Source organism: Zingiber officinale, chromosome 7A (assembly GCF_018446385.1).
Source record: "Zingiber officinale cultivar Zhangliang chromosome 7A, Zo_v1.1, whole genome shotgun sequence".
In the NCBI taxonomy this organism is placed as follows: domain Eukaryota; kingdom Viridiplantae; phylum Streptophyta; class Magnoliopsida; order Zingiberales; family Zingiberaceae; genus Zingiber; species Zingiber officinale.
The window spans coordinates 55,905,050-56,049,228 of NC_055998.1; the positions used below are offsets into that span (position 1 = coordinate 55,905,050).

Below are 144,179 nucleotides of genomic sequence, written 5' to 3' on the forward strand. Positions count from 1 at the left end.
CAGAGAAGGGCAACAACGACACTAGGGCAGCAACGACACTAGGGCACCAACTCAAAGGAAATTGGGAGAAGAGGAAGGATCAGCGATGTCACTTGGTCGAGAATGCGGCCTACTCCAGCGAAGATCAATGCGAAGGGATCATCACCAATGTCAATGATGTCAGCAAGGAGATCGGGTGAAGACGCGTTGTAACACCCACGAAAATTTAAAATAGGTATATGAATATTATTTTCCTTAGAGCATAAAGAAATGAAAAGAATAAGAGAAAAAGGAAAATAAAAACAAAAGGAAATATAGAATAAGAAGAGGTGAGGTCAAGGATTGAACCTTGAACCTCCCACAGTTAATGTAGATAAATTGATGAATGATAACCATTAGGATAAGGAGAAATAATTGGATAGAAAGAAATGAAAAATTTAGTTAAAGGAGAAAAGGAAACTAAGCAAAAAGAACAAGAGAAAACCAAGTTGCTTACCTTCTTTTCCCTCTTGGTTAAGAAAAGGGAGGAAGCAAAAGAGGGATTTTCTACTCCCCTCCCTCTCTCTATTTTCGTGGGAATTAATGGAGTGAGGGAAAAGAGGAGTTGGGGGAAAGAATGGGGACATGTCTCATTGGCAAAGGGATAAATAGGATTAGAGAAGAAAAACAAAGGGATTTAATTCATTTTCTTCTTCCTCCTTCTCCCTTCTCCATTCTCACCGAACCAAGGAACCCCTTTCCTCTCCTCATACCAATTTCTAAGTTAAGTTCTTCTCCAAGAAATCTAATTTCTGAGAAGGAAACTTCAAGTTCTAGCCCTTACAAGCAAAGGAAACAAGAGGAGGTACAAGAAGAAGAAGCTTCCACCTTCCTTATCACTAGAACATTTTTCTCTCTAAGGAAAACCACAAGCGAAAGGATGTAAGTTCCCCTCACCTGTGGTACAATAGCTCTTATTTTTCTATGTAGAATTCGGTCACATAAAAAGCTAAGAAAACATCATGAAGAAATTCTAACCAAGATAAGACCAAAGGAAAGACCTAGAGAAAGAAAGGATCTAAACATTTATATGCTTGATATTTCTCTTGTAGCATGTATTTTTATGGTAAGGAGTTATCTATGTTGAAATGTTTGGTAGAACTTAGATTTATGAGTATTCGGCCATGGTAGAACTAAGGGCCTAGGAGAGCTTTAATTTTAAACTAAGTATGCCAAGATCTCCTTAAGATAAGATATGAAACTATTACGATATGCCCATGATTATATGTTAAGTTGAACTCTATTTTATGTCCATGAAGGTTCGGCTATGTTTGGATGTTTTGTTCTTAAAAAAAAACCTAGGAGAATTTAAAGCAAATCTAAGATGCTCATGATCTCCTTGATAAAATGATTGTGTAGCTAATCTAATGTGCTTATGTTAATTGTTGTATGGAAATTAAATTCATGCTATATAACTTTTGGCCACTTCATGATTTAGGACTTAGGAACCTTAGAACTCAACTCAATCATGCTCATGTTATTCTTTGAAATGTTTGTTGAGAAGATTGTTAAGGTTCTCATGTTTTTAGGGCACTTGAACCCTAATATGAAGCCCTACATGTTTCGGCCACTTCAAGATTTAGGGCTTAGGAAACTTAGAACCTAACTCAACTATGCTCATATTATTCCTTGATATTTTTGCTATGAAAGTTATTTAAGGTTCTCATGCTTTTAGGACACTTGAACCTAAATTTTAAGTCCTATAATATTCCGCCAATACATGATGAAGGACTTAGGAAACATAGAACCTAACTCAACTATGCTCATGTTATTCCTTGATATATTTGCTATGAAGGTTGTTTAAGGTTCTCATGTTTTTAGGGCACTTGAACCCTAATTTTAAACCCTACAAGTTTCGGCCACTTCAAGATTTAGAGCTTAGGAAACTTAGAACCTAACTCAACTATGCTCATGTTATTCCTTGATATATTTGCTATAAAGGTTGTTTAAGGTTCTCATGTTTTTAGGGCACTTGAACCCTAATATGAAGCCCTACAAGTTTCGGCCACTTCAAGATTTAGGGCTTAGGAAACTTAGAACCTAACTCAACTATGCTCATGTTATTCCTTGATATATTTGCTATGAAGGTTGTTTAAGGTTCTCATGTTTTTAGGGTACTTAAACCCTAATTTTAAACCCTACAAGTTTCGGCCAATACATGATGAAGGACTTAGGAAACTTAGAACCTAACTCAACCATGCTCATATTATTCCTTGAAATGTTTGCTATGAAAGTTGTTTAGGGTTCACAAGCTTGAATGATAGTCTTTAACCCAATGCATGCTTGATAAGGTTCGGCCATGATAAGTTGTAAGTTTAAGTAACCTAGAACTCTACCTAAATTTGCTCATGATAGTTCTTATGGTATAAGAAGTGATGCTTGCTTAGGGTTCACATGTTGGGATGAAGTTTTACCATAAACCCAACCTATATGGTTCGGCCACTAAGAGACATTAGGGTTAGAGATCGAATTATGTTTTCCATGTATCTTATATGCCATGATTTTGAGATTTCTATGCTTCTATGTTTAATTATGCACACTTATGATCTATACATGATGGAAACCCTTATGCTATGGTGTGTATTATTTATGATGAAGCTATGTGCAAATTTATGCATGAAATATATGATGTGTTGTGTGCCAGTTTATGCATAAAATATATGATGTGCTGTGTGCCCTATTTATGCATAAAATATATGATGTGCTGTGTGCCAAATCTTTACATACCATTATGATGAGCTGTGTGCCCAAAAGTCTATATGGTATGATATGATAAGTGACACGATGTACAAGAAAAGATAAGAACCATGATATGTATAAACATGCTATTTTACTTTATGTATGGCTTGTACCGAGGGTGGGCTCCATAAGCGCCCCGGGGTCGATAGACTAAGAAACGGGTCTTGTTAGGGATGGGCTCCTAAGTGCCCCTAGGTCGATGGACTAAGAAACGGGCCTAGTATGTATGCCTTGTAGGGTTCAAGACTTGCTACCTTGGACCTACATAGGACGCGCGCATTTATGTATGTGGTACAAGCCGGGGCCCCAATCATGTTAAGATTATGTTTAAGTATGTATATTATAAGTTTTCAAAGGACATATTGCATATGCTTTTATGATACATGTTTATGAATTCACCTTGCATATACCTTATGATTATGCCATGATATTTATGATGATGTTATGATATGTCAGGGTGCAGTTGATGATTATGTTATGTTATGCCATGATACCTTATGCTTACGTTATGATACGCCATGATATGCTGCATGATATAATGAATTTCCTCCATGTGTTATGTCGTGTGATTTTAATATGTTATACAGTTTTTGTGAGTAGGAAAGGAACTTACTGAGCCATGAGTACTCACAGCTTACTTTCTTGTACCACAGATAAAGGCAAGGAATGGATGAACTAGGGGAGCAGTAGGAGGGGCTAGAAGGATGTGTGTGGTAGTGCCTTGGCTAAAGGAGAAAGACCTGCTTTTTGTTTAATAAGAACTATGCCTAGTTATGTGACTGCTTTATGACTCCATGACATTTAATTTTGTGTTTGGGCATTATGACTTACAAATCATGTTAAGTATGCTATGTGGTTTTATATGTCCAGGTGATTAGTCATGTTGATTTTAAAGAAAAGAAAAGTTTCTAATTTTTATAAATAAGACTTCCGCTGTAGCAAGTAAATATACATAGGTATGTGTAAGTAACCCCCGTCGCCTTAGCAGGAGGGGCGGGGCATTACACGCGTGAGGGGAACGACTGACGCGGTTGAGACAAAGGGCGATGACCACAATTGCGCCCCTTGTTCTTAGTCAAATCCAACCCAGTGCTAATAGACTCAGGCAGAGAAGGTGATGAGGGAGCGACGCTAGGGCATGATGATGGTGGATCTTTGCCAACATGATACCAACATCGGGATCGAAAGAGCGGTGGAGCTAGAGTGAAGCTAGGGCACGTCACTAGTTTGCAATCGGTGCCGGCAATGAGTTGAGGAAGAGGATGGTGCTCGGTCAACTAGTGGTCGGCGTCAAGCAGTGGTAGTCTGTGGCGACGGAGAGAGGAGAAAATTGGACTCATGGGGGGGGAGAGAAAGGTAGGTTCGGCCAATGATGAAGAGATATAAAGTATAATTTAATTAATACCTAAGTTGATTCATCAATCAACTCCCAACTTATTGGGGATATCCCAACAGACTTTCTCTAAGTCTAATCGACTCATCCACCTAAAACATGTTATACTAACTCTATTTAAATCCCAAAAAAATTAAAAAAAAAAATCAATAAGGTTATAACTCTAATAACACTTATTATTAAATTTGTCGTATCTCACACCTATAATGTTGTGAGATGAATTAGGTTGAATTTTAGGGTTGGGTTTAATTTTATGTTAGATTCAAGTTTAGTTTTGGGTTCAATAAATAAGTATTCTTTGGATAAACTTCTAAACTGTGGTGAGCCACCTGGACATCATTAGAGTAACCACGCCTTCAAAATTTTCCAAATAGTTCTATTCACTGAAGTTAATACAAAACTCTGGTCTAATAAGTTAGGATTCATAAGGGGTAGCTTCAGTTAGTTCCACTAAGCCAAATGCACTAGGTCAAAGTCATATCTTCCTAAACATGCATAGACAGAGTTTCTCTAACCTACTATCATCCAAACCTTCACCAGTACCATTGATCAAGTTAAACTTTTATCCCTTTTTAGACTAGTCCTAATTATCCAACCAAGTAAGTTTATTGATTTAGAGGTACCAACTAGTTTAGAGCCTCCCCTTGAATATATTCTTGGGTTTTAGGTTTTAGGTTTGTGTCAATTTTATTTTATTTTTATTAATTAGTTTCATAATTAAAATATTTGATTATAACTTTTTTGTGAAGTTTAAGTTTTAAATTTGATTTAGAATTGTAACTCAAGTCTAAATTTTGTATGTTGATAAAGTCATTAAAATGTTTTTCTAGTTTATTAAATTTATCTTTCAAAAGCTTGTTTTGTTTTTCTAACCTTATAACGCTTGAAGATAAATTTTTAAACTTTAAAACATTATATGGTGACTTTAAGTTGTTCTTATTTTGATTTGAGTTAACTTTATTAGTTAAATTATTTAAGTTAATTGATTTGTTTAAGTGAGCAAGGATATCTAATTCTTGGGGAGAGTCTAAACTTGAGCAATAGTGGTTGTCTAAGTTATTAACACGTGTCGAAAAAAATAGGATTTTCATGTATTATAAACTTAACCTTTATTCTCCCTGGATCCTTAGATCTTCTTTCTGGGCATTGATGTTGTGGTAACCCATCTGTCTGCACTTGAAACATTGGATGTGCTCCTTCCCTTTCTGGACTTTTGATATTAATTTCTGCTTTTCCTCTGGTTGTGTGATTTGAGTTTTATAAGTGGTGTTGCGTTTTTCAAGCCGCGAAAATCGCTTTTCGCATCGCGGAAACCCCGAATCACCCATGCCACTGGATCTCGTACGAAGGATAGATTTCAAAAATACAAGTACGAGTTTCAAACTATGATCTACAGTAGATCTACAAAGGAAAAATATTTTATACCTTTGATGCGTGCCCTTCGCAATCCCGCAAGTCCAAGGTACGCCGGATCTCGAAGTTGTCAACGTAGACAACTCTCTAGTGATATCCACACGAACAAGATGTGTTCTCTAACACTCAAGGATGGAGAAGATAGCACCCCAAGTGTACTAGCACTTTCTAGGGCTCTCGGGTAGGATTTGAAAGTAAGAAAAAGAGAGGATGCAAAAGGAATCTCATACACTCAAGAAGTAGTATCCTCCTTTGTGACCTTCACTCTTCCTTATTCTCTTGGAACTCACTCAACCACCTTCTCCTTCCATGAAAACTCTCGGCAACAGCAAGCAAAGAGGAGGAAGAAGCTAGGAAGAAGGAGAAGCAATTACCACACATGAATACCCAAAAACAAAACCCTCCTCACCACATTAGTGTGGTCGGCCACATGTTGTAACTTCCCTCATTAATGTGGCCGACCACATTAAATGGCATGGGATGTGTAACCTCCATGAGGTGGCATACCTCATGAGGTGGAGATGATGTGGCAAGGTTAGTCATGCCATGTAGGATGATTCAACCTTCATGATGTGGCAATGCATCAAGTCAAACTTGATGTTTCAACTTCCATTTGGTCAAGTCAAAAATTGACCAATTCTCTTCCTTGTTGAGTCAAATCCAACATTTGATTCAAGTCAATTTTAATTTAATGAATCTCAATTCATTAATATAAATTGACTCAATGAATCAAATTTAAATTAGACTCATTCAACAATTGAATCTAATTGAGTCTAACTCAATAAGTCTAATTTGAATCCAATCTTTGGTGCATCATATGAACCTAATCCAATTGGTTCATCATATGAACCTAATCTCCATCCACTTGTTCTTTGTGTGTGACCCAATAGGTTCTTGTAACGTTGGCAATGTTTCTAAACTCCTTTAGAAACATAAGCAATGAGCGGCATCTAGCAATACATCATTGCTATCCAAGTTACAAGAATGTTGAGATCCAACATCACCTTGTGACTACTAATTGTGACTCCTCACAATATGTGACATTGTCCTTCTATCCTAGACATCTAGATTGATCAATGTGAGGCATAGACCGTGTCATCCTCTAATCAATCTAAATCTTGAACTCTAAGTAGACTCACTTGATCAAATGAGCTCAACATCTCATGTTGACTCATTTGGGCATGGCCATGCACTTCGTGGTCTAACTCTATCAAGAATACCGATGTCGCTCCCATCATATGGGAGGGATAGATCCCATCTACATCACTCACATCCCTCTGCATAATTCGTTATATACCCAGTAATCGCCTTTATAGTCCACCCAGTTACGGGTGACGTTTGACAAAACCAAAGTACATAACTCCTTATGTAGGGAACCATGGTGACTTCAGGTCTAAGGACCAATAGTCATACTAATAGTCACATGAGAAAATATATGACACTCATATAAGGATCCATGATACTTTCTCATGGCGGGTCATTCAGTATAAATTCTCTAATGCATACCCATGTGTCAACTTGATATCTCTATATCCATGACTTGTGAGATCAAGTCATCGAGTTGACCTACATGCTAGTCTTATTGCATTAACATTGTCCCTGAATGTTAATACTTGACTAGGAATGATTTAGAGTAGTGTTCCCTATATCATCTCACTATCGATTCAATCAATCAATTGATATAGGTAAGAACCTTCTACTCAAGGACGTTATTATACTTAGTTTATTTGGCACCAATACAAGTAAGTATAATAACCAAAAACCAAATGCCTTTATTTATATAGAATATGATACAACAAGTCCAAAATACAATCATCAAATGATTGGCTCTAAGGCTCTAGCTAACAATCTCCCACTAGCACTAGTGTCAATCAGTGTAGGCTCTAAGCCCCAATGACCTAGTGTGACCATCATGCTTCCTCTGTGCCAAAGCCTTGGTCAAGGGATCTGCGATGTTAGTCTCTGTAGGTACTCTGCAAATCTTTACATCTCCTCTCTCGATGATCTCTCGAATGAGATGGAAGCGTCGTAGTATGTGTTTGGTCCGCTGGTGTGAGCTAGGTTCCTTCGCCTGTGCATAGCTCCATTGTTGTCACAATAGAGCTCAATAGGGTCAGCAATGCTAGGAACCACCCCAAGTTCAGTGATGAACTTTTGAATCCAAACTGCCTCCTTTACTGCCTCTGATGCAGCAATATACTCGGCCTCTGTCGTAGAATCAGCTACTGTGTCCTGCTTCGAACTCTTCCATCTCACAGCACCACCATTAATGCAAAACACGAACCCCGACTGCGATCTATAGTCATCCTGGTCGGTGTGGAAGCTAGCATCACTGTAACCCTTTACAGCTAGCTCATCATTGCCTCCATATATCAAGAAATATTCTTTAGTCCTTCTTAAGTACTTAAGAATATTCTTGACCGCTATCCAGTGACTTTCACCTGGATCTGACTGGTATCTGCTCATCATGCTCAAAGCATACGAGACATCAGGTCGAGTACATAGCATGGCGTACATGATCGATCCTATGGTTGAGGCATAAGGGATCTGATCCATGCGGTCTCTCTCCTCTCTAGAAGAGGGACCTTGAGTCTTCGAAAGACTCACGCCATGTGACATCGGCAGAAATCCCTTCTTGGAGTTCTGCATGGCAAACCGAAGGAGTACCTTGCCAATGTATGTACTCTGACTTAGGCCAAGCAATCTGTTAGATCTATCTCTATAGATCTGTATCCCTAAAATGCGGGATGTCTCACCTAAGTCCTTCATTGAGAAACAAGTCCCGAGCCAAGTCTTGACAGACTGTAGCAAAGGGATGTCTTTCCCAATGAGCAGTATGTCATCCACATACAATATGAGGAAGACAACTGTATTCTCTACAACCTTCTTGTAGACACAAGGCTCATCTTTGTTCTTGATGAAACCAAACTGTTTGATTACATCATCGAATCGAAGATTCCAGCTCCGAGAAGCTTGCCTTAGTCCATAAATGGACCTATGCAGCTTGCATACTCTACTAGTATGCTTTGGATCTACAAAACCCTCAGGTTGTGTCATGTACACATCCTCGAGTAGGTTTCCATTCAGAAACGCGGTTTTGACGTCCATCTGCCAGATCTCGTAATCGTGGTAAGCTGCAATAGCAAGCATGATCCGAATGGACTTAAACATCGCTACTGGAGAAAAGGTTTCATCATAGTCAATACCATGAATCTGCTTGAAACCTTTAGCTACCAAGCGACCCTTATAGATAAGTCCATCCATGTCAGTCTTTCTCTTAAAGACCCACTTGCACCCAATGGGTTTTACCCCTTCAGGTGGATCAACCAAAGTCCATACTTGGTTGGTGTACATGGATTCCATCTCGGATCTCATGGCTTCTAGCCATTTCTCGGAATCTGGTCTCATCACAGCTTCCTGATAGGTGGTAGGCTCATCATCTATGAGCACAACGTCATCATGGTCAGACAAGAGAAATGAGTATCTCTCAGGCTAACGACGTACCCTATCAGACCTGCGAAGAGGTATGTCTACTTGAACTGGTTGTTTTTCCTCAACTCTTTGTGGAACATCATCATCCACAACACTTTGTGGTTCCAGTTCAATTTCCATCGAGGTATCAGTGCTATTGTTCGCATCTTGAACTTCTTCAAGATCGAACGTGCTCCCACTAGTCTTTCTAGAAACAAAGTCCCTTTCTAGAAAGACCCCAGTCTTTGCCACAACTACCTTGTGCTAACTGGGAATGTAGAAGTAATATCCCTTAGTTTCCTTGGGATATCCAATAAAGTAGCACTTGTCAGATTTGGGTCCTAATTTGTCTGAGACTTGACGTCTAACGTAAGCCTCATAACCCCAAATCCTCATGAAAGACACCTACGCATCTCTCCCAGTCCATATCCTATATGGTGTCTTTATCACAGCCTTGGATGGAACTCGGTTGAGTATAAAAGCTGCCGTGTCTAGAGCATAACCCCAAAGGTATGTCGGAAGATCTGTGTGACTCATCATAGATCGCACCATATCTAATAGGGTACGATTCCTCCTTTCGGACACACCATTCCACTGTGGTGTTTGATAACCATGATTTTACTGCATTATTTTGATTCATATATGCATGGTTTGATGTTGATTTCATAGGTTAAAATCATACTTACATCACATTTTGTGCATTGTGTGTATTTTTGGACTTAATTGTAAATTACTTTATTTTTATATTATTTGATGCTAATATTTGATTCTTATTTTGTAGGCATCAAAGGATCTTGGATTTGGATCTATTTGGACCGAAATTGGGCTCGAATCGGAGTTCAAACGAGAAGATCAAGCTTTGAAGCATTATGTGCCGTTTATCAAGAATAGGAGAGATCTGAACCATCCGTTGAAGATCTGGCCGATCCAACCAAATGGGGAGCAGATCTAAGCCATTGATGAAGATCCAGAAGTTTTGATCCAGATCTGAGTTCATCCAGCCATTGATCCAGCCGGATTAATCTGGGCCGTTCATTGAAGATCGGCAGATCTGGGTCATCCAGTGATGATCTGATCGATCCGACCTACGGAGGGTAGATCCAGACCCTAGATCAATATCAGTACCTTCGGATCAGATTTTGGATGAACTTTCACTGTTGATTTAGCTCCAAATTGATCCCAGCCGTCGGTTCAGATCTGGAACAGATTCAAAGCACAGAAGCTACAGTATTTTCCAGTGTCGATCCCCTTCGCGCAGCTCAGTCCCGGCGCGCGTCTTCCAGCGGATTCTGACCCCGATTTCTTCTCCAATCATCTTCTCAAGCTTCTACCTCGGTGATAATCTCTACGGCAGCTCATCCCGATCATCTGGAGCTTCCGGTGGGTGTTTCTTCCGGCGGATTTTGCATTTCTGTTCTTCTCTATTTCAGCGCCAATTTGGAGGTGGTCTTCCAATCGGCGACTCCGATTCCCATCAGAGACGCTTGGAGGTGGTCCGCCGGCGTTCCTGAGCTTCATCCGATGCCCATCCGCAATCCACAGTGCTCATTCCGATCCAGAGTTTCAGATTTGCAAATTTCCAGCATTTTCGGCACTTGAGTGGGTTTAGGGTTGTTCTTAGCTCGCCGGGGGTGGTCCGTCGGTGTAGTTAAGCACTCCTTGAGCTGATACGCCATTGAGATGTTCCATTGAGGTCCAAAGTTGGGTGGTCTCGACTTTGGCACTCTTGTGTGACGGCAAGAGTGTGAAGTTTGGTGAGATTGATTGTGAGAATGGATTGGTTTACCATTTTTATTTCATTTTAGTTCTTTTTCTTACTGTTTTATAGCTTAGACAGATTTCTTTTAATGTTCGTTATATTTTTATGCAAGTAGTTAGCATTTCTTTCCTTGTTGAAGCTAGGTTGAAGTTTTATTTGTGCTTGGTTAATTGTTTAGTGTTTAAGTGCTAAATTAGGTTTACATTTTGCTTTAGATCAGATTTATTTGAGTCTCGTCATTTCATCCTTAGTTTGATGTGTGTTGATGGATTTATCACAACGTAGTGTGACAATGCGTAATGATTTGTTCATTAACACAAAGTTATGTTTCACTCTTGCTTTAGATTAATTTCTTAATTGCTGTGTTTTTCCTCTGTTAGATTTAGATTTAAATCTTTTAAACCCCCAACTCCATTTTTATATCGAAAACCCCAAAAATAGGAATAAAAGACAATCCTAAATTACATTCTACCGTTGGTTCCTCGGATCGATACTGGGCTAGTTACTACAACATTATTGTTTAATTAAGGGGTTCAGTGAATAAATACATTTATACAATTTGATTAGCGGATGTGACAGATGCGCCACTACTAAATTTTGGCGCCGTTGCCGGGGATTTTGTAATATGCAATGTTTTGTAATTTTAGGATTGTTATTTGATTACTTTCATGATTATATATCCATGTGTTGATTTTATTTGTTCCTGAGTCTTCTGATTTTATTTGCTAGTGTTTTCAGTGTAAGAACAGGAAATTCAGAAACCATGGATCCATATTATCCGTATTTTGGAGATGGGATAGAGAATTATAATTATCAGCCTCAGACTCAGTTTTATCAGTCCTACCTACCTATGGAGCAACGGAATAGGTATGAGAATGCACAAGAACAAATTGAAGAATCAATGTGGAAATATAATGAAGTTATGCAACAAATGTTAGAGCATCAAGAGCAACAATTTGCAAGGATACAGAATATTCAAAGTCAGTTAGATCAGATTGCATCATCTATTAATCAGTTACAAACACAGAATTCCAGTGAAGAGATGGAGAGTAGCGATTTTGTCAGACCTGACCCTATTCCCATTTATTCACAAGATTTATCTAATTTTATTTGTGAGGATGATGTAGTTATTCAAATTTTTGATTCTACTAACGATGTTGCTCTAGATGTTGTGAATGATGAAGGAATTGAAAATTTAATTGGTGAAGAGAATTTAAGTGTAGGGGAATGCTTACTGGAAGTATTACCCCAAGAATCACCCAGAATTGAGGATGTAAGTGTAGGGACTTGTGCTATGGAGCCAAGCACCCAAGAATCACTACATGAAGTTGAACATTCGCCAGAACAAGAGTCTGAGCATTTATTTGTTGAGAAAGAGGTAATAAACACCACTCCAGGTACCTTTCAAGATGACAAGGTGAGTATTTTGTATGATTTTTCAAAAAATTTCATAGAGGTACCATTTATTGATTTTATTAGTTGTAATTCATTTCTTGATATATTTTCTACTCACACTAATATTTTCCTATTTTCTTTTTACCCCACATGCGTGTGGGAGGTATTTTCTTTTATTGATGTGGTAGGAGAACATAAGCTTCCGGAGTGGGTAATAAAACTGAACCGCCTACGACCTCCGGAGAGAGTTTTGAAAGGAAAAATGAGTAATAAGAAGAATTTGAGTGGAACCACGATTACTCTACTTCCGGGGTGGCTACTACTTCTAAACCTTCTTCAACCACCGGGAATGAAAGGGGAGTTGGTTCCAATTTTGCTTGCTCTTGCATTTTAAATTCATGCTTTGTGTTTTGTTTTTTCTCTAATAAATTCTTTATACGTTCTTTAGTTCCATACTTTGCAATTTGCATTTTATTTTCATACTTTGCATTTTAGTTTGGTATACATAGCATGTCATTTGAATAAAAGTCTCCATGAATTGTTTAGTGATACTTTTGAGATGGTAAAAGTCTCTTAAATTTGATCATCAATTTTAGGTCACTTGGCATGATTGGATGCTTTTCTTACATGATATTGGTTAAAATGGTAGGGAATTCCAATTTGATTGATTGAGCTTGTTTGCATGAATATTACCTAGTGAGGTCCACTTTAAGCCTATACCTCATTATTTTCTTTGTGAGACATGCACTCATAGCTATTGAAACTCTAGAACTTGCTTAGTTTCTTTTCAAAGTCACAATAGCATTTGTATGCATAGAGATGAAGGATTTTGTCATTCTTGTGCCATCCTAATTTCTAATTCCTTTCTCCACAATTTCTTGAAACATTTTCATTTAGCATTCTAATTCTTGATTCCCTTTGCTTGTCATTATTTCGTTGAGAGTATTGGGTGAATTCTTGATGAGTTAGATTGTGCAAGATGACAAGGCTATAAGTGTGGGGGAAGTGTACTCTATTGAAATCTTAAGGATTGAAGAGTGGCTAATGACGTTTTTCTCAAGGATTGCTGGAAGGAAAAGGGGTTACTGAATTTGTAGATTCTGTGATGCGAATTGGCACATTGAATTAACCTTAATTTCAGAATTCTACTTACACATATTCAGAAATTTAAGCATCCAATCAGAACTTATGAATCAGTTTCATTTTTGTCTTATTATGTTCTTGAATTAAGAAATTCCAATTCAGTAAACATATGAGTGAATGCATTGATAAGAGAGGAAGCTTAGTGGATTGTTGTTAACAGATTGGAAATCGAAAACTGATGCTATGATCAGTTTTTATAGAGCTTTGGAATTCTGCAGAAATTGAAGTGTAGGGATAAAAAGTTTGTACCAGTTTGTATCAAATTCAGAATGCAATATTCAAAGTGAAGGAAGCTTAGTTGGAATTCAAGAAGAAGTTGGAAACAAATGGTATTTTACCTTCCATGGCATCTGCAAAATAATAAAGGATGAATTCAGAAATTCAATCTAAAATGAAGGAAGAAACAGTGAGTTGTAGAAGTGCAAAGAGTTATCAGTATGGAAGAGTTTAAGTTAAAGGCAGAATTCACCTTTCTTCTGAGTTGCTACTTAAGTTCCATTTACTGGGACTGGGAAAATGCTGAATCAGGGTTTCAGAAATTGAAGCTGAATGAATGGCAATCTTTGACATTGAAATTTCAATTGAAGCTCAATTTTTGTATGACTTGCAGAACAACATATTCTGATCAGTAACAAGGAAGTCAGAAATGGACAGAATACTGTAATTGCAATCTCACAAAATAATTAGAAGCAGGAATTGTTAGTTGATTTGTGAATTATAAGAGTAGGATTTTTGTGAATTCAGTGATATTATCTTCTAAAATGTGTAGCTGCACATTTGATTGGTTGAAGCTTGAGTAGATTCTGAAAATTCCAGAACTTCTCTGTACTTCGGCAGAATTGTTAAGTTTTTATCTCTACACCAATCCAGCTGTGAACCCCTGATACTGGAATGTTTAATTGCAGATTATAGAATCCAGAATCCAAATTTGAAATTTGTGCAATATCTGCAAAAATGAACTAATGTATCAATAAGTTCATGTTTAGTGCTAAAGTTTTATGATGTTTTTGTTTCTGAATTGATGCATTCTGTATTTCTGATTTTGAAGCAGTGAGCACAGGAATTCCAGAAGTTGAATCTGCTGGATGCAATATTTATGAGACTAAATTTGCAATCTTTGATAACCTGTTTCATGATTCAAGAACCTAGAATTTTTCAAGCTGCACTGCAGTGCAAGAACTTAATGAAAGCCATATTCTATCTCTTGAATTTGCAAGACTTAATGAAAGGTTACACTAAGACTTGCTAATAGCAGCTGATATAGTTACTGCACAGGAATTTGCTAAGCTGGAATTTTCAGAAAAGAGCTGAGATCTTAAACTGAAGTACAGCAGTAGGAATGATGTGAAATTTTAAACCTTTGTATCAGTGTATAACATCAGAGGGATCTTTAAATATTTTGTTAAAGTTTTGAAGGATATGTCAAGTGTTCAGTTAATAAGAGAAGAATCACAGGAAGCACAGAAACAGAGAAAGAAAAGGAAATAGCAACCTCTGCAGAATTCAGAGCAACAGAATGGAAGCTGCAAAATTTTCGAAGCTGTACAATTCTGCACATGGATGCTTCATTAGCCTTGAGTAGCTAAATATGGAAGCTGAAGTATAGCAGTGAGGTGCTGTAATTGTGAGGATCTTGTCAATGCAAAACACCACAGAAACATGAAGAGGTAAAAACAGAACCTGCAGAGATTTCTAATATGTGTTTGATCAGTAGCAAATTGTGTTTGTTCCGAGCTTTTGATCCAAGCATATGATCAATGGGTAATGCTAGGATGTTGTGATAATTTCAGTGAGGAATCACATCTACATGATTCGAACTTTAATTTCTTCAAGTGTTATATTCTGAAACTAGAAGCTGAAGAGAATATTCAAGATTGAAAGAAATCTAAGAGCACTAAATCCTCATTCTCATTTGATACCAATTCCTCTTCAATTTCTAGAAATCAGAGTAAAGTTGAAGTCTGAATTTCTTTTACAGAGAATGACTTGGAAGTGAAGCTGATCTACTGTGTGCCAAGTGTCTATATAGTTGGATGTTGTATCATTTAACTGAATTCACAGCAGTGCATGCCTCTGAAATTTTGTAATTGGAATAAGTACAAGTATGAATTTATTGTGATTTTAATCTTAAATATAGTGTACCAACTTTTGTTGTGAATTACTGGAATTGATGAAGTGCAAGAAGACATTGGTTACTCTTCTTGGTTCCTTGTGTGCAACAGATACATTTAACTTTTCATGTTGTTGTAAGATATGAGATTTAGGTTGCTCGTTTGTAGGATGATTCAAGATACTAGACCATGGAAGCTGATTATTTTTGAAGGTTGAAGTCACCTCTCCTACAAAGTTAAAAAAAAAAAAACAGAACAAGTTGTGTGCCAAATTCTTTATGAATTTTCTAGCTACCAATAGCTAGATGTGAACCTCTCATTCATACAGTGCTGATTGAGATGCATTGATAAGTTGTTAATTCATGCTTCGAGCAAATATTCATTCATGTTTCAAATTCTGAAATTTAGTTGCTGAATGCAACATGTAGGAAGGGAGTGAAGGGGGCTGCTGTTAAAATTCCATAAACCTTGTTCCAGTTCCCTACTTATGTGAAGTTCATGCAACTCTCGAGAGGTTTAGGTAATCAGTGTTGGATGTCAGAATTGGAGATATGCAGGAATGGATTGGATTTCTGAACTTGTGCTATTTCTGAATTCTTTGGATGTGAATCCGATTGAAGACATCTGAAACTACACATTCTTACTTGATACTTCACATCCCTCTTAATTCAAACTATGAATTTAAGTCTGGTGCTTAAGCGGATCGCAGTGGTAAAGATTTCGAGAGTGAAGGAACAGGAAGAGTGCAGTATAACCAGAACCTGCAGGAATGAAATTTGAAATGAAGAATGGAATTAGTTTTATTTCTGGAATGAAGAGAATCTGATTTTGTGAGGTTAAAATTTGTTTCTTTCTCAGAAAAGGATACTGGAAATCTATTGGAAAAAGGCACATGCTCCCTTGTGTAGCTGATACTCATGTGAAGTTACTTTAAATGTTGTTACCAAGTCAATTCTTCTACAATATCAGTTTTGAGTTTCTGGAACTGGAATTCTTAAGGGTTGTGGATTTTTGAGTGTCAAATGATTCTCTGAAAATTTAATCTGATAGCTGTAAGTAATGAGAAGGAATTGGATGCTGGCTGTGGAATTCTAGATAGGAACTTGTTATAGAAAATGACAGCTGTTGGAGTCAACGAGCTTTGTTTTGAAGCTGCAGATTAAAGCAACAATTCATAGATACTAGCTCCAATTCCAGGAAATCTGAGCTTTTGTTTCTGCAGTGGATTGGATTTCTTGTGCCAACTGCCAATATTATTTCTGATAAGAAATATTGTCACTGATTCTTTGATCAGTAACAAAATCTGGATGCAGAAATGAATTTCAGATTTCAGATTATGCACTACCAATCCTATTTTATGTCACCTTCTCTTGTGAACTTCCTGGATAGTGACTAATCCAAGTTAAATGTCTAATCTGCAATGTCATTTGAGATTATATATTTAGAAGCTTGGAAGAATGAAGAAGCTAGAAGAATAACATGTATTGAAGCTGGAAATTGTGTACAATGGTTTGTGCCACTTTTGTGCCAACTTTCTTTTTATACTCTCAAATCATTGAGAAATTCAAGCAAATATATTGTATGCTCAATGACAAATGGTGTGTCATTCCTTCCAAGCTTTCACTGAGTTAAAAAATCTGGAAATCTGGTTAAGGAAACAAGCTGAAAACTGAACCTGAAACAAATCTGCAACTTGAGTTTGGACTGTTTGCCGCAGGAGAGAGCTTAAAATTGAGCTGAAATTTCGTGCCATTGCAAGAGAAGAGGTTAATTCTGGCTACCAGCCAAGTGTAAGAGGATATAAAGTTTAAAGAGGGAAGTGTGCAGCTGCTAGTGGAGTTGTATTCTGATTTCAGAGAAGTGTAGTTCAATGCAAATGAATTCAGAACCTGTACTAATTTTCTATCAGTTAAGTGTTTGAAATTTCAGATTCATGAATTTAAGTACCAAGTGGGAGTTTTGTATCAAGTTTTCTTTAAAATTCTGAAATTGCTACAATTGCAATCTGCTGGTGAGACTAACTTCTTCACAGCAATTACTAGAAATGTTGGAATTGGCTAGCTGCGCTTTTCTAAACTTCTTCAACTGAATTACTAAACTTGGAAACATTGATATCATCTGATGTGTTCAAAGGAGACTATACTACAAGAGAACAGCAGGTTTTATTCTGCTTGTTGCAAGTACATGGAGTTTGAATTGGTACTTCTTCGAGCTGAAATTTTAATCTTCTTGGACTCACAATTCTTGATGTTGGTATCTGTAGCAGCAGTATACAGCAGAACCTTGCTTCCTTGATTGTTTTGTTTAATTCTGAGATTTGTTTCATTGCCCGAGACGGTCAAAATTTTAAGTGTGGGGGAGGGGATTCTTGTTGATTAATTATTGTGAGATGGTTTTAGCTTTGAAGTGATAGAATTGAAGTGGAAATTCAGTAAACACAGTGAAGGAAAGGAAAAAAAATGTGGCACGTCAAAAGAGTATCAAGGGTGAAGGAAGAGTATCAAGATTTTTGGTTTGCTATCAAATTGAAGGGGAGGTTAGTTTGGTCTTTTGAATTGATAAAAACAAATGGTATTTATCTCTTTTCACATCAAAATGGTCAACTCATCAAGTATATTCCTCCAATACTCTCATCTTCTCAATTTTTCATTTAATTCTTTTCCTTTGCCACTTCATTCACTTAAATTGTTCTTATTGCTCCATTTTAAATTTTTGATGATAAAATCCTTTTGATTCATGTATGCTATGTCTTATAGTGGTGGAGAAGTAGAAAATAAGCAAGCTTATGGTAGTGAAATGTTGTGAGTTGCATTGAGTGAGCTCCACTTATACACATGTTTGAGTGTGAGAGTTAGATCAGGTAAATCCCTTGTGAGATTGCAACTTGCTTTATTTTTCATTTGGATTGAAACTACCATACCTACTGATTATTCTTTGAATTGTATTCATGATTGTTTGTGATCTTAAGATGGTCTTAGTTAAATTCTTTTTACTATCTTTTAGATATGCTAGGAAATTTTTTGTGGAGATGATTTTGAGTTTTCTTTACTTGCACGGGACGTTCAAGACTAAGTGTGGGGGATTTGATAACCATAATTTTACTGCATTATTTTGATTCATATATGCATGGTTTGATGTTGATTTCATAGGTTAAAATCATGGTTACATCACATTTTGTGCATTGTGTGTATTTTTGGACTTAATTGTAAATTACTTTATTTTTATATTATTTGATGCTAATATTTGATTCTTATTTTATAGGCATCAAAGGATCTTGGATTTGGATCTATTTGGACTGAAATTGGGCTCGAATCGGAGTTCAAACGAGAAGATCAAGCTTTGAAGCATTATGTGCCGTTTATCAAGAATAGGAGAGATCTGAACCATCCGTTGAAGATCTGGCCGATCCAACCTAATGGGGAGCAGATCTAAGCCATTGATGAAGATCCAGAAGTTTTGATCCAGATCTGAGTTCATCCAGCTATTGATCCAGCCGGATTAATCTGGGCCGTTCATTGAAGATCGGCAGATCTGGGTCATCCAGTGATGATCTGATCGATCTGACCTACGGGAGGGTAGATCCAGACCCTAGATCAACATCAGTACCTTCGGATCAGATTTTGGATGAACTTTCACCGTTGATTTAGCTCCAAATTGATCCCAGCCGTCGATTCAGATCTGGAACAGATTCAAAACACAGAAGCTACAGTATTTTCCATTGTCGATCCCCTTCGCGCAGCTCAGTCCCGGTGCGCGTCTTCCAGCGGATTCCGACCCCGATTTCTTCTCCAATCATCTTCTCAAGCTTCTACCTCGATGATAATCTCTACGGCAGCTCATCCCGATCATCTGGAGCTTCCGGTGGGTGTTTCTTCCGGTGAATTTTGCATCTCTGTTCTTCTCTATTTCAGCGCCGATTTGGAGGTGGTCTTCCAATCGGCGACTCCGATTCCCATCAGAGACGCTTGGAGGTGGTCCACCGGCGTTCCTGAGCTTCATCCGATGCCCATCTGCAATCCATAGTGCTCATTCCGATCCAGAGTTTCAGATTTGCAAATTTCTAGCATTTTCGGCACTTGAGTGGGTTTAGGGTTGTTCTTAGCTCGCCGGGGGTGCTCCGTCGATGTAGTTAAGCACTCCTTGAGCTGATACGCCATTGAGATGTTCCATTGAGGTCCAAAGTTGGGTGGTCTCGACTTTGGCACTCTTGTGTGACGGCAAGAGTGTGAAGTATGGTGAGATTGATTGTGAGAATGGATTGGTTTATCATTTTTATTTCATTTTAGTTCTTTTTCTTACTGTTTTATAGCTTAGACAGATTTCTTTTAATGTTCATTATATTTTTATGCAAGTAGTTAGCATTTCTTTCCTTGTTGAAGCTTAGTTTAAGTTTTATTTGTGCTTGGTTAATTGTTTAGTGTTTAAGTGCTAAATTAGGTTTACATTTTGCTTTAGATCAGATTTATTTGAGTCTCGTAATTTCATCCTTAGTTTGATGTGTGTTGATGGATTTATCACAACGTAGTGTGACAAAGCATAATGAGTTGTTCATTGGCACATAGTTATGTTTCACTCTTGCTTTAGATTAATTTCTTAATTGCTGTGTTTTTCCTCTGTTAGATTTAGATTTAATTCTTTTAAACCCCCAACTCCATTTTTATATCGAAAACCCCAAAAATAGGAATAAAAGATAATCCTAAATTACATTCTACCGTTGGTTTCTCGGATCGATCCTGGGCTCGTTACTACAACATTATTGTTTAATTAAGGGGTTCAGTGAATAAATACATTTATACAATTTGATTAGCGGATGTGACAGATGCGCCACTATCAGTGTTCTAGGAGGAGTGAGTTGGGATAGAATCCCACACTCAGCTAGGTAGTCACGAAACTCATGTCTAAGGTATTCTCCACCTCAATCTGATCGAAGTATCTTAATACTCTTGCCAAGCTGGTTCTGTACTTCATTCTTGAATTCTTTGAAATTTACAAAGGATTCAGACTTATATCATAACCATATCTACTGAAGTCATCAGTAAATGTGATGAAGTATCTATAACCGCCTCTAGCAGCAACATTGAAAGGGTCACATACATCACTATGTATGAGTCCTAGCAAATCAGTTGCTCTCTCGCTATGCCCACTAAAGGGAGTCTTGGTCATCTTGCCTCATAGGCATGACTCGCATATCTCATATGATTCAAAATCAAATGAGTCCAACAAACCATCCTTATGGAGCTGGGATAAGCGCTTGTCATTTATATGACCTAAGCGACAGTGCCAGAGGTAGGTTTGGTTCATGTCATTTGACTTGAACCTCTTGGTATTTATGTTATAGATAGGGCTCTCAAGGTCTAGAATATAGAGTCCGTTTATCAGAGGTGCACTACAATAGAACATATCGTTTAAATAGACGGAACAACATTTGTTCTTTATTGTAAACGAAAATCCTTTCTTGTCCAAACAAGAAACTGAAATTATGTTCTTAGTCAAGGCAGGCACATAACAACAATCATCTAATTCTAGTACAAGCCCAGAGGGTAGAGATAGATAGTAAGTTCCTACAGCAATAGCAGTAACCCGTGCTCCATTGCCTACTCGTAGGTCTACCTCACCCTTCGTCAATGCCCTACTATTTCTCAGCGCTTGTACATTAGTACAAATGTGCAAAGCACATCCGGTATCTAATACCCACGATGAAGAAATAGAGAGGTTGACTTCTATAACATGTATACCTGAAGTAGAAATCTTATTTCTCTTCTTCGTAAGATCTTCCAGGTATTCTTTGGAGTTCCTCTTCTAGTGCCTTGCTTGTCCTTGATATAGGTGACAAAGATATTCAACCATATCGTAAGCGCCCATCAACTCATGTTGCTTCTGAAGCTTAGAGTTCATGGTCGCAAGCATAAGACAGGACACATCTAATGCGTCATCTTGATGCTTCTTGTAAGCATCTCGATCTGCTCGCGTGGCAGTGGCAGGAGAAGCCTCCGGAATGTGCTGCTCCAGAACGTACAGTTTACGTTCTTGGGTGAGAACTATTCTCAAGTTCCTGTACCAGTCCAGGAAATTTGCTCCATTGAGCTTGTCCTTCTGAAGGACAGAACGCAGAGAGAAGTTGTTCGTGTTTAACGTCATGGAAATTCTACAACAAAAATAAATGCAGAAATAAATATCATATTCTTAATCATTTAATTAGGCCTTTAACTAAATGATGCTCCCACTGAATTTTATAATTCATGTGGGACAAGATCCACATCATACTAGCCCTTTGAGTTAGCTTTGGCTAATACGCCCAAGACTTAGTATAATCGGTAGGTAACGATTACCAATTACATCTCTATGCAACTCTTGTTTATAGGATCAAGATCCGCATTTATATTAAAACTCGAGTTAGCTTTGGCTAATACGCCCGAGAGTTAATATAAACGTGATTTTGACCTATCTACCAACCATTGGATAATGCCTATAGTTTAAACTCAATCCAATTGAGTTAACTAGTTACTCAATCTAATTGAGTTGTACTCACCCATGCGTTGATAGGCGGAACCAAAATTGTCCCTCCGTACCCTACCAAGATAGTATGTGTTGCTCTGCTTTGGCAGATTCAACAACAACATGCGATCGAGGTAGTGGTAGGTATCACGGCATGGTAGGCATTACGAGTTGACGTGATTTAGATCTAATCTAAATGATGATGCGTATCAAATACTTGATTTAGATCTAATCTAATCTTGGGGTGCATCATGTGCACGATTTAGATCTAATCTAATCGCTAGGCACTAATTAACTACTTAATTAAACATGCATCACATACATATAAGCAATTAATTAAATTATTTTGTGATTGTGTCATGGCCCTACTACGATCTTCTCAAGCCAATGAGATGATCGGATGGTCAACCTAAGGTCAACAGCTTCTCAAGCTTCTTCCTTTGACTACCTTGTGTTGCTCGCGCCCTCCTCGTAACTCCGTCTCGTGTGGACCTTCCACCGCTTTAAAATTTACATTACAATTTTGAAACTCGAGTTACATTCGAGTCTAAATCTAATTTATAACTAGAATATAAGAGAAAGGCACGACGTGTAGGTCGTGAATAAAATAAAAAAAAAATACAGCACGCACATCACATAACGGCACGCAGGTCGTATTATGAATTACAACACAAATTCAATCACATTGTGTCTTTTGGGCCATGACTATCATAAAATTAATATATAATTCTAAATTATATATTTTTTTTTCATAATTTTCTGTAATTTCATAATTTTTACAATTTTATGAGTAAATTTTTCCCGGCGGTCCCGTTTAGCGTTTTCGGGCGCAATTACGGAATGAATCCCCTTGCGGGGCCAGGGGCAGCGCCCCTACCCGCGATCTAACCATCGCGAGGTTTCCTTTTCGATCTAACAGCGCCTAAGCCCGCTGTCCCAAAAAATTTTGGGGCGAAAGATTGCCGTTTCGGAAAATTCTTCTCGGTAGTCGAAGCCTACAAGTGTCTAAACACTTGTGCTTCGCTTCTACGAGAAAAATACCCATTAAAACTATAAAAACATCAAATTACAGAAAGTTTACAGATCTATATTTTTCATAAAAATATGAATCTAAACTCGTACTCGCTTCGCACGTGGCTCTGATACCACTGTTGGATTTTTCGGGCCGCGAAAACAGCTTTTCGCGTCGCGGAAACCCCGAATCACCCATGCCACTGGATCTCATGCGAAGGATAGATTTCAAAAATACGAGTACGAGTTTCAAACTATGATCTACAGTAGATCTACAAAGGAAAAATATTTTATACCTTTGATGCGTGCCCTTCGCAATCCCGCAAGTCCAAGGTACGCCGGATCTCGAAGTTGTCAACGTAGACAACTCTCTAATGATATCCACACGAACAAGATGTGTTCTCTAACACTCAAGGACCGAGAAGAGAGCACCCCAAGTGTGCTAGCACTTTCTAGGGCTCTCGGGTAGGATTTGAAAGGAAGAAAAAAGAGAGGATGCAAAAGGAATCTCATACACTCAAGAAGTAGTATCCTCCTTTGTAACCTTCACTCTTCCTTATTCTCTTGGAACTCACTCAACCACCTTCTCCTTCCATGAAAACTCTCGGCAACAGCAATCAAAGAGGAGGAAGAAGCTAGGAAGAAGGAGAAGCAATTACCACACATGAATACCCAAAAACAAAACCCTCCTCACCACATTAGTGTGGCCGGCCACATGTTGTAACCTCCCTCATTAATGTGGTCGGCCACATTAAATGGCATGGGATGTGTAACCTCCATGAGGTGGCATACCTCATGAGGTGGAGATGATGTGGCAAGGTTAGTCATGCCATGTAGGATGATTCAACCTTCATGATGTGGCAATGCATCAAGTCAAACTTGATGTTTCAGCTTCCATTTGGTCAAGTCAAAAATTGACCAATTCTCTTCCTTATTGAGTTAAATCCAACCTTTGATTCAAGTCAATTTTAGTTTAATGAATCTCAATTCATTAATATAAATTGACTCAATGAATCAAATTTAAATTAGACTCATTCAACAATTGAATCTAATTGAGTCTAACTCAATAAGTCTAATTTGAATCCAATCTTTGGTGCATCATATGAACCTAATCCAATTGGTTCATCATATGAACCTAATCTCCATCCACTTGTTCTTTGTGTGTGACCCAATAGGTTCTTGTAACGTTGGCAATGTTTCTAAACTCCTTTACAAATATAAGCAATGAGTGGCATCTAGCAATACATCATTGCTATCCAAGTTACAAGAATGTTGAGATCCAACATCACCTTGTGACTACTAATTGTGACTCCTCACAATATGTGGCATTGTCCTTCTATCCTAGACATCTAGATTGATCAATGTGAGGCATAGACCGTGTCATCCTCTAATCAATCTAAATCTTGAACTCCAAGTAGACTCACTCGATCAAATGAGCTCAACATCTCATGTTGACTCATTTGGGCATGGCCATGCACTTCGTGGTCTAACTCTATCAAGAATACCGATGTCGCTCCCGTTATATGGGAGGGATATATCCCATCTACATCACTCACATCCCTCTGCATAATTCGTTATATACCCAGTAATCGCCTTTATAGTCCACCCAGTTACGGGTGACGTTTGACGAAACCAAAGTACATAACTCCTTATGTAGGGAACCCTGGTGACTTCAGGTCTAAGGACCAATAGTCATACTAATAGTCACATGAGAAAGTATATGACACTCATATAATGATCCATGATACTTTCTCATGGCGGGTCATTCAGTATAAATTCTCTAATGCATACCCATGTGTCAACTTGATATCTCTATATCCATGACTTGTGAGATCAAGTCATCGAGTTGACCTACATGCTAGTCTTATTGCATTAACATTGTCCCTGAATGTTAATACTCGACTAGGAATGATTTAGAGTAGTTTTCCCTATATCATCTCACTATCGATTCAACCAATCGATTGATATTGGTAAGAACCTGCTACTCAAGGACGTTATTATACTTAGTTTATTTGGCACCAATACAAGTAAGTATAATAACCAAAAACCAAATGCCTTTATTTATATAGAATATGATACAACAAGTCCAAAATACAATCATCAAATGATTGGCTCTAGGGCTCTAGCTAACAAGTGGGGCACTTACTTTTGTAATGGCCTCTTTCACTACACTTAAAGCATGGTATATAATCTTTAACTTTTAAATTTACAAATTTACCTTTTGAATCCTTGTTAGGATTCTCCTCCTTGTACACCGTCATTTCATATTCAAATTCGAACTTTTGTTCTAACTCTGATTCAGATCCTTCTACCTCCTCCTTTGCTATTAATGTCATGAAGCTTTGGTCTGATTCTCCTAAGTTTGGTTCTGAGGATGACTTTAGAGATTCATATTCAGATACAATCTTCAGTTTGACTTAATCTTCTAGTTGTGACACATCCTCGTGAAGTTCGTTTAGCCAGGTCCAAAAGTCATAGGCATATTTGAATTCTCCGATTCTGCACATAATTTTATTAAGCAACAACTCTAAAATAAAATTTATTACATTTTAGTTTGTTTTTGAATTTTGAGTGGTTCTTTTCAATGATATTCCACAGTTGAAGTTGCCCATCATGATGAAACACTACATTTGCATCCTCCACAGATTGAATTCGTGTCTCATGTACATCTCATATAGAGGTGGTTTGTTGACATTTCACCCAACCGTCTCTTTGTGTTAGTATTAGCCCTATTACCAATTATGAGATGATTATAAAGGGCTCCTTTTGTATCATATTTCATTATTAATAAAGGTAAAGTTGGTTATTATATTTACTTCAATTCAATGCCGAATGAATAAGCATAATAATGTCCTAGAGTAGGAGGTTCTAATCTACAACATATCAATTGGTTGAATTGATAGTGAGATATTATAGATATACATAGAACACTACTCTTAACTATTCCTAGTCAAGCATTAATATGCAAGGACAATATTAATGCTTTGAGACTAGCGTGTAGGTCAACGGATGACTTAATCTCACAAGTCATAGATATGAGATATCAAGTTGACACATGGGTATATATTAGAGAATATATACTGAATGACCCACCATGAGATTGTTTCATGGATCGTTATATGAGTGGCATAAACATTCTCATGTGACTATTAGTATGAATAGTCCTTAGACCTGAAGTCACTACGGTTCCCTACATAAGGAGTTGTATACTTTGGTATTGTCAAATTTCACCCGTAACAAGGTGCACCATAAAGTCGATCACAGGGTATGCAATAAGTTATGCGGAGCGATGTGAGTGATGTAGATGGGATCTATCCCTTCCATATGACGGAAGTGATATCTATGGGCCCCTTGATTAGTAGGACACAAGAATGCATGGTCATGCTTAAATGAGTCAATATGCGATATTGAGCTTATTTAATTGAGTGTGTCTACTTAGAGATCAAGAAACATAAAGATTGATAAGAGGATGCCACGGTCTATGCCTCATTGATCAATCAAGATATCGGGGATAGAAGGATTGAGTCATACAAGATAATAGCCACGGAAAGGTTAAGTCAGATCTCGACATTCTCGTCACTTGGGTAGCAATGATGCCTTGCTAGATGCCACTCATTGCTTATGTATTTAAATGTTGATTTGTATACATTGCCAATGTTATGAGAACATATTGGGCCACACACAAAGAACAAGTCAATGAAGATGGATTTATATGATGAATCATTGGATTAAGTCTAATTCAAATTGGACTCATTGAGTAAGACTCAATTAAATTCAACTATTGGATTGAGTACAATTCAAATTAGACTCATTGAATCAATTGGATTAATGATTAATGAGTTGGACTCATTATATGATTTCATGAATTATTTGATGATTAATGAGTTGAACTCATTATATGATTTTATGAATTAATTAATGAATAATGAGTTAGACTCATTATATGATTTCATGAAATTTGAATTCATGAAAAAAGAGGAGTGTACAACTTGAGTTACTCATGCATTGGATGCATTGGATGAAGAGCGAACAATTTGAATTGCTCATGCATTGCATGCATTGGATGCATTGAATTCATTGGATGAAGGGTGAACCATTTGAATTGCACATGCATTGGATTCATTGGATGAAGATAAATATTAATGTCAATCAAGACAATTGACATTAAGGCATGAGGCAACTTCATGAATCTATAAAAGGGGGTTTTTGGATTCATTTTCATGATAAGTTTTTGGTGCTCTAGCTCTTCTTCCTCCTCCTCTCTTCCAGTTGGTCGAAACCTCCAAGAAAGGTTGCTAGCACAACCTTTGGTTGTTTCATTCTCCACCTTGTGAGTTTGTGAGACAAACGAGACTTGTTCGTGTGGATACCATAGAGGCGCGACCACTTGATCGCGCTAAGATCCGCATCTAAAGAAACGTTGGAATCGGGATTGCAAAGGGCACGCAACAAAGGTATAACTTTCTCATGTAGATAATTAATATTCAGTATATGGTTTCCTTTCACATGAATCTATTGGAAAGGAACTAGATATTTTCCGCTTCGCTTTCACGTGTTTAGCGCCCTAGTTCCTTACAGTGGTATCAAAGCCACTTGCGAAGGCATATACTAAGTTATAGTAGAATTTCATATGTGATATAGAAATTGCATGACATGTTTTTTATGATTTGCATGATTATGAGCAAATTTCGGCCAAGAGGTTTTTAGCGAAACCATCATGGTGTTGTGGCTCATAATTAGTTGTTTAAATCATAGTAAATTTTATCATAATAGATTGAGAATGTTATATGACATGGTGCATGGTTATGGCCCTTAAACCCCGATGTGATTGGATGTGTGTGTTGTAATTCATAATACGGCTTGTGTGTCGTGCCTCTCCACTTTTATTCTAGTTGTAAATTTAGACTACACTAAAATGTAACTCGAGTTTCTCTTTAGACTTTGTAATGTACAAATTAGTGAAGAATAAGTCTACTTGACGATGGTGAATAGGGAAAAGGATAACAACACATGACGACCAAGGAAGCACTTGGAGAAGATGCTTTTGAAGCATTTGGAGAAGATGCTTTTGCCTAGGTTGACCTTTTGATCTTCTCATTGGCTTGAGAGGGTCATAGAAAATGGGGTCATAACCATGTCACAATTTTTATGCATATATGTGATGTATGCCATGATATGCTATGATTTTTTGCGATGCATATATAGTTTAATCATGATTAGGTCTATTAAATATGTCTACCAAAGTTTAGTACTCACCACTAGCTCAATCAATTGTAGTCAGGTTTTGCCAAAGTAAAGTGACTCGATTTATCTTGCTAGAGTGCGAAGGACAATTGTGATGTCCGACTACTAAAACTTTGGGTGTCACTTAACTAAGTTAAGAACTTAGAGGCATATCCCATACAATGAAATTCAAGATTATACTAGTCTTAGGCGATTAGCCAAAGCTAACTCAAGATGAGTTATAATGTGAATTTCATAAGATGAGCAAATGAACAAATAGTCTTGTTCACACAATGATACAAGAGTTACATATGATGTAATTGGTAAATATTGTCTACCTAAGTTATACTAAGTCTTGGGTGATTAGCCAAAGCTAACTCAAGATGCGGTATAATATGGATCTTGTCCCACATAAATGTTATCGCGATTATATTTGGAGCTAGTAGTGTGGGTAAAACCACATCCATGACTTGCTTCTACCAAAAGCTTTACAATTTAGTGGGAGAATCATTTAATTAAAGACCTAGTTAAATGATCAAAAATATGATACTTATTTCTACATTTTATTGTTGTAGATTACCATGTCGTCAAATACGTCAAATACTCTCTCTCTACGATCTGTCCTTGATAAGGACAAGCTCAATGGAGCTAACTTCCTAGATTGGTACAGAAACTTGAGAATAGTACTCAAGCAAGAACGAAAACTGTACGTCCTAGAGCCTATTCCTGAAGCACCCCCCACTACTGCCACTAGAGCTAATAGGGATACTTACAAGAAGCATCAAGATGATGCATTAGATGTGTCATGCCTTATGCTCGCCACCATGAACTCTGAGCTTCAGAAGCAACATGAGAACATGGACACTTATGATATGGTTGAACACCTTAGATAACTATATCAAGGACAAGCAAGGCATGAGAGATTTGAGATCTCAAAAGTTCTATTTCAATGCAGAATGCAAGAAGGAAGTCCCGTAGGGCCTTATGTGCTCAAGATGATCAGGTATGTGGAGAATCTACAAAGGTTAGGATTCCCACTAGACCAAGAATTGGCCACTGACCTAATTTTACAATCATTGCCCGAAAGCTATAGTCAATTTGTCATGAACTATAACATGAATGAAATTGACAAACCATTACCTGAGATGTTGAGCATGTTGAGAACTGCTAAACTCAACCTTAAGAAGGCAAAGTCTAGCACCATTTTAATGGTGCTAAAGGACAAAGGCAAATGGAATCCCAAAGGTAAGGGTAAAACTCAAACCAAAAGCAAGGGCAAGACTCATGCACTGAAACCCAAAGGCGGGGTGGCTAAGGAAGGAACCTGCTTCCACTGTGGTGAGACCGGACATTGGAAGAGGAACTGCAAATTATACCTAGAGGAAGTGAAAAGGAAGAAAAGTGAAACTTCTGCCTCAGGTATACATGTTATAGAAGTCAATCTATCTATTTCTTCTTCATGGGTATTAGATACCGGATGTGCATCTCACATTTGTACTAATGTGAAGGACTTGAGAAATAGTAGAATATTGACAAAGGGCGAAGTAGACATACGAGTAGGCAATGGCGCAAGAGTTGTTGCTATAGCTATAGGAACATATTCGTTATCTTTGGGCACTGGACTTATATTAGAACTTGAAGAGTGCTGTTATGTGCCTGCCTTAACTAAGAACATCATCTTTGTTTCTTGTTTGGATAAGAAAGGGGTCTCATTTGTAATAAAGGACAAATGTTGTTCTATTTATTTCAATGAAATGTTATATTGTAGTCCACATCTTGTGAATGGACTCTATGTTCTAGATTTTGACAATCCAATCTATAACATAAATACCAAACGGTTCAAGTCTAATGATTTGAACTAAACATATCTCTGGCATTGTTGCTTGGGTCACATAAATGAGAGTCGCATATCCCAACTCCATAAGGATGGACTTTTGGACTCATTTGATTTTGAATCATATGAGATATGCGAATCTTGTCTTCAAGGGAAGATGACAAAGACTCCATTTAGTGGACATAGCGAAAGAGATAATGACTTGTTAGGCCTCATACATACAAATGTATGTGGCCCTTTCAGAATAGCAACTAGAGGAAGCTACCATTAATTACTTTTACTGATGATTTCAGTTAGATATGGTTATGTATATCTAATGCGACATAAGTCTGAATCCTTTGAAAAGTTCAAAGAATTCAAGAATGAAGTACAAAATCAACTTGGTAAGAATATTAAGATGCTTTGATCAAATCGAGGTGGGGAATATCTTAGCCAAGAGTTTCATGACCATCTCGTTGAGTGTGGGATAATATCTCAACTCACTCCACCTGGAACACCACAATGGAATGGTGTATCAGAAAGGAGAAATCATATTTTATTAGATATGGTACAAACGATGATGAGACAAACAGAACTTCCTGCTTCCTTCTAGGGACATGCTCTAGAGACAGCCGCCTTCACACTTAACCGTGTTCCATCCAAGGCTATCATAAAGACACCATATACTCTATGGACTGGAAAGAGTCCCAAGATGTCTTTCAAGAAGATTTGGGGATGTGAGGCTTACGTTCGACGACAAGTCTCTGATAAACTAGGACCCAAATCAGACAAGTGTTATTTTGTAGGATATCCTAAGGAAACAAAGGAATATTATTTCTATAATCCCACACAAGGCAAAGTGTTTGTTGCCAAAACTAGTGTCTTTCTAGAAAGAGAATTTATTTCTAGAAGAACTAATGGGAGTAATGTCGATCTTGAAGAAATTCAAGATACACAAACTAGCACCGACGCCTTGATGGAAACTGAACAGGTACCACAAGATGTTGTGGATCATGATTTTGTTACACCACAAGAAGTTGCGGAGCAATAACCTATTCAAGTAGCACAAGCTCTACGCAGATCTGATAGGATCCGTTGTCAACTTGAGAGATACTCTTTTCTCTTGTCTGGCCATGGTGATGTAGAGCTTATTGGTCTCAATGAGCCTATATCATATCAGGAAGTTGTACAGGGCCCAGATTCTGAGAAATGGCTAGAGGCCATGAGATCTAAAATGGAATCCATGTATACTAACCAAATATGCACTTTGGTGGATCCACCTGAAGGAATCAAACCCATTGGGTGTAAGTGGGTCTTCATGTTGGGTATTTCGGGCCTCAAAAATCGCTTTTTACGTTGCGAAAACCCCAAAACCCCGCCACCGGATTTGTGCGAAGAAATAAAATTTACATAAAACTTCGAGTACGAGTTTCTAGCCTAGATCTAAACTAGATCTACAAAGGAGAAGAGCTTTACCCTTGATGCGATGCCCTTCGCTAATCCCGCTCATCCAAGGTTTGCCGGATCTCGAGAGTATCAAAGTAGATACTCCTCTATGTGTATCCACACAAGCAAGAGATGGAGAAACCAAACAAAAGGTGTGCTAGCACCTTTGAAAGGTTCGGCCAAGGTGGAGGAGAGGGAGAGAAGAGAGAGCTTGAGGAAGAAGATGAGAGTTACACAAAAGAAATGAAACTCACCCAATCCTTAAGTGGCCGGCCACATGAATGAGGTTAATAACCTCCATGGAATACCAAGAGTCACAACTCTTGGTAACTCCCATGAGGTGGCATCCCACTTAAGCAACCATGATGATGTGGAGCATCATCATTGGTCCACTCTTTGCCAACTCACCAATAAGGTGGCAAATGGTCAAGTCAAACTTGACTCTTCATCTTCCTCTCAAGTCAAGTCAAACTTGACCACTTCTTTGACCACTTCTCTCCCATGGTTGATCAAATCTAACCATTGGATCAAGTCAATTTTAATTTAATGAATCTCTATTCATTGAATTAAATTGACTCAATGAGTCTAAGTCCAAATAAGACTCATCTAACACATGAACCAAATTGAGTCCAACTCAATTAGCCTAATTTGGATTATTCTTAATCCAATTTGGTTCATCACATGGACCTAATCCTTTAGGTTCATCAAATGAACCTAATCTCCATCTAATTGCCCTTGTGTGTGACCCTATAGGTTCTTATAACATTGGCAATGCTCCTAAACTCATTTAGAAGCATAAGTAATGAGCGGTATCTAGCAACACATCATTACTACCCAAGTTATAAGAATGTTGAGATCCAACATCACCTTGCGACTACTAACTGTGACTCTTCACAATATATGACAAGTGTCCTTCTATCCTCTAATCAATGTGAGGCATAGATTGTGTCATCCTCTAATCAATCTAAATCTTGAATCCCAAGTAGACTAACTCAATCAAATGAGCTCAACATCTCATATTGACTCATTTGGGCATGGTCATGCACTTAGTAGTCTCACTCTATCAAGAATATCGATGTCACTCCCGTCATATAGGAGGGATAGATCTCATCTACATCACTCACATCCCTCCACATAATTTGTTACATACCCAGTAATCGCCTTTATAGTCCACCCAGTTACGGGTGACGTTTGACGAAGCCAAAGTATGCAACTCCTTATGTAGGGAACCATGGTGACTTCAGGTCCAAGGGCTAATAGTTATACTAATAGCCACATGAGAAAGTATATGACACTCATATAACGATCCATGATACTTCCTCATGGCAGGTCATTCAGTATACATTCTCCAATGCATACCCATGTGTAAACTTGATATTTTCATATTCATGACTTGTGAGATCAAGTCATCGAGTTGACCTACATGCTAGTCTCGTCGCATTAACATTACCCTTTGAATGCTAATACTTGACTAGGAATGATTAAGAGTAGTGTTCCCTATATCATCTCACTATCGATTCAACTAACCGATTGATATAGGTAAGAACCTTCTACTCAAGGACGCTATTATACTTAGTTATTTGACACCAATACAAGTAAGCATAATAACCATAAACAAATGTCTTTATATATATAAGAATATGATACAACGAGTTCATACAACAATCATCAAATGATTGGCTCTAGGGCTCTAACTAACACTTCAAAATGAAGACAGACATGGATGGTCATATGCATACCTATAAAGGTAGATTGGTGGCTAAAGGATTCAAGCAGATTCATGGTATAGACTATGATGAAACTTTTTCACCAGTTGTGATGCTCAAGTCCATTCGGATCATGCTTGCTATTGCAGCCTTTTATGATTATAAGATCTGACAAATGGATGTCAAAACTACATTTCTTAACGGAAATCTACTCGAGAATGTGTACATGACACAACTTGAGGGTTTTGTAGATCCCAAGAATGCTGGAAAGGTGTGTAAGTTGCAAAGATCTATTTATGGATTAAAGCAAGTTTCTAGAAGTTGGAATCTTCGATTCGATGATGCAATCAAAACGTTTGGTTTCATTAAGATTGAAGATGAACCTTATGTCTACAAGAAGGTTAGTGGGAGCACAGTCATCTTTCTCATATTGTATGTAGATGGCATACTTCTCATTGGAAATGATATCCCTACTCTTCAATCAGTGAAGACATAGCTTGGGAATTGTTTTTCAATGAAAGACTTAGTTGAAGCAGCCTACATTTTAGGTCTTAAGATCTATAAAGATAGATCTAAAAGATTGCTTCGTCTAAGCCAGAGTACATATATTGAAAAGGTGCTTAAACGTTTTGCCATGGAGAATTCCAAGAAGGGATTCCTACCTATGTCATATGGTGTGAGTCTTTCGAAGACTCAATGTCCCTCTTCTAAAGAAGAAAGGGACCGCATGGATCATATTCCTTATGTATCTGCAATAGGGTCTATCATGTATGTCATGCTTTGTACTCACTCAGATGTCTCATATGCGTTAAGCATGACGAGCAGATACCAGTCGGATCCAGGTGAAGGTCACTGGACAGCAATCAAGAATATTCTTAAGTACTTGAGAAGGACTCAAGATTATTGTTTGATCTTTGGAGGCGATGAAGAGCTTGTTGTAAAGGGCTACACCGATGCTAGCTTCCAAATTGACAAGGATGATTATAGATCACAGTCAAGGTATGTATTTTGCTTAAATGGTGGTGCTGTGAGCTGGAAGAGTTCAAAGCAAGACACAGTCGCTGATTCTACAACAGAGGCCGAGTACATTGCTGCTTCAGCTGCAGCAAAGGAGGTTGTTTGGATCAGGAAGTTCATTACCGAGCTTGGTGTTATTCCTAGTATAGCAAACCCAATAGACCTCTATTGTGATAATAATTGGGCTATTGCACAGGCTAAGGAACCTCGTTCTCATCAAAGATCCAAACATATACTACAATGATTCCATCTCATTCGAGAGATCATCGATAGAGGAGATGTGAATATATGTAGAGTACCGTCCAATGTTAACATTGCGGATCCCTTAACCAAGGCTTTGGCACAAAGGAAGCATGATGGTCATACTAGGTCACTGGGTATTAGATATTTCAGTGATTGGCACTAGTGCTAGTGAGAGATTGTTAGTATTAGCCCTAGTACCAATTATGAAATGATTGTAAATAGCTCCTTTTGTATCATATTTCATTATTAATAAAGGTAAAGTTGGTTATTATATTTACTTCAATTCAGTGCCGAATGAATAAGCATAATAATGTCCTAGAGTAGGAGGTTCTAATCTACAACATATCAATTGGTTGCATTGATAGTGAGATAATGTAGATATATATAGAACACTACTCTTAATTATTCCTAGTCAAGCATTAATATGTAAGGACAATATTAATGCGTTGAGACTAGCATGTAGGTCAACGGATGACTTAATCTCACAAGTCATGAATATGAGATATCAGGTTGACGCATGTGAATATATTAGAGAATATATACTGAATGACCCGCCATGAGATTGTTTCATGGATCATTATATGAGTGTCATAAACATTCTCATATGACTATTAGTATGAATAACCCTTAGACTTGAAGTCACTACGGTTCCCTACATAAGGAGTTGTATACTTTGGTATCGTCAAAGGTCACCCGTAACAGGGTGGGCCATAAAGTCGATTACTGGGTATGCAATAAGTTATGTGGAGGGATATGAGTGATATAAATGGGATCTATCCCGTCCATATGATGGAAGTGATATCTATGGGCCCCTTGATTAGTAGGACACAAGAATGCATGGTCATGCTTAAATGAGTCAATATGCGATATTGAGCTTATTTAATTGAGTGTGTCTACTTAGAGATCAAGAAACATAAAGATTGATAAGAGGATGACACGGTCTATGCCTCATTGATCAATCTAGATATCGAGGATAGAAGGATTGAGTCATACAAGATAATAGCCACGGAAAGGTTAAGTCGGATCTCGACATTCTCATCACTTGGGTAGCAATGATGCCTTGCTAGATGCCACTCATTGCTTATGTATTTAAATATTGATTTGGATACATTGCCAACGTTACAAGAACCTATTGGGTCACACACAAAGAACAAGTCAATGGAGATGGATTCATATGATGAATCATTGGATTAAGTCTAATTCAAATTAGGCTCATTGAGTAAGACTCAATTAAATCCAACTATTGGATTGAGTCCAATTCAAATTAGACTCATTGAATCAATTGGATTAATTATTAATGAGTTGGACTCATTATATGATTTCATGAATTATTTGATGATTAATGAGTTGGACTCATTATATGATTTCATGAAATTTGAATTCATGAAGAAAGAGGAGTGTACAACTTGAGTTACTCATGCATTGGATGCATTGGATGAAGAGTGAACAATTTGAATTGCTCATGCATTGCATGCATTGGATGCATTGAATTCGTTGGATGAAGAGTGAACCATTTGAATTGCACATGCATTGGATTCATTGGATGAAGATAAATATTAATGTCAATCAAGACAATTGACATTAAGACATGAGCCAACTTCATGAATCTATAAAAGGGGGGTTTTGGATTCATTTTCATGATGAATTTTTGGTGCTCTAGATCTTCTTCCTCCTCCTCTCTTCCACTTGGTAGAAACCTCCAAGAAAGGTTGCTAGCACAACCTTTGGTTGTTTCATTCTCCACCTTGTGAGTTTGTGAGACAAACGAGACTTGTTCGTGTGGATACCATAGAGGCACAACCACTTGATCGAGCTAAAATCCGCATCTAAAGAAATGTTGGAATCAGGATTGCAAAGGGCACGCAACAAAGGTATAACTTTCTCATGTAGATAATTAATACTTAGTATATGGTTTCCTTTCGCATGGATCTATTGGAAAGGAACTAGATATTTTCTGCTGCGCTTTCGCTTGTTTAGCGTCCTAGTTCCTTGCACTTTGTACTCCATTTCAGATATCTTGTAAAAAATATTAGAAGGAATGTCCCAAGACTAGGTCTTGGATTAATAGAGTCTGAAGTAAAAAGGAAATATCGATGACTCGAGTGGTGTTGCACCAACTTCGAGTAAAACCCCATTGAAGAATAGTTATTTGAAGAGGTAAACTTTTACTGATTCAAATAGAATCCGAAAAACTAAAATCCAAAGAAAATAAAACAATTCCCCTTGGCTATTGTTGGTTGCTACTCGGAATACCGTTCTAGTTCCCCTGTACAAAAATTTGCACAAGCATAAAACTATCCTAGCTACCCATGTGTTCTACTGGAGTTAAATTTGGATTGTAAACGATACTTAACATTATTAATCCAAAGTACCCTTCAAAAGTTAAACTTGGATTGGAAACGATACTTAACATTTTGACTCCAAGTTTGACCGATGTGATCTTCCTTAGTTAAACCATATTACAAAAGTTGATTAAATATCTATTTCAAAGATTGGCTTCCAGGTTAAACATGGCGAGACACTAAGCCTTCTTGGGTATGAGATCGTCCACCATTTCCAAGACAAAGTCTTTCTTTCTAAGAAATCGGATATTTAACTTCTACTGTAAACTAGGTTTAACTACATAGACCTCAATAGAAGCACAATATCGAAACATGAAATCGAAAAATAAAATCAATAACAAAACGATAACCTAAAACTGATAGCCTCTTGTGTTGGTATTTCAGGATCCATACAAAGAAAACTAATTAATACGAAGCGGAAATAATTAATTAGTTATACCTTCCTTGTATACTAAAGACCTCTTGATCTTCTATTGTATTCCTCTCCTCCTCTTGGATGTCGTATGGGCGACGGTCTACCAAGATGAAATCCAACAAAGCCTTTCCTTTGCTTCCAAGTTTTGGCCACCAACAAAACTCCAAGGGATGCCAGACAAGAGAGTTTTCTTCTCTTCTTCTTCTCCTTCAAGCAACCGACCACCAAGAGAAAACCAAACTTGATGTTGCCGGCCTCCTAGAGGGAGAACAAAAGGAGAAGAGAGAAAGAAGAGGGTCGACCACCAAGGGGATAGAAGAGAGGACTTTCGGCCATAATAGAGAGGATGCAAGGATTAAGTTATTCTCTATCAGGCATCCTCTCCCTCCCTTTTATAATCCTTGGTGAATCCAAAAAAGGAAAGTTTTAAAACAAAAAATTAAAACTTCCTTTTATTCCTTTACATGGCCGGCCACCACTTGTGCATCAAACAAGGAAAGATTTTAAACAAAAAATTAAAATCTCTCTTTTAAAATCCCTTTTGTGGTTAGCTTAAAAGGTATGTTTTATATTTAAATCCTTTTGTGGATGTCTATAAAAGAAAAGATTTAAAATAAAACTCCTTTTATATCATGGTTACAAAAAAGGAAAGTTTAAAATTAAAATCTTTCTTTTAAATATTATAGATAACTACAAATAAGGAAAGATTAAAAATCTTTCTTTTAATCCTTTGTAGAAAGCTATAAAAGGAAAGATTTTAAAATTTAAAACTCTCCTTTAAAACCATGAGGAAAACATCATAAAAGGAATGTTTTTAATAAAATAAAAACTTCCTTTTATTTCCTTTTGTGACCGATCTAAAAAAGGAAAGTTTTATAATTAAAATCATCCTTTTAATGGATCTCTATAAAAGGAAAGATTTTACAAAAAAAAATAAAACTTCCTTTTCCATGTGTGGTTGGCCGGCACCAAGCAAGGCTTGGCCGGCCCTAGCTTGGGCTCTAAGCTTGGCTTGGTCGACTCTTTTCTTGGACACCAAGCAAGGCTTGGCCGGCCCTAGCTTAGGCTTTAAGAAGCTAGGCTTCGGGTGGATATAAAGAATTATATGAGAGGCTACAATAGTGACCGAGAGGAGGAATTGGTTTTGGTCTCCCGATGAGCTTGAGCTTCCCGTGTTCATCCCGAACACCCAACTCAAGTTCATCAATAATAACTCTTTAGTGGTATGAGTTATTATTGAACTACCGCACCAATCTCATATTACATTATGGGTTCCTTCATATCATGAGTGTGTTAATCTCCCTGTGTTTAAGATATCGAATGTCCATTAATTAAATGAGTTACTAACAACTCATTTAATTAATATCTAGCTCCAAGAATAGTACCACTCAACTTTATTATCATGTCGGACTAAGCCCACTTACAGGGTTTATATGACAATCCTTATGAGCTCCTCAAGGGGACATCACCAACCTAGATCACTAGGACACAGTTTCATTATAAAATCAACAACACACCATATAATAATATCATTTCCCAACTTATCGTCCCTATTGATTTAACGAACTAAATCTCACCCTTTGATAAATTAAAGAAATAAATATTAAGTATACGTTCTTGTTATTATATCATGATTAAGAGTACGCACTTCCATAATAACAGAGGTCCTGTTCTTTTTTACAGTCAGTATAAAAAGAAACAACCTCAAATGGTCCTGCTCAATACATACATAGTGTACTAGTGTAATTTTATAGTTAAGATAAACTAATATCAAATTACACTACAACCACTCCAATGGTTTGTCCCATTCCATCTTGGTTGTGAGCAACTATTTATAATTTATAAGGAACTGATAATATGATCTTCTGTGCGACACCACACACCATGTTATCTACAATATAAATTAAATGGACAACTACATTTAACATAAATGTAGATATTTGACCAATGCGATTCTTATTTCAAACTAAATGTTTATACAAAAAGCTAGGCTTTTAGTATACATCCTAACAATCTCCCACTTATACTAAAAGACTATGCTACCATATATGCTGTCATACATCTGATTCTCATCCCCTCAACATGCCCATCAAAAGCTCACCCCGGAAAGGCCTTAGTGAAAGGATCTGCCAGGTTATCATCTGATGCAATCTTGGCGACAACAACTTCTCTTTGTTTTACTATGTCTCGTATCGGGTGGTACTTGCGCTCAATGTGTTTTACTTGCCTTGTGGGCTCATGGTTCCTTCGAGTTTGCTACTGCACCATTATTATCACGATAAATTATGATAATTTTGGGCAAACCAGGAATCACATCTAAGTCCATCAAGAAGTTTTTGAGCCATACAGCTTCTTTGGCTGCCTAAGAGGCTGCCACATACTCAGCTTCTATGGTGGAGTTCGAAATGCATTTCTGCTTAACACTCCTCCATGTTATGGCTTCACCTCCCAAAGTAAACACAAAACCCCGAGGTTGACTTACTATTGTCCCTATTAGTTCGAATTCGTGTAACCCATAGGGAGCAAATCATCTGCCTTGTAAACTAGCATATAATCTCTAGTTATTCTCAGGTACTTTAATATATACTTTATGGCAGTCCAGTGTCCCGGTCCTGGGTGACTTTGATATCTGCTAACCATGCCCATGGAAAAACAGAAATCCAGTCTCATACATACCATTGCATACATTAGCCTTCCTACAACCGAAGCATAAGGAACCGCCTTTCATCTCCTCTATCTCCTTTGATGTCTGAGGAGACATCTCTTTAGATAATGGTACTCCATGTCGAAAAGGTAGAAAACCTTTCTTGAAGTTTTGCATGCTAAAACGAGCTAGGATAGTATCGATATATGAAGCTTGGGATAAGCACAACATTCTTTTCTTGCGATCCCTTATTACTTTGATCCCAAGAATATATCCGCATTCTCCCAAGTCCTTCATATCGAATTGCTTGGACAACCATACCCTTACTTCTGACAATACTTTGACATTGTTGTCAATTAACAAAATGTCATTTACATATAGTACAATAAATACCACCACGTTTCCGTCGCATGTCTTGTATAAGACTCATCTGGACATTGAATAAATCCATAAGACTGGATTACTTCATTAAACCGGATGTTCCAAGATCTTGAAGCTTGCTTCAGTCCATAAATAGACCGATTGAGCTTACATACAAGATGTTCTTTTTGTTAGGATCTCTTCGTACTCGGCTAGAGAGGGGGGTGTGAATAGCCGCCCCAAATCGCTCGTTTCTTCCTACAATTCGTTAGCGCAGCGGAAAAATAAACTAGAAACGAAAGGAAGACTACAAACCTCAAACAAACCGATGTAACGAGGTTCGGAGATTAGGGCTCCTACTCCTCGGCGTGTCCGTAAGGTGGACGACTCCAGTCAATCCGTCGGTGGATGAGTCCCCGGAGAACCGGCTAATACAAACTCCTTATGGGTGGAGAAACCTCGCCACAACACACTCTTGCAACAGCAAGTAAGGAGAGTACAGAAATACAAAGAAAGACAGCAAGAAATACAACAGTAAGAAAACTCTTGCTTGCCTTCTCTTCGACTGGAAGAAGCAGCAGCTCCAAGCGCCTACAACAGCAGGTGACCAGCCAAAAGGAAGCTCACGCAAAGCTTCAACGCTTCAAGAACTCAGCAGAGCTCAGCAGCAGAAAGAAGAGGAAGAAGGAGGAAGAGTCATCGCGCAGCAGCAGCCCTCGACCCCTTTATACCTGCGAAGAAGACAGCGAAGAAACTAGCCGTTGCGTCGCAACGGCTAGAACCCTGATCGGTCTAAGGACCGATCAGTTCAGGCCGATCGGTCCCCGCATCGACGTTAGTGCACGTAACCTTCAGCATTCGATCGTCCGTGGACCGATCAGATAGCCGGATCGGTCCACGCACCGATCCCACCGGCTCTTCCTTCGCGACGTCGTCTCCTGATCGGTCCCCGGATCGATCAGACATGGCCCGATCGGTCTGTGGACCGATCACCGCCTCTTTGCCTCGTTGTTTGCCGATCGGTCACCGATCGATCAAGAATCAACAGAGCTTGTTTATCCGATCGGTCACCGCACCGATCGTAGCAACAGACACCGATCGGTCGGTGACCGATCTGAGCTTGGGTTTGGCCCAAACCAAGTCCCAAGACTTCCAAACCAATATCCGTCAACCTTGACCTATTGGTACTTCATCCCTAGCATCTGGTCACCCTTGACCTGCTAGAACTCCTCGCCAAGTGTCCGGTCAACTTTGACCTACTTGACTTTCTCAACACCATGTCCGATCATCCCCGATCCATCTGGATTTTCCTTGCCCGGCTTCACTTACCGGGACTTTCACCGGCTTCACTCACCAGATTTCCACACCGCCTAACATCCCGCTAGGACTTTCCCGGCTTCACTCACTGTGACTTTCACCGCTTCACTCACCAGACTTTCCTTTCACCTAGCTTCACTCACTAGGATTTTCACCGCTTCACTCACCAGGATTTCCACCGCCAGCTTCACTCACTAGGTCTTTCCCTGGCTTCACTCACCGTGACTTTCTCCAACCGCCGGCTTCACTCACAGACTTTCCGACCGCCTGCTTCACTCACGAGACTTTCTCCCGTGCCAAACTCCCTGTTGGACTTTCCCGTGCCAAGTCTCCATACTTGACTTTTCCCGTGCCAAGCTACCCTTGGACTTTTCCCCGTGCCAAGTCTCCGTACTTGGACTTTCCGTGCCAAGTCTCCATACTTGACTTTTCGCGTGCCAAGCTTGGACTTTTCCGCTTGCCAAGTCTCCATACTTGACTTTTCAGTCAACCAGTCAACCTTGACCTAGGGTTGCACCAATAATCTCCCAACCATCTATTCTTGTCTCACATCAAGAATACAACTCTTCCACGAGTGTCAAACATCATCATGCAACTCAACTAGGTCAATCTTGACCTAAGGTTGCATCAACAATCTTCCCAAGTCAAACATCAAAATACAACTCGAGTCAAGTCAACTCGAGTCGGGTCAACCTTGACCTAAGGTTGCACCAACAATCTCCCCCTTTTTGATGTTTGACAAAATCATAATCAAGTTAGGTTAACCCGATAACCTAACTTAGGTTTTCCAACCATCTTCCAATGTCCAATGTTCTTTCCTTGAACATTCTCTGGACATTTTCCCCTTAGGTTAACCCGATAACCTAACTTGGGTTCTCCAATAATTCTCCCCTTTTGACACACATCAAAAGGTATTCCAATGTTCTTCCTCGACCATTCCTTGACATTCTTTCCCTAGCTTAGGTTAAACCGATAACCTAACTTGGGTTCTCTAATAATTCTCCAATGAACACTCTCCCCTTTTTGACACACATCAAAAAGAAAAAGGAGAGTATCAAGGTCAAGAGTTTCTTCCTAATGAAAGTCCCATACCTTTCATTGAAACTCTTATTTTCCCTTTGATACTAAGCTCAACAATCCACTTAATGATAATCCCATATCACTAATCCTCAAGGAGTAAAAACTCCCCCTTGACCATTGCACCAACAATGTCTTGGAGAGTTTCAAACCTTTATAAATCTAAAAACCAACTTTCAGCCGAAATTTCAGACATGCAGTCGAATTTCAGCACATTGGCACGCTATCAGACCTCACTGGATCGGTCCCCAGACCGATCAGGCCTTCACCAGATCGCACCCGTGCTACTGGAACCTACTGGATCGGTCTGCAGACCGATCCATGCTTCACTGGATCGGTCCGCATTTTCTTCCCGAAATTGAAACTCCTAATAAATTCCAGAAAATTCGAAAAATTGTGAAATTTTGAGGATACATTCCTCATAACATATACTATCACGGAAAAATAATTTTCTATGAAAATAGTTTCCATTTTCAAATCTTGATACAAAATTTGAAAACTTTGAAATAGTTCAAAGTTAAGTCAATTTTGTATCACAATCTTCAATGATGAATGCTATCACTAGGAAAGCTTCATCAAGGTTTTTCAAATCAATTTTAAAATGCTTTTAAAACCATTTGAATTTAGGACCATAATCTTAGGGCTAAATGTACATGACTTGTACACAAGCTTTCCCTATGATCCCTATTTTCTTGAATTAGGCTCATCTAGGTACAAAACCTATGCACCTTGATCCTAACTCATGATCCTAATATCTCACACACATCTAAAGTGTATCAAACACATCCAAGTCAATTTTGATGTGAGATATGGGTTAAGGTCAACTTAGGCTAAGTTCTCATGCATTTTCTAAACACCAATTTGATCTCAATATCAAATTATATGTTTGTCCTTAAATCAATTCAATTGATTATTAATGCAAGAGATGATGACATGGCATAAAATGGTATCATAAATGAAAACATGTGCCAATGTCATGATGTCATGGCATAAAGTTTGAAACTAAACTAACACATGACATATAGATAACCTAAGCATTATCATGACATTTCAAATGATAATAAGATAAATATGATGTCATGACATGGCATATGGCAACCAATCATGGTAAGTTAGCATAGATAAATATACCTAGATTACCTATCTAAGTATCCTTAACCACTTTGCTAACTTAAAATCTAACCCTAGATTGCCCAAAGTGCTCCAAGAAAATGTCAAAACCCAAATTGGCATTTCTTGATCTCTTGTTTGATTTATACCATTTAAGATTTTACAAGAGTAGCACTTCTAAGTTAAGGCCCGGACCTTAAGAGAATATCAAAATCCCAATTCGATATTTCTCTAGGTTTTTCCAAATTGTGTCAATTTAAAGTAAGATTAATATATTCTTACTTTGGCACAACTTACTCTTCCAAGGAGTGAATGATAAAGATTATTCCATTTCATTTTCAAAGGTTCCCAAAAACCTTGAAAATGCTCCTTGAGTGTCAATTTCCTCAAAGTTGGGTTAACTACCCTTCTTATTGGAGTTGACACTCTCTAACCCATCTATGGGATAGAGAAGATGCTCTTAGGAACCCAATACCTATTTGAACTCATTGGGTTCACTAAAAATTCACTAGGGATAACTTCCCTAGCAACCCTCCTAATGACCCTCTTAGGCTTTGAAGCCTTGGTCATTTGGGTCTCATCAAGGTCAACTATAGGGGTGACTCCCCTTGTAACCTTGGTAATGGTCTTCCTAGCTCTAGGTTTTGTTCCATAATCGAATGGAACATTATGATAGGTGGGCTTGACCATTTGGGACTTAGGTTTGTGACCCAAACCTTTCTTGTCCTTGGACTTGGGTTTTTGACCCCTAGACCCTAGAGTCAAATCCTTAAAAGCCTTTTCTAGAGAGTCAAGTCTTGACCTCAAGACTTGATTTTCTTTCTCTAATACCTCAAGTTTTGGTTTGTCATTCTTTCTTGAGGTGTTCCTAGGCATGTGTCTAGTTGATTTAGGGTTTCTACCTAGGTTTTCCTTAACCTTAGAAGTGTTAAACCTAGGGTTAGCATTCCTAGTAGTATCCCTATCTAGGTTGACATGTTTAGCACCTAAGCACATGTGTTGATTTCTAGTGTTAACATGCTCATCATTATTGACTAATGCAATAAAATTACTAGCATGTATCCTACTAGAATTGCACGAATGAGCCTTAAAAGATACCTTAGGGTTTGCCTTAGCTCCCCCTATCGATGTGCTCGATCTCTTGTCCTTGCGAGGTTTCCTCCCCTTCGGACATTGGCTCCTATAGTGTCCCCGTTGCTTGCATTGAAAGCACACCACGTGCTTCTTGCCTTTGCGTGTTGGGACTCCGGCTTCCTTGACCTTTGGTGCCGGTGGAGTCTTCCTAACTCTCTTTGGACATTTGCTCTTGTAATGTCCACACTCCCTACACTCAAAGCATATTATATGTAACTTATTTGAAATTGAAATGCTTGAGTTACCTAGGTTTGGGCATGGGTGTGAGCTCTCTTCCTCATCCCTTCCGGAGGTAGATGCCTCTTCTTCTTGCTCCGAACTTGAACAAGAGGAACTCTCCTCCTCTTCTTCCTTGGATGTTGAGTAGCCCTCAACTCCCAATTCGCTCCCTCCATGATGTGAGCTACTTGGCTCACTTAGCTCCTCTTCATGGCTTGAACTTGAGCTATCCTCATGGAACTTTGCCAAGTTGTTCCACAACTCCTTGGCATTGTTGTATTTACCTATCTTACACAAAACACTAGTAGGTAATGAAAATTCAATTGTTTTAGTTACCTCATTGTTGATCGTGAATTGGTGGACTTGTTCCTTCGTCCACTTGTTCTTCTCTAGAGGCTCTCCTTCTTTATCCATTGGAGGAGTAAACCCTTCTTGTACACAAAACCAGTTCCACATATTAGTCCTAAGAAAATACATCATCCTTACCTTCCAATATGCGAAGTTGTCGTTGTAGAAGGGTGGAATGGTGATGTCTTCTCCGAATTGATCCATCTCTAGCTTTGCTCCCACGGGTGTTAATCCGATGAAGAGCGACCTCGCTCTGATACCACTTGTTAGGATCTCTTCGTACTCGGCTAGAGAGGGGGGTGTGAATAGCCGCCCCAAATCGCTCGTTTCTTCCTACAATTCGTTAGCGCAGCGGAAAAATAAACTAGAAACGAAAGGAAGACTACAAACCTCAAACAAACCGATGTAACGAGGTTCGGAGATTAGGGCTCCTACTCCTCGGCGTGTCCGTAAGGTGGACGACTCCAGTCAATCCGTCGGTGGATGAGTCCCCGGAGAACCGGCTAATACAAACTCCTTATGGGTGGAGAAACCTCGCCACAACACACTCTTGCAACAGCAAGTAAGGAGAGTACAGAAATACAAAGAAAGACAGCAAGAAATACAACAGTAAGAAAACTCTTGCTTGCCTTCTCTTCGACTGGAAGAAGCAGCAGCTCCAAGCGCCTACAACAGCAGGTGACCAGCCAAAAGGAAGCTCACGCAAAGCTTCAACGCTTCAAGAACTCAGCAGAGCTCAGCAGCAGAAAGAAGAGGAAGAAGGAGGAAGAGTCATCGCGCAGCCCCTCACCCCTTTATACCGCCAAGAAGACAATGAAGAAACTAGCCGCTGCGTCGCAACGTTAGAACTCGATCGGTCTAAGGACCGATCAATCAGGCCGATCGGTCCCCGCATCGACGCTTAGTGCACGTAACCTTCAGCACTCGATCGGCCTCGGACCGATCAGATAGCCGGATCGGTCCACGCACCGATCCCACCGCTCTTCCTTCGCGACGTTCTCCCGATCGGCCCCGCATCGATCAGATATGGCCTCGATCGGTCGCGGACCGATCACCGCCTCTTTGCTCGTTTGCCGATCGGTCACCGATCGATCAAGAATCGAATGAGAGCTTGTTGTATCCGATCGGTCACCGCATCGATCGTAGCAACAGACACCGATCGGTCCGGTGACCGATCCAGCTTGGGTTTGCCCAAACCAAGTCCCAAGACTTCCAAACCAATATCCGTCAACCTTGACCTATTGGTACTTCATCCCTAGCATCTGGTCACTCCCTTGACCTAAACTTCCTCGCCAAGTGTCCGGTCAATCCTTTGACCTACTTGACTTTTCTCAACACCGGATGTCCGATCATCCCCGATCCATCTCGATTTTCCTTGCCCGGCTTCACTTACAGACTTTCACCGCTTCACTCACCAGATTTACACCGCCAACATCCCGCTAGGACTTTCCCACCGGCTTCACTCACCAGACTTTCACCGGCTTCACCACGGACTTTCCCTTTCACCTAGCTTCACTCACTAGGATTTTCACCGCTTCACTCACCGTGATTCCAACCGCCCAGCTTCACTCACTAGGTCTTTCCCGCCTGGCTTCACTCACCTGACTTTCTCCAACCGCCGGCTTCACTCACCAGACTTCTCCACCGGCTTCACTCACTGTGACTTTCTCCCGTGCCAAACTCCCTGCTTGGACTTTTCCCTGCCAAGTCTCCATACTTGACTTTTCCCGTGCCAAGCTACCTGCTTGGACTTTTCCCCGTGCCAAGTCTCCGTACTTGGACTTTTCCAGTGCCAAGTCTCCATACTTGGACTTTTCGCGTGCCAAGCTCCCTGCTTGGACTTTTCCGTTTGCCAAGTCTCCATACTTGGACTTTTCAGGTCAACCAGGTCAACCTTGACCTAGGGTTGCACCAATAATCTCCCAACCATCTATTCTTGTCTCACATCAAGAATACAACTCTTCCACGAGTGTCAAACATCATCATGCAACTCAACTAGGTCAATCTTGACCTAAGGTTGCATCAACAATCTTCCCAAGTCAAACATCAAAATACAACTCGAGTCAAGTCAACTCGAGTCGGGTCAACCTTGACCTAAGGTTGCACCAACACTTTTCCCCTTGCAATAAACCCTTTTGGTTGCTTCATATGAATGTTTTCTTCAAGACTTCCATTAAGGAAAGATGTCTTGACATCCATTTGTCAAACCTCATAATCCATATGAGCAGCAATAGATAAAAGTATCTGAATAGACTTAAGCATAGCTACCGGTGAAAAGGTTTCCTCATAATCGATTCCCTCTTTCTGAGTATACCCATTTGCAACAAGCCTTGCTTTGAAGGTTTTCACCTTCCCATCTGTCCCTCTTTTTCTTTTGTAGACCCATTTACATCCAATAACTTTTACACCATTTGGTGGTTCTACTAGCTCCCAGACTTTGTTAGAATACATAGATTCTATTTATGAATTCATTACTTTTTGCCAAGATGTTGCATCTTTATCTTGGAGTGCTTCGTCATATGTTCGGGGATCAGGTTCATGTTTACCTAGGATGAAGTCCGAAGACTCTCCTAAAACATGAATCTATCAGGTTGCCAAACAATCCTCCCACTTCGACATGGCACTGCTTGTAATTGTGCATCATTTGTGACACGTGTTGCAGTTTCTTGTGGTATTTCATCTTGTACTGTTGGTACTAGATTAGACGTGTCCGCTCTTACTTCTTCAAGAACATTTTTACTCATGGGCTTGTGGTTCATTACATAGTCCTCTTCTAAAAATCGGGTATTAGTGCTAACAATAACCTTCTGATCTTTAGGACTATAAAACAAATCACCTTTCGTTCCTTTAGGATATCCTATAAACAAGCTGACTTCTGTACATGATTCTAACTTATCAGCGTCTCCCTTCAGCACATGTGCTGGACTTCCCCAAATTTGAACATGTCTTAGACTAGGCTTACCCTCATTCCACAGTTATGTGGGAGTAGAGGATACTGATTTAGAAGGTACTAAGTTCAGAATGTACGTTGTCGTTTCCATAGCATATCCCCAAAACAAATTTGGTAATAATTCATCATCAATCTAACCATTTTCAAAAGAGTCCTATTCCTTCATTCCGCCACACCATTCTGTTGGGGTGTACTAGGTGCAGACAGTTGGAATTGAATCCCGGCCTCTGATAAGTAATTCCTAAACTCTCCTAAGAGGTACTCTCCACCACGATCAGACCGTAATGTCTTGATACTTTAATAATGATGTTTCTCCACATCAGCCTTGTACTCTTTGAACTTATCAAAGTACTCAGACTTGCGGCGCATCAAGCAAATGTACCCGTATCTCGAATAGTCATCTATAAAAGAGATGAAATATTCGAAACCACCTCTTGCCTGGATAGTCATAGGTCCATACAAATCAGAATGAACCAATTCCAACACATCTTTGGCTTTATACCCCTTAGCCTTAAAAGGTCTCTTGGTCATTTTTCCTTCCAAGCAAGACTCGCAGGTTGGAAAGTATTCCAACACCAATGAATCCAAAAGTCCATTGGCTATTAACCTTTGAATCCTACTTAAGTTAATATGACCTAGCCTTAAATGCCAAAGATATGTTTGGCTCATTTCCGAAGGTTGCTTTCTCTTATTAGAAGATGTGTTATTAATTTCCATTTGTTGCATCGTGGGAGTTATTGGATTTAGAGTAAATTGCCAACCAAGGTACCAGAACAGACAATCTCCCTATTTTTCTTGACAACCACTTTGTCATCAAAAGAAATAGAATATCCATCCTTAAACAATTTAGAAACTAAAATCAAATTCTTTCTAAAACTTGGTACATAAAGGTAATTTCTTAAAATCAATGTTTTATTCCTAACAAAAGATAAATAAACATCTCCCACTGCAACAGCCGCCACTTTCATAGCATTATCCATGGTGATTTCCCCTTCATGTAGTCGTCGGGTTTCCTGGAACCCCTGCAATGAATTGCATACATGATCAATGGCTTCTGTATCTACACACCAGGTACCAGTAGATAACACCACTAAATATGTTTCAACTAATGAATAGGATACACATTTATTGTTCTCAATTTTGCGAGGACAGACTACTTTTTGTTTTCAATCAATATAATTAGAACTAGTAAGTTTGTTTTCTTCTAATATAATAGCTAGGGGATTGAAAGCCACTTGAAATCCTAAGAATCACAAAATATTTGATCAAGACCTTAAAATAATATTGATTCCTCAATATCATTTAAATTCACCAACTCCTCAAAACACCGTGAATTTTGTATGCCACGATAGTATGGATGTATACAAATTCAAACATTTGTAAGATGAGGTTTTACTCATTAATTTTATTATCTTGTCAACCTATCTTTATGACAAATAAAATTAATAGTTGGTCTGTCTTCGATCAAATATTTGATCAAAACCTTAGAATTTAAAATAATATTGATTCCTTAAATAATATCATTTAAATTCACCAATACATCAAACACTGTGAATTTTGTATGTCACGATAGTGTGGACGTATACAAATTCAAACATTTGTAAGAGGAGGGATTTACCCATTAATTATCTTGTTAACTAAACTTTATTACCTCAAATACCATGAATTTTGTATGCCACGATAGTGTGGACATATACAAATTCAATAATTTGTAAGAGGAGGTTTTACCCATTAATTTTATTTTGTCAACCTAACTTTATGACAAATAAAATTATCTCAAACACAATGAATTTTGTATGCCACGATAGTGTGGACGTATACAAATTCAATCATTTGTAAGAGGGGGTTTTACCTAGCTTTATGACAAATTAATAGTTAATTTTTCTTCGGTCACACAAATAATAGCAGTGACTCTGATGGGGATGATACTATTAAATGCGTCTAAGTGTATACCATTACTTGATACTAAGTTCATTAAATAAGATTGTGCCCCTTCAGATGGAGAAGATCACACGCTTCTAAATAATTCCCTATAATCATCCATTAAGGAAGTTTAATCTAGTGATCCGCAACCAAACTCATCTGATGTGGAGGAAGGCACTCAGAGTCAACGTGCAAGTTTGAATGCATCACTTACAAACCAATAATGGAGACCGTGGAATTTAATTAATTCCTCTCCCACTTAGTTATTTAAAAACGAGGAATTTTAACATGCACATAAGCACACAAACACAGCACATCACATCATAAAAGACAATAAATATAAAAACTAATTTTTCAACTATTATGGCCTCATCCATAGCTGTTCTCCGTGTGCCACCAGCCCTAGCAGTCATCAAACCTAGTTGTCAGCCCTAGGGCTCATATCGTCGCGTCCATCGAGCTTGCTTTTTCGCTACGCCTCTGGTCCTCAAATAGCACCACGCCTCGCAAGGATACGATCCGCGACAAAAATAAAATTTTACATTTATCGATCCTATATTCCACGAAGGAATATACATGTAATCTAGATCGAACAAAAATGTAAAATCCTAAAACTAATACAGCTCCTGCTGTATTTAATAATTACAATCATGCACACATATAAAATGCCCTCGACATGTCCGAGGGTCCAATCACACATAATCACAATAGGCAATAATAGTTGGAGCCTTTAACCACAGAGTTAATCTATTTGAACATCCTACTATTATCCTGCCTAAACTTATGTATGAAAAGTGCATAATTAATTGAAAACCAAACACACGGAGACATAAACCTAGCTCTGATACCAATTGTTTGTTGCTACTCGGAATACCGTTCTAGTTTCCCTGTACAAAAATTTGTACAAGCATAGAACTATCCTAGCTACCCATGTGCTCTACTAAAATTAAATTTGGATTGCAAATGATACTTAACATTATTAATCCAAATTATCCTTCAGAAGTTAAACTTGGATTGGAAACAATACTTAACATTTTTACTCCAAGTTTGACCGATGTGATCTTCCTAAGTTAAACCATATTACAGAAGTTGATTAAATATCTATTTCAAATAGCAGCTTCCAGGTTAAACATGGCGAGGCACTAGGCCTTCTTGCGTATGGGATCATCCATCACTTTCTAGACAAAGCCTTTCTAAGAAATCAGATATTAAACTTCTACAGTAAATTAGGTTTAACTACATAGACCTCAATAGAAGCACAATATCAAAACATGAAATCGAAAAATAAAATCGATAGTAAAACGATAACCTAAAACCGATAGCCTCTTGTGTTGGTATTTCAGGATCCATACAAAGAAAACTAATTAATACGAAGCGGAAATAACTAATTAGTTATATCTTCCTTGTATACTAAAGACCTCTTGATCTTCTATTATATTCCTCTCCTCCTCTTAGACGTCGTGTGGGCGACGGTCTACCAAGAAGAAATCCACCAAAGTCTTTCCTTTGCTTCTAAGTTTCGGCCACCAACCAAACTCAAAGGGATGCTAGACAAGAGAGTTTCCTTCTCTTCTTCTTTTCCTTCAAGCAACCGGCCACCAAGAGAAAACCAAAACTTGATGCCGCCGGGCTCCAAGAGAGAAAACAAAAGGAGAATAGAGAACGAAGGGGGTCGGCCACCAAGGGAATAGAAGAGAGGACTTTCGGCCACAATAGGGAGGATGCAAGACTTAGGTTGTTCTCTATGAGGCACCCTCTCCCTCTCTTTTATAATCCTTGGTGAATCCAAAAAAGGAAAGTTTTAAAATAAAAAATTAAAACTTCCTTTTATTCCTTTACATGGTCGGCCACCACTTGTGCATCAAATAAGGAAAGATTTTAAATAAAAAATTAAAATCTCTCTTTTAAAATCCCTTTTGTGGTTAGCTATAAAAGGCATATTTTATAAAATTAAAATTTTCTCTTTTAAATCATTTTGTGGATGTCTATAAAAGAAAAGATTTAAAATAAAACTCCTTTTATATCGTGGTTACAAAAAAGGTAAGTTTAAAATTAAAATCTTTCTTTTAAACATTATAGATAACTACAAATAAGAAAAGATTTCAAATCCTTCTTTTAATTCTTTGTAGAAAGCTATAAAAGGAAAGATTTTAAAATTTAAAACTCTCTTTTAAAATCATGTAGAAAACATCATAAAAGGAAAGTTTTTAACAAAATAAAAACTCCCTTTTATTTCCTTTTGTGACCGATCTATAAAAGGAAAGTTTTATAATTAAAATCATCCTTTTAAATCCTTTTAATAGATCTCTATAAAAGGAAAGATTTTACAAAAAAAATAAAACTTCCTTTTCCATGTGTGGTCGGCCCATTGGTTGGGCACCAAGCAAGGCTTGGCCGGCCCTAGCTTGGGCTCCAAGCTTGGCTTGGCCGACCCCTTGCTTGGACACCAAGCAAGGCTTGGCCGACCCTAGCTTAGGCTTTAAAAAGCTAGGCTTCGGGTGGATGTAATACTTTATATGAGAGGCTACAATAGGGACCGAGAGGAGGAATTGGTTTTGGTCTCCCGATGAGCTTGAGCTTCCCATGTTCGCCCCGAACACCCAACTCCAGTTCATTAATAATAATACATACCACTAAAGAGTTATTATTGAAGTACCGCACCAATACCATATTACATTATGGGCTCCTTCTTATCATGAGTGTGTTAATCTCTCTGCGTTTAAGATATTGAATGCCCATTAATTAAATGAGTTACTGACAACTCACTTAATTAATATCTAACTCCAAGAGTAGTACCACTCAACTTTATTGTCATGTCGGACTAAGTCCACCTGCAAGGTTTACATGACAATCCTTATGAGCTCCTCAAGGAGACATCACCAACCTAGATCACTAGGACACAGTTTCATTATATAATCAACAACACACCATATAAATAATATGATTTCCGAACTTATCAGGTCTATTGATTTAACGAACTAAATCTCACCCTTTGATAAATTAAAGAAATAAATATTAAGTATACGTGCTTGTTATTATATCATGATTAAGAGTATGCACTTTCATAATAACAGAGGTCCTGTTCTTTTTTATAGTCAGTATAAAAAGAAACAACCTCAAATGGGTCTGCTCAATACACACATAGTGTACTAGTGTAATTTTATAGTTAAGATAAACTAATATCAAATTACACTACAACCACTCCAATGGTTTATCCCATTCCATCTTGGTTGTGAGCAACTGACAACATGATCTTTTGTGTGACACCACACACCATGTTATTTATAATATAAATTAAATGGACAACTCCATTTAACATAAATGTATATATTTGACCAATGTGATTCTTATTTAAAAATAAATGTTTATACAAAAAGCTAGGCTTTTAGTATACATTCGAACACTGGCTTGATTGATGGTTGCATCAATTCAGAGAAGAACCTGCTCTGATACCACTTGTTGGATCAAGTCGTATGTGAGAGGGGGGGAAGGTAAATCATGTGGTTTTAAAAACTTGTTCTTTTTAAATTTTAAAAGATAAGTACGCAGTGGAAAACTAAGAAGGCAAAGAAAAAAAGAACAAGCAAACAAAATACTAACGTAAATAGTTTACTTGGTTCGGAGCTTTCAGTAACTCCTACTCCAAGACTCAGGTCTCGCAGACCTATTGATGTATAATCTACTAAAATACCTCTTCCAGTACCTCTAGAAGAGGGAAATAAGTATAAGGAATTTAGGTACAAGTACAACACACTTTACTTGTCCCTTCATAGTAAATAAGTACAAAAATTAAAGTTACCAAACACTTTTCAGAAGATGGTCGGCTCAAGCTTGGTGTTTGGGCAACTTCTTAGTAGTAGATGAGCATAGCAACATCATAACAGAGTTGTAGCAGGAAGCTAGAGTAGTCAGAGCCTCAGTCGGATGAATATGAGCTTATATATCACTTCTCCTTAAAGCTTAGCTTGAGTAGCCCTTATAAGGGTTGTAGAAGGAGCATTCAAAGGCCTTGAAGGCGCCTTCAACTCGGTAGATTTCATCCCAAACAACCTAGCCCATAAACACGACGAAGTCCAAACTTTATCCTGTGGAAGGCGGCTTCCATGCACTGAAGGCACCTCCTATAAACAGTGTTAAGGCGCCTTTAGTGCTTGAAGGTGTCTTCCATCCTTCAGAAGGTGCCTCGGGTATTGTTCACTCGAGGTCTTTTTGTTAGAGTGTATACTGAAAGCCTAAGCTTTTGTAAACATTTATTTTGAATAAAGAATCACATTTGGTCAAATTATCTACATTTGTTTGTACGTAGTTGTTCAATTAATTTATATTGTAGATAACATAGTATGTGGTGTCACATACAGAAGATAATGTTATCAGTACCTTATAAATTATAAACAGTAGCTCACGACCAAAATGGAAAGGAACAAACCATTGGAACACTATGTGAAAATCGGCAATAGACTTCGGATATTATCCGAAGTAATAGGTAGATATTTACCGAAGTAGACGCACGTGAAGTAAAAGGGGTCATATTTTACTTCGGCACAGGATTACCGAAGTCTATCACCGATCCAAAACGGATTCAAAATCAGACCGATTTTGAAGTAAAAAAACGCTATTACTTCATCAAGACCAGTAACAATACCGAAGTAGTTGATGATATATTACTGCATAGGTTACATTGTCTGACGAAGTTTAAAGGAGTTACGACTTCATAATTTTTTATATTATAGTGTAGTAAATATTTAATATTATTTCTGCATATTTTAACTTGATCGAAGTAATTATTATTGTATTACTTCATCGTAGTATGGAAGTAGGAAAGCATATTTTACTACACTCAACAATTTAAGTTAGTGAATTAATACATACAAACGACTTCAACAATTTTAATCACGTGGCAAAGTAAATAGTGTCTTTAACTACACCACTATTTAAATTTATTGAAGTCTTATGTGTTGTATTACTTCATCATTTTTATTTATAGTGTCGAAGTAGTTGACTATATTTTACTACAATACAAATTTAATTGACAAAAGTGTATATCATAATATTTTGCTATATAACACAATAGTTTTCATCACTAAAATTGAACAAATATATCACAAATATCTATCAAATACAATCCAAAAGTGAATTCATAAAAGAAATGTTTAACCATAACCAAAAAACTTTTGTATCCATAAATCTCTAAATACAATCTAAAATTTGTAGCATAGCCTACACTTAAGCACCCACATAGAAATAGACGAATTCGCTCCATTCACTTCTGACTTCATCATACTGAGATTGATTGTAATACTGTTTGTTTTTTGATGCTGCAAACTGAATCATTAACAAAAGTTTGAGGATCAATGAAAAATGACTTAATATTTTATAAGGAAAATATTCCATAAAAAAAAATATTCACCTTCCTCTCCAATTGTGGATATTCATCCAAGACTATCTTTTTCATGTACCATATCACACAATATCCACATTCAACGCCACCATTTTGTTTAAGATTACCCTAATGAAATTGAAATGTTATGCAAGAAGTCACAATCAAAATAATAAGAATTATTAATTAATATCTAAATACATAGTCACAATACATACTGTCAATTGTTTAAAACCTGGTCCTTTTGAAATACCCCTTGATGCATTGTATATCTTGACCCCACTACATTGTAAAAAATAGAAAATTATTTTTTCAATCTATAATGAATTGAATGCATTCAAAATTAGCATAAGTTACTACTTACTTGGTCACAATAGTTTGCCAAGCATGATCTCAGTTCTTGTTACTTAAAGAGTCCAATAAATATATCATATTCTTATCTTCATTAATTATAGTCAAGATCCAATGGTACCTACACAAATAAAAATATAACATTAACTAGCATGTAGTAGGAAATGATAAATAATTTAAATCTTACCCAGTGTTATATGAGATGAAGCATATGCTATCTCTGTTCGATGCTCCCAACTGAGCAGCAATATGTTGTGATAATTTACTACCTTCTTCACCCACACCGCGTGTAGGTATGTGACCAGGATCCACAAATGACACATACTGAGCTTTATTTTCTTTCTTCAAGTATTTGTAAAGGTAACTGCAAGGTAATTGCAAGGTAATGGCAAAGTAATGAAAAATATAAATATACGCCATGTAAACCAAAGCAAAAGCACGTGAACAAATTTTGTGAACAAAGCAAAGCATGTGAACAAATGTTGTATTTAACACATAACATACCCCATGTAAACCAAAATTTGTCTGGCACCTATCTTTTTCATCTCCATAAAGTGTAAGATATCTTCTCTTAGCAACCATACACTTTTAGGACGCCCAAACATAGCTTCATCAAATTCTGTGTGTATGCTCTCATCTTTAGGCATCAATCTAATAACATACGAATAGATATACTTGCATGCCATTGGCAAAGTTTTTTCAATTTCCTTGTACTTGTCCTGATCACCATGAACATCCGAAGGAGCAAATGATGGATGTTGCACATTCTTCTAGAATATGTTAAAATATTCATATGAGTATTCAAATGATTAAGGTTTTTTTAAATACTAACTTTTCAAGAAAATTGAAAGTACCTTCTTCGTTGGTAAAATTACTAACTCTTTAGGCCAAGCAACAATTGTTCCAACAGCATCATTGACGATTGTTGGTCCAGACCGAATTGGGATTGGAAGCTCTGCTTCTTCATCTAAGACAACATCAATAGATACCTTCAAATTCCCTTCCCCAAGTGGAACATGATGAATCAATATATTTGGGCCTCCTTCTGATAGTATTGTGCCATACGCCACCACATTTTCACGGTGTTTCACAGCCAAGTTACATTTTTTCCCCCTGTAAGAACAATAAGAAATTGTATATAAATATGTGAATTTGAAAGCAAAAATTAATTTGACATAAAATTGAGAAATATAGAACCTCCAAGTTTGAAGTGCCACATTCATAAACCTCCACATCATCTCTCCATTTTGGATCGTTCATGTTTGAGGACTTATTCGATATCACAACCTCACAAGTTTGATTATTAATGACCTGAGCAAGTTGAGCCTTCAATCTCTCAACTTCAACCTTCAAGCTCTTATTCTCCTCCGATTGTTCTTTGAAATTATCGATCGAACCCTTTGGGACTGATTCCCTATTCTTTCTTGCAGTTTTAAAGTAGAGTTGGGGTTTTACGCATCCTCCCACACCTCTAACTCGTCCATAGTGTTCCCGATTTCCTAATGCAGTGGTTAATACATCGTTCATCCCAGAAGGTTTGAACTCTCCTTTCACCTTCTTTTCCAATAAATCATCCTATAATTAGGGATGTAACAAATTAATCCAAAATTTCCAATATTATTTAGCTAGATAATATGAAAATTAGATAATAATAAATATTTATAATTTTTTCAGCAACTTCTGCTATCTCCATATTTGTAATGTTGCCAGATTTGTCCTCGCGAGCTTTACGCCAAAGCAACGATCTATCAACTTCCTCATTTTCAGCAATTAATTTTTTCTCCGTCTACAATTCCAAAAATGATCAGTTACATAATATTAAATACTTGCTTGAAAATTTCAAGTAAAATGCACGGTAGCTTACCAATTCAGCCTCTAAGCCAATGTAACCTTTACGAGACAATCTGTGATGATATTTATAATGCATCATTCATTTTTTTGCTTTTCATGAATAACCTACATAGAAAATACATTCAACAACACCTGTATGCATTATATTTATAGTAGACAATATGAGGCATGTAAACAAACAATTAAACTTGAAAACAAATGAACAATAATTGCAATTAAACGATTAAAATACATTCAACAATTAAACGAACAGCAATTAAACGAACAACAATTGCAGCACTTGAAAACAAACGTCCAGCACTTGAAAGAATCATCCAGCACTTGAAAAAAACGAACAACAATTGCAAATTGAAAAAGCCAAACAGCAATTGCAAATTGAAAAACAAACGAACTGCACTTGAAAAAAATGAGCAGCAAAATTGGAAATTGAAAAAAGCGACCAGCAATTGGAATGAACAAATTGCAAGTTGAATGAATTGGAATGAATTGTTCATTCAATTGGAACAAACAGCAATTGGAACGAACAGCAATTTCATGAACATGAAGCAATTGGAACAAACAGCAATTGGAACAAACAACACCATTACAAAAATTGCAAATGCAAACAAACAAATAACACCATAGTAAATACATGAACTTGCAAATACAAAAGTACAAACAACACCATTCTTTCTAAGCCAACAAGTTATATAAGCAAAATTTCCAGCTAACACCATATGAGTGTGTACCTCCCATGATGGATGAAGTCTCTCATCTACAAATGCTTTCCAAACTGCTTTTGGGATCTGATATTGACTCGGTGGAGAACTCAATTTTTCAGGATTGCCTTTATTTGGCCAAACGAATCTGCTAGTGAGTTTGTTTTTGAAATCTCGCCACTTTTGAGATGCTGAATTCATCACAGCAGATTCACTTTGTGGTTCTAATTCAAACACATTCTGCAACACAAAAAAAACAATGACAAGAAACTAATAAACATACAAGCTGGATAATTATACAACTAATATGACAAGAATAGATTAAATAAAACCATGACAGCAGAGAGTTGGAAAGCTAACTTGATTTTAGATTGTATGTATATATAAATCTTACCGAGATCTTTTCCCATAATTTTTGTTTTATATTTTCTGGAACACTAGGCCAAGAATTTATGTTGATTGGCACCATGGTTCTAGCAACAGAGCCAATGTATGATTGCAATGTCTTTCCATTTGTATTGTATAATGGTCGTCCCATGTCATCATAATCAATCTTCGCTTTTTTTCCCCATCTTGCAGCTGCAGTGAGTTTACACATTGATGTAGGACCTCGTTTGTTCTTCTGCACATCTACAGAACGTTCTTCTCTATCAGTAACTTCATGTAGCTCTGCATCGACTACTCCATGTAGCTCAGCATTGACTATTCTATGTATCTCCTCAACTGCTACTCCCTGTTTTTTACGACCCCATCGAGTATTGTCTGCATAAGAAAATAAATGAAACCAATTCAAATTTGTACAATAACAATAACATAAACATGACATATATAATTACACTAACACAATTATAAATAAATAGCAACACAGACATAAACTTATCATAGAATTGCATAACATAATTTTTTAAAGTGCATAAAACATTCCTTTATGTTCATAACAAAACCACTACATAAAAATGCAAAACATCATTTTTTTTCTTTTTTGTGACTCAAACACCCTCAATTTCTGATCTAAAATATCTTTCATGAGTTGGAATGCAATGAGTATCAACATCATCAATTGGTCTAGAATCAGGAATACTGCTCCAATCATCATCATCTCCCTCATAACATTTATTTGGAACTGGGAGCACAATTGACCACCCCTTTTGTAATGGATCATCAATATAAAAGACTTGGTTGACTTGACTTGCAAGTACAAATTCATCATTCTTGTGTCCTCGTTTGTTCAAATTGACTAAGGTGAAGCCACATTCATCGTTGTTGATTATCCCTTTGTCATTTGCAACCCAAGCACATTTGAACAGAGGAACGTGAAATTGATGATAGTCTAATTCCCATATTTCTTCAATCACCCCATAGAAAGACACATCAGCTAGCAAGGGATTCTTATCTTTAGCACTACATACAAGCATGGTGTTGGCAACTAAAGAAACCCCACTGTTTTGGCAAACTCTGTCATCATCCCGCGCCTTTGTTTGGTATAAATTGTCATTTATCACATAACTATTATACTTAATGATTTGTGCACGCGGTCCATGGGCCAACCATGTTAATGTCGATGTTGTACCATTGCAATTGTCAATTTCAGCAGCCACCTAACATGTAATCAATTTGAATATGGTGATTAAAAAAAGTAAATATAAGTTGTTCAGTACAAATGATAGTAAAAATTTAATCAATATGGTATCCACCTTTATACGAAACCAATCAATAAACCTCTTGTTGTGAGCATCTTGTATCCACCTTTCATCTTTCTCTTTTTTGGGAAACATTGATTTCAAAAAAGTTTTATGTTCACTGTAGAAGTATTAATATATAAATTTGTGTGCGACATTAGATAATCTCAAGTACATATGTAGAATCATAAATAATACAATACACTTACATTATATAGGGAGATACTTCTTCCATATTTTCTAGCACGGTCAAATGTGCTTGTTGCAGATCAACTTGTTGCACTATAATTGGTACGTTGCATGCTTGCAAACCAGAAACATTGGCTTTTGGGTCTCGAATGGATTGAGGGACTCCAATAGGATCAACGTCATTGAGATATTCTGAACAAAACTCAATTGCTTCTTCTGCTAAATATCTCTGAACAATGCAACCCTCAGGATGTTTTCGACTGCTTACATAACTCTTAAGCACCTTCATGTATCTTTCAAATGGATACATCCATCTAAAGTAAACTGGCCCACATAATCGAACTTCTTGAACAAGATGGACAGTTAAGTGAAGCATGATATCGAAGAAAGATGGGGAAAAATATTGCTCCAATAAGCAGAGTGTAACAACCAAGTCAGATTGCAGCTTATCTAACTTGGCTACATCTATAACTTTGCAACAAATATCTTTGAAGAAAAAGCATAATCTTATGATAGCATATCTAACATGTTTTGGCAACGCATCACGTATAACTATTGGCAAGAAATGCTGCATTAAAACATGGCAATCATGAGATTTCAAGCAAGTCAACTTCAGTTGATCCATACACACAATATTATTCATATTCGAAGAGAAACCTTCTGGAACTTTTATATCCTTTAATGACTTGCACACCTATAACTTTTCTTTTTTTGTGAATGAGCACGCAACAAGAGGAAGATATGTTCTCTTCTCCCCAACTATAGGTGTTAATTCATGTCTAATTCCCATCTCAACCATGTCCAACCTAGCTGCCACATTATCCTTGGTTTTTCCTTTAACATTCATCAAAGTATTAATGAGGGATTCAAAGACATTTGCTCGATGTGCATAACATCTAGACAATGCCTTACATGTAGGTCTTTCCAGTAAGGAATATTTAAAAAGATTGACTTCTTCTTCCAACATTTTCTGAAATTTATTGCTTCTAAATCTTTTTCTTCTATATTGACTTCCAACTTATTAGCCTTTGCATGCTTTTTTTCCCTCTCACACTTATCTTCTTTCCAAACTCACACCTTATGTCAGAAAGTTTCTCAAACAACTTAATCCCAGATAATGGTCTAGCTGCTTCTCCAAGTTCTTTCATGCCATTAAACTCCTTCATTTGCCTACGATAGGGATGAAACCGTGATAGGAATCGTCTATGGCCTGCAAATGACATTTTCTTCCCATTTTCCAAGTGCCTTGCATAAGTATCTTCTCCACATACTGGGCATGCATAATAAATCCACTAAGGTTACCATAGGCAGGAAAATCATTGATGGTCCATAATAAGACTCCTTTAAGAGTGAAGAACTCCCTTCGATAAGCATCATAGACTCCATCAACTCCTGCCCACAATTGTTGCAAATCTTCAACTAACACCTCCAGATAGACATCAATATCGTTTCCAGGCTGCTTAGGCCCTGAAATGAGCATAGTTAGCATAATGTATTTCCTCTTCATGCACATATTTGGAGGTAAATTATAGTTAACCAACATAATTGGCCAACAGCTGTACCGACTACTAAGGTTGCTATGAGGATTAATGCCATCAGCTACAAGTGCTAGACGAAGATTTCTTGGCTCACTTTCAAAGTTGGGCCACATATGATCCACCAACTTCCACGATGGTGAATCAACTGGATGACGTAACTGACCAACAACTCTTGTAGAATCTGCATGCCATGTTAAATTTCTTGAGGTTTCTAAAGATTTAAACATGCGCTTAAATCTTGGTATGGGAGGGAAATACCAAACCACCTTAGCAGGAACACCTTTCTTCTCAACCTTGTTTTTCGTTAACTTCCACCGTGACAAGCCACATTTAAGGCGTAAGAGCAACTTACGCAGTTTTTATATTGCTTCCTATAAAGAATGCAATCATTGGAACAAGCATGAATCTTTTCATGAGTCAACGACAAACAACTCAACGTCTTTTTTACATCAGACATTGAGGACGGTAGATTGTGATTATTTGGCAACATATCCCCAAAATCCAATAGTAAATCTGAAAATAGAGCATCACTCATTCCATGCCTTGCTTTGGTATTGTACAGTTTCACAAGTGCACTCAATTTTGTGTAATGTTGGCATCCCTTGTACAGTGGCTTCTCTTATTCCTCTAAAAATTTCATAAATTCTTCAGGGTTTTCTGTATAGTTATCATACACTGCCTCACACATATGAGCGGTTTCAAAGTTGTCATAATCATTATTAATTGGCTCCTAATTGACACTCCATTTTACTTTATCATCTTTGGCGGGCTCACCATGCCAAATCCAATACACATAATTTTGACTAAAACCATGGAAATAAAGATGCTCTGAAATGGACTTCACCGATCCTTTTTTAAGATTGATACATTTGCAACAAGGACAATGAATATCATTGGGGTCAATATTGGGATTCTGTAAACAATATCTAATGAACTGTTCCACACCCTCCTCATACTGTTTGGACCTTCTATCCTAGTATATCCAAGATTTATCCATTTAAATCAAGCAAAATCTACAAATAAATAGGTCAAAATTAAAAGATATTAAAGTGAATAAACAAAAGTTAAAACTACATGTAGTTCAAAATGTAAATCCCATGGAACTTTAATTTATAAATCCTAATGCAAGAATTAAGAAGAGACAATTCAAAGAGGTAGGTGTGTGGTATGAAGGAAATTTTATTAGCATTAATAAACTAACTTCTAATGGTATTGAGTTGTTTATAATATGGGTTGGTTAACAAAAGAGTCAGTCAGTTGTTTCATAATTGCATTATAAATAACAATATAGATTTGTAAATATAATTTTAGCATAGCTTTTGGCACAGATCCACAGATTTGGAATTAGGGTTGGATTGGATGCTAAGATCCACAGATAAGATGATAGAGAATAGCCATGAACATGATGTGAAGGAAGAAACTCAAAAGCATGAAACTGTTGAGGTGATTTCAGGACTTAGTCTAATGCCCTCCTTTTGCATGGGTTTTAGAATTATTATTTTATCAACTCAACTGGTTTAAACTTTAATTGTATATCATACTTATGAAATTACTATTATTAACATATTATTGATACAATAATTACTAAATGTCAAGGTCTTTAGTAACAGAAGGTACGACATGGAAGCTAAGGCAGATGTTAAGAAAAGACCGAATTAATATAACATCGGATTCTACAAATGAGATTTTGAAGGGCATGATCTACGGGGGAAATGTTATGGGGAAAATATCCACTAAGTCAATGGATGAAATACTTGTGAAGCAGCAAAGCACACCAAAGTAAACAAATGCTTTCTTAAGATATCAATAGAGAGTCAATCCTATTGTGACACATGTTAAAAAAAATTAAAGCAATCACTACAACAAAAACCCTCATAGACATCAGTTTTCCACCGGTGTCTATTTCATTTTCGACCGATGTCTATGAAGCCGATGTTAAAAGTCTGTCATTTTAGACATCGGGTTAAAACCGGTGTAGTATCACTTAACGACACCGGTCTTCGAATCGGCTATTAACTGGTGCAGTATCACTTAACGACACCGTTCATCAACGATGTAAAACCGATGTAATATTGTATGTTAATAACACCAGTTTTTGCAGCGATAAATGACCGATGTAATATTAGTTAATAACACCGGTTTTGCAGCGGTGGAAAACCGATGTAATATGTATATTTTTTAACAGCACAAATTTGATTTCCGAAACAATGAAAAACCGACAATAATAAAAAAAAATACACAAATATTCACAAATTATACAAATATTCTTCATTCAACAATATCCATAAAATACACAAATATTCACAAATTATATAAATAATCTTCTTACAACAGTATCCATAAAATACTCAAACATTCTTTTTACATCAAAAGCTAGCTAATAGATATCAAAATCAAGGTAGAACATTCTTTTAACACATCAAGGTAGAACCGCACTTCAAATGTAATCTAGCATACATTCAGCCCACTCGAACCGCACTTCATCAATTTCAACTCTGGAGTACTTGAGATTTGTAAACTGTAAAAACACATAAATAATATATTAGTAAATCAAGACCAAAAATCATAGTTGAAAAAGCAGTAAGAGCACCAGGTAACAAGATGAGTAATTGGAATGCTTAAAAAGAGAAACATTCATCAATTATCTCAACCACAAATAAATAGAAAGAAGAATCATAGATGTAAGATACTGATATAGTCCAACACCGGCACAAATTCAAAGAAGAAATTACCTATCTTTGTAAGTTGAAGCCAAATTTGCATGGGCTTCAGGCATAGTTGGTCTGATATTCACAGCACGTATATAATCCTGAATTGCTTCAGTAACTCTACCAATCTCCTTAAATGTGTTCCCTCTATTGACAAGACCATCAACAGCAGTCTACGAAGAACTAGCAGAAAGCAGCAATTCTCATGATTGAATATCCACACAGGAAGCAAAGGTTGAACTAGCAGTGTAGCTGTGTAGGTGCTGCCTAGTATCTACCAAATTAACAAAATTAGCCGAAGTATCTTGCCAATATAAACAGACAAAAATCTCATGATTGAATAAGGAAGAAATAAAAGCGAGAAGTGATTTTTACAAAAATTCCACATAGTAAACTGGAATTCATATCCCTAAGAAAAGTTTGATCCAATAAAATATTTTAAACTGTATTTGTCAAAGCCAATGCAGATGCTTCCCCACTAAAATGAGAGGTAGTTGCACTAAATGGTCAACGACCATCCATCACTGATGATCCTTCTCACTTCAATCTCATAGCAGTCTAGATGGCATTCTAACTGTATCCTGTTAAAACATAAACATGATGTAGCCAACTGTTTGACAAAAAACCAAGCATGATTGCGAGGGCGTGATGGCAATGAACATGTTGTTAGTACATGATTGCAATAAGAAAGACAGATATAGTACTCTACCTGTTGCTTGTATATAATAGCCAAGTTGTTGAAGGGCGCAGATATCCCTGTTGTAACTGCTAAAGTTGCCTTATAGAATGATGCAGGAACACTCATCATGTTGCTGCATGAAGAGAAGTTTCATTAAGGAACAAAAATAAACTATCCGCACAGTTGCCATCAAACATTTCTAAAGCTTACCAATCCATGTATATGCTGCCAAGGCTTGACAATGCTTGTGGATGGTTAGGTTGTAAAGCAAAGCATGACTTGGGAAAAATGTGGGCTAGAGAGCACCTAGAACCTTGGCCTGCATATTCCTTGACCTCTTAGATATAACTACAATCTTGATAAAAATTAAACAGAATCAAAGCAAAAGGAATAATATTTATCCAACTCCAAGAGATTAATAGAAGTGAACTGATAAGAGTTAAGACGATATGATAGTTCGATACTTGTGAAGGCGATAGTTCATTTTTTAAATCTAGCAAGTGTATTTTCGATACTTGTGAAGGCGATATGATAGTTTGGTATATCCAAGGAATGAATATTTCAAAACATACATACCCATTGGAATAGTTTCCCAAATCTTTTTCTCGATATGTTCTCCTAGTTTAGCTGTCATATCAGATGCAATGAACCCCGGCACAATAGCATTCACCTGTTAATTATCACCAAGTTAGAATTCACCTATTAAATATCACCAATTTAGAATGCACCTGATAATTACAACAAACATAATTCAGCATGCAACTTTACAAAGTTGTGGATTTTGTATTGGCTACTTCAAGTTTCATAACACATATTTCCATACAAAGTTTTTGAACTTTCATTTGCAAATATGCATTTTATTAGAATTTGGAATACTAAATCATTTTAAACATTTTCCCAAAAAAATTCTATCAGTTCCATTGTGATTAAGGTTAATCATTTTTTATATTTGACAAAGGATTAAGTTATCGATTTGTATTTGATGTTGGTGCATCAAGTGTGCAGTTTAGTCATGCCGATTGGATTTGGTAACTCGACTCAGAGATAGATATCTCCAAATCAAGTGCAATCAAGTATAAGCAGCATGCGCTAAGTGGACTCAAGGGAAAATGACCCAGATCGAGAGGACTCAAGGGTAGGTGATTTGGATCAAGGATGTGTTCAAAGGACTAAGGACAGGTAACCCAGATCAAGGAGGAGTTGAATATGTGAACCTATCTGAATTATGATTATATGAATGTAAATGTTGAATTTATTTAAGGTAGTGATGAGTTTTTAAAATGGTTCTAATAAATTATTCTAATAAATTATCAAAACTGAATATTATAAATATTGTTCTAATAAAATATTGTACAATGTCGGACAACAAGTAATGTATCCTAAGTTATTGTGTCAGTCATGTTGATAAGTATCACGCCGTATTGAAATCCAAAAATTTTGGACACACTACAAAATACTTCAAGCTGAATTAATAATGTTTGTTATCCTTTTGTACCTTGTATTCATATAATATAATGTCAATTCTGTACATGGACACAAAGTTAGAAGTTACGGACACAGATCAAAGTTAGGTATATAGTTATCTTCTCTTCTTTTTTATCTCCTTCCTCTCTAACTCTACACCAACACCACATGATGAAACAAGAAATTGTATCATTTCAGTCAAAGTCTAAAACTTTAGCACGATTCCAAATTCTGAGCCTTGATATTATCACACATGCATATTTGCTACTAACCTTAATTTGACTTATGTTTTATCGAAAACTTCATGCCATCTATTCATCCCATCCACCTAAATCATCAATGTTCCAACAATTTTGCCACCATTATTTCCAGAATTTAGGTATACCAAACACTTGATTGGTCTAGGTAGTATTTGAACCAAAGGGAACATTGATCTTAGCTAATGCTAAGGATCAATAAAATAAAAGAACAATCACATCAAATGATTTCCCATTTTTTCTTTATCTAGAAATCACAAACTGAGAAATCTTTTTCTATCCATTTCCTCCAAATTATTTTCTAGCTCTTCTGGTAGCATTTTTCCTTCCTTGTAATAATCAATTTTAATGATAGGGTTTAATTAGAAGCAACATTTTGGCAACTCAATAACAAGATTTACTTCTGGAAATCCACAATGTCTATGCTAATAACAAATGAATAATCATAAATATGGTTTTTACCAAGCCAACTGCTCATATAGATATAAATCCTTCAGGTTAAATACTATATTGAATGACTTAGCTAATTGGTAACCAACTGCTAAAAAAATATATATAAAGAGAATACCTTTTTCTTCTTCATCATAATTTTTGCTGCTGCCTGCAGGAGAAATGTCATCATGGTGAAATAAGTATTCATCATAAAAGATTGCAAGATAATAAGATATGAAAATGCATGCCTGTGTGCAAAGGTAGACACCAGTAAGATTCAGGTCAATGACTTCCTTCCATTGTGATTTTTTCATTCTCATCAACAGTGTGTCTCGTGACAAGATGAACATAAGTATAATTCCAGACAACTGCATTGTTAACTAAAATGTCAACTGATCCCCAAAAAAATTGCGCATGCAATAAAATAAGTCAAAGATGAAATTGTAAGAAGCCAGATCTATGCAATCTTCATTACTAACAGTTTTGACCATGGATTCCACATCCTCTTCTTTTGAAACATCTCCTCCATAAGTGAGAGCCTGACCTCCTGAAGCCTCAATCTGCATAAATCATTTTATAGTAAATGCGTTATAGTAAATGGGTAAATCATTTGATTTTTTTTTTTTTGTTACGAGAAAAAGCGTTATAGTAAATATGGGTAAAAATAGATAACAAAAGTAACATCATGAGCTGATGATAAAGTAACTTACCATCCTCGCTAGCAGTGGCATTGCCTAGATCACCAGCATGTTAGTTTTCATCTTTAGGAGCACCATGTAACTTTCCAGCAGGATTAAAATGAGGCCCTGCAGTATACAAGAGCATGAGTACATAATCAATAATTTAATCCTTTCAATCAGAAACTTGCAACTCAATAGATCGCCATGAAGGAAAAGGTAAATAATTTTACCAGTTGACATGCATCCATTGGTGGTGTCTCCAAGAGCATGCACATGGAAGCCATGAAGCCCAGGCTTGAGGCCAGTGATGGATCCGGTGACGGTGGTTGGACCTATCACAGAGATTTACATCCCAAAATTAGATCGGATCACAAATTCACAGAAAAATCAAAATGGTTGAAGTTGAAACCCTAGATTTGAAAAGAATTTAGCATTCCACAAGTAGTATTTCAAGAGATTTCTCACAATCTCCTTCCTGGACGAAGTAAATTGTGCCCTTAACACCCTCACTGTTACCCAAGACAGCAACAGCCTTCACCAGTTCCTTAGGTGTTCTACACAGCAGACACCAAACACACAGTTAAAGACATCATTAAATGTCTCAAAATAAGTAGCATCGCCACTAGATGAGAAATAATCGATCTCATCTTCCAGATACAAAAAGAAAAGCAACTCAACAATCACCAGACTAAACGCTAAACAAATACCATCAAACTCGAGACGAAATCAGCTCTCGCTCCATCATAGATAGAGAACCCATCAAATCTCAGTAGAAAACTCCACTTTTTCTTCACCAAATCAAATCAAAGCAGCCGCATAAGTTAAAATCGAGAAAAAAAAAAGAGATAAAACCTAAGGATCTAAAACAAAACAACAATACGATGGAAGACAAATTTCAGATCGGAAAGTATACCTTTGATAAATGGATTAAAGGGAAAAAGAAATGAGATTTACCAGATGATCGAGCACCAAAACAACAACGGGGCAGAAATAAGAGATTCAGATTAAAGAAAACAAAAGCAAATATAAAGATAGAATTATGGAAGAAGAAAGGTGGTGAGGTTGGAAGGAAGAATAAAAAAGAAACACTGAAAAAGAGAAAGAGGTAGAAGAAGAGGTCAAAAGTGTGACCTTATTGAACCAGATCCCGTGGGCGGACTGGATTGCGTGGTGGAGGTTAGAAAACGGAGAGGTGGAGGCGAGCTCCTTGGCGAAACGCTTGCTACCGCAGCACCGTAGTGTTGGGATTTTCGGGCCGCGAAAATCGCTTTTTCGCGCCGCGAAAATCGCTTTTTCGCGTCGCGAAAATCGCTTTTTCGCGTCGCGGAAACCCCGAATCACCCTAGCCAACGGATCTCGTGCGAAGAAAAAATTTCAAAACAAAATTACGAGTATGAGTTTCTACTTAGATCTACTCCTAGATCTACATGAAACGAGTTATACCTTTGAAGCGAAGCTCTTCGCGTTCACGCTCGTCCAAACGGTGTCGGATCTCAAGAGTATCAAGATAGATACTCCTCTAGAAGTATCCACACGGACTCGTAGGTGGAGAAAAACACACAAAGAGGTGTGCTAGCACCTATGTGTGGTTCGGCCAAGTTGAGGAGGAGAGGGAGAGGAAGAGAGCTCCAAGAGGAAGAAGAAGGAATAATGCACTTAAATGAGGAAAATCAATATCATCCCCATTCAAAAGTGGTCGGCCATATTCAAAGTGTAACTCCCAAAAATTGCATTAAGTGCAATTAATGTGAAGCTATTAAAGAAAATGGCTTTGTAACTTCCATGAAGTGGCACCCATGATGATGTGGAGTAACATCATTGGTCCACATCAATGCCAACTCACCAATGAGGTGGCATAAAGTCAAGTCAAACTTGACTTTTAATCTTCCTCTCAAGTCAAGTCAAATTTGACCAAATCTCTTCCATGGTTGATCTAATCTAACCATTTGATTCAAGCCAACTTAATATAATGAATCTAATTCATTAAATTAAGTTGATTTAATGAGTCATAATCTAAATTAGACTCATTAAATACATGAATCCACTTGAGTCCAACTCAAGTTAGCCCAATTAGGATTACTCTTAATCCAATTTGATTCATCAAATGAATCTAATCCTCTTGGTTCATCATATGAACCTAATCTCCATCTAATTGTCCTTAGTGTGTGACCCTATAGGTTCTTGTAACATTGGCAATGCCCTAAACCCATTTAGGAGCATAAGTAATGAGCGGTATCTAGCAACACATCATTACTACCCAAGTTACAAGAATGTTGAGATCCAACATCACCTTGTGACAACTAATTGTGACTCCTCACAATATATGATAAGTGTCCTTCTATCCTAGCCATCTAGATTGGCCAATGTGAGGCATAGACCGTATCATCCTCTGACCAATCTAAATCTTGAACTCCAAGTAGGCTCACTAAATCAAATGAGCTCAATATCCCATATTGACTCATTTGGGCATGGCCATGCACTTCGTGGTCTCACTCTATCAAGAATACCGATGTCTCTCCCGTCATATAGGAGGGATAGATCCCATCTACATCACTCACATCCCTCTGCATAATTTGTTATATACCCAGAAATCGCCTTTATAGTCCACCCAGTTACGGGTGACGTTTGACGAAACCAAAGTACATAACTCCTTATGTAGGGATCTATGGTGACTTCAGGTCCAAGGACTAGTAGTCATACTAATAGCCACATGAGAAAGTATATGACACTCATATAACGATCCATGATACTTTCTCATGGCGGGTCATTCAGTATACATTCTCTAATGTATACCCATGTGTCAACTTGATATCTCTATATCCATGACTTGTGAGATCAAGTCATCGAGTTGACCTACATGCTAGTCTTATTGCATTAACATTGTCCCTGAATGTTAATACTCGACTAGGAATGATTAAGAGTAGTGTTCCCTATATCATCTCACTATCGGTTCAACTAACCGATTGATATAGGTGAGAACCGTCTACTCAAAGACATTATTATACTTAGTTTATTTGCCACCAATATAAGTAAGTATAATAACCAAAATCCAAATGCCTTTATTTATATAGAATATGATACAACAAGTCCAAAATACAATCATTAAATGATTGGCTCTAGGGCTCTAGCTAACATGTAGCATATCCTCCATCGTCCACGAAAAAGATGCCATCTTTCGTAGATCTAGGAAGGGGAAGAGAGATGAGGCAAGGAGGAAAGTGGTGGTGGCGTCGCGACGGTATACGGTGGACGGCGCGATATATGTTTTGTAGGACCGTTGGGCCGGCTAGAAGGGGGGTTGAATAGCCCTGAATAAAACACAACCCTTTCTCGAACAATTAAGCTAACACTTGAAAAATAGATTAAGCAGAAAATAAAGAATAAAAACGAGGCACCGGATTTGACTTGGTTACAACCGGGGAGGTTGTTAATCCAAGGAAGATGGTTGCACTAAGAACTCCTTCAGGCGGAGAAGCCTCGTTTATAGCAGTGTAGGCACAAAAAGAAAGAAGCTAATCAAAGCAGTGGAAGCACACAAGTGTTGTTACAATTTCTGAACTGATGAAAAGCTTCTGGACCAAGGCTATATTTATAGCCTTGGTCGGGGCACCTGGAAGGGTTCCGGTCGCTCTGGGGGGATAAAATTTTATCCCCAACGTTCAGATTACGTAAATCGCGATCTTGGTCAAAATCAGGGTCCGGGCGCCCGGAAGGGTTTCGGGCGCCCCGGAGGGCTCCGGGCGCCCCGGAGGGCTCCGGGCGCCCCGGAGCCCAAAGTCAACAGCCGTTGACTTTTTCGTCTGGGACCTCTTCTCTGGTTCAGTCCCGCCTCGGTCCGGTTCTTCTCCTCCGGATCCGCTCACTTGGGTAATCTCTGCCATCCGGAAAAGGGCTCACCCGAACCCAACTTCCGGTCTTCTCGAGCGGGCTTCCCTCCGGCTTCTCGTCCCTCGGAAGCTTCGGACGTTCCTTCATGCAGCTCGAGGAACTTCTCCCAAAGTTCCTTTGCAGAGTTGTATTTACCGATCCTGTTGACTTCTTGAGGCGGAAGAACGCTTAGCAGATGGTACTCTGCTTTGCCGTTCGCTACGAAGTCGGCCTGCTCCTTTTTTGTCCATTTATCTATTTCCTTGTCCTCTGGAGCTTGAAAGCTAAGTTTCATTGTTAAAAATAATTCAATATCTATTGCAAGAAATACCTGCATATGTTTTTTCCAAGTGGTGAAATCCCCTTCGAATTTCGGCGGGTGAATGCTTGGTCCGGCCATCTCGTTGCTTCGTTCGGCGGTTAGTCCTCCTGAAGCGCCTTGGCTCTGATACCACTAGAAGGGGGGTTGAATAGCCCTGAATAAAACACAACCCTTTCTCGAACAATTAAGTTAACACTTGAAAAATAGATTAAGCAGAAAATAAAGCATAAAAACGAGGCACCGGATTTGACTTGGTTACAATCGGGGAGCTTGTTAATCCAAGGAAGATGGTTACACTAAGAACTCCTTCAGGCGGAGAAGCCTCGTTTACAGCAGTGTAGGCACAAAAAGAAAGAAGCTAATCAAAGCAGTGGAAGCACACAAGTGTTGTTACAATTTCTGAACTGATGAAAAGCTTCTGGACCAAGGTTATATTTATAGCCTTGGTCGGGGCGCCTGGAAGGGTTCCGGGTACCCTGGGGGGATAAAATTTTATCCCCCAACGTTCAGATCGCGTAAATTGTGATCTTGGTCAAAATCAGGGTCCGGGCGCCCGGAAGGGTTCCGGGCGCCCCGGAGGGCTCCGGGCGCCCCGGAGCCCAAAGTCAACAGCCATTGACTTTTTCATCCGGGACCTCTTCTCTGGTTCAGTCCTGCCTCGGTCTGGTTCTTCTCCTCCGGATCCGCTCACTTGGGTGATCTCTGCCATCCTGAAAAGGGCTCACCCGAACCCAACTTCCGATTTTCTCGAGCGGGCTTCCCTCTGGCTTCTCGTCCCTCGGAATTGCCGCGTGTTTCCTTCTCGTCCGCCAGCGTACTCATCCGCAGTCTTCGTCCCTCGGTCGTCGACCTTCTCGCTAGCTGCGTCTCTTGCTCCCCGAGCAATCTTCCGCTCCGGCTTTTGTCCCTCGGAACCACCGCGCGCTTCCTTCTCGTCCGTCAGTGTACTCTTCCGCAGCACCTCGTCCCTCGGACTGCCGTCCTTCTCGCTAGCTGCGTCTTCCGCTCGACTACCTGTGTTCCTAAGCTCCTGCACACTTAGACACAAGGTTAGAAACAACCAGGACCTAACTTAACTTGTTGATCACACCAAAACAACCTTGGGGTTCCAACAGGTTTAGGTTTGGAGGGAAGAGTGAAGTGTTGTAAATTTTGGCTAAGTATTGGTGGAAAAATTATATTATTTTATTTTGGTGCATAGACATCAGGTTTTAAAAAACCGCTGTTAAAATCAGTGTCTATTAACGAAAAAAAGGGCGCTCATAGACATCGGCTAAAAAACCGATGTCTATGAGCGAAAACTGCGCTCATAGATACCGATTTTTAGAAAAACCGGTGTAAAATACTCAAAGACATCGGTTTTTGCTTAAAACTGTTGTTGTTCCACCGATGTCTATGAGGGTTTTTGTTGTAGTGAATATAAAATAGTTGGATCTGCGAATGGACAAGAACATCTAATATCACAGCATTAATCAAGACATTTACCCTAAGCACCACCATCCACCTTAATCCTTCATCTTATGCAAACTGTCATCTCTTTGAGACACTCTGTTTGAACCATGATCAACTCAGGAAAATTAACACACAGTCCTACATCCATATTCATTGACTTGGACCTAACTAGTACCAACTCAATTGAACCCCATCTCATCTAAATTTCATTCTACTCGACTTTCTCTAGCCATATTTTCTAGCCATCTCCTTTTATGCAATTCAATATAAAAATTAGTTTTCATATAATTATGGGCAATGTGAAGACTTGTTTCTAATTCATGCAATAAACTTGGGATCACAGGATTTAACCATCAAGATAAGACTATCTTTTAAGTCCTAACACTTCTAGAGAAAACATCACAATAGAATAACAAGCTTTCATTTTTTTTATTTTTTTTTTTGCCACGAATATAGGGAAAAGCACAAGATCAGAAAAATCTAGAAGATTAACAAGAGGATCTCACCAACAAATTGCTAAGATCTTGAAGATTAACAAAAGAAGAGTTTCAATCTAGAAGAAAACAAATACAACACTAATAAGAAAGAGGATCTTACAGTGGAATCGAGCGGCGAGCACAACCCTAGCACTGTCGTGACAACCCTAGCACGGTCGCGTCACTGAAGAACACAACCCTAGCCGATGGTTGATGAAGAAGAAGGAAACCTAGCAGGTCGTGTTGATGAAGAAGGAAATCGTCGAACCTTGATGAAGAAGAGGAAATCACCACGTTAAACCCTAAACATGTATGTCACGTCGGGAAGAAAAAAGGCAGGAAGAAAAAAAGTCGAGATCTGAAGAACAAAAGTCGGGAAGCAATGAGGTGAGAAACATAATAAAGCTAAGGGTTTAATACCGTGGAGATTAGTTGGGTAGGAAAAATTATCCGATTTAACTCGTGTTTCAATTGGTTCAAACTTATTACTTCATCACTTAAAATTATAAATTTTATTTTGATATGTATTACTTCATCGAATACATATTACGAAGTAAATCCTCACTTAAAATTATATGTGAAACCGACTTTTTTTAATTTATGAAGTCTAAAATAATATTTACTATGCCAATTTTATTATCGAAGTATATTAGCATATATGACTTCGTAATTAAGAATTGCCGAAGTAACCAGTGGCGAAGTATATCATCAAAATTCACATAGTGGAAGGTCGTAGTGTAATTAGGTATTAGTTTATCTTAACTATATAATTACACTAGTACACTTAGAGTGTATTGAGTAGGACCATCAGAGGTCATTTCTTTTATACTGACTTTATAAAGGAATAAGACCTCAGTTATTATGGAAGTGTGTGCTCTTAATCCTAATATAATAACAAGCATATTTCTTTAATTTATCAATGGGTGAGATTTAGTTCGATAAATCAATAAGTCCGATAAGTTGGAAAATGATATCACTTATAGTGTGTGTTGTTGATTATATAAGGAAACTGTGTCCTAGTAATCTAGGTTGATAATGTCCCCAAGAGGAGCTCATAAGGATTGTCATGTTAAACCCTGCAGGTGGACTTAGTCCGACATGATGATAAGGTTGAGTGGTACTACTCTTGGACTAAGATATTAATTAAATGAATTGTCAGTAACTCACTTAATTAGTGGGCATTCGACATCTTAAACATAGGGAGACTAATACACTCATAATAAGAAGGAGCCCAAAAATGTAATTTGGGATTGGTGCGGTAGTTCAATAATAGTTCTCTAGTGGAATGAATTATTATTGATAAAATTAAGTTGTGTGTTCGGGGCGAACATGGGATGCTTAATTTTATCGGGAGACCAAAACCAATTCCTCCTCTCGGTCCCTATCGTCGCCTCTTAGTCATAGAGTACTATACCCACCTATACCCACCTTCATACCCATGGTGTAGGGGTCGGCCAAGCTAGCTTGAGAACAAAGCTAGGGCCGGCCAAGCCTTGGTCCATGGGTGGCCGACCCTAGCTTGAACCCAAGCTTAGGTGGCCGGTGTTAGCTAGAGCCCTAGAGTCAATTATTTGATGATTGTATTTTGGACTTGTTGTATCATATTCTATATAAATAAAGACATTTGGTTTTTTGGTTATTATACTTACTTATATTGGTGTCAAATAAACTAAGTATAATAACGTCCTTGAGTAGAAGGTTCTTACCTATATCAATCGATTGGTTGAATCGATAATGAGATGATATAGGGAACACTACTCTTAATCAATCCTAGTCGAGTATTAACATTCAGGGACAATGTTAATGTAATAAGACTAGCGTGTAGGTCAACTCGATGACTTGATCTCACAAGTCATGGATATAGAGATATCAAGTTGACACATGGGTATACATTAGAGAATGTATACTGAATGACCCGCCATAAGAAAGTATCATGGATCGTTATATGAGTGTCATATACTTTCTCATGTGGCTATTAGTATGACTACTAGTCCTTAGACCTGAAGTCACCATGGATCCCTACATAAGGAGTTATGTACTTTGGTTTCGTCAAACGTCACCCGTAACTGGGTGGACTATAAAGGCGATTACTGGGTATGTAACGAATTATGCAGACGGATGTGAGTGATGTAGATGAGATCTATCCCTCCTATATGACGGGAGAGACATCGGTATTCTTGATAGAGTGAGACCACGAACTGCATGGCCATGCCCAAATGAGTCAATATGAGATATTGAGCTCATTTGATTTAGTGAGTCTACTTGGAATTCAAGATTTAGTTTGATCAGAGGATGACACGGTCTATGCCTCACATTGATCAATCTAGATGTCTAGGATAGAAGGACACTTGTCATATATTGTGAGGAGTCACAATTAGTAGTCACAAGGTGATGTTGGATCTCAACATTCTTGTAACTTGGGTAGTAATGATGTGTTGCTAGATACCGCTCATTACTTATGCACCTAATTGGGTTTAGGGGCATTGCCAACGTTACAAGAACCTATAGGGTCACACACTAAGGACAATTAGATGGAGATTAGGTTCATATGATGAACCAAGAGGATTAGATTCATTTGATGAATCAAATTGAATTAAGAGTAATCCTAATTGGGCTAACTTGAGTTGGACTCAAGTTGATATATGCATTCAATGAGTCTAATTTAGATTATGACTCATTAGATCAACTTAATTTAATGAATTAGATTCATTATATTAAGTTGGCTTGAATCAAATGGTTAGATTAGATCAACTATAGAAGAGATTTGGTCAAGTTTGACTTGACTTTATGTCACCTCATTGGTGAGTTGGCATTGATGTGGACTAATGATGTTGCTCCACATCATCATGGGGTGCCACCTCATGGAAGTTATAAAGTCATTCTCTTTAATGGCTTCACATTAATTGCACTTAATGCAAAATTTGGGGGTTACACTTGGGAAGTGGCCAGCCACTTTTGAATGTGAAGAGAATTCATTTTTCTCATTCAAGTGCATTCACATCTTCTTCCTCTTAGAGCTCTCTCTTCTCCCTCTCTTCCTCTCTTGGCCGAACAAGACAAGGTGCTAGCACACCTTTGTTTGATCTTCTCCATCAAGGATTGTTCGTGTGGATACTTCTAGAGGACCGTACGCTTGACGGTCTAGAGATCCGGCACCTTGGACGAGCGGGATTCGCGAAGGGCGCGCTTCAAAGGTATAACCTTTTCTTCATGTAGATCTGGAAGTAGATCTAAGTAGAAACTCGTACATGTAAATTTTTGAAATCTATCCTTCGCACGAGATCCAGTGGCATGGGTGATTCGGGGTTTCCATGACGTGAAAACACGGTTTTCGCGGCCCGAAAAACCCAACAGTCGGCCCTATTAAATTAGAAAAAAAAATTAATTTTAAAATTTTTTTATGTGGAAGATATAATTTATTGGAGAGATTAAAAATTAAAATATCTCTTTTATAAGTTTCTACAAAAGATTAAGAAAAGAGATTAAATCTCTTTCCTTATTTGTAGATTGAAAGGATATTTTATTTTTCTTCTTTGTAAATTATTCACATGTTGAAAAATTAAAATTATAGAAATTTCTTTTTATCAACCATGAAGTGATTTTAAAAGGAAATTTTATTTTTTAAAATTTTCAGAAACAAATAAGGAATTTTAATTGGTTGATTGAAAATTGCTCTTCCATGAGGTGGTCGGCCATGACATGAGCTATTAGGAGATTTTATTTAATTTTTCTTAATTAATTCATGTCAAGGAAAGTTAAGGAAATTTTATTGTAATTAAATTTCCTTATTTGCCAAAGCTAAGGATTATAAAAGAGGGGATTTTGGGTGCCTTCAAGGTGAACAACCTCTATTATTTTTCTCCCTCTTTTCTTCCTTGGTGTGGCCGGCTCTTCCCTTTCTCTTCTCTCCATCCTTGTGGCCGAAACTCTTCACTCTTGGAGATCAAGTGGTTGCCAGATCCTAGCTTGGAGAAGAAGGAGAGAAAGCTTGCATCCCTTGGAGCTTGGTTGGTGGAAAAAGATCTTCATCCTTTGAAAGTCTTGCTTGGCCGAAACTTGAAGGAAGAAGAAGAAGGTGCTAGGTGGTCCTCGTCTCGGAAGATCGTTGCCCACATAACGTCCGAGATTAGAAGAGGAATACGGTAGAAGATCAAGAGGTCATTATCTACTAAGTAAGGTAAACTAATATTATTTTCCGCATCATGTTAGTTTTATCTCCATGTAAAAATACCAAATACAAGAGGCATGTGATTCTAGTATTTCGAATTAGTTTTCGATGTTGTGTTCTTTTATTTTTATTTTTCTTGTGATTTGATTGTTCCTTTTGGTTGACCTAAAGTTATTTAAGGAAATTAAATATTAACTTTCCTTAAAAGGCTTTGTCTAGGCGGTGGTGGTTGTTCCCATATCCAAGAAGGCCATGTACCTCGCCATGCAATCCTGGAAGCCAATTTTGGAAATTAATATTTAATGGAATTAATAACCTAGGTTGTCACGCCCTAGAGGAGTCCCTGTCCGAAGAAATTTCGGCAACATCTCCCCTGTACCGGTGACAATCTGAAGCATTTCTACAGACATAATATACATCAGCCACAGGCGGCTGGAATATACATACAACCACGCAGTTATATATATATCATCAGCCCACACGGGTGGAACAAAACCAACACAACGGATAAACATAAAATACAAGCTCATACAAAACCAAATAAAACACTGCTAGCCGGCTAGGCTTACACCAGACAACCAAAACAACACTCCGAATACAAAACCGGAACACACAAAGCCAAATACACACATCTCATATACCAAGATAAAATAACAAAAAGGTGGAGATATGCCTTCTGATGTGACGTGGGGACCAGCAGACAGGATGCTCCAAGCGACACCATAAATAACCTGGTACCTGAAAAAGATAGTGTCAACGGGGGTGAGTTCAACAACTCAGCGAGTACCAATGGACATGAGTAGTAAGATATATCTAACAGCAACAAACATGGAATACAGCTTCCTAATCATATATAGGGAATATGCAAAACTGAAAGGTAACTGAGGAAGCTGTACTCACCCGGAACTCCTATCCAGACAAAAGGGTCGTCAAACCGAAAGTGTCAATAATCCTGTATGCAGGTCAAAGGTATGCATCCAACCAAAATGTAACAACCAAATGCAGCAAACACAATCACAAGAATATAAATACATCAATGCATATGATGCTAATGATGCGTCCTGGTCACCCCTGACGCCAGTCAGTCCTCTCACACACAAATGGCGAGACCGAGTGGGTAGGGCTGTGACAACCGTGCACTCTGTCGTCACTGCTCCTGATGAGTGACCGAGTGGACGGGATGCTGTCGGAGTACTCCTGTCCTCTGACCCCAAATCATAAATAGGGGAGCTCAATGCTCTCATCTCCCGGTACACGAGGACGGGGAGGTATCTCTGCCGGCTACCACGCTGAGTCTCCTGACTAACGGAGCCAAACAAAGTCCATCGTCTGTCGGCTACCACGCTGCTACACTAAATGCCAGCGGAGCCAAACAGAGCGGAACTATCTGCCGGCTACCACGCTGAGTCACCTGACCAACGGAGCCAAACAGCAGAACCGCCACACACCTGCTTGATATACCACTAATCCATGAGTGGTGGTGTGTGCAGTACATGTAACTGGCGATGTGCTCAACCATAGTGGAGTCGACAATCACGCAGCATGCAATCATGATGCATGACACTAAGCATAGTCATAAACTGATCAACATAACCATATCCATATATATATAATATGGGTACCACAGTATCAGTGAGTCAAATCCACGGATCTAGGGTATACAGGTCCGCTATGGTATAACAACCTAGATCCTAAACATATCCCCCTTCCATAACATATATACCAACAATATACACAGATCAAAGAATCAAAGTCTGTTAGTTAGAGCCCTAGAGCCAATCATTTGATGATTGTATGGACTCATGTATATCATATTCTTGTATATTAATAAAGGCATTTGTTTGGTTATTATACTTATTTGTATTAGTGCCAAATAGACTAAGTATAATAGCGTCCTTGAGTAGAAGGTTTATACCTATATCAATCGATTAGTTGAATCGATAGTGAGATGATATAGGGAACACTACTCTAAATCATTCCTAGTCGAGTATTAACATTCAGGGACAATGTTAATGCAATAAGACTAGCATGTAGGTCAGCTCGATGACTTGATCTCACAAGTCATGGATATAGGGATATCAAGCTGACACATGGGTATACATTGGAGAATGTATACTGAATGACCCGCCATGAGAAAGTATCATGGATCGTTATATGAGTGTCATATACTTTCTCATGTGGCTATTAGTATGACTATTAGTCCTTAGACCTGAAGTCACCATGGATCCCTACATAAGGAGTTACGTACTTTGGTTTCGTCAAACGTCACCCGTAACAGGGTGGACTATAAAGGCGATTACTGCGTATGTAACAAATTACGCAAAGGGATGTGAGTGATGTAGATGGGATCTATCCCTCCCATATGACGGGAGCGACATCAATATTCTTGATAGAGTTAGACCACGAAGTGCATGGCCATGTCCAAATGAGTCAACATTAGATGTTGAACTCATTTGATCGAGTGTGTCTAATTGGAGTTCAAGATTTAGATTGATTAGAGGATGACATGGTCTATGCCTCATATTGATCAATCTAGATGTCAAGGATAGAAGGACAATGTCACATATTTTGTGAGGAGTCACAATTGGTAGTCACAAGGTGATGTCGGATCTCGACATTCTTGTAACTTGGGTAGTAATGATGTGTTGCTAGATACCGCTCATTACTTATGCTCCTAAATGGGTTTAGGGCATTGCCAACGTTACAAGAACCTATAGGGTCACACACTAAGGACAATTAGATGGAGATTTGGTTCATATGATGAACCAAGAGGATTTGATTCATTTGATGAATCATATTGGATTAAGAGTAATCCAAATTGGGCTAATTGAGTTGGACTCAAGTTGATTCATGTATTCAATGAGTCTAATTTAGATTATGACTCATTAAATCAACTTAATTTAATGAATTAGATTCATTATATTAAGTTGGCTTGAATCATATGGTTGGATTAGATCAACCATGAGAGAGATTTGATCAAGTTAGACTTGATTTGAGAGGAAGAGAAAAAGTCATGTTTGACTTGACCTTTTGCCACATCACTAGTGTGTTGGCAAGATGTGGACCAATAGGATTGCTCCACATCATCAATGTGTGCCACCTCATGGAGGTTACAAGCCTCCATAGCATTTAATGTGGCCGGCCCACATTAAATGAGGAGGTTACACTTGTTGCCATGTCATTTAGTGAGGTGGCAAGATGTGGACCAATAGTGTTGATCCACATCATCCTAGAGTGCCACCTCATGGGGGTTACAACTCTTAATGGTCTCCACATTAATTGGAATTAATGTGGGAGTTACACTAGATGAGAGTGGCCGGCCACTTTGGGTTTTGAATGAGAATTCATTTTCATTCAAGTTGTGTATCTTCTTCTTCCTTGGGTGCTCTCTCTTCTCCCTCTCCTCCTTCCTTGGCCGAACCACATAGGTGCTAGCACACCTTGGTTTTTTGGTCACCTCCATCTAGTGTGTCCGTGTGGATACTTCTAGAGGACCGTACGCTTGACGGTCTTGAGATCCGGCACCATTTGGACGAGCGGGATTTGCGTGGGGCGCGCATCAAGGGTAATGATCTTAACTTTAGTGTAGATCTAAAGGTTTTACAAACTCGTACAAGAAAAGGTTTTTCGAAAAGTTTTGTTTACGAATCTTTGCACGAGATCCATGGCTTTGGGTGACTCGGGGTTTCCGCGACGCGAAAAAGCGGTTTTCGCGGCCCGACGAACTCAACAGTGGTATCAGAGCCACGTGCAAAGACTTGTACGAGTTCGTTTGTATTTTTTATGAAAAATATACCTTCTGTGATTTTCTGTAAAAATTGAGTTTTTAGAGTTTTTATGATTAATTTTTCCGTAGAAGCGAAGCACAAGTGTCTCGGCACTTGTAGGCTTCGGCTACCGGAAAGTTTTCTTTTAAACGGCTTCATTTTTGCCCCAAATCCATTTGGGATAGCGGGATCGGGTGCCATTAGATCGCAAAGGAGCAACTCACGATGGTTAGATCATTGGTAGGGGCATTGCCCCTAACCCCGCAAGGGAATTTGCTCCGCGATTGCACCCGAAATCGCTAAAAACGAACCCGCCGGGAAGATTTTTCCAAAACGGCAATGTCTCGACCCAAATCATTTTGGGACAGCGGGTTTAGGCGCTGTTGGATCGCAAAGGAACCCTCGCGATGGTTAGATCGCGGGTAGGGGCGCTGCCCCTGGCCCCGCAAGGGGATCCGTTCCGCGATTGCGCCCGAAACCGCTAAACGGGACTGCCGGGAAATTTTACTCATAAAAATTGTAAAAATTAATTTTAAAATTATAGAAAATTATGAAAAATATATAATTTTGAATTATATATTAATTTGTGATAGTCATGGCCCAAAATACTCAATAAGATTGGATTTGTGTTGTAATTCATAATACGGCCTGCGTGCCGTCATATGATTGTGTGTGCTGTATTTTTATTTTTTTTTTCCCACGGCCTGCGCGTCGTGCCTTTCTCTTATTCTAGTTGTAAATTAGATTTAGACTCGAATGTAACTCGAGTTTCAAATTGTAATGTACAAATTGGAGCGGTGGAGGGTCCACACGAGACGGAGTTCCGAGACGGGCACGAGCAACACAAGGTGGTCAAAGGGAGGAGCTTGGAGAAGCTGTTGACCCTAGGTTGACCATTCGATCTTCTCATTGGTTTGAGAAGATCGTAGTAGGGCCATGACTAAATCACAAATAGATTAATTAATTAATTGTTATGTATCTGATGCATGTTTAATAATTAATTAATTAATTAGTGCCTTAACGATTAGATTAGATCTAAGTCGTGCACATGATGCACCCTTGCGATTAGATTAGATCTAAGTCGTGCACAAGATGCATCCTTCTCGATTAGATTAGATCTAGATCGAACCAACTCTAAATGCCTAACCGTGTCGTGATACCTATCACTACCTCGATCACATGTATTGTTGAATCTACCAAAGCAGAGCAATACATATTATCTTGGTAGGGTACGGAGGGACAATCTTGGTCCCGCCTATCAACGCATGGGTGAATACAAACTCAATTAGATTGGGTATTCCTAGTTACTCGGTTGGATCGAGTCAACTATAGGCATTATTCCAACGGTTGGAAAAGATAGGTCAAAATCACATCTATATTAACACTCGCGCGTATTAGCCAAAGCTAACTCGAGTTTTAATATAAATGCGGATATTGATTCTATAAACAAGAGTTGCATAGAGATGTAATTGGTAATCGTTACCTACCGATCATACTAAGCCTTGGGCGTATTAGCCAAAGCTAACTCAAGGGTTAGTATGATGTGGATCTTGTCCCACATGAATTATAGTATTCAGTGGGAGCATCTTTTAATTAAAGGCCTAATTAAAAGATTTTTAAAAGGAATACGATATTTATTTCTGTAAATTTTCTGTTGTAGATAACCATGACGTCGAACATGAATTCCTTCTCCCTGCGATCTGTCCTTGAGAAGGACAAGCTCAACGGAGCGAATTTCCTGGACTGGTACAGGAACTTGAGAATAGTTCTCACCCAGGAACGTAAACTGTACGTTCTGGAGCAGCCCATTCCGGAGGCTCCTCCTGCCAATGCCCCGCGAGCTGACAAAGATGCTTACAAGAAGCATCAAGATGACGCATTAGATGTGTCCTGTCTAATGCTCGCGACCATGAACTCTGAGCTTCAGAAGCAACACGAGTTGATGGGCGCTTACGATATGGTTGAGCATCTTCGCCAACTATATCAGAGACAAGCGAGGCATGAGAGATTTGAGATCTCTAAGGCAAGATGTCAGACGGGGCTCCCGTAGGTCCTTATGTACTCAAGATGATTGGGTACATAGAGAACCTACAAAGACTGGGGTTCCCACTTGGCCAAGAGCTGGCCACTGACTTGATCTTGCAGTCCTTGCCGGATAGCTATAGTCAATTCGTTCTCAACTACAACATGAACGAGATTGACAAGCCACTGCCCGAGCTACTTAGTATGTTACGAACTGCTGAGATTAACCTTAAGAAGGTTAAGCCCATTCTGATGGTCCAGAAGCACAAGGGTAAGGGCAAGCCCAAAGGTAAGGGAAAGTCCCAAACCAAGGGCAAAGGCAAGGCACTGAAGCCTAAAGGAGGGGTCGCCAAGGATGCTACCTGCTTCCACTGCGGTCAGACCGGGCACTGGAAGAGGAACTGCAATGTATACTTGGAGGATCTTAAGAAGAAACGAAGTGAGACTTCCACTTCAGGTATATATGTTATAGAAGTCAATCTATCTATTTCTACATCTTGGGTATTAGATACTAGATGTGCTTCTCACATTTGTATTGATGTGCAGGCGCTGAGAAATAGCAGGACATTGACAAAGGGCGAGGTGGACCTACGAGTAGGCAATGGAGCACGGGTTGCTGCTGTTGCTGTAGGGATTTACTTTCTATCTCTGCCCTCTGGGCTTGTACTAGAGTTAGTCGATTGTTGTTATGTGCCTACATTAACTAAGAACATAGTTTCAATTTCTTGTTTAGACAAGAAAGGATACTCTTTTATAATAAAAGACAAATGTTGTTCTGTTTATTTAAAAGATATGTTCTATTGTAGTGCACCTCTGATAAACGGACTCTACATTCTAGACCTTGAGAGCCCTATCTATAACATTAGTACCAAGAGGTTCAAGTCAAATGACATGAACCAAACTTATCTCTGGCACTGTCGCTTAGGTCATATAAATGACAAGCGCTTATCCCAGCTCCATAAGGATGGTTTGCTGGACTCATTTGATTTTGAATCATATGAGATATGTGAGTCATGCCTACGAGGCAAGATGACCAAAACTCCCTTTAGTGGGCATAGCGAGAGAGCGACTGATTTGTTAGGACTCATACATAGTGATGTAGTGGCCCTTTCAATATCGCTGCTAGAGGCGGTTATAGGTACTTCATCACATTTACTGATGACTTCAGTAGATATGGTTATGTGTATTTGATGACACATAAATCTGAATCCTTTGAAAAGTTCAAAGAATTCAAGAATGAAGTACAAAACCAGCTTGGCAAGAGTATTAAGATACTTCGATCAGATCGAGGTGGTGAATACTTAAGCCATGAGTTTCGTGACTACTTAGCTGAGTGTGGGATTTTATCTCAACTCACTCCTCCTGGAACACCATAGTGGAATGGTGTATACAAAAGGAGGAATCGTACCTTATTAGATATGGTACGGTCTATGATGAGTCACACAGATCTTCCGACATACCTCTGGGGTTATGCTTTAGACACGGCAGCTTTCATTCTCAACCGAGTTTCATCCAAGGCCGTGATAAAGACACCATATAGGATATGGACTGGGAGAGATGCCCAGGTGTCTTTCATGAGGATTTGGGGTTGTGAGGCTTACGTACGACGTCAAGTCTCAGACAAATTAGGACCCAAATTCGACAAGTGCTATTTCATCGGATATCCCAAGGAAACTAAGGGATATTACTTCTACATTCCCAGTCAGCACAAGGTAGTTGTGGCAAAGACTAGGATCTTTCTAGAAAGGGACTTTGTTTCTAGAAAGACTAGTGGGAGCGCGTTCGATCTTGAAGAAGTTCAAGATGCGAACAATAGCACTGATGCCTCGATGGAAATTGAACTGGAACCACAAAGTGTTGCGGATGATGTTGTTCCACAAAGAGTTGAGGAACAACAACCAGTTCAAGTAGACATACCTCTTCGCAGGTCTGATAGGGTATGTCGTCAGCCTGAGAGATACTCATTTCTCTTATCTGACCATGATGACATTGTGCTCATAGAGGATGAGCCCACCACCTATCAGGAAGCTGTGATGAGACCAGATCCCGAGAAATGGCTAGAGGCCATTCTTGGAGCTGGAATCTTCAATTCGATGATGCGATCAAACAGTTTGGTTTCATCAAGAACGAAGATGATCCTTGTGTCTACAAGAAGGTTGTAGAAAACATAGTTGTCTTCCTCATATTGTATGTGGATGACATACTACTCATTGGGAAGGACATCCCTATGCTTCAGTCTGTCAAGATCTGGCTAGGGAGTTGCTTCTCAATGAAGGACTTAGGTGAGGCATCCCACATTCTTGGGATACAGATCTATAGAGATAGATCTAAGAGATTGCTTGGCCTAAGTCAGAGTACATACATTGACGCGGTACTCCTACGGTTTGCCATGCAGAACTCCAAGAAGGGATTTCTGCCGATGTCACATGGCGTGAGTCTTTTGAAGACTCAAGGTCCCTCTTCTGGAGAGGAGAGAGACCGCATGGATCAGATCCCTTATGCCTCAGCTATAGGATCGATCATGTACGTCATGCTATGTACTCGACCTGATGTCTCTTATGCTTTGAGCATGACGAGCAGATACCAGTCAGATCCAGGTGAAAGTCATTGGATAGCGGTCAAGAATATTCTTAAGTACTTAAGAAGGACTGAAGAATATTTCTTAATATATGGAGGCAATGATAAGCTAGCTATAAAGGGTTACAGTGATGCTAGCTTCCAGACCGACCAGGATGACTATAGATCGCAGTCAGGGTTCGTATTCTACTTGAATGGTAGTGCTATGAGCTGGCAGAGTTCACAGCAGTTCTATAACATTTCCATCTTATTCGAGAGATTATCGATAGAGGAGATGTGAAGATTTGCAGAGTATCTATAGAAGCTAACATCGCAGATCCCTTGACCAAGGCTTTGGCACAGAGGAAGCATGATGGTCACACTAGGTCATTAGGCCTTAGAGCCTATACTGATTGGAACTAGTGCTAGTGGGAGATTATTAGTTAGAGCCCTAGAGCCAATCATTTGATGATTGTATGGACTCAAGTATATCATATTCTTGTATATTAATAAAGGCATTTGTTTGGTTATTACACTTATTTGTATTAGTTCCAAATAGACTAAGTATAATAGCGTCCTTGAGTAGAAGGTTCATACCTATATCAATCGATTAGTTGAATCGATAGTGAGATGATATAGGGAACACTACTCTAAATCATTCTTAGTCGAGTATTAACATTCAGGGACAATGTTAATGCAATAAGACTAGCATGTAGGTCAGCTCGATGACTTGATCTCACAAGTCATGGATATAGAGATATCAAGCTGACACATGGGTATACATTGGAGAATGTATACTAAATGACTCACCATGAGAAAGTATCATGGATCGTTATATGAGTGTCATATACTTTCTCATGTGGCTATTAGTATGACTATTAGTCCTTAGACCTGAAGTCACCATGGATCCCTACATAAGGAGTTATGTACTTTGGTTTCGTCAAACGTCACCTGTAACAGGGTGGACTATAAAGGCGATTACTGGGTATGTAACAAATTATGAAGAGGGATGTGAGTGATGTAGATGGGATCTATCCCTCCCATATGACGGGAGCGACATCAATATTCTTGATAGAGTTAGACCACGAAGTGCATGGCCATGCCCAAATGAGTCAACATTAGATGTTGAGCTCATTTGATCGAGTGAGTCTACTTGGAGTTCAAGATTTAGATTGATTAGAGGATGACACGGTCTATGCCTCATATTGATCAATCTAGATGTCAAGGATAGAAGGACAATGTCACATATTTTGTGAGGAGTCACAATTGGTAGTCACAAGGTGATGTCGGATCTCGACATTCTTGTAACTTGGGTAGTAATGATGTGTTGCTAGATACCGCTCATTACTTATGCTCCTAAATGGGTTTAGGGCATTGCCAACGTTACAAGAACCTATAGGGTCACACACTAAGGACAATTAGATGGAGATTTGGTTCATATGATGAACCAAGAGGATTAGATTCATTTGATGAATCATATTGGATTAAGAGTAATCCAAATTGGGCTAATTGAGTTGGACTCAAGTTGATTCATGTATTCAATGAGTCTAATTTAGATTATGACTCATTAAATCAACTTAATTTAATGAATTAGATTCATTATATTAAGTTGGCTTGAATCATATGGTTGGATTAGATCAACCATGAGAGAGATTTGATCAAGTTTGACTTGATTTGAGAGGAAGAGAAAAAGTCATGTTTGACTTGACTTTTTGCCACACCACTAGTGAGTTGGCAAGATGTGGACCAATAGGATTGCTCCACATCATCAATGTGTGCCACCTCATGGAGGTTACAAGCCTCCATAGCATTTAATGTGGCCGACCCACATTAAATGAGGAGGTTACACTTGTTGCCATGTCATTTAGTGAGGTGGCAAGATGTGGACCAATAGTGTTGATCCACATCATCCTAGAGTGCCACCTCATGGGGGTTACAACTCTTAATGGTCTCCACATTAATTGGAATTAATGTAGGAGTTACACTAGATGAGAGTGGCCGGCCACTTTGGGTTTTGAATGAGAATTCATTTTCATTCAAGTTGTGTATCTTCTTCTTCCTTGGGTGCTCTCTCTTCTCCCTCTCCTCCTTCCTTGGCCGAACCACATAGATGCTAGCACACCTTGGTTTTTTGGTCACCTCCATCTAGTGTGTCCGTGTGGATACTTCTAGAGGACCGTACGCTTGACGGTCTTGAGATCCGGCACCATTTGGACGAGCGGGATTCGCGTGGGGCGCGCATCAAGGGTAATGATCTTAACTTTAGTGTAGATCTAAAGGTTTTACAAACTCGTACAAGAAAAGGTTTTTCGAAAAGTTTTGTTTACGAATCTTTGCACGAGATCCATGGCTTTGGGTGACTCGGGGTTTCCGCGACGCGAAAAAGCGGTTTTCGCGACCCGACGAACCCAACAAAGTCTAGGTACACGAATCATATATGATATACAAATAGAGGTACACAAGCCAGGTATGGCATAAAAACCTAAGTATCAGATAATTTAGATACACATGCCAGAAACAAAAATCCAGAACCTAGTCCTAAACTCAGTAAAACATGGTATGTCACTCTAGAAACTAAGCTACTCATGGTAATAAAGTACTCATGGCAATAAGATACTCATGGTAACAAATCACGAGATATAAGCACGGATACATAACAAGCGACAAACCTAACATGCTATGGATATCAAACAGTGGCATACCAAAGACAAACATGTTCATTGCTTGAAGGTATAAAGTACTATGCATATCCAAATGACGATATCATAAAAGATAAGTCAAGAGGTACCCGCCTCCAATAAGAGGATCATATCCGGTCCAATCCGATGTCAAGATGCTCGTCTCAAACCAACTTCCCAAATTTGGATGCTCCTTTGTAGGCTCACACCCGAAGAAAACCTGCCATTGGTAAACAATGGCTGGAGCTAGGAGAAACTGCTACCAGAAAAAAAACTGTAATAGGATCAACAATGGTCGGCCAAATAACTCCACAAACATCCCTAATGAAATAATAGAATTCAAATGACTATAAACCTTACCTAAATCTGAATGTCTCAGCTACTGAACCACTGCTAGAGAAAAAGACAATCCAGCTATCCCTCAAATCTAGCAGCCAAAAAAAACCCTAACTGAGTCCACTGATTTCCCTCAGATGGAATCCAAATGCGTCTGCGGTGGTGAACTAGGGCAGAGGGCACTAGGCATCGGGAGGTGACTGCAGTAGGTAGTAGTGGATCGATCAGTGGGGCATTCGGCTGCTATAGACCCAATCCAGGGCACACCGGAGAGATCTAGTGGTCGACGTTGCTCTGTTCGACGACGGCAGCCTCGTGAGGATGGCCGGCAATCGATTAGCCCCCAATTGCAGGCACTAGAACCATATGCAAGAGCTGCGACAATGCTGACAGCATCTAGGGCAGAGAAGCTTGGGTTGGTTGCACGGGAGAGAAGGGAAGATGGGCGAATCCAACTAGGGCAGGGGAAAGAGCTCAAACCCTCGGTGGCCGATGATCGGTTAGCGCCGAGGTATGCTTCGGGTGGTGGCGCGAAGAAGCGAAGAGGAAACCAGCGGCTGGCGACCGGTGTTGGCCGTAGCAACCGGGGCGGCGCGAGGGAAAGGGAAAATCGGCGCTGCTCTGCCGGAAGAGAGGAAGAGACGCGGAAGCAGACACTTGGCCGGCGTCGATCAGAGAGGAAGGGAAAAGAAGAACCGTCGCTTGTGGCGCCGGTTAAGCAAAGGAGGAGACGGCGTCGCATGGGGTTAGGGCACGGGAATAAGAGGAAAAGAAAAGGAATAAAAGAAAAGGAGAAATAAAACTTTTCCTCTTTAAAATAGGGTAGCCTAAACAGGCTTTTCTGGACCTCATTTTTATCCCCGTTAACTCGTCCATACGAGCTCCGAAAAATTTCTGAAATATTTCCAAAAATTCCAGAAAATTCCCTTATTATTATTCTCTATTTTTCGGTACTTTACATAGGTGATTTGGATCGAACGTGTTAAGTTCCGCAGGAGATCCAAGTCTAACCTAAAAGAACAAATAAATTAAACTTAGGATCAAATGTGTTAAGTTCCGCAGGCGATCCGAGTTTAATTTAAAAGAACACATGGTATCTAGGAAAAGGTTCAGAACTTTGTATAAAATTTTTGTACAGTGGAACCATTAGATTTTCCGAGTAGCAACCAACAATTGGTATCAGAGCTAGGGTTTTGCCTCTGTGTATTTAGTATTAGTTTAATTATACACATGTCATACATAATTTAGGCAGCATAATAGTAGGATGTGCTAACTTTGTGGATGTAGGATCCAACAATTATGGCTTATAGTTATTATGTGTGTGATTGGACCCTTGGACATGTCAAGGGCATTTATTGTGTATGTATGATTGTATTATAAAATATAGCAGGAGCTATATTTAGTTTTATTAGGATTTTATTTTTTGATCTAGATACATGTACATTCCTTCGAGGAATATAGGATCGAAAAATATAAAATTCTATTTATGTCGCGGATCGAATCTTGCAAGTGTGGAACCTTTTGAAGACCAGAGGCGTAGCGGAACAAGGAGCAAGATGGATGCGACAACTAGACCCGGTGGCGGTGGCCAAAAATGGCAGCAGCTAGGAATGACAACACACAGAGGACAACAATAGATAAAAGCCATAATAGTTGAAAATTAGTTTTTCTATTTATTGCTTTTATACTGTGTTGTGCGTGCATGTTAGTATACATGTTTAGTAGGCTAGCATAGTCAAAATTCCTCACTTTAAATAACTAAGTGGGAGAGGAATTTTAAATAAATTCCACGGTCTCCATTACTGGTTTGTAAGTGATGCAAACAAACTTGCACGTTGGCTCTGAGTGCCTTCCTCCATATCGGATGAGTTTGTTTGTAGATCACTAGAATAAACTTCCATTTTGGATGACTATAGGAAGTTAATTAAGAGCGTGTGATCTTCCCCATCGGAAGGGGCACAATCTTATTAATGGACTTAGTGTCAAGTAATGGTATGCACTTAGGCACGTCTAATAGTATCCTCCCCATCGGAATCACTGCTATTATTTGTGTGACCAAAGGAAACCAACTATTAATTTTATTTGTCAAAAAGGTAGGTTGACAAGATAATAAAATTAATGGGTTAAACCCTCCTTTTACAAATGTTGAATTTGTATACGTCCACACTATCGTGGCATACAAAATTCACAGTGTTTCGAGGTGTTGGTTAATTTAAAATAGTATTGTTTGAGGAATCAATATTATTCTAAATTTAGAGTTCTGACCAAAAGTTATTTGTGATTCTTAGGATGACTTTCAACCCACTGGCCATCATACTAAAAGAGAATAGACTTACTAGTCCTAACTACATAGATTGGAAAAGGAACCTGGACATTGTTCTTACTGCTGAAAGCTATAAGTTTGTACTGACTGAGCCTTGCCCTGATACACCCAATGGTGAATCTACCCAAGAGGAGATTGAGTATCATAGGAAATGGGTAAAAGCAGATGAGATGGCGCGGTGTTACATTTTGGCTTCAATGTCAAATGTATTGCAATATCAGCATCAAGATTTACCAACAGCCTATGATATTATGAACAATCTCAAGGAACTCTTTGGTCACCAAGATCGGGCCTCTTGGCAAGAAGCCATGAGAAAGATAATGACAGCCACCATGCAAGAGGGTACTCCCGTAAGGGATCATATCCTAAAGATGATAGCTTATCTAAATGAAATACAAATCCTTGGAGGAGAAATTGATGGGAAAACCCAGATCGATATGATCCTCCAAACGCTACTTAGAAGTTTTGAGCAATTCCGCCTAAATTACAATATGAATAAAAGGGTATATTCATTGGCGGAACTACTGACAGAACTTCAGGCAGCAAAAGGTTTGTTTCTTCACAATTCTAAGATGCACTATGCTAAAAATGGTTCTACTTCTAAACCGAAAGGAAAGAAGAAGAAGAAACAAGTGAGCTCAGCAAAGAAGGTGAATAAATCTCAAAGTACAGGAACTAAAGCTAGAGTGAAGAAGCCGAAGGGCAAGTGCTTCATCTGCAAGCAGTCAGGGCATTGGAAGGCAGACTGTCCTCGTAGGTATATCTCATGCTCTGGTTGTTGAAACATGTTTAGCGGTGTTATCTACCAGCACCTGGTGTGTAGATACGGAGCCACTGATCATGTCTGCAATTCTTTGCAGGGGTTCCAGGAAACTCGACGACGATATGAAGGAGAGATAACCGTCTATATGGGCAATGCTACTAAGGTGGCGGCTGTTGTAGTGGGAGACGTCTACTTATCTTTTGATAGAAATAGAAAATTGGTTTTAAGAAATTGTCTTTATATACCCAGTTTTAGAAAGAATTTAATTTTAGTTTCTAAACTGTTTTTGGATGGATATTCTGTTTCCTTTAATAACAATGTAGTTATAAAGAGAAATAAAGTGATTATCTGTTCTGGTGCATTAGTTGGTAATTTATATACTTTAAATCTAATTTCTCCCACAAAGCAAAATATCGAAATTTATAACACATCTTCTAACACTAATAAGAGAAAACAACCTTCGGAAATGAACCAAGCATATCTTTGGCATCTAAGGCTTGGTCATATTAACTTAAGTAGGATTCAAAGGCTTATAGCCGATGGACTCTTGGGTTCATTAGAGTTTGAAAATTTTTCAACTTGTGAATCTTGCTTGGAAGGTAAAATGACCAAGAGGCCTTTTAAGGCCAAGGGGTATAGAGCCAAAGAAGTGTTAGAATTGGTTCATTCTGATTTGTGTGGTCCTATGTCTATCCAGGCGAGAGGTGGTTTTGAATATTTTGTCTCTTTTATAGACAATTATTCAAGATACGGATACATTTACCTAATGCACCGGAAGTCCGAGTGTTTTGATAAGTTCAAAGAGTACAAGGCTGATGTGGAGAAACGACTAGGTAAAAGTATCAAGACACTACGATCTGATCGTGGTGGCGAATACCTCTTAGGAGAGTTTAGGAATTACTTATCAGAGGCCGGGATTCAATCCCAATTGTCCGCACCTGGTACACCCCAACAGAATGGTGTGGCAGAACGAAGGAATAGGACTCTTATGGAGATGGTTAGATCGATGATGAGTTATTCAGAATTACCAAATTCGTTTTGGGGATACGCTCTGGAAACGGCAGCGCACATTCTGAACTTAGTACCTTCTAAATCAGTATCTTCTACTCCCACAGAATTGTGGAATGGGTGAAAACCCAGTCTAAGACATATTCGGATTTGGGGTAGTCTAGCACATGTGCTGAAACCAGATGCTGATAAGTTAGAATCTCGTATTGAAGTTCGCGTGTTTGTGGGTTATCCCAGAGGAACGAAAGGTGGTTTATTTTATAGTTCTAAAGACCAGAAGATCATTGTTAGCACCAATGCCCAGTTTTTAGAAGAAGACTATATAATGGATCACAAGCCTAGTAGCAAAGTTGTTCTAGAAGAACTTAGAGAGGACATGTCTACTTTAGTACCAACAGTACAAGATGAAGTACCACAAGAGACTGCAACACGTGTCACACATGATACACAACCACAGACAATGCCTCGTCGTAGTGGGAGAGTTGTGAGGGAACCTGAGAGATTCATGTTTTTGGGAGAGTCTTCGGACTTGATCCCGGGTAAACATGAACCTGATTCCCAAACATATGACGAAGCACTCCAAGATATAGATGCAGCATCTTGGCAAAAGGCAATGATTTCTGAAATAGAGTCTATGTACTCTAATAAGGTCTGGGAGCTTGTAGAACCATCTGATGGTGTAAAGCCGTCGGATGCAAGTGGATCTACAAAAGGAAAAGAGGGACAGATGGGAAGGTAGAAACCTTCAAAGCTAGGCTTTTTACGAAAGGGTACACTCAGAAAGAGGGAATCGATTATGAGGAGACCTTTTCACCGGTAGCTATGCTTAAGTCTATCCGGATACTCTTATCCATTGCTGCTCATATGGATTATGAGATTTGGCAAATGGAGGTCAAGACAGCTTTCCTTAATGGAAGTCTTGAAGAGAACATCCATATGAAGCAACCAGAAGGGTTCATTGAAAAAGGCAAAGAGCATCTAGTGTGCAAGCTCAATCGGCCCATTTATGGACTGAAGCAAGCTTCAAGGTCTTGGAACATCCAGTTTAATGAAGTAATCCAGTCATATGGATTTATTCAGTATCCAGATGAGTCTTGTGTATACAAGAAGTATAACGGAAACGTGGTGGTATTTCTTGTACTATACGTAGATGATATTTTGTTAATTGGCAACAATATCAAGGTATTATCGGACGTAAGGGTATGGTTGTCCAAACAATTTGATATGAAAGACTTAGGAGATTGTGCACACATTCTTGGAATCAAAGTTATAAGGGATCGCAAGAAAAGAATGTTGTGTCTGTCCCAAGCTTCATATATAGATACAATCCTTGCTCGTTTTAGCATGCAGAATTTCAAGAAAGGTTTCTTACCTTTTAGGCATGGAATAGCTCTATCTAAAGAGATGTCTCCGAAGACATCAAAGGAGATAGAGGACATAAAAGGAATTCCTTATGCTTCGGCTGTAGGAAGCCTTATGTATGCAATGTTGTGTACGAGACCTGATATCTGTTTTGCCGTGGGCATGGTTAGCAGATATCAAAGTAATCCTGGACAAGGACATTGGACTGCGGTAAAGCATATATTAAAGTACCTAAGAAGGACTAGAGATTATATGCTAGTTTACCAAGCAGACGATTTGCTCCCTGTGGGTTACACGGATTTAGATTTCCAATCGGATAGGGACAACAGTAAGTCTACATCAGACTATGTGTTTACTTTAGAAGGTGGAGCCATTGCATGGAGGAGTGTTAAGCAGAAATGTATTTCGGACTCAACCATGGAAGCTGAGTATGTGGCAGCCTCTGAGGCAGCTAAAGAAGCAGTATGGCTCAGGAACTTTCTGATGGACTTAGATGTGATTCCTGGTTTGCCCAAAATCATCACAATTTATTGTGATAATAGCAGTGCAGTTGCAAACTCAAAGGAACCATGAGCCCATAAGGCAAGTAAACATATAGAGCGCAAGTACCACCTGATACGAGATATCGTAAAGCGAGGAGAAGTTGTCATCGCCAAGATTGCATCAGCAGATAACCTGGCAAATCCTTTCACTAAGCCTCTTCCAGCAAAATCTTTCGATCGGCATGTAGAGGGAATGGGAATCAGATGTATGGCAGCAGATATGGCAGCTTAGTCATTAGTATAAGTGGGAGATTGTTAGAGTGTATACTGAAAGCCTAAGCTTGTGTAAACATTTATTTTGAATAAAGAAATCACATTTGGTCAAATTATCTATATTTGTTTGTAGTTGTTCAATTAATTTATATTGTAGATAATATAGTATGTGGTGTCACATACAGAAGATAATGTTATCAGTACCTTATAAATTATAAACAGTAGCTCACGACCAAAATGGAAAGGAACAAACCATTGGAAGGTCGTAGTGTAATTAGGTATTAGTTTATCTTAACTATATAATTACACTAGTACACTTAGAGTGTATTGAGTAGGACCATCAGAGGTCGTTTCTTTTATACTGACTTTATAAAGGAATAAGACCTCAGTTATTATGGAAGTGTGTGCTCTTAATCCTAATATAATAACAAGCACATATATTTGATATTTATTTCTTTAATTTATCAATGGGTGAGATTTAGTTCGATAAATCAATAAGTCCGATAAGTTGGGAAATGATATCACTTATAGTGTGTGTTGTTGATTATAGAAGGAAACTATGTCCTAGTAATCTAGGTTGATAATGTCCCCAAGAGGAGCTCATAAGGATTGTCATGTTAAACCCTGCAAGTGGACTTAGTCCGACATGACGATAAGGTTGAGTGGTACTACTCTTGGACTAAGATATTAATTAAATAAGTTGTCAGTAACTCACTTAATTAGTGGGCATTCGATATCTTAAACACAGGAAGACTAATACACTCATAATAAGAAGGAGCCCAAAAATGTAATTTGGAATTGGTGCGGTAGTTCAATAATAGTTCTCTGGTGGAATGAATTATTATTGATAAAATTAAGTTGTGTGTTCGGGGCGAACACGGGATGCTTAATTTTATCGGCAGACCAAAACCAATTCCTCCTCTCAGTCCCTATCGTAGCCTCTTAGTTATAGAGTACTATACCCACCTATACCCACCTTCATACCCATGGTGTAGGGGCCGGCCAAGCTAGCTTGAGAACCAAGCTAGGGCCGGCCAAGCCTTGGTCCATGGGTGGTCGGCCCTAGCTTGAACCCAAGCTTAGGTGGACGACCCTATTAAATTAGAAAAGAATTTTAATTTTAAATTTTTCTTATGTGGAAGATATAATTTATTGGAGAGATTAAAAATTAAAATATCTCTTTTATAAGTTTCTACAAAAGATTAAGAAAAGAAATTAAATCTCTTTCCTTATTTGTAGATTGAAAGGATATTTTATTTTTCTTCTTTGTAAATTATTCACATGTTGAAAAATTAAAATTATAGAAATTTCTTTTAATCAACCATGAAGGGATTTTAAAAGAATATTAGGAAATTTTATTTAATTTTTCTTAATTAATTCATGTCAAGGAAAGTTAAGGAAATTTTATTGTAATTAAATTTCCTTATTTGCCAAAGCTAAGGATTATAAAAGAGGGGGTTTTAGGTGCCTTCAAGGTGAACAACCTCTATTATTTTTCTCCCTCTTTTCTTCCTTGGTGTGGATGGCTCTTCCCTTTCTCTTCTCTCCATCCTTGTGGCCGAAACTCTCTTCACTCTTGGAGATCAAGTGGTGGCCGGATCCTAGCTTGGAGAAGAAGGAGAGAAAGCTTGCATCCCTTGGAGCTTGGTTGGTGGAAAAAGATCTTCATCCTTTGAAAGTCTTGCTTGGCCGAAACTTAAAGGAAGAAGAAGAAGGTGCTAGGTGGTCCTCGTCTCAGAAGATCGTTGTCCACACAACGTCCGAGATTAGAAGAGGAATACGGTAGAAGATCAAGAGGTCATTATCTACTAAGTAAGGTATAACTAATATTGTTTTCCGTATCATGTTAGTTTTATCTCCATATAAAAATACCAAATACAAGAGGCATGTGATTCTAGTATTTCGAATTAGTTTTTGATGTTGTGTTCTTTTATTTTTCTTTTCCTTGTGATTTGATTGTTCCTTTTGGTTGACCTAAAGTTATTTAAGGAAATTAAATATTAGCTTTCCTTAAAAGGCTTTGTCTAGGCGGTGGTGGTTGTTCCCATATCCAAGAAGGCCATGTGTCTCGCCATGCAGTCCTGGAAGCCAATTTTGGAAATTAATATTTAATGGAATTAATAAACTAGGTGATTTGGATCGAACGTGTTAAGTTCCGCAGGAGATCCAAGTCTAAACCTAAAAGAACAAATAAATTAAACTTAGGATCAAACGTGTAAGTTCCGCAGGCGATCCGAGTTTAATTTAAAAGAACACATGGTAGCTAGGAAAAGGTTCAAACCTTTGTACAAAATGTTTGTACAGTGGAACCATTAGGTTTTCCGAGTAGCAACCAACACTTTTTGTGTTCTTCTTGTCCTACAAAGCATGTTAGTGCAATAAACAAGATAATGACATGCAAGACAAGTATTAGCACAATAATACTAAGTAATAATTAGATCCTGTCTCCACTGAGACCAGGATCTAGTCGAGGTCTCAGTTTAGGAATCTGAAATGGACCAAAACTGGATTGACGCCTACTGTCCCTTAACTAAGACATGTCCTCACCGAGTCACTCTCATCTAGTAGCTTACCTTTACTTACCTGCCAAATATCTAGTCCTTCATCCTATTTGGACTTTCTCCAGCCTTGCTTAGTATCTGACTAAGCTGATCTACTAAGACTTGCCTGCAACACTGAGTTAGCACCATAGATATAAAATGGTAAAGATAAAACAATGTCAACATTATTAATAATTAGCTAGTCTAATCAACTGCGTGTTGATCATATATTACCCAGGGTTGCCTTCCCCTAGGGATGCCAAACTTTACTCACTAGGATTTCCATTGTCTGACTTCACTCACCAAGACTTCCACCACCTAGCTTCACTCACTAGGGCCCGACTTCAGGACTTCCACCACCTAGCTTCACTCACTAAGGTCCGGCTTCACTCACCAGGACTTCCACTACCTAGATTCACTCACTAGGGGCAGACTTCACTCACCAGGACTTCCACTACCTAGCTTCACTTGGTAGACTTCTCACTTGCCTATCCTTTGGTTAGGACTTACCCTTGCTAGTCATCTAGTCCTAACTAGACCTTTCTCTTCCAAACATCAAGTCCTGTTTAGATCATCAACCCTTGGTTAAACTGATCAAACTAAGGTACATTATCAAATATCGAAACCCTAGAGGTCGATTCACCAACATCATCTTCCTCAAATTATACATTAATAAATTCTTTTTTACAGCCACCAAGGTAAATTGATAAATATGATTTCCCTATATATATATTACAAGAAGATTTAAATGACTTAGAGAAATAATGGAAAGATATCTATCAACCAGTTGACATGATACTCCGACAGGTATTATCACATAGCTTGGATACATATCAGTGGACTTTAAAATCGAGAACTATTAATGTGTCTTATTTTATCTGTGGTTACTACCCTTTTATAGACAAAAGATGAAGGTGTACCTTATGCTGACATAGAGAGAGAGATAAATAGAGAGAGAGAGAGAGAGAGAGAATTTTACCTTCATATCCTTACCTTGCACACTTTTGAACAACTCTTATAGGTCCGAGCCCCTAGAAGCACTCCTGGCCACCCTGATTGACTTTTTGAGAATAGGGACGCCTGAGAGGGCTTCCGAGCACCCAGACCTATAACGATCGCCCAAGAGTATGTAGGATAAGAGTGTGCAGGTTTATATATATATATATATATAATTTTATAAAACTCAATAACTAATCAAATACGTTTTAAAATATTAAAAAAATTAAATAATGAAAGAAGTTTAAATTGAAAGCTCGATAACATCTGAATAAAATAAACTTAAGTCAAATTTAAACCAAGCTTAAAATCATAAAAAGGAAATCAAGTGAAGTTTAAACAACCATTTTAATGACTTAGTTTATTTTAAACTTAACTTGACCCGATTATCTTATCAAATAAATTATAACACTATAAAATTTGAGTCGTCTTAGTTAGTTTATAGTCATACTTTTATATGATAATTAAATTAGATCATTCTTTAGAAGATTAATATATAATAACTAAGCCTTATCCCATTAGGTGGAGTCAGTTATATGGATCCTTTTACGCTGTTGATTTATATCTCCTACTATATCACCATCTATTCTTAAATAAATTATTTCTTATTTTATTGTTGCTAACCAAGTCTTTTTTAATCTTCCTCTTCCTCATTTGATAAGAGTGTTTGTTATCATTTCACATCACCAAACTGGAGTATTTATTGGTCATCTAAGTACATGCTAATACCATCTTAAACGTATCTCTCGAAGTTTTCCTTAAATAGATACAACTCTGACTTTCTCTCTAATACTCTCATTTCTTATTCTGTCTATTTTCATATGTCCACATATCTACCTTAATATCCTCATCTCAACATATCTCATTTTTTGCTCATGTACTTGAGTTATAATCCAACATTCAGTTCCATATAATATAGCAAATCTAACTACAGTTTTATAGAACTTTCCTTTAAGTTTTAGAGGTACTTACAGTCACATAAAACACCCAACACTCTCCTTCATTTCAACTATCATGCTTGTATTCTATGTAAGACATCTCTCTCAATCCCTCCATTTTTCAAAAATGATTCTAAATATTTAAACCTCTCGGTTCTGGACAACATATCATCTCCTATCTTAACAATTATCTCATTACGTCTAATATTGTTAAACTTAAATTTCATATATATGTCTTTATTCTACTAAGTTTAAAATCTTTTTTTTTAGTATTTCTTGGCAAGATTTCTTGGCAAGATTCTAGTTTAACATTTACTCCTTGATAACTAGTATTTTTATGTATTATTTTAGCTCTCATACATAGTATTTTTTATCCTCTCATCTGCTTAAATCTTGCTTTATATTATAATTCATGAGTTAGGATATATTTGTGAGATTTTTATACTCTTTCCCTAATTTTGGCATTATTTCATGATTTTTTAGGGAATTAAAGAGGATCCATAGACATGAGTTGAGTCAAATCAATTAGACCTAATGCTAGGGTTGAACATGAGCTAATTTGAAGAGCATGGTTCATTTCATTTCAAAAGAGAAGAGCCCAATTATATTCAAGAACCCAATCCTCAAGCCCACTCTTAAAGCCCAATTCCAAAAACTCAATTTCACTTCTCTTATTGGATTCAGATTCCACTCCTCAACCCAAACATGAAAACCATTAAGAATCCATTCCCTTTACTCTTCACACGGTAGACGAACAGAGGCGTCATTGGCTTCTTCTTCTCTTCACTTAGGGTACGCAAACACAACGCCAACTACTTCTCCCCTTCTTTCTTTCTCTTCACCACCAGTCGGTGGCTTTTCCCTTTTCCTTCACTGTCGTCAGCCGGCCAACCCTTTCCACTTTCCTTAGCTTCTTGATTCTAAGTGACGACGATGGCGAGCATCTCTTGGCATGGGCAACAAGCTTCGGTAGTGATTCTGATCATCCACCTCACCATAGAGGTTCTCTAGTGTAACCTCCACATTTAGGAAACCTTTTGAAAGCTCCACCATTTGAGGTTCAGGTGACATAGCAGGAAGAAGCAGCGCCGACAGTCCATCCAACTCTTCCAGTCAACTTCCAATGAGGGGGTTCCTCATTGGAGGATTCGTATCTTCATCGTTGGTGAAGTGTGTAGCAGACGATAGTGTGCTACTGTTCATCGGAGTTAGGGGTTCTTTCTCCGGGCCCTTGTGTGATTGCAAGGGTAGTCCTTGGTATTGAGAGTTGATGTATGGATTGTGGTTTGGTTAACTTAGTTTTATTCATGTTAATGTTTATTCATTGTGTCAATTTGCTTTTGTTGATGTTTGTGAATTTTGGTTGAGTGCTTGTATTGAACTTGATTTTCCATATTTGAATTGCACACTATGCTTAATTAGTTTCATGCACACAACGGATTCAATGAATTGCTTCAACCATTAGTTAAGTTTAATTTGGTACATTTTATTTTGTTTAGTTCTTGCTTTATCTTGTTCTTTCAATTTCTTTAAGTTCTAGTTTTAATTGAATGCAATTAGGATAGATTAGCTTAGGTTTCATTACATGCTTTAGGTTTTGTTCTATGCTTAGTTTCGTTGATGTTTTACTTCATGTTGTCTTTTATTTTCTGCAATTGTAATTTAGGTTAGGTTAGCTTTCCTTTACTTGCATTGTCTTTTATTTACTAGCTTATATTTCATTTAATATTTTTCTATTTTATTCCTTAGTTTAATTGTGTTGATGGTGAAATCATAGCATAGAGTGACAATGTGTTGTGGATTAATTGTTGGCACTTGGTTAGGATTTATTCAAGCATTAGATTAATTTCCTACTTGTTTTGCTTCTCATTTGTTAGGTTTAGAATCAAAACCCAAAACCCCCCATTTCCATATTAAAAACCCCAAAAATATAAATAATATACAATCTTAGATTACTATCCTATCGTTGTATTAGTTGGGAGATGACTCGAATTGACCCTATCTATACTAGCGTAGATAGATTTGGTACTTAATTCTTTTAATATCATATCATGACAATATGATCATATCACTCCTTCACATGTTTCATCTACAAAAATAATATCACGTGCAAACAACATATACCACAGTACTATGCCTTAAATGTGTACAGTGAGTTCATCCATAATTAGTATAAAAAGATAGTGACTTAGAGAACTCTATCTTTATTGTAAATGTTTCAATTAACTCATTACATCCTCATACATATCCTTAATTAATTCAATATATGTTATGCTAACACTTCTCTTTTTCTAGAATTCTTTAAATAATTTCTCTTGGGACTCTCCACATAAGCTTTTTCTAAGTCAATGAATATCATATGTAGATCTTATTTTTGCTCTCGATATTTTTCAATTAGTTATCTAAGAAGATATATAGCCTCTATTATTGATCTTTCAGACATAAACTCAAATTAATTTTCGGTCACCATGGTCTCCTTCCTTAATATCTTTTCTATTACTTTTTCCTAAAGTTTCAGTGTATGACTCCTTAGTTTAATAACCCTATAGTTTACATAATTTTGTATGTCTCCCTTATTTTTCTATAAGGAAACTAAAGTACTTACCCTCCATTAATCAGATATTATTTTTATTTCCAATATCATGCTAAATAATTTTGTAAGCCTTTTAATATCTTATTTCCCTAGACACTTCCATACCACTATCGGAATATCATCTGGTCCAATAACTTTCCATTGTGCATCTCAATTAAAGCTTGTTCTACTTTTAAAGTTTGAATTCTACAATAAAAATTTAAATTTCTATACTCATTTGAGCTACTTAAATTACCTAAGTTAAGTTGGTCACCTAAATCTTTATTAAAAAGTTGATGAAAATATCTCTTCCACCGCTCTTTTATTTCTCCATCTTTTACTAGTACCCTATTACATTCATCTTTAATATATTTTATTTGAATAAGATTTCTTGTCTTCCTTTCTCTCACTTTACCTATTCTATAAATATCTCTTTCTCATTTTTTTGTATCGAATATTTGATATAATCATTCAAAAATTTTATTCTTTGCTTCATGTAATATTTTCTTAGTCTCCTTCTTGCTTATTGTATATATTTTTTAAAGTTTTTCCTCATTCTTATAAATATATAATTCCTTATAAGTTGTTTATTTTTCCTTCACTTTCTCTTGTACTTTCTCATTCCACCACCAAGATTCCTTAGTGGTGTATATCCCTTTGACTCACCGAGTATACTCTTAGCTGCTATTTTCAACTTTAATACTATCTTATCCCATGTCGTAATAGAGTCACTGTATATTTCTCCTAATGCTTGTACTTCTACCTTCTCCTTAAATATATTTTACTTCACATCTTTTAACTTTCACACACTTAATTCTAGAAGTTGTATATATTTTCTTTCTATTGATACTATACTTGAGGTGTATATCCAATACTGCTAACCTATGTTGTGTAGTTAAGCTTTCTCTAGAAATGACTTTGCAACCTTTACAAATATTTTTATTCTTCTTCCTAACTATAAGAAAGTCAATTTGCAATTTATTATTCCTACTCACTACAACAAAACTACTAAAAGATAATGGTTAAAAACCATTGTCAAGGACCCAAAAAACTTATTGTAAATTAACGCGTTGAGAAAGATAGGAGTGCTCAAAGACAATGATTAAACACCATTATCTCTTCACCTAAAACACAATGGTGAAAAAAATCATTATGTTTCTTGTTTAACCGTTGTGTTTTGAGTAAAAAGATAATGCTTACTTCCTTAAAATGATAATGATTTTTAACCAGTGTGTTTTAAGTAAAATGATAATGGTTTTTAACCATTATCATTGAGCATCCCTATCTTTCTCAATGTGTCAATTTACCATACTTTTTTATCTTTAAAAATGATTTTTAACACATTTTTTTAAGTACAAAGACAACGGATTGTAATTGCTTTCTTTAAACACCCTATCTTTCTTAACACATCAATTTATCATGGGTTTTTGTGTCTTAAATAATGGTTTTAACTGTCTGTATTGAAATATTATCATTTTAACCGTTTAACCATTGGTATTTCTCAGTACATACTAGAGAACAATAAATTATTATCTACAAACATGTCTATAAACATATATCATCCCATTTAAAATGATCACTTCTTACAAACATATATACAAACTTATAGCAAAACATATATACAATACTTCTTACAAACATATATATACAATATTTGATGTTTCTTAAGTCTAGTAGATTCAACCTCTCTTGAAGTTAGTAATGGAACTTTCTCAGTTTCAGAGTTCTCCAAAGGATGTCTAGTTGGAAGCTTTGCCTCTTATGCTCCATCAAAGTTTTGACATGGTGGCAGTGCAAGCTATGAAAAACATAGATATACAAGACTAATGCACCAACCTGTCAATTTGCAAATAAAAGCTTATAAGGTCTCTGTGAATATAGAGTTTCTTGGTGCCAAAATATAATACATATCTTGGAGTGTCCAGAGTATAAACCAAAGAAATCTAATCTTAAAAAAAAATAGAAAGGAGATGGAAGCTTTATTTTTATAAATAAATATACTTCGCCCAACTCAGGCTCAAAGAAGAATTAAATAACTTTCAAATTCTTCACCATTAAGTATGAATTCTTCTATATATAAACATAGCATAAAACATCTTTTCAATTATTGAAATTCAATTGACCAATGTTATAGAAATAGATTAATTTTAACTTCATTCTAGTTTCACAAATTAATGGACCAATTATCTACATGACACACATGACATTAAATATATCCAAGTTTCAAGTAGTAAACCTAAATCCTGCTCTCTTTATAAAAGTTCCCTGAATAAATGGCAATAATTAATGGCTTGTTGTTGTTGATGTTGTAGTCAAAGAAAATAGGTACATGGATAACTTTAAATTGTGATTAAAAGTTCCCTAAATAAATGAAATGAATGTTGCTTGAATTAAAGCTTAAAGTGGAACACTACTTACCCACTGGCCAAATGATATGTATGCATTTCCATCTTGGCTACATTTGATAAAATCACCAAATGGATTTGATTTGTCCCGACATAAAGCTGCAATCAAAACAAGAGGTATATTTCCTATGTTTCTTGTACACAACTACACAAGATCATAGAAGATAATAGAAAAATAAAATTAAAAAGAACTCATGATAGCAATTCGATGCAGCTCACAAAGACTACTATTCTTTGTAGAATTTAGGCATTTTTTCTATATTGCATATAGAAAAAAGTTAATTTTGTAAAACAACTAGGCAAACTCATCACTTTAAGGTGGGAAGAAAGTACAAGTCTCTCATCACTTTAAGGTGGGAAGAAAATACAAGTTCTTTTGAATTTCATTGATGAAATGGATTTAAATCTTTTTATTTAGAAAAACAATGAGTTCTAACTTTTAATTTGGATATTACAATAGAAGTGTAAGCACAAGTAGCAACAACAATTTATCTAAACAGATTGCACATTAACAAAGTCTAAATAAGAGATGGCAAAATAGATAATTAACATGTCACAAGATGTTTAATTAGGTAGGAAAGATAAAAATTAGGGAGTAAAGCACATAAATACAAAATCAGAAACATGATTCAGTTAAAATAAAAATAAACTTAAGTATGATGAGCTAGAAGTTGAGCATACATATCCACTAAGTCCTAAAAAATGAAACAATTGTACCCTAACAGAAAATGATGATTAAAATTGGACATCTTACAAATTCCAATGTAAATGATGGTGAACTTGAAGTAAATCATAGAAGATTAATTGAGACCATTTATAATCAAATGAACAAATTGAGAGTCATCAAAGTTTGTGTTACATAAAATTTTCTAGAATTAAAGAAGAGTGGCGCATCTACAATCCAATAAACTGATGTATCATTGTCATGAAATAGTAAGTAGCACATATAAAGATGATATTTGTTGAAGACTAACAAAATCCTCCATTAAACAAGAAGTTTTCACTGTCAAATTGTCATTTTTAATTTTCTAAATGTCGACATTCAGTTACAACACACAACAAGTACATTCAACGATGCTACAGTAAAACAATAACTAGTAGTTATTTCAATAATACCACAATATAAGTTATTGAACTACAATAAGGAAGGATCACAAAGCACATTTATAAAGATCCATAAGAAAAAAATAACAAATGAATAATGGGAGAACCATCAATGAGTCTTACCACTCTAATAGTTTTTGCCAAGTGTTGTAATAATTGATGGAACTAAAAGATATGAGAGGTATAAAAACTAGTTAATACACTTTTCCTTTAAGATAAAAGCAATATTATATGCATACGAGTTATAATAAACCAAAAGAAATAATAAAAATACCAAAGAGTGGTGATAGAAGTATGTTACCAGACTGCAATAGTATAACATCCCTCATATGCTCATTAAAGATCTTCCTAGTAGACCATTTTCTCACATGCTTTTGGATTATAGTGGTTGATCTTTGTCTCTTTATCAACACTTCAAAATTATGTATTTCTCTTTTACCTCTAATAATTGTTGATCAAAATTTTAATAGAAAAATTAAAATTGTTAGAACTCTTATTGACACTACTTTTGATTTGATTGCTTCATGCAAGTAAGCAAGCCTGAAAGGAGTAAGCTAGGCAACTCAAACTGTAGTATAGAAGACTGAAAAGAAGAAGAATTGTTGAGGATTGAGCTTATGCCTTTGTTGTGCCAAGGATGACCTTCATGCGCTTCTCCCAACTAAGGATGCCTCTTTGATGCATAGCTCCATGTAGCCGCTACTCTAAGTTTCCATTGTTGACATACTCAGACACAAGCATCCAGTTAACATCAGTCGATCTATGTAATCATCTCAATGGAAGTAACTAAATGAACAACTCAAACTTTTCACCTGTGAATTCCTTCTATGCAATACCCCAAAAGCCTAACTAGATTCTTATGCCGAACATGACCAATGGCTTCCACCTCTACTCTGAATTCCTTCTCTGCTTGTCCTCTACATAATTCAATGAGTGAGCATTAGTACATTATTTTGAGGTAACAAGAACCTGAATGAAAGGGAGCAATGAACTTAGCTTCTTTACTGCAACCTCAATACCATTTATCAAACGCCCACAATAGACAACTCCATATCCACCTTCCCTGAGGACATTGTCATTTGAGAAACGACTTGTTGTGAGCTCAAGATCCCTTAAGGAAAACCAATGGTCCCAACCGAGATGCGAGGACTTGGGTAGTCCAACTAAAGGAAATACAAGTGGAAATGCTGAATATGCTTTCCTAGTAGATATAGAGCTACCTTCATCACCAAAACAACCACTCCCAGCTCTATCATTGTGGCGAGCTGAGCAGCACGGGCCAATGTTTTTAGCATTACATGAATTTCTATTGGTCAGTTGTGCTGCAATTGTCTTCACTGATTCCTTGTCACTAAATTTGTCATGGCTGGGACAAGAGGCCCTTCATTTTCCTATAGAATTTGATCCGAGAATTGATTGCCAACTATGTCCCAAGGGATTTTCTTCGTCACAGATGGGATTTGTGATACTGCCATGTTTTTATTAGTCTTCTTTGTCTTCCTCTTGGATGTGATCCTGGATGTTGGGTTTTTCGGGCCGCAAAAACCGCTTTTTGCGTTGCGGAAACCCCGAAACCCCACCACCGGATCCGTGCGAAGAAATAAATTTCAAAAAACTTTACATGTACGAGTTTCTAACCTAGATCTAAACTAGATCTACAAAGGAGAAGAGCTTTACCCTTGATGCGATATCCTTCGCTTAATCCCGCTCGTCCAAGGTTCGCCGGATCTCGAGAGTATCAAAGTAGATACTCCTCTATGTGTATCCACACAAGTAAGAGATGAAGAAATCAAACAAAAAGGTGTGCTAGCACCTTTGAATGGTTCGGCCAAGGTGGAGGAGAGGGAGAGAAGTGTTACGCCCCAGAGGAGTCCCTGTCCGAAGAAATTTCGGCAGCACCTCCCCTGTACGGCGGACAATCTGAAACTTCTACATAACTCATATACCTCAGCCACAGACGGCTGGAATAATAACAGTAAATAAAAACCAATCACCACGCAGTTTATATAAGTATTCAGCCTCTGGCTGTCACAACCACGCAGTTAATAAAATAAACAACATAGTAACACTCTGACTCGAAATCAACTCTACTCAACTACACTCGTAAAGCCCAAATTCGATTTTTCTTACCTCTTCTGCCGTCCAGGCAGGCATGTAGTAGTATAAAATCGAAAACAAATCTATCAACGGGACAAATTATATAATATCTAAGTATTCAACATCCAAATCCAAATATAGTCAAGTGAGAATCAAAAACAATACAAACGATAGCAAATAGCTGGAGGTCTGCAGGGGACTAGCAACTGGAACTCCCTCCTGACAGCATCAACCTGAAAATAACAACAATGGAGGCGGGGTAAGTCCAACACTCAGCAGGTACAATTGATATGCAAAGTAAAGAAATAACACCTAGCACTAATCATGCGTGTCTCGATAAAGATAAAGGTAATTACAAACCGAAGAAAGCGAAGAGAATCAGACTAACCAGGACCGGTAAAAGGACAAACGATCGAAGGTATAGAAGACTGTATGCGTATCGATCAAGGTATCCAAGCAATGCGCATATAAGTGCAACAAACACAAACACAACAATAAATGCATCGTGGTCACCCCTGACGTCAGTCAGCCAACTCACAACATAAGTGGGACCAAGTGGGTAGGAACTACTCCTGATGAGTGATCGAGTGGACGGGATCTTGTCGGAGTACACGTATACTCCTACCCCAAATCATAAATGGGGGAGCGCAATCGTCTCGTACACTATGACGGGAGGAATCTCTAACGTGCTGCACGCTACCCATGAGCGGATCAACGGAGCACCGGAAGAATGTTACCGCGTGTCCCGCACCCATGCCACAACGGAGCACCGATGATGAAGCGCAAAGTGCTCACAATAAAGGAGCAATCGATCACTCAAATAAGCAATGCGAATGGTGCGTGTCACTAAACATGGTAATATACTAAACGATCTTGGATATATCATAATGTGCAAGCGAATGAATCATATCAGGTATCGATCCTATAAGGTATCGAACCTAGGTCGACATGGTAAAATATGGTTATATCACTACCCGGCGGCGTGTGGAATCGGTGCATATCCATACAAGATGTAAACAAACAATCAATCAACAGGTAGCGTGTATTGGGCGGTGATTAACCGAAACAAGTAAGAAACACAATTAATGCATCTTGTTAATTTAATTACTAAGCGTATCAAAGACAATAAGTCAAAAGTACCGCCTCAATCGAAATGTCAATCGACTCCGAGATACTCGTCTCGCGTCAAAGTCCTGTGAAATCAATGTGTATATTTTTATTTAGCTACGATTCTTATAAATAGCTAAATGAACTCTCTAACCCTAAATTAGGACAACCCTAATCAATATACACAACCTCAATCTACTCATAATCATCCATTCTAAACAATCAAATCAGAACTATATTCTATAGCATGTATAAAATGCTCTACACCTTACCTCAAATTAAGCGGATCAAGAAGAAGGAAGTGGTGATCGACAACAAAACTTTCCACGAAACAACCTACTGTTGATCTGGAACCAAGCAAATCCACGAACACAAACTCCCTGCTGAAATCCCTCCCACGGATCGGATCAAGTCGAGATCAATAATAAGGAATCACAAATCAAACAACAACCCATCTTACAACCTAATCTTACCTCAGATGTGCCAATCTGTTGACAGGGGTGTGATGGCCGGAATCAAGCAGGGACAGCAACAACTATTAATGCTGTGATAGCCGGAACCAACTAGGTGCCTTCCAACAATCGAATCCAAAAATCACACTACGAATGCATCAACTACCCAATCAAATACAAGTGCACAACTAAAATTGCAACCTGATCCTTACCTTCATCCAGTAACTCACTGGAATAGAGAACGGAGGATTTAGGGCTCCGGTGTTGTTTCCAGCAAGGGGCTACTGAGGCAGTAAACTAGAGCAGAGGGCAAGGGCGGCATACGGATCCCAAATGGTGGCCACGGCAGAACCCAGAAGAAAAGGAGAAGATAGCCGGCGGTAGGGTTCCTGTGCTCGGCGCTGCCTCGGAAGGGAGAGGGAAGGCCAACGTGAGGGTTGAGAAGCGACACCCGGCGATGCTAAGTCACAGGCGACGGCGGCCGGCGCTGGGAAATCGGTGCCGGCAGTGGCGTCGGCGGTGCGGCTCGACGCTAGGGCTCGGCACAGAGGAAGAAGTCGGCGTCGCTGGAGCCGGGGCAGAGGTGACGGTGTGGAGAAGGGCAGCGTCGCTAGAGATGAGGGAAGAAGGAAACCGCCGTGTGTGCTGTTAGGGCACGGCGTCGGGCGGGGGAAGAAGTGCGGCTCGGGTGCGCGAGGGAGAGGGAAAAAAGAACGGCGAAAAACAAGAAAAAGAAAAAGGAAAAAGGGAAAAGAAATTAAAATTTTTCCTCATTAAAACAGGGTACCTAAACAGGCTTTTCCGGGCCCCGTTTTTATCCCCGTGAACTTATCCGTACGAGCTCCGAAAAATTCCCGAAAAATTTCCAAAAATTCCGGAAAATTCTCTTATTAATATTCGCCTATTTTCTGGTATTTTACAAGAAGAGAGAGCTTGAGGAAGAAGAAGGAGGTTTAAACACAAAATGAAACTTACCCTTGAATTCATGTGGCCGGCCACATTAAGAGGGAGTTTTATCTCCATGGGATACCAAGAGTCACAACTCTTGGTAACTCCCATGAGGTGGCATCCCACTTAAGTAACCATGATGATATGGAGCATCACTATTAGCCCACTTAATGTCAACTCACCAATGAGGTGGCAAATGGTCAAGTCAAACTTGACCCTTCATCTTCCTCTCAAGTCAAGTCAAACTTGACCACTTCTCTCCCATGGTTGATCTAATCTAACCATTGGTTCAAGTCAATTTTAATTTAATGAATCTCTATTCATTGAATTAAATTGATTCAATGAGTCTAAGTCCAAATTAGACTCATCTAGCACATGAACCAAATTGAGACCAACTCAATTAGCCTAATTTGGATTACTCTTAATCCAATTTGGTTCATCACATGAACCTAATCCTTTAGGTTCATTAAATGAACCTAATCTCCATCTAATTGCCCTTTGTGTGTGACCCTATAGGTTCTTATAACATTGGAAATGCTCCTAAACCCATTTAGAAATATAAGTAATGAGCGGTATCTAGCAACACATCATTACTACCCAAGTTACAAGAATGTTGAGATCCAACATCACATTGTGACTACTAATTGTGACTCTTCACAATATATGGCATTGTCCTTCTATCCTAGACATCTAGATTGATCAATATGAGGCATAGACTGTGTCATCATCTAATCAATCTAAATCTTGAACTCCAAGTAGACTCGCTCAATCAAATGAGCTCAATATCTCATATTGACTCATTTGGGCATGGTCATGCACTTAGTGGTCTCACTCTATCAAGAATATCGATGTCACTCCCGTCATATAGGAGGGATAGATCCCATCTACATCACTCACATCCCTCCACATAATTTGTTACATACCCAGTAATCGCCTTTATAGTCCACCCAGTTAAAGGTGACGTTTGACGAAGCCAAAGTACGTAACTCCTTATGTAGGAAACCATGGTGACTTCAGGTCAAGGACTAGTAGTCATACTAATAGCCACATGAGAAAGTATATGACACTCATATAACGATCCATGATACTTTCTCATGGCGGGTCATTCAGTATACATTCTCCAATGCATACTCATGTGTCAACTTAATATCTCTATATCCATGACTTGTGAGATCAAGTCATCGAGTTGACCTACATGCTAGTCTCGTCGCATTAACATTGTCCCTAAATGTTAATACTCGACTAGGAATGATTAAGAGTAATGTTCCCTATATCATCTCACTATCGATTCAACCAATCGATTGATATAAGTAAGAATCTTCTACTCAAGGACGCTATTATACTTAGTTATTTGACACCAATACAAGTAAGTATAATAACCAAAACAAATGTCTTTATATATATAAGAAATATAATACAATGAGTCCATACAACAATCATCAAATGATTGGTTCTAGGACTCTAACTAACATCTTTGTCTTCCTCTTGGATGTGATCCATATAGATAAAATGACCAGAATAAACACAATTAGAACACCCAGGCAGATGCCAACCACAACCCAAAGTCTCAGACCAAGACGAGTATCTTTTCTGATAAGTCAGTATTTAACGAACTATCAGATGACATCCTTTTTTTTAACAATTCAACTAGAGAAGAATTAGTTATAGCTAGAACACTAGTTTGTATCAGATTGTTTGAAATGCTTTTGATGTGCAATCTTTAAAGGGAATGGGTCAATTTTTCTCCATCAAAACTAAGAAGACAGGACTTTTGCAATACAAAGAACTAATTTACTCTTTTAAAGTCAAAGAGGAGAATTAAGCAACATCAATTCACTGAAGATTCAAATATTGCTTTAGTTATAAAGAGTAGCAATTTAAGCAATCTCGCGAAGGAGATAATAAAATAAAACATAAAACAAAAAATTACCACTTGTCGTGGCTTGACCTTTTGGTCTTCCAACAAACTGGCAAAAGGCTACTTTAAGTCAAAGAGATTTGACCACCGCCTAAAACAAGCCAACGGAAGTTAAAGGAGTAGAAGGACAAAAATAGCTCCTTTCAATGTTTGATAGATTTGGTAGAGGATGAAGGATAGTTTTATGAAGTAAAACTGGAAATAATCCTTCCTTGTAAAAGAGGTGGTAGAGAATACCACAACAAAATAATCTTACTGATTTGTGAAACATTTGAGTCCTTGTTAAAGAGCCAAAATAAATTTATTGATTTGTGAAACTAAAGATAGTAGTTGCACAATGGTATCTGTAACTGCCAAAAGAAAATTTGAAATTTACTATTCAGAACTTAAGCAAGCAATGCAGCCTTAATAGAGAGGAAAAAGAGGATACGAAATTGGAATAGCTTAGCCTAGGTTCAAGAGTGCTTCTCTAGAGAATCTTAGGGTCAAAGCGCATTTTGTTGGTTTTTAACGGTCAAAGCACCTTGAGAGGTAATTAAAGGGGACCGGATCCTCTGATCCCCTTGTCCTGGTCCACTCTTGGATCGGGGCAAGAGGATTGGTGGGAGGCAATGGCCTCCATCTGTTAACAGGTGGGGGTCCATTGTCCTCCACCAATGTAAAGGTTGGATCATGAATTGATTCAGCCTTTGCGGATCAGAGGATCCGCCCCCTAATTAAAGTGTTCGATAAAATTCATGTCCTTGGAGCTTTTATTCAAAACAATGCACTTCCAAAATTAATTTATAAATACGGTAATACTGCCATCTAAAGTTTCTTTTCAAAATCAGTTAATTTTTTTTTTCAAATTCTTCAATGTTTGTTTTCAATGGGCGCTCTATATTTTTTAATTACCTAAAAAGTGCTTCCGTCCATTATTGCCATTTGTTGATGGTGCTAAACTTGCAAGGACCAAGTGTTAATAGAAACATTATGAAGTAATTAAAATGTCTAACAAAAAGTGATAAATAAAATGGAAATCTCTTATAACTAGATATTAGCAGAAGAATCGCCTAACTTAAGCTTAGCTAGAGATGACCATGTAGATATCTAAATTCCATTAGGTTAACTGCTAGAGAAGACTTGCTAAAGAGGCTAAATATTGCCTCAAATGTGTCCAAGAGAATGATAAAAGGGCATGTCCCTGTATCTGCAAGTTACTTTGGATTAAATATGTCCCATTATTAATATTCCTCTACTAAGACATGAAAAGTCATAATAGAGTATTGCCATAATAATTGATCCGACAACTATCAAATTTTGTAAATCAAGAAATAGGTATAACATTTGAAGCTGTGAAACACACCCGAGCTGTAAAGATCATCTGATAAGAAGATTACCAGCATATAAGTCAGTTGCTTGTTCTCCACCTCAAGTAACTTTTCCTATATAATAGATAAAACTCTTTAGGAGCAAAAAAAAATAAAAAATAAAAACAATAAATTGCAACACAAAGGATTTTTATATGCTGACATTCTTTTTGTGCATCTTCTAAATCTCCATCCAGTAGGGGGAACAAAATTGATGACTAAGGATTCAACAACAACACAGATTATCACAGTTACACTAACAATAAAAAATTTATCAAACAAATTTCTCACTCGCTTCTCCCTTACACTTGTAAGACCAATCTAAAGGACTTCTTCGATTGGAATTAATTCTTCTGGGTAAAGGGAGTTCAGATCCTCACCCTTAAGATGCCTAATAATTCCACAAAACAAAGTCATCATAATACAACAAAACTTCACCAAATTAGTGATGCAGTGAATAATATAAATCAAACAATAAATTAGCACAATAAACTTTAGTTCAATCTGCATGTTGTTGTTCTCTTTCTTTACTCGTTCAATTTCAACACTCAAACTTTGTAAAAGAGTCTTTTGAAAATAAAGGAAAATAAGGTTTTATAAGAATGAGATGACAAAAAGAAAAAAAAAATCAAAGAATTAGAATCTCCATGATTTGCTTTAAAAATCAGAAAAAAAAAAAAAAAATCTTAGCCTTATCATTTCCATTTATGGATAAAAAGGAGCCTTTTGAAACAAACGAAAAGAAACAAAGCAATATCTTTTTCTTTCTTTATTTTGTGGCAATGTTACCAATGCTTTGCATCCCAGATATTTTTGTCGAAGTTCATCTGGTACCTCTCCAAAACCTTCGGCAAGCTGATACAGTTCCATTCACAAGCGTCATTCAGAGTCTCAAAATTCACTTACCACACAAAAAATGAGCAAAAAAAGTTTCTTTAAAAATAAACATATCGTGTGCAAACTCACATTGTGGAGGGGTTGCAGTACTCAGACATCTTGCCAGAGCTTGAGAATATGATGATGGAGACCTGCTCTTCATAGAGGATGTTGATCTCTCTCATCTACTTAATTATCCCATTGCGGCACTTAGAGAAGGTGACCTTCCAGTTGGTGGAATTCTTGATCTGCTTGATCTCGATCTTTCCATGCCCTATTTCCTCCACCACTAGCACCGTCGCCATCGCTTGGCTTCAACTCATAGAGGAATAAAAGAAGAGGAGACTAAAGATCGATGAGGGAGGGAGGATCGAGAAAAGGAGAAGGGCTTTCAATACTTAGCTTGAAGGGGAGGAAACTTTCGGTGAAGTACCAAAACTACTCACCACTGACTTTATAAACCCTAGCATTCAATCTCGAAAGACAAAGAGGAAGAACTCTTAATGGGAGAAGAGAGCAAGGAGATGAGTCATAGGAAGAAGGAGAGGGCTCTAAAATTAGGATTCATGGAAGGGAGATGGAGAAAAGTGTTGGATATAAATTGTGGCAAAAGGTGAAACGCTCGCCCCCAGCGCCCCTGCCGTACCCGACCCAAGGCCATCACGAGGGAGATGGAGAAAAGTATTAGATATAAATGAATGGAAAAGAGATGGAAGAGGAAAGAAGTTCCATTTGTGCTTCAGATAGTTCTTGAAGTCCTTCTAGTTGGGAGGCAGTTTCTCAATGATAGTAGTCATCTAAAAGGTTCACTCAAAATCATCTCTTCTAAGTGGATCTCGTGCAAGATCACCTGAAGCTCCTAGACTTGGTTTATCACCATCTTGGAATCAATCATCTTATAGTGCAAGAATCAACTCACAATGAACTTCTTGGCCCTTGCATCCTCCTTCTTGTACTTCTTATCCAAGGACTCCCACAACTCTTTAGTCATTCTTTTCATGTTATACACAGCGTATAGCGAGTTAACAAGGCTATTGAGGATATAGTTTTGACAAATGTACTCAGAATGAATCTATGCCTCGACTACACTAATGGTTTGCGCATCAGCATTCTCAGCATGCTTGGGAGGGTCCTCAATCAAAAACTAAGACAGATTGAGTGTGGTCAAGGAGAAGAGCATCTTCTACTGTCACCTCTTAAAGTTCACTCCAGTGAACTTCTCTGGCCTTTCCCCGTGGTTGATTGACATAGTTCTAATCAGGACCTTCATGTGTTGAGTTTGTTGCACCTCAACACTTTATTTTGTGGCCATCTAATAGAATTGAGTCTTTGCCAATCAACCATGGGGCATTTTTGCTTTAACACAAGTCTCATGATTGTGTTTTGAGTCACAGTGGAATGTAGGTATGTTTTGCATGTTTATTAATCTACGCAACACATCATAATTAACATGTCATAATCCACTATGTCATAAATATAAAGACTCAAGCATATAAGTAAAAGAGCTTTCATCTTTATTTATCTTAGGCCTAATGACCATTATATTAAGCTTGAATAGCCCATCAGATACATAGCCCCTTCATATAAACATTCCATTCTTGGATAGTACAATTCTATCTGACTCAGAAATAATACGAAAGTCATGTTTGCTTAATAGTGATCCGAACACTAGATTCCTCTGAATTTCTAGAACATACAACACATTGTTCAGAGTAAGTTCCTTACCCGAGGTCATCTTCAGCATTACTTTTTCTTAGCCCATGATGCCCAACGTTGCTGAGTTCCCCATAAATATCTTGTCTCCATTGGCTTCTTCAAAGTTGTGGAGCGGCTCCTTATTGCAACAGACATATCTGGTGGCTCCAGTATCGATCGACCATTGTTGCAGGTTTGAATCGATCAGGTTTAGTTCTAAGACCACTGTGTAGAGGTCATCCATTTCTGGTCTCTTGTTCAAGTTGGTCTCTTACTTCTTCTTTGGCTTTTTGCACTCCAAAGATTTGTGACAGACTCAGTTATAGTTGAAGCACTTCCCAGTGAACATCTTTTTGCTGATGCCTCCTCTAGGTCCCATCTTAAAAGACTTGGGGGTTTTTCATTTCAAGTTTTGACCATGCTCGATCATGTTGGCTTTCACAGTAGCATGAGATAATAGCTTTTTCTCTGAACTCTTGTTGTCTTCTTCGATATGAAGTCTAACAATGAGTTCCTCCATAGAACCGAGTCTTGAAACAAGCTCAGTTCTATTGATATGTCCACAAAATAAAGTGTTGAGGTGCAATAGACTCAACACATGAAGGCCCCCTCCGCCCCAATTGGAACTGTGTCAATCAACCACAGGAAAAGGATAGAGAAGTTCATTGGAGTGAACTTCAAGAGGTGGCAGTAGAAGATGCTCTTCTACTTAACCACGCTAGATCTAGCTCAGTTCTTGACCAAGGACCCTCCTAAGTGTACTGAGGATGCTAATGCGCAAATCATCAATGCAGTCAAGGAATGGACTCATTCTGAGTACCTTTGCCGAAACTACATCCTCAATAGCTTTGCTAACTCACTATACGTTGTGTATAACACAAAGAGAATGACTAAGAATTTATGGGAGTCCTTGGATAAGAAGTACAAGATGGAGGATGCAGGGGGCCAAGAAGTTTATCGTGGGATCCACTCAGAAGGGATGATTCTGAGTGAAACCTTCCAACTAGCTACTATTATTGAGAAGCTGCCTCCTAGCTGGAAGGACTTCAAGAACTACCTAAAGTACAAGCGGAAGGAGATGATTGTTGAGAAACTCATTGTTAGACTTCTCATCAAAAAAGACAACAAGAGTTCAAACAGAAAGATATTCTCTTAGGCTACTGTAAAAGCCAATGTGGTCGAGCATGGTTAAAACTCGAAACAGAAGAACCTCAAGTCTTCCAAGATGGGACCTAGAGGAGGTATCAGCAAAAAAAGTTCTCTGGGAAGTGCTTCAATAATGATTGAGTCGGTCACAAATTTTTAGAGTATATAAAGCCAAAGAAGAAGCAGGAGGCCAACCTGAACAAGGGACCATAAAATGGATGACCTCTATATAGTGGTCTCAGAACTGAACTTGATTAGTTCTAACCTGCAGCAATGGTGGATCGATACTGTAGCCACTAGACATGTTTGCTGTAATAAGGAGTTGTTCCACAACTTTAAAGAAGTCAGTAACCTTGGACATCATGGGCCAAGGAAAAGTAGTGCTGAAGATGACCTCGAGCAAGGACCTTACTCTGAACAATATGTTGTATGTTCCAGAGATTCAGAAAAATCTAGTGTCTGGATCACTATTAAGCAAACATGACTTTCATATTATTTTTGAAGCAGACAAAGTTATAATGTCTAAGAATAGAATGTTTGTAGGAAGGGGCTACATATCTAATGTGCTATTCAAGCTCAATGTATTGGCCATTAGGCCTAAGATAAATAAAGATGAAAGCTTTTCTACTTATATACTTGAGTCTTCATAGTTATAGTATGGTAGACTAGGGCATGTTGACTATGATGTGTTGTGTAGATTAATAAATATGCAAAGCATACCTACATTCCACCTTAACCCAAAACACAAGTGTGAGACTTGTGTTGACAAAAATGATTAGGTCATACTTTCAACATGTTGAGAGAAGCATTGAACCACTCGGGCTAATTCACACTGACATGTGCGATCTCAAAGGTACACTAACATGTGGTGGGAATAAATATCTCATCACTTTTGTAGATGATAATATAAAATATTATTATGTGTATCTTCTCAAAAGTAAGGATGTGTTGGGTTTTTCGCGCCGCGAAAACCGCTTTTTCGCGTCGCAGAAACCCTGAAACCCCCATGCCACCGGATCCGTGCGAAGAGTATAGAACAAAAATTTACATGTACGAGTTTACTAACTAGATCTACACTTACATCTACATGTTTAGAAAGTTACCCTTGTTGCGTGCCCATTGCAAATCCCGCTCGTCCAAGGTACGCCGGATCTCGAGTGTGTTCAAATGTACACACCTCTAGTAGTATCCACACGAACAAGAAGTGTTCTCTAACACTCAAGGATGGAGAAGAGAACACAACAAGTGTCCTAGCACTTCTTGATGCTCTCGGATAGGATTGGAAGATGAAGAAAAGAAAAGAAGAGAACACACTCCTCTAAAAACTCTATGTGACTTTCACTAACCTTTCTTCTTGGATTAGATTCACTCTCCTTTCTTCTCCCTTGCTTGAAACCCACGACCAAGAGAAGAGAAGGAGCAAAAAGAGAGCTTGAGGAAGAAGATGATGTGAATGTGAGTGAATGAAAAATTCATTCTCATTCAAAACCAAAAAGGTAACCTCCATTCTCATTAAATGTGACCATTAAAGAGAATATATTTGTAACCCCCATGAGGTGGCACACTTTGATGATGTGGCACATCATCATTAGTCCTCCTAATGCCAAATCACTAATGATGTGGCAAATAGTCAAGTCAAACTTGACTCTTCCTCTTCCTCTCAAGTCATGTCAAACTGACTTAATCTCTCTCATGGTTAATCTAATCCAACCATTTAATTCAAGTCAATTTAATATAATGAATCTAATTCATTTAATTCAATTGATTCAATGAGTCATAATCTAAATTAGACTCATTGAACACATGAATTTACTTGAGTCTAACTCAATTAGTCCAATTAGGATTACTCTTAATCCAATTTGATTCATCACATGAATCTAATCCTCTTGGTTCATCATATGAACTTAATCTTCATCCACTTGTTCTTTGTGTGTGACCCAATAAGTTCTTGTAACGTTGGCAATACCCCTAAACCCATTTAGGACCATAAGTAATGAGCGGTATCTAGCAATACATCATTACTACCCAAGTTACAAGAATGTTGAGATCCAACATCACCTTGTGACTACTAATTGAGACTCCTCACAATATATGACAAGTGTCCTTCTATCCAAGATATCTAGATTGATCAATGTGAGGCATAGACCGTGTCATCATCTAATTAATCTAAATCTTAAACTCCAAGTAGACTCACTAAACCAAAATGAGCTCAATATCTCATATTGACTCATTTGGGCATGGCCATGCACTTCGTGGTCTCACTCTATCAAGAATACCGATGTCTCTCCCATCATATAGGAGGGATAGATCTCATCTACATCACTCACATCCCTCTGCATAATTCGTTACATACCCAGTAATCGCCTTTATAGTCCACCCAGTTACGAGTGACGTTTGACGAAACCAAAGTACATAACTCCTTATGTAGGGATCCATGGTGACTTCAGGTCCAAGGACTAGTAGTCATACTAATAGCCACATGAGAAAGCATATGACACTCATATAACGATCCATGATATTTTCTCATGGCGGGTCATTCAGTATACATTCTCTAATGCATACCCATGTGTCAACTTGATATCTCTATATCCATGACTTGTGAGATCAATTCATCGAGTTGACCTACATGCTAGTCTTATTGCATTAACATTGTCCCTGAATGTTAATACTCGACTAGGAATGATTAAGAGTAGTGTTCCCTATATCATCTCACTATCGGTTCAGCTAACCGATTGATATAGGTAAGAACCTTCTACTCAAGGACGTTATTATACTTAGTTTATTTGGCACCAATATAAGTAAGTATAATAACCAAAAATCAAATGTCTTTATTTATATAGAATATGATACAACAAGTCCATAATGCAATCATCAAATGATTGGCTCTAGGGCTCTAGCTAATAATCTCCCACTAGCACTAGTGTCAATCAGTGTAGGCTCTAAGCCCCAATGACCTAGTGTGACCATCATGCTTCCTCTATTCCAAAGCCTTGGTCAAGGGATCTGCGATGTTAGCCTCTATGGGTACTCTGCAAATCTTCGCATCTCCTCTCTCGATAATCTCTCGAATGAGATGGAAGCGCCGTAGTATGTGTTTGATCCGCTGGTGTGAGCGAGGTTCCTTCGCCTGTGCTATAGCTCCATTGTTGTCACAATAGAGCTCAATAGGGTCAGCAATGCTAGGAACCACCCCAAGTTCAGTGACGAACTTGCGAATCCAAACTGCCTCCTTTGCTGCCTCTAATGCAGCAATATACTCTGCCTCTGTCGTAGAATCAGCTACTGTGTCCTGCTTCGAACTCTTCCAGCTCACAACACCACCATTTATGCAAAACACGAACCCTGACAGTGATCAATAATTATCCTGGTCGGTCTAGAAGCTAACATCACTGTAACCCTTTACAGCTAGCTCATCATCGCCTCCATATATCAAGAAATATTCTTTAGTCATTCTTAAGTACTTAAGAATATTCTTGACCACTATCCAGTGACTTTCACTTGGATCTGACTGGTATCTGCTCGTCATGCTCAAAACATACGAGACATCAAGTCGAGTACATAGCATGGCGTACATGATAGATCCTATGGCTGAAGCATAAGGGATCTGATCCATGCGGTCTCTCTCCTCTCTAGAAGAGGGACCTTGAGTCTTCGAAAGACTCACGCCATGTGACATCGGCAGAAACCCCTTCTTGGAGTTCTGCATGACAAACCGAAGGAGTACCTTGTCAATATATATACTCTGATTTAAGCCAAGCAATCTCTTAGATCTATCTCTATAGATCTGTATCCCTAGAATGCTGGATGCCTCACCTAAGTCCTTCATTGAGAAGCAACTCCCTAGCCAGGTCTTGACAGACTGAAGCATAGGGATGTCCTTCCCAATGAGTAGTATGTCATCCATATACAATATGAGGAAGATAATTATATCCCCTACAACCTTCTTGTAGACATAAGGCTCATCTTCGTTCTTGATGAAACCAAACTGTTTGATTGCATCATCGAATCGAAGATTCCAGCTCCGAGAAGCTTGCTTTAGTCCATAAATGGACCTATGCAGCTTGCATACTCTGCTAGTATGCTGTGGATCTACAAAACCCTCAAGTTATGTCATGTACACATCCTCGAGCAGGTTTTCATTCAGAAATGTGGTTTTGACATCCATCTGTCATATCTCATAGTCATGGTAAGCTGCAATAGCAAGCATGATCCGAATGGACTTAAACATCGCTACTGGAGAAAAGGTTTCATCATAGTCAATACCATGAATCTGCTTGAAACCTTTAGCTACCAAGCGACCCTTATAGATAAGTCCATCCATGTCAGTCTTTCTCTTAAAGACCCACTTACACCCAATGGGTTTTACCCCTTCAGGTGGATCAACCAAAGTCCATACTTGGTTGGTGTACATGGATTCCATTTCGGATCTCATGGCCTCTAACCATTTCTCGGAATCTGGTCTCATCACAGCGTCATGATAGGTGGTAGGCTCATCATCTATGAGCACAACGTCATCATGGTCAGACAAGAGAAATGAGTATCTCTCAGGCTGACGACGTATCCTATCAGACTTGCGAAGAAGTATGTCTACTTGAACTGGTTGTTGTTCCTCAACTCCTTGTGGAACAACATCATCCACAGCACTTTGTGGTTCCAGTTCAACTTCCATCGAGGCTTCAGTGCTATCGTTCGTATCTTGAACTTCTTCAAGATCGAACGTGCTCCCACTAGTCTTTCTAGAAACAAAGTCCCTTTCTAGAAAGACCCCAGTCTTTGCCACAACTACCTTGTGATGACTGGGAATGTAGAAGTAATATCCCTTAGTTTCCTTGGGATATCCAATAAAGTAGCACTTGTCGGATTTGGGTCTTAATTTGTCTGAGACTTGACGTCTAACGTAAGCCTCACAACCCCAAATCCTCATGAAAGACACCTGGGCATCTCTCCCAGTCCATATCCTATATGGTGTCTTTATTACGGCCTTTGATGGAACTCGGTTGAGTATAAAAGCTGCCGTGTCTAGAGCATAGCCCCAAAAGTATATCGGAAGATCTGTGTGACTCATCATAGATCGTACCATATCTAATAGGGTACGATTCCTCCTTTCAGATACACCATTCCACTGTGGTGTTCCAGGAGGAGTGAGTTGGGATAGAATCCCACACTCAGCTAGGTAGTCACGAAACTCATGGCTAAGGTATTCTCCACCTCGATCTGATCGAAGTACCTTAATACTCTTGCCAAGATGGTTCTGTACTTCATTCTTGAATTCTTTGAACTTTTCAAAGGATTCTGACTTATGTGTCATCAAGTACACATAACCATATCTACTGAAGTCATCAGTAAATGTGATGAGGTACCTATAATCGCCTCTAGCAGCGACATTGAAAGGGCCACATACATCACTATGTATGAGTCCTAACAAATCAGTCACTCTTTCGCTGTGCCCACTAAAGGGTGTCTTGGTCATCTTGCCTAGTAGGCATGACTCACACATCTCATAAGATTCAAAATCAAATGAGTCCAGCAAACCATCCTTATGGAGCTGGGATAAGCGCTTGTCATTTATATGACCTAAGCGACAGTGCCAGAGATAGGTTTGGTTCAGGTCATTTGACTTGAACCTCTTGGTATTTATGTTATAAATAGGACTTTCAAGATCTAGAATATATAGTCCGTTTATTAGAGGTGCACTACAATAGAACATATCGTTTAAATAGACGGAACAACATTTGTTCTTTATTGTAAACGAGAAACCTTTCTTGTCCAAACAAGAAACTAATATAATGTTCTTAGTTAATGCAGGCACATAACAACAATCATCTAATTCTAGTAGAAGCCCAGAGGGCAGAGATAGATGATAAGTTCCTACAGCAACAGCAGCAACCCGTGCTCCATGCCTACTCGTAGGTCTATCTCACCCTTTGTCAATGCCCTGCTATTTCTCAGTGCTTGTACATTAGTACAAATGTGCGAAGCACATCCGGTATCTAATACCCACGATGAAGAAATAGAGAGGTTGACTTCTATAACATGTATACCTGAAGTAGAAATCTTATTTCTCTTCTTCTTAAGATCTTTCAGGTATTCTTTGGAGTTCCTCTTCCAATGCCTTGCTTGTCCTTGATATAGGTGACAAAGATGTTCAACCATATCATAAGCACTCATCAACTCATGTTGCTTCTGAAGCTCAGAGTTCATGGTCGCGAGCATAAGACAGTACACATCTAATGCGTCATCTTGATGTTTCTTATAAGCATCTTTGTCAGCTCGCGTGGTAGTGGTAGGAGGTGCCTCTAGAATAGGCTGCTCCAGAACGTACAGTTTACATTCCTGAGTGAGAACTATTCTCAGATTCCTGTACCAGTCCAGGAAATTTGCTCCGTTGAGCTTGTCCTTCTTAAGGATAGAACGCAGAGAGAAGATGTTCGTGTTTGACGTCATGGCAATTCTACAACAGAAAAATGCAGAAAATAAATATCATATTCTTTTTAAATCATTTAATTAGGCCTTTAACTAAATAATGCTCCCACTGAATTCTATAATTCATGTGGGACAAGATCCACATCATACTAACCCTTGAGTTTGTCACGCCCCAGAGGAGTCCCTGTCCGAAGAAATTTCGGCAGCATCTCCCCTGTACGACGGACAATCTGAAAATTTCTACATACATAAATACCTCAGCCACAGGCGGCTGGAATAATAACAGTAAATAAAACCAATCACCACACAGTTTAGATAAGTATTCAGCCTCTGGCTGTCACCACCACGCAGTTAATAAAATAAACAACATAGTAATACTCTGACTCGAAACCAACCCTACTCAACTACACTCGTAAAGCCCAATTCCGATTTTTCTTACCTCTTCTGCCGTCCAGGCAGGCATGTAGTAGTATAAAATCGAAAACAAATCCATCAACGAGACAAACTATATAATATCTAAGTATTCAACATCCAAATCCAAATATAGTCAAGTGAGAATCAAAAACAATACAAACGATAGCAAATAGCTGGAGGTCTGCAGGGGACTAGCAACTGGAACTCCCTCCTGACAGCATCAACCTGAAAATAACAACAATGGAGGCGGGGTGAGTCCAACACTCAGCAGGTACAGTTGATATGCAAAGTAAAGAAATAACACCTAGCACTAATCATGCGTACAGTCTCCTGATGAATAAAGGTAAATGCCAAACTGAAGTAAGCAGGAGAGAAACTGTACTAACCAGGACCCGGTAAAAGGACAAACAGTCCGAAAGGTATAGAAGACCTGTATGCATGTCAATCAAGGTATCCAAGCAATGTGCAGCATATAAGTGCAACAAACACAAACACAAACAATAAATGCATCATGCATATGATGCCAATGATGACGCCAGTCAGCCAACTCACAACATAAGTGGGACCGAGTGGGTAGGGCTGTGACAACCGTGCACTCAGCAACACTACTCCTGATGAGTGATCGAGTGGACGGGATGCTGTCGGAGTACATACGTACTCCTACCCCAAATCATAAATGGGGGAGCGCAATGCTCTCATCTCCCGGTACACTATGACGGAGAGGAATCTCTAACGTGCTACACGCTGCGTCACACTACCCATGAGCGGATCAACGGAGCACCGGAAGAGTCAAACTGACGTGCTACCACGCTGTGTCATGCTACCCGTGAGCGTCACAACGGAGCACCGAACAGTGATGAAACTGGCAAAGTGCTCGACAATAAAGGAGCAATCAATCACTCAGCATGCAATCATGCGAATGGTGCATGTCACTAAACATGGTAATATACTAAACCAATCTCTGGACATATCATAATGTGCACCAAAGCAAATGAATCATATCAAGGTATCTGATCATATAAGGTATCCAACCTAGGTCCTGACATGGTAAAATATGGTTATATCACTACCCATGAGCATGTGGAATCAGGTACATATCCATACAAGATGTAAACAAACAATCAATCAACAGGTAGCATGTATTGGGCAGTGATTAACCGAAACAAGTAAGAAACACAATTAATGCATCTTGTTAATTTAATTACTAAGCATATCAAAGACAATAAGTCAAAAGTACCCGCCTCCGATAAAATGGTCCAATCTTGACTCCGAGATACTCGTCTCGCGTCAAACTCCTGTGTCAACCGATATGCATACATTTATTTAGCTAAATTCGCATAAATAGCTAAATAAAACCTCTAACTCTAAATTAGGATAAATCCTAATCATACATTAGATAAATTCCAAACTTAATCCATTTACTCATAACAACTTAAACTTAAATAGATTTCTGTGCCATTCATTTCTTGTCCTTTCCTACAAATTGGTGCACGCTACAACAAAAGAAACAATTTCACTACACCTTACCTAAATTCTCACAGTACAGATGTTGATCCACAACTAGGGATAGTGCTATCGGAAGGAATAGCTGCTGCTGGAAACCTGAAACACCACCAGCACAATGAACCGACAATTAGAAACATCCATCCCTAGTTAACATAACCTCCACCCTATACAAGGGTTGCTCACGGTAAGACAAGAAACATAACACAACTCGGAAATCAAACCCTAAGCCCTTACCTTCAATCACATAGCCGGATTACTACTGCTCGCTGTCATTTTCTCCAGCTCTCGACCTCCGGCGATCTAGGGCACAACTCCAACAAGGGCAACGGCACACGGGCAGAGGGTGAAGTGAAGACTCGGATGCTCAATCTCCTTTCCGACGAGTTCCAGTGTCTGCGAGGAGAGGGCAGTGGCTGTGAACCCAAAGCTAGGGCACAATTTCAATGAATCACGAAGAAGTTGCTGAATCGGAGCCCCTAATTTCCTCTCTGTCGGCAACTGATGGACGAAAAGGAACCGGCGAGGGAGAGGTCTAGTTCATGGTGAACACATCGACAGTGGTGCCTAGGTGTAGGCAAGAAGGAAACGCCGGCTGGAGATTAGGGCATAGATAAGACCGAGGAGAGGTGGCCGGCGCTCGTGTGGTGTCGTCGGAAGAGAAGGGAGATCGGCAGAGGGCAATCGGGGTAGAGATCGTGGCGGTCGGTCGTGCTGCCAAATCGTAGCAGAGGGGGCGGCCATCGCCGGCTAGGGCAGAGAAGAGAGGAAAAAGGAAGGGAGTCGCCGCGGCGCCAGTTAGGGCAGTGGGAAATCGGGCGCGTGGACCTTCGGCGAATAAGAGAAGGAGAAAACAAATAAAGGAATAAAGCAAAAGAAATATAAAAGGAAAAGGAAATATAAACATTTCCTCACTTAAATAGGGTAGCCTAAACAGGCTTTTCCGGGTCCCGTTCTTGTCCCCGTTAACTCGTCCATACGAGCTCCGAAAAATTCCCGAAAAATTTCCAAAAATTCCGAAAAATTCCCTTATTAATATTCATCTATTTTTCGGTATTTTACAGAGTTAGCTTTGGCTAATACGCCCAAGTTTTAGTATGATCGGTAGGTAACGATTACCAATTACATCTCTATGCAACTCTTGTTTATAGGATCAAGATCCGCATTGATATTAAAACTCGAGTTAGCTTTGGCTAATACGCCCGAGAATTAATATAAACGTGATTTTGTCCTACCTTTCCAACCGTTGGAAGAATTCCTATACTTGTACTCGATCCAACCGAGTAAACTAGGAATACTCAATCTAATTGAGTTTGTACTCGCCCATGTGTTGATAAGCGGGACCAAGATTGTCCCTCCGTACCCTACCAAGATAATATGTGTTGCTCTGCTTTGGCAGATTCAACAACACATGTGATCGAGGTAGTGATAGGTATCATGGCACGGTAGGCATTAGAGTCGACGTGATTTAGATCTAATCTAATCGATGATGCATATCATATACTTGATTTAGATCTAATCTAATCGTGGGGTGCATCATGTGCACGATTTAGATCTAATCTAATCGTTAGGCACTAATTAATTACTTAATTAACTAGCATGCATCACATACACACAAAAGAAATTAATTAAACAATTTTGTGATTATGTCATGGACCTACTACGATCTTCTCAAGCCAATGAGAAGATCGGATGGTCAACCTAAGGTTAACAACTTCTCAAGCGCCTTCCTTTTGACCACCTTGTGTTGCTCGCGCCTTCCTCGTAACTCCGTCTTGAGTGGACCTTCCATCGCTTCAAAATTTACATTACATTTTGAAACTCGAGTTATATTCGAGTCTAAATCTAATTTACAACTAGAATATAAATAGGGAGGTATGACGCGCAGGTCGCGTATCAAATACAGCACACACAAACACATGACGGCACGCAGGCCGTATTATAAATTACAACACAAATCCAATCATATTGGATCTTTTTGGGTCATGACTATCACAAAAATAATATATAATTCAAAATTATATATTTTCATAATTTTCTGTAATTTTTCATAATTTTTACAATTTTATGAGTAAATTTTTCCCGGCGGTCCCGATTAGCGATTTCGGGCGCAATCGCGGAGCAAATCCCCTTGCGGGGTTAGGGGCAATACCCCTACCCGCGATCTAACCATTGCGAGTTGCTCCTAAGCGATCCTACAGCACCTTAGCCCACTGTCCCAAAAGGTTTTGGGTCGAAACATTGTCGTTACGGAAAAATCTTGTCGGTAGTCGAAGCCTACAAGTGTCTAAACACTTGTGCTTCGCTTCTACGAGAAAAATACCCTTTAAAACTATAAAAATCATGAAATTACAGAAATTCATAGAATGTTTATTTTTCATAAAAACCAAAATAAACTCGTACACGCCTTCGCACGTGGCTCTGATACCACTGTTGGGTTTTTTGGGCCGCGAAAACCACTTTTTCGCATCGCGGAACCCCTGAAACCCCCATGCCACCGGATCCGTGCGAAGAGTATAGAACAAAAATTTACATGTACGAGTTTACTAACTAGATCTACACTTAGATCTACATGTTTAGAAAGTTACCCTTGTTGCATGCCCTTTGCAAATCCCGCTCGTCCAAGGTACGCCGGATCTCGAGTGTGTTCAAATGTACACAACTCTAGTAGTATCCACACGAACAAGAAGTGTTCTCTAACACTCAAGGATGGAGAAGAGAACACAACAAGTGTGCTAGCACTTCTTGATGCTCTTGGATAGGATTGGAAGATGAAGAAAGGAAAAGAAGAGAACACACTCCTCTAAAAACTCTATGTGACTTTCACTAACCTTTCTTCTTGGATTAGATTAACTCTCCTTTTTTCTCCCTTGCTTGAAACCCACGACCAAGAGAAGAGAAGGAGCAAAAAGAGAGCTTGAGGAAGAAGATGATGTGAATGTGAGTGAATGAAAAATTCATTCTCATTCAAAACCAAAAAGGTAACCCCCATTCTCATTAGATGTGGCCATTAAAGAGAATATATTTGTAACCCCCATGAGGTGGCACACTTTGATGATGTGGCACATCATCATTAGTCCTCCTAATGCTAAATCACTAATGATGTGGCAAATAGTCAAGTCAAACTTGACTCTTCCTCTTCCTCTCAAGTCAAGTCAAACTTGACTTAATCTCTCTCATGGTTGATCTAATCCAAACATTTAATTCAAGCCAATTTAATATAATGAATCTAATTCATTTAATTAAATTGATTCAATGAGTCATAATCTAAATTAGACTCATTGAACACATGAATTTACTTGAGTCCAACTCAATTAGCCCAATTAGGATTACTCTTAATCCAATTTGATTCATCACATGAATCTAATCCTCTTGGTTCATCATATGAACTTAATCTCCATCCACTTGTTCTTTGTGTGTGACCCAATAGGTTCTTGTAACGTTGGCAATGCCCCTAAACCCATTTAGGACCATAAGTAATGAGCGGTATCTAGCAATACATCATTACTACCCAAGTTACAAGAATGTTGAGATCCGACATCACCTTGTGACTACTAATTGTGACTCCTCACAATATATGACAAGTGTCCTTCTATCCAAGATATCTAGATTGATCAATGTGAGGCATAGACCGTGTCATCCTCTAATTAATCTAAATCTTGAACTCCAAGTAGACTCACTAAAACAAATGAGCTCAATATCTCATATTGACTCATTTGGGCATGGCCATGCACTTCGTGGTCTCACTCTATCAAGAATACCGATGTCTCTCCCGTCATATCGGAGGGATAGATCCCATCTACATCACTCACATCTCTCTGCATAATTCATTACATATCCAGTAATCGCCTATATAGTCCACCAAATTACGAGTGATGTTTGACGAAACCAAAGTACATAACTCCTTATGTAGGGATCCTTGGTGACTTCAGGTCCAAGGACTAGTAGTCATACTAATAGCCACATGAGAAAGCATATGACACTCATATAACGATCCATGATACTTTCTCATGGCGGGTCATTCAGTATACATTCTCTAATGCATACCTATGTGTCAACTTGATATCTCTATATCCATGACTTGTGAGATCAAGTCATCGAGTTGACCTACATGCTAGTCTTATTGCATTAACATTGTCCCTGAATGTTAATACTCGACTAGGAATGATTAAGAGTAGTGTTCCCTATATCATCTCACTATCGGTTCAGCTAACCGATTGATATAGGTAAGAACCTTCTACTCAAGGACGTTATTATACTTAGTTTATTTGGCACCAATACAAGTAAGTATAATAACCAAAAACCAAATGTCTTTATTTATATAGAATATGATACAACAAGTCCATAATACAATCATCAAATGATTGGCTCTAGGGCTCTAGCTAACAGGATGAAGCTATAGAGCAATTTTCTGTCTGTAAAAATGAGGTTGAAAACCAACTTAATAAAAAGATTAAGGTGGTTCGAAGTGACCGAGATAGTGAGTTTGTATCACCATTCGCTCGGTTGTGTGTTGAATATGGGATCAGACATAAAATAATAACTCCTTATATACCTCAGCAAAATGGTGTTGTTGAGCGAAAGAACCGCACTCTAAAGGAGATGATGAACGCTCTTCTATTAAACTATGGACTGCTAGAGTTCATGTAGGGGAAGTTGTGTTAACAGCTATTTACCTTTTAAATAAGGTGCCCTGGAATAAAATAGATAAGAGCCCTTATTAGTTGTGGAATGGAAGACAACCTTCATCTAAATATTTATGAATGTGGGGATTTCTTGCCAAAGTTTTAATGCCTAATCCAAAAAGAATTAAGATAGGGCCAAACACTATTAATTGCATATTTATTAGATATGCGCATAATAGTAGTGCGTATTAGTTTTTTTCTGTATAAGTCTATACATAAGAACTTGATAATAGAATTGAGAAATACATCGTTCTTTGAGCATGTGTTTCCGTATAAGACCTAAGAGAATGCTAGCTCCTCAAAATGGATATGTGAAATACAAGGCAAAGAAGATGATGATGAACTAGTCAAGGTTGAGCTTAGATGGAGAAAAAGAGTTCAGGTAGAAAAATCCTATGGATAGGATTTTATCACTTTTGTGTTGAAAAGTGAGCCCTAAAATTATTCAGAAGCTGTAAGTTCTTTTGATGGACCTCACAAGAGAGAGACAATTGGATCTTACAAAATCACACTTGAGAACTTGTGGATCTTTCTCCAAGAAGTAAATCACTAGGTTGCAAGTGGATCTTCAAGAAGAAAATGAAGTCAGATGACACAATTAATAAATATAAGGCTAGATTGGTAATTAAATGATACTAACAATGGAAGGCCTTGATACTTTGATACATATTCTTTGATGGTGAGAATAACTTCCATTAGAGTATTGTTGGTTATAGTCGCTCTATAGAATCTTGAATACATTAGATGGATGTAAAGTCAGCCTTTCTAAATAGGGATTTAGAAGAGGAAATCTACATAGAGCAACTTGAGGGGGTTTCTATATCAAGATAGAAAAATAAGGTTTGTAGATTGGTGAAGTCATTATATGGCTTGAAACAAATACTAAAGCAATGACATGAGAAATTTGATAATGCCATGAATGAATGTGGATTCAAGATTAATAACTGTGATAAATATGTGTGCATGAAAGGCACAGAGAATGACTACATCATCTTGTGCCTATATGTAAATGATATATTTATCATTAGGAGTAATGATAAGATAATAAAATCCACTAAAGATATGTTGAACTCAAGATTTGACATGAAGGACATGAGCCTAGTTGATGTGATTCTATGAATCAAAATTCTTAGAATAACAAAAGAACTTGTTTTTAGTCAGTCTACATGGATAAGATTCTTGAGAAATTCACCAAGGGTAATACTACATTGGCATGAACGCTGATAAATACGAGTCAACATCTATTGAAAAATTAAGGTGAAAGTATCTCTCAAATAGAGTACTCTCAAGTGATTGGAGGTCTGATGTACTTGATGAGTTGTGCATGACCAGACTTGGCCTACGCAGTAAGTAAACTAAGTAGATACACAAGGAATCCTAGTGTTGAGCACTAGAAAGGGATAACAAGAGTGTTGGATCGAGATCGCGCTAGAGGGGGTGAATAGCGCTCGTGGCTTTCACAATCGATTTCGTAATCGGAAAACGTTCGAGTAGATGCAGCGGAAATAGAAAAAGAATAACGCACGAACATAAGCTGTTTACTTGGTTCGGAGCCTGTGGTGACTCCTACTCCAAGGCGCACACTCGTTGAGCGTTTATGTCGGGTGATCCTGTCCGAAAGCTGAATCAACGGACGCTGGGCACGTGGCGCTCTCCGGTCGCTGACGTGGGTCTTCGAATGCTGGTGCAAACTTCCGGCGATCCTGCAAAAAGGTCGGGCCGGGAAGGGGTTCCCGGCGGCGACCCTCCGATGCTCAAGTCAGGCAAGCTAGCAGTGAAGAAGTGGCTCCAAAAGTTGTAGAACGCGTACCTCCGGCGAAGTATAAGGCTCCTTATATAGAGTGGTGAAAGAGCTCACGCACACCTGCTAAGGCAAACACGTGTCCTTAGCCCATACCTCGGTATGTGTTTGTCAGAAAGTTTACCTGACATCATACTGCTACAGTCTCGGCACGTCTTCGATGGGACAGCAGAACACCTCATCACCAGACTAAGAGTATGGCCTAGTCATAGGACTAGACGACTGTCATAAGATGTTCCTTGTCCTTCTCTCCCTACCCCATGCCGGGGCGTCCGTCCGGTCAGCTGGACGGGGTGTCCCGTCCGGCTGGCCCTCATTTTACGCCCGGTCGAACGATACTCACATCCCGTCCGGCCTTCCGTTTGCATCGGTATGCTGGGGAGATCTTCGGTAAGGTGTCATGTAGGGACTGCTAGCAGTATGCTACCTTGTGTCTTCGGCCAAGACTTCCGCTCGGCCCATTGTTACTATTCAGTCAAGCGTCGGAACTCCGATTCCTGTCAGGGCGCCTTTTGCCCTCGGTTATTCATCGGTCTGCCGGCCGGGAGGTCATCCCATCCTTCTCCGGTCGGCCGCTCGGTCCGTCCTTCTCCGGTCGACCACCTGGCCTTTTGACTTCCACGTGGCGTTGACCCCTCAAAATGGGGATCCCCTGTTCTATCCGTCGGATCACTTGCCTCCCCCTCAAGTCTAGTCGAAGGAGGCGAAGTCCGACTGACTGGACTGCCGATCTAACTGAGTAACGGCCGCTACACTAGTCCGCTCGGCCATACGATGGCTTCATTCTCGCTATTACAGCCGACCCGATCACCGTTCGGCCCTTTCAACCAAGGACCATGCATAGAGCCATTCGTCCGATGGCCTTACAGGCTCCGGTTGCCCATCTTTTAACATCGAATTTTATCATCGGAACTCGACTACCTTCCGGTCGGAAGGTTTATAGACGCCGATCCGTCTCTCGATTTTTAACGTCGGAGCTCGACGGTCTTCCGCTCGGGAGTTTATAGATGCCGGCTCGTCTCTCGATTTTTAACGTCGGAGCTCGACGGTCTTTCGCTCGGAGGGTTTATAGACGCCGGCTCGTCTCTCGATTTTTAACGTCGGAGCTCGACGGTCTTCCGCTCGGAGGGTTTATAGACGTCGGCTCGTCTCGATTTTAACGCCGGAGCTCGGCGGTCTTCCGCCCGGAGAGTTTAGCCGGCTCGTCTCTCGATTTTTAACGTCGGAGCTCGGCGGTCTTCCGCTCGGAGGTTTATAGACACAGCTCGTCTCTCGATTTTAATGTCGGAGCTCGGCGTTCCGCTCGGAGGGTTTATAGATGTCGGCTCGCCTCTCGATTTTAACGCCGGATCTCGGCGGTCTTCGCCGGGAGTTTATGACGCTCGTCTCGATTTTAACGTCGGAACTCGACGGTCTTCCGCTCGGAGGGTTTATAGACGCCGGCTCGTCTCTCGATATTTAACGTCGGAGCTCGACAGTCTTCCGCTCGGAGGGTTTATAGACGTCGGCTCGTCTCTCGATATTTAACGTCGGAGCTCGACGGTCTTCCGCTCGGAGGGTTTATAGACGCCGGCTCGTCTCTCGATATTTAACATCGGAGCTCGACGGTCTTCCGCTCGGAGGGTTTATAGACGCTGGCTCGTCTCTCGATATTTAAAGTCGGAGCTCGACGGCCTTCTGCTCAGATTATTTATAGACGCCGGCTCATCTCTCGATATTTAACGTCGGAGCTCGACGGCTTTCCGTGTTAGAGTGTATACTAAAAGCCTAGCTTTTGGTATAAACATTTATCTAGAAATAAGAATCACATTGGTCAAATGTCTACATTTATGATAAATGTAGTTGCTCAATTAATTTATATTGTAGATAACATGGTGTGTGGTGTCACACACAGAAGATCATGTTATCGGTTCCTTATAAATTATAAACAGTAGCTCACGACCAAGATGGAAAGGAACAAACCATTGGAAGGTCGTAGTGTAATTAGGTATTAGTTTATCTTAACTATATAATTACACTAGTACACTTAGAGTGTATTGAGTAGGATCATTTGAGGTCGTTCCTTTTATACTGACTTTATGAAGGAACAAAGACCTCAGTTATTATGGAAGTGTGTGCTCTTAATCCTAATATAATAACAAGCACATATATTTGATATTTATTTCTTTAATTTATCAATGGGTGAGATTTAGTTCGATAAATCAATAAGCCCGATAAGTTGGGAAATGATATCACTTATAGTGTGTGTTGTTGATTATAGAAGGAAACTGTGTCCTAGTGATCTAGGTTGAGAATGTCCCCAATAAGAGCTCATAAGGATTGTCATGTTAAACCCTGCAGGTGGACTTAGTCCGACATGACGATGAAGTTGAGTGGTACTACTTTTGGAGCTAGATATTAATTAAGTGTGTTGTCAGTAACTTACTTAATTAGTGGACATTTGTTATCTTAAACACAGGGAGACTAACACACTCATAATAAGAAGGAGCCCAAAATGTAATTTGGGATTGGTGCGGTAGTTCAATAATAGTTCTTTAGTGGAATGAATTATTATTGATGAAATTAAGTTGTGTATTAGGGGTGAACACGGGATGCTTATTTTCATCGGAAGACCAAAACCAATTCCTCCTCTCGGTCCCTATCGTAGCCTCTAGTATATAGAGATTTATACCCACCGCATACCCACCTTCTTACCCATCCAATGGGGCCGACCAAGCTAGCTTGGAACCCAAGCTAGGGCAGGCCAAGATCAAGTGGATGAGTCATGTAGGTGGCCGGCCAAGCTAGTATTTATTTCTTTTATAGCTTTCTACAAAAGATTAACAGAAGAGATTAATCTCTTTCCTTATTTGTAGTTTAAAAGGATGGTTTTAACTTTTGGTAAAAACTTTCCTTATTTGTAAATCATCTACATGTTTAAAAGAGAGTTTAAAATTTGAAATCTTTCCTTATTTGTTGTTTAAAGGAGGATTTTAAATTTTAAGAAAACTTTCCTTTTTAGCCATGTTCATGATTTAAAAGAGAGTTTAAAATTAAATATTCTCTTTTATAAGTTTCTACAAAAGATTAAGAAAAGATTTGATATCTTTCCTTATTTGTAGATTAAAAGAGATTTTAATTTTTAGAGATAACTTTCTTTTTATCCACATGTTAAAAGAAAGATTTTAATTTATTAAATTTCCTTTTTATAAACCAATCATGAAGGGATAAAATTATTGGAGAAATTTTATAAATTTCCGGAAGCAAATAAGGAAGTTTTAATTGGTGTTTAAAATTTTATTTGCTTGGAAGTTTATTGTTGTGGCCGACCATTGAAATTTGAAAAAAAAAATATTTTAATTAAATAAATTTTCCTTTTCATTGGCAAAAGAATTAAGGAAGTTTTTATTAAATTTTCCTTATTTGCCAAGACCAAGGATTATAAAAGAGGGGGTAGAGGAGGCTTCAAGGTGAACGACTCTATTCTATTTTTCTTCCTCTTTTCTTCCTTGGGTGTGGTCGGCCCTTTGTTTTCTCTCCTTTCCTTTGTATGGCCCAAACTTTCTCATGGTGGAGATAGCTTTGGTGGCCGGATCTAAGAAGGAGAAGAAGGAGAGAAAAGAAGCCGCTTTTCTAGCATCCCTTGGAGCATGGTGGTGGTGGCCGAACCTCTTCATCCTAGAAGAAGTTTTGATGGCCGAAATTTGCAAGGAAGAAGAAGGTGCTTAGTGGTTCTCATCTCGGAAGATCGTTGCCCACACAACGTCCGAGGATAGAAGAGGAATACGGTAGAAGATCAAGAGGTCTTTCTAAAAGGTATAACTAGTAATTTTTCTTTCCGCATCATACTAGTTATTTTTGGAAATAATACCAAATATAAGAGGCTTACGATTCTAGTATTTCGAATATGTTTTTCGATGATGTGTTCTTTTGTTTTATTTTTTCTTGTGATTTGATTGTTCTTTTCGATTAACCTAAAGTTATTTTAGGAAATTAAATATTAGCTTTCCATAAAAGGTTTTGTCTAGTCGGTGGTGGTTGCTCCCATATCCAAGAATGCCATGTGCCTTGCCACGTCAATACTGGGAACCAATTATGGAAATTAATATTTAATGAAATTAATAACTTAAGGTGATTTGGGTCGAACTTGTTAAGTTCCGCAGGAGAGCCAAGTCAAAACCTAAAAGAACAAATAGATTAAGTTTTGGATCAAACGTGTTAAGTTCCACAGGCGATCCAAAATTTAATTTAAAAGAACACATGGTAGCTAGGAAATGGTTCAGACCTTTGTACAAAATTTTTGTACAGTGGAACCTCTAGGTTTTCCGAGTAGCAACCAATAATTGGTATCAGAGCTAGGGTTTTGCCTCTGTGTATTTGGTATTAGGTTAATTATGCACATGTCATACATAATTTAGGCAGGTTAATAGTAGGATGTGCTAACTTTGTGGATGCAGGATCCAACTATTATGGCTTTTAGTTATTATGTGTGTGATTGGACCCTTGGACATGTCAAGGGCATTTTATTGTGTGTGCATGATTGTATTATAAAATACAGCAGGAGCTGTATTTAGTTTTATTAGGATTTTATTTTTGATCTAGTTACATGTACATTCCTTTTATGGAATATAGGATCGATGGATGTAAATTTTATTTTATGTTCGATCTAGTTTACATGTACATTCCTTCGAGGAATATAGGATCGAAAAATGTAAAATTCTATTTATGTCGCGGATCGAATCTTGCAAGGCGTGGAACCTTTTGAGGACCAGAGGCACAGCGGATCAAGGAGCAAGATGGAAGCGACAACTAGACCCGGTGGCGGTGGCCAAAGATGGCAGCAGCTAAGGTTGGCGACACACGGAGGACAGCAATAGATAAAAGCCATAATAGTTTAAAATTAGTTTTTCTATTTATTGCTTTTTATGCTGTGTTGTGTGTGCTTGTTAGTATGCATGTTAGGTAAACTAGCATAGTTAAAATTCCTCATTTATAAATAACTAAGTGGGAGAGGGATTTTTAAGTAAATCTCATGGTCTCTATTACTGGTTTGTAAGTGATGTAAACAAGCTTGCGCGTTGGCTCTGAGTGCCTTCCTCCATAACGGATGAGCTTGTTTGTGGATCACTAGAACAGACTTCCATTTTTGGATGACTATAGGAAGTTAATTAAGAGCGTGTGATCTTCCCCAACGGAAGGGGCATAATCTTATTAATGGACTTAGTGTCAAGTAATGGTATACACTTAGACACATCTAACAGTATCCTCCCCCATCGGAGTCACTGCTATTATTTGTGTGACCAAATGATACCAACTATTAATTTTATTTGTCAAAAAGTTAGGTTGACAAGATAATAAAATTAATGGGTTAAAACCCTCCTTTTATAAATGTTGAATTTGTATACGTCCACATTAACGTGGCATGCAAAATTCACGGTGTTTGAGGTGTTGGTGAATTTAAATAATATTGTCCGAGGAATCAATATTTTTTTAAATTCAAAAGTTTTTGACCAAATATTTGATCAAAGACAGATCAACTATTAATTTTATTCGTCATAATGTAAAGTTGACGAGATAATAAAATTAATGAATAAAATCTCCTCTTCGATTTTGTATATACAAAATTCATGGAAATTTTAAGGAGTTGATCTTGACCGAATATTTTTGTGATTCTTAGGATTTAAAATGTTTGTCAATCCTTAATAGTCATACTATAGAAAAGACTTAGTAGTCCCAATTGTAATGATTGGAAATAGGACTTGGACATTAAGGTAGACTGTCTTCTTAGAACTAAGAACAATATAGGTGTGTTTAATTCATTAGTTGAAACATGTTTAGTGGTGTTATCTACCAGAACCTGGAGTGTAGATACAAATGTCATCAATCATGTCCGCAATTCATTGTAGGGTTCCAGGAAACCCGGCAACTAAATGAAATTAAAACACCATCCACATGGGCACTACTGTAAAAATGGTAGCTGTTGCAGTGGGAGATGTTTATCTTTTGATAAGAATAAAACATGGATTTTTGAGTAATTGTCTTTACGTACCAAGTTTAGAAAAAACTAGTTTTCAGTTTCTAAACTATTCAAAGAACTTGATATTCTGCCTCTTTTAATAACAAAGTTGTTATTAAGAAAAAGAGGGAAGTTATCTGTTCTGGTACATTGGTTGGCAATTTATAAATCCAATAACTTTCACGATACAACAAATAACACATCTTCTAATTTTAAGAGAAAGCAACCTTCGGAAATGAACCATTAATATCTTTGGCATCTAAGGCTAGGTTATATTAACTTGAGTATGATTCATTGGTAGCTGATGAACTTTTGGGTTCATTAGTAGTGGAAATCTTTCCAACCTGCGAGTCTTACTTGGAAGGAAAAATAACCAAGAAGCTTTTAAGTCTAAGGGGTATGGAGTCAAAGATATGTTGAAATTGGTTCATTCTGATTTGTGTGATCCTATGACTATCCAGACAAGAGGTAGTATTGAATATTTTGCCTATTTTATAGACAACTATTCAAGATACAAATAAATTTACTTAATGTACCGCAAGACTAAGTACTTTGATTAGTTCAAATAGTACAAGGATGATGCGGAGAAATGTTAAAGTAAAAGTCACTATGGTAAGAATATAGTGGCAAGTACCTCTTGGGATAATTTAGGAGTCACTTATCAGAAGTAAGGATTCAATCCCAACTAACTGCACCTGGTACACCCCAACAGAATGGTGTAGAAAAAGGAAGGTATATGACTCTTATGGAAATAAGTATATTGATGAGTTATTTAGAATATTACCAAAATCATTTTTAGAATATACTCTGGAAACGGAAGTGAATATAGTACCTTCCAAAGTCAGAACTCTCTACTCATATAGAATTGCTGAATAGGCGTAAGCCTATTTCGAAGCATATTCGGATACGGGTAGTCCAGCACATATGCAGAAGAGAGACAATGATAAGTTGGACAAGAATTCACTTGTTTGTGGGTTATCCTAGTGAAATGAAAGTAGGTTTATAGTCTTAAAAATCAGAAGGTCATTGTTAGCATCAATGACCGATTTTTAGAAAAGGACTATGTAATAAACCATGTGCCCATAAGAAAATTTGTTCTTAAGGAAGTAATAAAAGGAATGTCTAATCTAGTACCAACTGTACAAGATGAGATACCACAAGGAAACTACAACACGTATCACAAATGATACACAATTGCAGAAAGTGCCTTGTCGTAGTGGGAGGGTTGTTAGGCAACCTAGAAAGATTCATGTTTTGGGAGAGTTTCTGGACTCAATCCCTGGAGGACATGAACCTGATCTCCGGACATATGACGAAACACTCCAAGATAAAGATGCAACATCTTGGCAAAGAGTAATGAATAACAGAATTAGAATATATGTATTCTAATAAAATCTGGAAGCTTGTAGAACCACCAAATGGTATAAAAGCCTTTGGGTGTAAAAAGGTCTATAATAGGAAAAGAGGGATAGAAAGGAAGGTAGTAACTTTCAAAGCAAGGCTTGATGAAAAAGGAAACTTTTTCACTGGTAGCCATGCTTAAGTCTATCTGGATTCTTTTATCTATTTGGCAAGTGGATGTCAAGACAGCATTCCTTAATGGAAGTCTTGATGAAAGGATCCATATAAAGCAACCAGAAGGGTTCATTGCAAAGGGCTAAGAGCATCTTGTGTGCAAGCTCAATCAGTCTATGGACTGAGGCAAAGCTTCAAGGTCTTGGAACATCCGGTTTATCAAAGTAATCTAGACCTATGGATTTATTGAGTAAACGGATAAGTTTTGTGTATACAAAAGGTGTGATGGAAACGTGGTGATATTTCTTGTACTATACGTAGATAACATTTTTGGTAGTTGGAAACAATATCAAAATGTTGTCAGAAGTAAGGGTATGGTTGTCCAAATAATTCGATATAAAGGACTTGGGAGAATGTATATATTTTTGAGATCAAAGTAATAAGGGATCGAAAGAAAAAATATATTTTACTTATCCCAAGCTTGATACATCGGAAAATCCTTACTCGTTTTAAGCATGCAAAACTCCTCGAAAAGTTTCTTACCTTTTAAGCATGGAGTGTCTTTATCTAAAGAGATGTCTCCGATGACATCAAAGGAGATTGAGGACATGTAGGCAGTTCTTTATGCTTCGGCAGTTAGTATGTTATGCACGAGATCAGAAATCTATTTTGCCAAGGGCATAGTTAGCAGATATCAAAGTAACCCTAGACAAGGACATTGGACTACAGTAAAGCATATATTAAAGTACCTTAGAGGCGCTAGAGATTATATGCTAGCTTACAAGGTAGTTAATTTGGTCCCTGTGGGTTACACGGATTTTGACTTCCAATCGGATAGGGACAATAATAAGTCGACCTCGGGGTTTTGTGTTTACTTTAGGAGGAAAAGTCATAACTATGGAAGAGTGATAAGCATAGGTGTTTTTCTGGACTCCACCATAGAAGCTGAGTATATGGCAAGCCTCTGAGGTAGCCATAAAAGATGAATGACTTAATTACCTCAAGATAGACTTAGATAAGATTTCTAGTTTGTCCAAAGATTATTACCATTTATTGTAATAATAATGGTGCAGTAACAAACTTGAAGAAACCATGAGTCTATAAGCCAAGTAAACACAATAGAGCGCAAGTACTACCCAATACAAGAAATTGTATAACGAGGAGAAGTTGTTGCCGCCTAGATTGCATCAGATGATAACCTAAGGTCCTTAAGGCAAGAGCTTTTTGAAAGGCATGGGAATCAGATGTATGGCAGCAGAAATGGCAACTTAGTCTTTTAGTATAAGTGGGAGATTGTTAGAGTGTATACTAAAAGCCTAGCTTTTGGTATAAACATTTATCTAGAAATAAGAATCACATTGGTCAAATGTCTACATTTATGATAAATGTAGTTGCTCAATTAATTTATATTGTAGATAACATGGTGTGTGGTGTCACACACAGAAGATCATGTTATCGGTTCCTTATAAATTATAAACAGTAGCTCACGACCAAGATGGAAAGGAACAAACCATTGGAAGGTCGTAGTGTAATTAGGTATTAGTTTATCTTAATTATATAATTACACTAGTACACTTAGAGTGTATTGAGTAGGACCATTTGAGTTCGTTCCTTTTATACTGACTTTATGAAGGAACAAAGACCTCAGTTATTATGGAAGTGTGTGCTCTTAATCTTAATATAATAACAAGCACATATATTTGATATTTATTTCTTTAATTTATCAATGGGTGAGATTTAGTTCGATAAATCAATAAGCCCGATAAGTTGGGAAATGATATCACTTATAGTATGTGTTGTTGATTATAGAAAGAAACTGTGTCCTAGTGATCTAGGTTGAGAATGTCCCCAATAGGAGCTCATAAGGATTGTCATGTTAAACCCTGCAGGTGGACTTAGTCCGACATGACGATGAAGTTGAGTGGTACTACTTTTGGAGCTAGATATTAATTAAGTGAGTTGTCAGTAACTTACTTAATTAGTGGACATTTGTTATCTTAAACACAGGGAGACTAACAAACTCATAATAAGAAGGAGCCCAAAATGTAATTTGGGATTGGTGCGGTAGTTCAATAATAGTTCTTTAGTGGAATGAATTATTATTGATGAAATTAAGTTGTGTGTTCGCGGCGAACACTGGATGCTTATTTTCATCGAGAGACCAAAACCAATTCCTCCTCTCGGTCCCTATCGTAGCCTCTAGTATATAGAGATTTATACCCACCGCATACCCACCTTCTTACCCATCCAATGGGGCCGGCTAAGCTAGCTTGGAACCCAAGCTAGGGCCGGCCAAGATCAAGTGGATGAGTCATGTAGGTGGCCGGCCAAAGCATGGGTCCCAAGCTTAGGTGGCCGGCCACTAGAATATTAAAAAGGATTTTTATTAAAATTATTTCTTATGTGGATATCATGATTTTAAAAGAGAGTTTAAAAATTAAAAATTTCCTTTTATAGCTTTCTACAAAAGATTAAGAGAAGAGATTAATCTCTTTCCTTATTTGTAGTTTAAAAGGATGGTTTTAATTTTTGGTAAAAACTTTCCTTATTTGTAAATCATCTACATGTTTAAAAGAGAGTTTAAAATTTGAAATCTTTCCTTATTTGTTGTTTAAAGGAGGATTTTAAATTTTAAGAAAACTTTCCTTTTTAACCATGTTCATGATTTAAAAGAGAGTTTAAAATTAAATATTCTCTTTTATAAGTTTCTACAAAAGATTAAGAAAAGATTTGATATCTTTCCTTATTTGTAGATTAAAAGAGATTTTAATTTTTAGAGATAACTTTCTTTTTATCCATATGTTAAAAGAAAGATTTTAATTTATTAAATTTCCTTTTTATAAACCAATCATGAAGGGATAAAATTATTGGAGAAATTTTATAAATTTCCGGAAGCAAATAAGGAAGTTTTAATTGGTGTTTAAAATTTTATTTGCTTGGAAGTTTATTGTTGTAGCCGACCATTGAAATTTGAAAAAAAAAATTGTTTTAATTAAATAAATTTTCCTTTTCATTGGCAAAAGAATTAAGGAAGTTTTTATTAAATTTTCCTTATTTGCCAAGACCAAGGATTATAAAAGAGGGGGTAGAGGAGGCTTCAAGGTGAACGACTCTATTCTATTTTTCTTCCTCTTTTCTTCCTTGGGTGTGGCCGGCCCTTTGTTTTCTCTCCTCTCCTTTGTGTGGCCGAAACTTTCTCATGGTGGAGATAGCTTTGGTGGCCGGATCTAAGAGGGAGAAGAAGGAGAGAAAAGAAGCCTCTTTTATAGCATCCCTTGGAGCATGGTGGTGGTGGCTGAACCTCTTCATCCTAGAAGAAGTTTTGATGGCCGAAATTTGCAAGGAAGAAGAAGGTGCTTGGTGGTTCTCATCTCAGAAGATCGTTGCCCACACAACATCCGAGGATAGAAGAGGAATACGGTAGAAGATCAAGAGGTCTTTCTAAAAGGTATAACTAGTAATTTTTCTTTCCGCATCATACTAGTTATTTTTGGAAATAATACCAAATACAAGAGGCTTACGATTCTAGTATTTCGAATATGTTTTTCGATGATGTGTTCTTTTGTTTTATTTTTTCTTATGATTTGATTGTTCTTTTCGGTTAACCTAAAGTTATTTTAGGAAATTAAATATTAGCTTTCCATAAAAGGTTTTGTCTAGTCGGTGGTGGTTGCTCCCATATCCAAGAAGGCCATGTGCCTCGCCAC

At 38.2% G+C, this 144,179-nt stretch overlaps 1 protein-coding gene and 2 long non-coding RNA genes across 4 annotated transcripts; all 3 read right to left on the reverse strand.

The window, feature by feature from the left end:
• Window positions 1–65,600: 65,600 nt before the first annotated feature.
• Window positions 65,601–68,189, reverse strand: LOC121999389 (3-oxoacyl-[acyl-carrier-protein] reductase, chloroplastic-like). The gene is made up of 6 exons (XM_042554075.1): window positions 68,169–68,189; window positions 67,938–68,018; window positions 67,707–67,826; window positions 67,595–67,627; window positions 65,882–65,975; window positions 65,601–65,653 (listed from the first exon to the last, which is right to left on the reverse strand). The coding sequence occupies exons 1-6, from the start codon at window positions 68,187–68,189 to the stop codon at window positions 65,601–65,603; spliced, it is 402 nt and encodes a 133-aa protein (XP_042410009.1).
• A 36,359-nt stretch (window positions 68,190–104,548) lies between these two features.
• Window positions 104,549–108,189, reverse strand: LOC122001412. The gene is made up of 2 exons (XR_006117353.1): window positions 105,458–108,189; window positions 104,549–104,875 (listed from the first exon to the last, which is right to left on the reverse strand). It is a non-coding gene; the product is annotated as an uncharacterized LOC122001412 (long non-coding RNA).
• A 655-nt stretch (window positions 108,190–108,844) lies between these two features.
• On the reverse strand, window positions 108,845–115,881 carry LOC122001413. 2 transcript variants are annotated; one of them, XR_006117355.1, is made up of 4 exons: window positions 115,386–115,881; window positions 114,583–115,274; window positions 114,450–114,494; window positions 108,845–108,878 (listed from the first exon to the last, which is right to left on the reverse strand). It is a non-coding gene; the product is annotated as an uncharacterized LOC122001413 (long non-coding RNA). The 2 variants fall into 2 exon arrangements; XR_006117354.1 differs by lacking the exon at window positions 108,845–108,878 and having other exon boundaries at window positions 112,501–114,494.
• Between the last annotated feature and the right edge of the window lie 28,298 nt (window positions 115,882–144,179).

What these genes read in the sequence shown, in the direction of transcription:
- LOC121999389 (XM_042554075.1), bottom strand. Translation starts at nt 68,189, where the DNA reads ATGCCACTGCTAGCGAGGATG. An exon ending in TGCCACTGCTAGCGAGGATG is followed by an intron (nt 68,019 to 68,168) that starts GTAAGTTACTTT and finishes TGATTTATGCAG; the next exon opens with ATTGAGGCTTCAGGAGGTCA. An exon ending in TGGAATCCATGGTCAAAACT is followed by an intron (nt 67,827 to 67,937) that starts GTTAGTAATGAA and finishes TTAACAATGCAG; the next exon opens with TTGTCTGGAATTATACTTAT.